Below are 144,179 nucleotides of genomic sequence, written 5' to 3'. Positions count from 1 at the left end.
GCGGTTCTATAGTGACAGCAATATTTTCCCCTATGGGGATAATAAAGTTATTATTCTATTCTATTATTCTATACAAATACTAGGGATTGTCCCATAAACATAATTTGTAAACTAATAATTCCTCCAGTTTTACTATTCTGAAGCTTTAAAAATGACAAGTTCTGAAGGGCGCCCCCTGCTGTTACTCCTGCCTGTCCATATAGTGAGGCTGGAAAGGTCGGGCATGCTCAGTAGAGCTCACCGTTCAGCTAGATCTATCTCATCATGTGACTGCTCTTATCTCTTAAAAGGGATTGTCCAAGATCCGAAACACTTGGTTACTTTCATCCAACAACAGCACCACATCTGTCCATGCATCTCACCATGACGCTATTCCTAGGAGAAAGCCGCCATGTTTTTCCTAACACATGCTTTAAGACAATGGGGGTCATTTACTAAGGGCCCGAATTGCGTTTTTTCTGGAGGGTTACCCGAATTTTTCCGCTTTGTGCAGATTTTCCCTGAATTGCCCCGGGTTTTTGGCACACATGATCGGATTGTGGCACATTGGCGCCGGCATGCACGCGACGGAAATCAGGGGGCGCGGCCGTACAAAAACCCGACGCATTTTAAAAAAAAAAAAGTGTCGCTTGACACGCGCTTACCTACACTCGGCCCGGCTTGGTGAACTTCAGCACATTCCGATGAACTTCAACGCAGCAGCAACACTTGGTGGACATCTTGGGAACTACCTTAGTAAATCGCCGGAAGACAAGAATCCTCCACACAGAACGCGCCGCAGGATCGCGAATGGACCGGGTAAGTAAATCTGCCCCATATCAATAATGGAGTTATAACTAGGACTGGTTTATGGTAACTGATGTACAGAAGAGCCTTGTAGGAGACCTTCATCCATGAGATACATCAGATTCCACATCACTGATGTAATGTCATGAGACTGCGCTCCTCAGGTATGTACACACCGGGAGCGGTCAGCAAACACATCATCACATGGTACAAACATCTCATCCAGGCCAAACAAGCCACGTGTCTACCTCGAGAACATTCGCCTCCATCTGGGGAGGAAACGATATGTTATCTTTATGGTCTCTGTTGTATTTTTCCTTGTACGTTCCATTGTCATTTAGAGACATAAAAGTTTTTATGAGAACATTCGGTCTTTGTTGCCAATTTTTGCTCTGTGCCAGCAAGCGGGTCAATATCAGGAGTCAGGAGGCCACAACGATGGTGACCTCTCCCCAATCTCACATTCTGACTCCATATATTCCTCAGCTAATGGACTGTGTTCGCAGATGGTAAAGATTTATCGCACTAAATGTCAACACATTCTGTTTGCTAAAGACACACAAAAATTCTCCGCACATCTAAGGAGCAGGAAATCTAAAAATAATTTATGACGATAAGGGTGTCCAGGCTCGGACTCTTATACTGTAGTGAGGTGACGTGCGGTGTCACTACTTATTGTACTACTGTATAGACAGACACTGTACCATGTAGTGGTGAGTATAGGGCATCATGGGGTTTCAGGACCTTACCACCTCTCGAGGATCAATCTTTAGTAGAGAGTTTCTACATCAGGACAAGGCAGGGTTACAACTTGAGGGCAGTTGCACCCAACCCTCGGAGCCTTTGAAGGATGAGTGTCTTCCAAGTATGACACCAGCACTATGGACATATTTTGCGGCCTTGTAAAGAACTTTCTTTGGGGCGGTTTTTAATTACCCCTCCGAATTTACATGATGGCCCCCTCACCTACTTATTCTGCCACAGACCTCCCACTAAGACTAGGTGTCCTCCAGTTGCTTCTCCTAATTAAAAGTTGCAGCAACAAGAGAATCCAACAAACTGCTCCAACTTCTGGAATCAGAAGGTAAGATTTCTCCTTATACAGAGTTTACCAGTTAAGGCCGCCTTATAGGTGTGTGGAGACCTAAAACCATAGATTCTCCACTAGGGAATTCTGGGAAGAATGCAAATACGTTTGCATTTAACACCTTAGAAAACGTATTTGCATTCATTCCCAACATCTTGAAAGCACCTCCTGTGATTTTCTAACCAGGGGTTTCCTGTATTTTTCTGATTTGCGCCGTTTTTCCCTAAATTGCCCCGGGTTTTTGGTGCAGGCAATCGGATTGTGGCGCATCGGTGACGGCTTTCACGTGATGGAAATGGGGGGGCGTGGCCATCGGAAAACCCGCCGGATTCGGCAAAACCGTGGAATTTTTTTAAAAAAATGTGTCGCTTGACACGCACTTACCTGCACCAGCAATGGATCGTGAACTTCAGTGAACTCTGACGGACTTCAGCGCAGCAGCGACACCTGGTGGACATTGGGTGCACTACCTTAGTGATCGCGACAGGACCGGGTAAGTAAATCTGCCCCTATGTCTTCATACTCCAGTGACTTTGTGAGTCATCTACTGATCTGAGCCGCCTCTACTGGTCTAACCTTCAACAAGTAAATCTGTCAGATCATCTCTCCAGAGAGATGAACCTCAGGTTCATCGCCATCTCTCCTGAGCATGATGCAGCCTGGTCGGTATACATGAACTCTTTGCACTATGCACGTTATATACTTGTATGTCTGCTATTGTTAGGCACCTGCCTACCAGGACTTATAATTTATATAGCTAGTGATATATTAGGGGCACTAGTATTGACATGAAACCATATTTTATGAAGGTTCATTAGTACTATTTAATGTGACCGATATTACGTGTCATTAACTTGTCCATCTGAGCTGGTTGGATTGTAATTGTCACGGGTGGTCCCGCGACCCATATCGCGGGTCGCGGGCTCACCCGTGCCCCCCGAGCCTCGCAGACGCGGTGCCGGCGCGACTCACCTCTCCCTGCTCCGGAATCGCGCGCGGTATCTTCAGGAAATTTAAAGGGCCAGTGCACCGCTAATTGGTGCACTGGCTAATCACTTCCCCTTTAAAAACTCTGCACCTCCCTCACACTCTTGCCGGATCTTTGTACCTCATAGCCTTAGAGAAAGCTCTGTTGCGATTTGCCTGCGTTCCACTGTCTCATGCGTTCCTGTGTCTCCTGCGTTCCTGTGTCTTCTGCGTTCCTGACTCCCTCCGTGTTCCTGTGTTGCCTGACTACCTCCGTGTTCCCGTGTACCTGTGTCCCTCCGTATTGCTGTCGTGAGTTCTGTGTTCCCGTACCCTTCTGCTTGGACCTCCTGTTGCTGACCCCGGTTTGGATTCTGACATTGCATCTCTGCCGCCTGCCCTGACCCTGTGCCTGGACTGTGACCACGAGCTTGACTGCTGTTTCCGTACCTCAACCTTGGCCGCCACTGCAGACAAGTCACGCCTGTGGAACGACCTGGTGGTACCACGCCGCAGCTTGTCTAACCCGCTTTGCGGCGGGCTCTGGTGAAAACCGGGTACCACTTAGACTCCGGTCCCAGGTTGTGGCTTGAGTCATCGTCTGCAGTGGTCCAGCGGATCCACAACCCGTAAGCCTGACAGTAATATTATATCTAGTGCCCTCTAGGCTATTTATTCACTTGACTGTGATATCACTACTTCAGGAATGGCGATGCACCTTTTTGTCCACCAGGGTTTGTTTTTATGGGTTGGGTTTTTAATCATGGTGATCATACTTTTGTAATTTTCTGTGTACTATTAATTATTAAAATATATATATTTTGTCAATAATTGTTCTTTATTTATTTGGACTGTCTTTATGAGGTCTGTTTATAGGTATAATAATATCTCTCCAGCCCAGTCAAGGACATTACTTCCCATGATTCGCCAAGTATTTGCGCCATTATGTAGATGTAGACCATGCTCGGCCTTCCTCTCCACTGTACCCATTGCAGCCTTGGCACCTACTCAATCCCTAAATGCGCCTATAGAGTTCCTTATTTCGTAGACCATTTTAATCCTCTTACAATATGCTAGTAAGAAGTATCTCAATGGTTTAGGACAACAACTCTGTATTAGGGTGTATGAGAGAAGGGCTCAGTCAAACCCCCATAATCTGTAATATACAGATAAGAAAGAATTCACCATTTACAGTGGGTGAAAGACAAACTGCACAATCTCATCCTACACAATGATCCCTACACAGGCCACAGAGCATGCCCACAACAATTACATTAAGATGTAAGGAGCCTGAGTTATCTGTGGGGGCATCCTTCTCGGGAGAGACGGCACTGATTGCATTGTTCTGTCTGAACACTGGTCTATTTCTTTCTGTGCACCACCCTCACCGCACCCAGTCTCCTTCCTGGTTCACTAACATTTAACCTTCTGTGATGGAAAGAATTCTCATCCATCAGTTTTTTTAAACTTTTTTTTACAGGATTTTAAAATCACATTAAAGGTCGAGGGATCTAACCCTCGGGGTATGTTATAGATCACATTTGACCAAACTTGCTTTCATTGTGTCCTGCTGATATCTGGTATCCTCTGATCCCTTGGTTTGTCTTTCTGTTTATCCCTTAGTTGATTTGGTACTTTGTCCTCTGGGTCTTGGCTAGGCTCTAGTGACTATTGTTATGTGTTTCTTTCCCTTGTCCTTGTCTATTGTATACCTTAGAATTAAGCAGAGACTGTCGCCCAGCTACCGGCTAAGGTGTTTTTAAGTAAGTAGGTAGGGCGAGTATGTGGGTGCAGAATTGAGACTTACAGTCTGTGTATGACCTTCTGTCGCCAGTCCTTCACATACATAGTCTATGGACCTGCTGTAAAGCACATTTCCTAAACTAGCTCCAGCCAAATATTTTTGGTCTCTGTGACAATTGAATTTTAAAAATGTTGGGTTGTCATAAGAATCAATATAAACACTAAATCTTCATTGCAGACGCCTGTGATAACTGTTACAGCTGATTATTGTAGCCTAAGGATAAAGTACAGTATAATTACCAACATCCAGAGGTCCGTCTGTAACTAGGGGTCGTATGTAAGTTGGGTGTTCTTAAGTAGGGGACCTTCTGTATGCGCAAGTTGAATTTTTATTTTTAGGAGATTTGTTGCTTTTCACTTTCTTCTTGGCTCAAACCTTTAGCCACTTATACAGTATTAATTCAGCTCCATCCTCTTTCTGTAAAGTTTGGCTGAGGACGTGCCAATAAGTGTGATTTCATTTCATTCTATCCTTACCAGTCTGAACACAGTTTTACTCCTTTCCAAAATACCTTACTTGATTTCCACCACACCCATGTGTCTCCTGTGGACTTTCCTCTGGTTTGCAAACAGTTAATCCACTGTGACGTCAAAATCTTCTTCTAGTCATATTTCTTCACTACAGGTCTGCTTTGATTGGATGTCAAAGAACTAAGCCACCTTCTGGATAGGAATTAGACATAAAAGATTTGTAGACTATGGGGGTCATTTACTAAGGGCCCGATTCACGTTTTCCCGACGTGTTACCCGAATATTTCCGATTTGCGCTGATTGTACATGAATTGCCCCGGAATTTGGCGCATGCGATCGGATTGTGGCGCATCGGCGCTGGCATGCACGCGACGGAAATTGGGGGGCGTGGCCGAACGAAAACCCGACGGATTTGGAGAACCCGCCGCATTTAAGACAAAAAATGTGTCGCGAAAATTACACTCACCTTCACCAGGTATAGGCCGGTGAATTTCTGGGCAATCCAGCGCGCCTCCGGGGAACTTCAGCGCAGCAGCGCCACCTGGTGGATGGCGTAGGAACTACCTTAGTCAATCCCGGCCGGACCCAAATCCACCGCAGAGAACGCGCCGCTGGATCGCGAACAGACCGGGTAAGTAAATCTGCCCCAATATCTTTCTAGCTTCATATAAGTCTTGTTTGAAGCTACCTGGCTTTAATATACTGTATTTCTGATTCTTTGACCTTTGCCTGTTTACTGACCATCCTTTTTGCCTACCAATTTTGTACTGCATTGTCCTCTGGGTTTTGACTTGTATCTGTTGACTACTCTTCTGTGTTTGCTTTGTCCACTCTTTGTCTACATGTTTGCACTTTGGCGCAGGCCGATTAGTTGTCTCTTACTGCTTAGGTTAGGCCGGGCAATTAGGATAGCTGGAAAATTTGGGTTTAGCCTTAGGGCTCACTGTCCTGCCATTCGTCTTGTCCATCCAAGTCTTTCCCTAACCCTGAATAACAGTTTTCCCCTGAATAGAACGTATCTAAATGATTATATTAATAGCAACAATAATAATAAGGATAATAATAGTTTTAAAGATGAAACTCAGGACCCCAGATATACTAAAGCCTTGTAAGTCCTTGCATCACTCTTGTATACCAACAAGATTTGAATGTTAGTTAATGTCACTAAATCTGTGTCTGACAATTGTACGACTAATGGAAATTTCTAAATTCTCCTTCTATACAGTAAATGTGTATCTTATGTAATACTTGTATCTCGTGAGAATCTATAGACATGAGTCACCATCACCAGTAAGAGAAGACACGCTCTGCTACACCTGATATCCAGGAATGAAAAAATATTGCAACATATTTCTTGAGCAATGGATTCATATTTGATTCTTTATTAATTGTATAAATATTGTCCCCAAGTTTAGAACATTTTTACCAGTATTTAAATGTACATAAGCAATTATGGTGAGACTGGCCCACCAGGGAACCAGGATTCTCTGGTGGCTTCAGGTTGCAACATAGTAACAGGTCAATAAGGTCCAGCAGAAGACAACCTAATTTGCCGACAAATGGGTTCTACTTCATAGGTTGATGGACATGGTGAATGGACTGGTTGGTTCAGTATCTCAAAGGTTGGGGGCTTCAGAGGTCCAGCAGAAGATGACCCAGTTGGAAGACTAATAGTGCCTACTTCATAGAGGTTGATGGACATGGTGAATGCACTGGTTGGTTCAGTATCTCAAAGGTTGAGGGCTTCAGAGGTCCAGCAGAAGATGACCCAGTTGGAAGACTAATAGTGCCTACTTCATAGAGGTTGATGGACATGGTGAATGGACTGGTTGGTTCAGTATCTCAAAGGTTGAGGGCTTCAGAGGTCCAGCAGAAGATGACCCAGTTGGAAGACTAATAGTGCCTACTTCATAGAGGTTGATGGACATGGTGAATGGACTGGTTGGTTCAGTATCTCAAAGGTTGAGGGCTTCAGAGGTCCAGCAGAAGATGACCCAGTTGGAAGACTAATAGTGCCTACTTCATAGAGATTGATAGGACATGGGCTCCCAGAATCAGCCTGAACTCTGAAGACAACTGAGGACAATGTGAAACACACTAAATGTGACCTCTTTCTCAGTGTAAACATTCTTATATGAAGAATATCAGAAACACCCAAACTATTACATATCAGTTATAGGAAGAGAGTAATAACCACAATCACACTAGAGTATGAAGGGATACTCTGGTTGGTTCAGTATCTCACATAACTAATGGAGCTCAGGGTTCCATGAGAAGACAACCAAGGTGGACTAATAATTTCACAATAAGGGTCAGGCTGGCTCACCAAGGTACCAGCAGAAGACATGTTTGAAAATGTTTAGTGTCTACTTCGTGGTGGTTGATTGGAGGTGGACCCCCACTCAAGCGAGACACAAAGCAACCTCTTGCTCAATGTGAACACAGAAATCTGAGGTACCACAATAATAGATAAATTATTGGAAATGTATGACAACCAGGGTAGGGCTGGCCCACCAGATTACCAAATAATTGCCTGGTGGGGCCAGGGAAGACAATCCAGTTTTTAGAGACAAAACAGCATTTAGAGGTCTACTTTCAGCAGCCACATGGAGCATGTGCACAATAGTCCAGAGATGTTCATTGAAGTCTCTGCTATGTGTGATATCTAATTTTCTATCACAATCGGGGATGTGTGATGTTTGTGTAGGTGTTACCAGATTGTGATAATGGTGATTGCTTTCTACAGAACAGGAAGGGTTCTATTGTGAGACTCAATGGGCAAACTGCAAAATTTCTAATATAATGATGTCAACATAAGTCATGTAGGTAGGTCCATTTTAACATCTGTGCCTGGGTCATCCAGTATCCATCAAGTACAGCTGAGGATGCAATGATTTGTGCCATTTTGTTCCATTCTGTCCTTGCGAGTCTGAACGCTGGTGTACTCCTTTCCTATTAATGTCCACCACACCCATCTGTCTCCTGTGTACTCTACTCTGGTTTACTAACAGTTAATTTGCAGTGATGGACAGAATCTCTCTCCACTGTCATTGCTGAACTGTCTGTTGTCAGAGAACTGATCCAATCATCTTCTAGACCGGGGCTCTGCTGTTGTGGACTATTGCTCCCTTGATAGGGCTTATACTCAGCTAGCTAATGTTCATAACTTCAGAATTTTGGCATCATTGACCCTTTGCCAGATTATCTGACTATCCCCTTGCCTTCTGATTTTGTGTTGCACGGTCCTCTTGGCTCTGCCTGTATTTGTCTAGCAATCTAACTAGCCGTCTTTGTTTTTATTGTCTTGTCACTGTCTCTGCACTGTGGGCATGTCAACCAGTTGTTTCCTTTCCCTTAAAGTAGGGTGGACAATATGGCAGGGACAGCTGTTAAGAAGGTTTAGTCTCTGGGCCCCGTTTCTCTGTCTGTTTTATAGATCTGGTTCCTGATAACAGTCCCCTAATGAAATTCTGATCATCTGTTATCTATGTATGAACAAGTGATTAATTTCCTGCACTGTCCCCCCAGAAGAAAGAGAATATTACACAGTCATGCCCTGTCTGGATACTGTAGTACATGCACATAGAAGGTCCTCTTTAGATGTTTTCTGCAGTTTTCTACTTCCTCTTTCAAGATTTCTGAAAGTGCTGGTTACAGAGGGGCAACATGATGGGGAAAAGAAATGAATGAGGGAAGAGGGGCAGGAAAGGTCTCCAGTTAAGGGGCTTTGATATCGATGACCTACCACATAATAGGTTCCTGGGGGTCGGCAATTAAACTGAGAAAACAATTGGACCTTAGGCTCTGATTTTGATGACCTGGTAATGTCAGAAACATATAAATCATATAAACTCCTTTGAAAGAAATCTATAAAAATCCAACCTGATAAACCAGGGACATTACTCATAGATCCAGGCACCGGGACTGTGGTATCTCATTATATTTGTTATCCATGGCCTCCTCCTCTAACGTCAACATTTATGATTATGCTAATGAGCCTTACTCGTTCTGGGGGTGTTACCAGAGCCCCTCCATGCTGCAGCTTCACAGGGCGTTACACTGATGTTTGGTGAAATTGATGTACACAGAACACTCATTAGTTCTATTAGTAGTTTCCCTTTAGAAGCGATGATGTCAGGTCAGGGTGTGGTGAAACGCGTTAGTGTAACATCCTGGCACCGGTTACCTCTGGCTCGTATGACGTCTAAGCCATGAAATCCCCCTTTTAATCCCAATGTTTTGTACCTCAATGAAAATCTTTGCCTGTACCTTTGCCGAGCATTTGCTATTCAAGATTTTCAATAAACGCAACAATCTTAACAATACATTCAATAATAATTACATTTAATAATCGTTTTATTTTATATTTTTGATGTAATTTTCAGATTTTACTTTTGGTTATACTTTCCATAGCTGTTGACATTCGCTGTTGACCTTGGAGAATGCAGAAGACTGTGGTTTACACTTATACTTGTGAGTAATTGTGTATCACAGTATCTGTGCGCGGCCTCCACCTAAAAGACGATTTTGTAATTCTGCGTAGCAAAGCACTAAACACTACCCATAGGGTCACCACAAGGTGGCGCTTTGGTCATAATTGGTATTGCAACATTAGGGGTCATTTACTAAGGGCCCGATTCGCGTTTTCCCGATGTGTTACGCGAATATTTCAGATTTGCGCCGATTTTCCCTGAATTGCCCCGGGATTTTGACGCACGCGATCTGACGCCCCCCCCCCCCCCATTTATTCTTTGGGTCAGTTTGATCATCTGGATACTAAATTTATACAAGGTTTTATTGTGTTATATTAGTTTAGTATTAGAATTAATATTGAGTATTAGATTTATTAGATTTTGTATCAGCTTTAGGTGAGGAGGGGGATTTGAACTTTATGGTTTTTATTATTATTTAAACTTTTTTGAACCTTTTTTTTTTTTACACTTTTTCAACCACCCTACGGTACTTTAACCCTAGGGAGTCTGATTGCTCCTGCAATATACTGCAATACTATTGTATCACAGTATATGGCAGTATTGCTACTGGGTCTGTAAGCAGCCGTCATAGCAGTGTATCCTCGCAGATGGCGGTGCCCATGCCCGCCACAATTTAAATGCCTCCAGCAGCTTTGCTAGTGGTTTTTTAAATCCAAAGAAAGTTTGACGAAAAACCGGAGCACTTGTGGGTAAAATCTAAAAAATTACTTTATTTGGTTTCCATTAAAAAAACGCATATAGCTTGTGCATAAGAGGTGTAGGTTACAGTGGTGGAGACCTACGCGTTTCAGCTCACAGCGGAGCCTTAATCATGGTATGAACCACCAGAATAAAAACAACACTTTTAAACCATATTACACACCTGAACAATTAGGTTTGACCACGTCATTTCCTGGTTTAGCACTTGCAATCCGATTATAGCTCTATGTATTCAGAAACAGAACAAAATATGATATAGAAGAATTTACACGTACATGCTATATATCAATAAATGTAGGCTAAGTCATTTTTTGAATTCATTCCGTGTGGATACCTTGCATTTAGGGAAAGAATCCAAAACGCCTCCCTTTTCAGGTGGAGTTTCCTCCAGTTGCCGCCTCTGGATGGTTTGTTAACATGTTCATTGCCAAAAAAGCGGAAGCTGGAAAGATTTTTGTTATGTGTATCAATAAAATGTTTAGTGGCTCCTGAAGCATTGGAGTCACTGTTTTTAATGCAATTGAGGTGTTGTGAGATCCTAGTCTTCAATTTTTGTATTGTGCAGCCAACATAGATCATGGAACAGCATGTGCATTGGATAATGTACGCCACGTATTGTGTGTCTCAAATAATGAACGTTTTTATTTTTCTATTTGTCTTGTCATCAATCTTAAATTGTAACGTCCTGTTGGCCGCATATATACATACACCGCATCTGCTACCCCCGCATTCATAGAAGCCTGTCACAGACAACCAGCTATTGTTACTGACCTTTGTGTTACATGTGCTAGGAGATAAGATGTTGCCTAGGGTTTTCCCTCGTTTAGCCACACTTCTGTGGCCATTCTTCATTACCTCACACAGTACAGTATCCTGATTCAAGACTGGGATATATTTATGAATAATGTTTCTAATCTTGTTGAATTGCGTGCTATACGGGGTACTAAACGTGGGAACATGGCTTGTAGTTTCACTGGGCATGCGGGTATTTTTTCTTTTTATAAGTTCTTTCCTGTTGACTCTTGAGGCTTTTTCTCTGGCATTTTGTAGTAGAGACGTGGAGTATCCCCTTCTCTTTAATTTATTCTCGATAGCCGAGGATTGTATATGAAACTCCGTATCGTTGGAGCAAATGCGTTTCGCTGGTAAAAATTCTCCATAGGGAATTGCATTTACAGTATGTGCGGGATGGCAACTAGATGCAGATAAAATAGAGTTCCCTGCCAGAGGTTTGGAAAACATAGTGGTTATGACCGATTCACACTCAAATGTATGTTGGTGGATGGTTGTTCTGATGTAAATCTCAAATTAATGTCATTGTCATTGATGTATGAAAAAAAATTTTGAAATTCTCTTTCCTCACCCTGCCATACCATCAATATGCCGTCCACATATCTGCCGTAAAAAATAATGTTATGTAGAAAGGGATTGTGGGACGAAAAAATATTTATTTCTTCCCACCATGCCACAAATAATATGGCCAATGATGGGGAAAATTTTGAACCCATCGGGGCACCGCAAGTTTGTAAAAAATATTCACCGTTAAACATAAAAAAATTATTCTTTAATAAATATTCAATGCAGGATAGTAAATAAATTTTCAGATCAGCATCAAATTGGCTGTACTTATCCAGATGGTGTTGGACGGCAGTGATGGCTATGGCATGGGGGATACAAGAATAAAGACTAACTACATCACATGTGCCAAATAAAAAGGAATCGTTCCATTTGAAATCTTCAAAAAATCGCAACACATCTGAACTGTCCCTGAGAAAACCCGGAGATCTGGTGACCAACGGTTGTAGGTATGAATCAACCCAGGCACTGAGCCGCTCATTGAGGGACCCAACGCCTGAGATGATTGGACGGAGTGGAGGGGGGAATGTATTCTTGTGGGTTTTGGGAAGTCCATGGAATTTGGGCATGTTAGGGTTGTCAATATTTAGAAAATCAGCAGCTTTTTTTTATCTAGGACACCCAAAGATATACCATCATTAATTAGTTGGTTTAAAACGTTTTTAACAGAGGAAATTGGATCTGATGGAAGTTTAGTGTAGGTATTAGGGTCATACAGAATGTTTTTGGCCAGATGTGCATATAAGCCTGAATCCATAACCACCAGCGAACCTCCTTTATCCGATTTACGGATCACCAGATGAGGATTTCTTTTAATGGTTGGTATAGCTTGAAATTGTTTATTACTGAGGTTACGCTGTTGGGAATGGTCTATAGATTGGACTGAATTATTTAGTTGATATAGCTCCTTCTCGACTAAAGTTTGAAACAGGTCTACTGCAGGTACCCTAGATTTAAATGGGTAAAATTCATTATAGGTTGTGGCATATTTTACATTAGAAGCATCTACAAGCGGCAGATCTTTGAAGTCACTAAGTTCATACAAATTCATCAAGGCATTTTGTTCATGGAACACTAGGTCAGTGAATTCGTTATCTACTTTAGATGCTGGAGAAAAATAATTAGCTGGAAGGTGACCACCATTGTCACAAGATACATTATCAACAAAAAAATGTCTTTTTACAGTAATTGTTCTGACGAAACGGTTCACATCAAGGAGAGTTTGAAAGATGTCAAAATCTTGAGATGGAACATAATTAAGTCCTCTAGCTAATACCGATAACTGATCCTTTGATAGAATTGTAGGTGATAGAACTATAACATTGTCCTGTGAATCTAGTTTGACTTTGCTACTTATTTCTTCTTTTTGCGGGTTGAATACCTTTTTTCTGTGTATTCTTCGTGTGTTTCGGCTACCCCGTTTTTTGATGGATTTTCAGTGGAGGCTTTACTTTTAGAATATCTTTTCTTGTAGGTGTTATTTCCAGATATATTTGTGCCTCTGTGGTCAGCTGTATTAGATTGAGTATCTGATGTTTCTCCTTCTGATGAAGTAAAATTAACTTTTCTCTGATAGTCAGATGTGTCTGATGCCTGTGAGTCGTATCTTTTTTTTAAAAAATGGATCTAATGTTCCCAAAGTTTCTGGGGCGATGCACCTTCCAGTCATATATTTGATTTTTGGCGTAGTCATTGTTTATTCAAGACTATTCACTTGTCATACTGGCAATTACCACAACAAACGCAACCATGGCTCATGAACAAAGACTTCAGAGACTAGCATCAATTTTTGGTCAAAATTCAGACGTTGCATCTCCCTCTGCGATTAATTATAAGGATCAACTGCATCAGTGGGAAAAGTTATCCAAACAGGAACTTTGGGTGTGGTGGGATCACAACACCTTGAAAACTTACCTTGAGAAGGAATTAATCCCTAGAGGTCTAAGAATCTACAAATCTCCCACCACAGTATTTTGTGAAGAATTTCAACAAAAGTGGAACAATGTGCTATCCAAATGTTCAAGTGATCTAATGCAGCTCATTGTTTCTTACAAGGAGAAAAAGTTGACAGATCTAAAGCAACAAATTTCTGTCATTGAGGAACAATTAACCTCATTTGCAAACGATACGGAATATGTACAACTACGATCCACAATACAAAAAGATCTCGACAGTACAGAGGAGGATATAACAAAAACGAAAAAAAGGAAATATGATAGGGATGTGGAAAACTACGCCAAAAATCAAATATATGACTGGAAGGTGCATCGCCCCAGAAACTTTGGGAACATTAGATCCATTTTTAAAAAAAAAGATACGACTCACAGGCATCAGACACATCTGACATCAGAGAAAAGTTAATTTTACTTCATCAGAAGGAGAAACATCAGATACTCAATCTAATACAGCTGACCACAGAGGTACAAATATATCTGGAAATAACACCTACAAGAAAAGATATTCTAAAAGTAAAGCCTCCACTGAAAATCCATCAAAAAACGGGGTAGCCGAAACACACGAAGAATACACAGAAAAAAGGTATTCAACCCGCAAAAAGAAGAAATAAGTAGCAAAGTCAAACTAGATTCACAGGACAATGTTATAGTTCTATCACCTACAATTCTATCAAAGGATCAGTTATCGGTATTAGCTAGAGGACTTAATTATGTTCCTTCTCAAGATTTTGACATCTTTCAAACTCTCCTTGATGTGAACTGTTTCGTCAGAACAATTACTGTAAAAAGACATTTTTTTGTTGATAATGTATCTTGTGACAATGGTGGTCACCTTCCAGCTAATTATTTTTCTCCAGCATCTAAAGTAGATAACGAATTCACTGACCTAGTGTTCCATGAACAAAATGCCTTGATGAATTTGTATGAACTTAGTGACTTCAAAGATCTGCCGCTTGTAGATGCTTCTAATGTAAAATATGCCACAACCTATAATGAATTTTACCCATTTAAATCTAGGGTACCTGCAGTAGACCTGTTTCAAACTTTAGTCGAGAAGGAGCTATATCAACTAAATAATTCAGTCCAATCTATAGACCATTCCCAACAGCGTAACCTCAGTAATAAACAATTTCAAGCTATACCAACCATTAAAAGAAATCCTCATCTGGTGATCCGTAAATCGGATAAAGGAGGTTCGCTGGTGGTTATGGATTCAGGCTTATATGCACATCTGGCCGAAAACATTCTGTATGTAATACCTACACTAAACTTCCATCAGATCCAATTTCCTCTGTTAAAAACGTTTTAAACCAACTAATTAATGATGGTATATCTTTGGGTGTCCTAGATAAAAAAACTGCTGATTTTCTAAATATTGACAACCCTAACATGCCCAAATTCCATGGACTTCCCAAAACCCACAAGAATACATCCCCCCCTCCACTCCGTCCAATCATCTCAGGCGTTGGGTCCCTCAATGAGCGGCTCAGTGCCTGGGTTGATTCATACCTACAACCGTTGGTCACCATAACTCCGGGTTTTCTCAGGGACAGTTCAGATGTGTTGCGATTTTTTGAAGATTTCAAATGGAACGATTCCTTTTTATTTGGCACATGTGATGTAGTTAGTCTTTATTCTTGTATCCCCCATGCCATAGCCATCACTGCCGTCCAACACCATCTGGATAAGTACAGCCAATTTGATGCTGATCTGAAAATTTATTTACTATCCTGCATTGAATATTTATTAAAGAATAATTTTTTTATGTTTAACGGTGAATATTTTTTACAAACTTGCGGTGCCCCGATGGGTTCAAAATTTTCCCCATCATTGGCCATATTATTTGTGGCATGGTGGGAAGAAATAAATATTTTTTCGTCCCACAATCCCTTTCTACATAACATTATTTTTTACGGCAGATATGTGGACGGCATATTGATGGTATGGCAGGGTGAGGAAAGAGAATTTTAAAATTTTGTTTCATACATCAATGACAATGACATTAATTTGAGATTTACATCAGAACAACCATCCACCAACATACATTTTGAGTGTGAATCGGTCATAACCACTATGTTTTCCAAACCTCTGGCAGGGAACTCTATTTTATCTGCATCTAGTTGCCATCCCGCACATACTGTAAATGCAATTCCCTATGGAGAATTTTTACCAGCGAAACGCATTTGCTCCAACGATACGGAGTTTCATATACAATCCTCGGCTATCGAGAATAAATTAAAGAGAAGGGGATACTCCACGTCTCTACTACAAAATGCCAGAGAAAAAGCCTCAAGAGTCAACAGGAAAGAACTTATAAAAAGAAAAAATACCCGCATGCCCAGTGAAACTACAAGCCATGTTCCCACGTTTAGTACCCCGTATAGCACGCAATTCAACAAGATTAGAAACATTATTCATAAATATATCCCAGTCTTGAATCAGGATACTGTACTGTGTGAGGTAATGAAGAATGGCCACAGAAGTGTGGCTAAACGAGGGAAAACCCTAGGCAACATCTTATCTCCTAGCACATGTAACACAAAGGTCAGTAACAATAGCTGGTTGTCTGTGACAGGCTTCTATGAATGCGGGGGTAGCAGATGCGGTGTATGTATATATGCGGCCAACAGGACGTTACAATTTAAGATTGATGACAAGACAAATAGAAAAATAAAAACGTTCATTATTTGAGACACACAATACGTGGCGTACATTATCCAATGCACATGCTGTTCCATGATCTATGTTGGCTGCACAATACAAAAATTGAAGACTAGGATCTCACAACACCTCAATTGCATTAAAAACAGTGACTCCAATGCCTCAGGAGCCACTAAACATTTTATTGATACACATAACAAAAATCTTTCCAGCTTCCGCTTTTTTGGCATTGAACATGTTAACAAACCATCCAGAGGCGGCAACTGGAGGAAACTCCACCTGAAAAGGGAGGCGTTTTGGATTCTTTCCCTAAATGCAAGGTATCCACACGGAATGAATTCAAAAAATGACTTAGCCTACATTTATTGATATATAGCATGTACGTGTAAATTCTTCTATATCATATTTTGTTCTGTTTCTGAATACATAGAGCTATAATCGGATTGCAAGTGCTAAACCAGGAAATGACGTGGTCAAACCTAATTGTTCAGGTGTGTAATATGGTTTAAAAGTGTTGTTTTTATTCTGGTGGTTCATACCATGATTAAGGCTCCGCTGTGAGCTGAAACGCGTAGGTCTCCACCACTGTAACCTACACCTCTTATGCACAAGCTATGTGCGTTTTTTTTAATGGAAACCAAATAGAGTAATTTTTTAGATTTTACCCTCAAGTGCTCCGGTTTTTCTTCAAACTTTCTTTGGATTTGCCCTATATGCCAGATACCGTTGCAGCACGGGACTGAAGAGGACCCTAAGCTACAGACCAGCCAAGGGAATGTGAGTGCACCCTTTTTTCTGTTTTTCGTTTTTTTAAATAGTTAACACCCACCCTGTATCGAAAGTGCTCAGGACGTGAGCCCTCTCCATACCATGCCCAGGTGCTGCTCCGTAATAGTAAGATGTGCATTGGGAAGGGGTTAATTTATGATAAGTGTTTAATTTATATGAATTTCTATGACATGCAAAAAAATCCAATTCTAGGGGTTTTTTTTTAGTTTTTTTCGTACATTATTCAGCTGCCTGTTCCCTGACTTTCTAAACATGGAAATAAAATGTACTGTATATATTATTGTATCACACATATATATATTATTTTACTTTGAATATTATCTTTTGATTGATAAAATAATTCTTATAGTTTTGTATATTTTCATGATCACCGTTATATCATAACAAATATTGCTATTGCCATGGGGTCCGTCAGAACCATAATGCCTTCCCAAGTGCATCAAGGACCTGATTTGGCAAATTTGGTTAGATCAGTGTAACATCTGTGTGATTCCCTTGATGATTACCTTGATTGATTCTGCACCACACCAGTCAGCATTCTGTAGCTACGCTCTGGTACTTCAGTAGTTAATATGCAGTGATTGACAGTTTAGCTATCCAATCACCTTCTGAACCGGGACTATGCTTCTTCTCTAAACTCTTCCTGGTCTGTGCCCAGTTTGTAGTAAGCTCTTGTGTTCAGTTTTTTTTCTGTATTCTGACCTTCTGCCTATACTCAGACTATTCCTCTCCCATGTGATGTGTACTGTGGTCCTCTCTCTGTTGTGACCTGTCTCTGTAGACTATAGACTGTTTTGTGTGCTTCATTGGTTTGTGGCCTATAAAGTAGCAGTAATGCTATCATTTTAGGCCGCCTGATAGATTTCTTGGTACAATATATACTTGGATTCAACAATCACAAAGATACATTGGCAGGATATATGAAAAAAGTTAAGGAGTTCATGGTATATGGTGACCTGACACTGATCTACCAGTGTTTGCCATGATACTGTCAATCTGCATCCCCCACTAGGGGCAGCTCACTGCAGTCAGCTCCTTACTAGCTGAAGTAAAGTGTATTCCTGAAGCTCCCCCTAGTGGTGACTGCAGAATTACTTATTTAAAAACTTTACATGAACCTATTTTATATTTTTGTACGTTAGAAAGAATGCACCAAACAGAAGGACCAAAAGACGGCAGATAAAGCCTTGTGTTCCTTTCAGACTTGGGACCCCAGTGCTGTGATAGTGACAGCCTCTATGCATTCTTATTTACATCTATTATAACATGAATGGGCACAATGTGATGAGACAACCGTATCTAGTCCCAGGATGGAAGCTCGTCAAAGTGAAGCAAAACTAAAAAGGCAACACAAGTCAAATGAGTTAAGAAGTGCAGGACCCTCAACTACAAGATTGTTATCTGCTATCCGGTGCATAGGGAATAATAATTATTGATGGGACATTAAGGATGCAAAGAAAAGCCCAGGAGCGATGACCTACCGTGCAGACAGATTTGTAGTTTTTGTTTTGTTCTCAGAAATTGAGGGAAGGAGAAGTGTGTTAACTCACAAGAGATGGACCTTATACACACGAAGAGGCAACTTCTAATTCTGTAATCCAGGACATTTCAAAGAATTTCTAACTCCGTGATTCATTCCTTATCATCTGATCAACAATCATCTTGAGACTCGAGAGATACTAACAAGCCTGCCGCAATGTGGGTGCTAGCCGCACATGTGCAATGCCATTTTAGAATCGTAGTTTATTAAGGCTGGAAAAAGTCCAACCTTTAAGAATTGAACAAATGTTTTTTCCCCATTATTTGTGATATTTTTGCTCTCTAGAAAAGCATCCAGGCCTCTATCTATGGTGATGGTAGAACCTCCTCTCCTCTAGGTGTAGAGGATGCCCCCTGTCTATGGTGATGGTAGAACCGCCTCTCCTCTAGGTGTAGAGGATGCTCCCTGTCTATGGTGATGATAGAACCTCCTCTCCTCTAGGTGTAGAGGATGTCCCCTGTCTATGGTGATGGTAGAACCTCCTCTCCTCTAGGTGTAGAGGATGTCCCCTGTCTATGGTTATGGTAGAACCTCCTCTCCTCTAGGTGTAGAGGATGCCCCCTGTCTATGGTGATGGTAGAACCTCCTCTCCTCTAGGTGTAGAGGATGCCCCCTGTCTATGGTGATGGTAGAACCTCCTCTCCTCTAGGTGTAGAGGATGCCCCCTGTCTATGGTGATGGTAGAACCTCCTCTCCTCTAGGTGTAGAGGATGCCCCCTGTCTATGGTGATGGTAGAACCTCCTCTCGTCTAGGTGTAAAGGATGCCCCCTGTCTATGGTGATGGTAGAACCTCCTCTCCTCTAGGTGTAGAGGATGCCCCCTGTCTATGGTGATGGTAGAACCTCCTCTCCTCTAGGTGTAGAGGATGCCCCCTGTCTATGGTGATGGTAGAACCTCCTCTCCTCTAGGTGTAGAGGATGCCCCCGTCTATGGTGATGGTAGAACCTCCTCTCCTCTAGATGTAGAGGATGCCCCCTGTCTATGGTGATGGTAGAGCCTCCTCTCCTCTAGGTGTAGAGGATGCCCCCTGTCTATGGTGATGGTGGAATCCCCTCTCCTCTAGGTGTAGAGGATACCCCCTGTCTATGGTGATGGTAGAACCCTCTCTCCTCTAGGCGTACAGGATGCCCCGTGTCTATGGTAATGGTAGAACCTCCTCTCCTCTAAGTGTAGAGGATGCCCCCTGTCTATAGTGATGGTAGAACCTCCTCTACTTTAGGTGTAGAGGATGCCCCCTGTCTATGGTGATGGTAGAACCACCTCTCCTCTAGGTGTAGAGGATGCCCCAGTCTATGGTGATGGTAGAACCTCCTCTCCTCTAGGTGTAGAGGATGCCCCCTGTCTATGGTGATGGTAGAGCCTCCTCTCCTCTAGGTGTAGAGGATGCCCCCTGTCTATAGTGATGGTAGAACCTCCTCTACTTTAGGTGTAGAGGATTCCTCCTGTCTATGGTGATGGTAGAACCACCTCTCCTCTAGGTGTAGAGGATGCCCCAGTCTATGGTGATGGTAGAACCTCCTCTCCTCTAGGTGTAGAGGATGCCCCCTGTCTATGGTGATGGTAGAACCTCCTATCCTCTAGGTGTAGAGGATGCCCCCTGTCTATGGTGATGGTAGAACCTCCTCTCCTCTAGGTGTAGAGGATGCCCCCTGTCTATGGTGATGGTAGAACCGCTTCTCCTCTAGGTGTAGAGGATGTCCCCTGTCTATGGTGATGGTAGAACCTCCTCTCCTCTAGGTGTAGAGGATGCCCCCTTTCTATGGTGATGGTGAATTCCCCTCTCTTCTAGGTGTAGAGGATGCCCCCTGTCTATGGTGATGGTAGAACTGCCTCTCCTCTAGGCGTACAGGATGCCCCCTGTCTATGGTAATGGTAGAACCTCCTCTCCTCTAGGTGTGGAGGATGTCCCCTGTCTATAGTGATGGTAGAACCTCCTCTACTTTAGGTGTAGAGGATGCCCCCTGTCTATGGTGATGGTAGAACCTCCTCTCCTCTAGGTGTAGAGGATGCCCCCTGTCTATGGTGATGGTAGAACCTCCTCTCCTCTAGGTGTAGAGGATGCCCCTGTCTATGGTGATGGTAGAACCTCCTCTGCTCTAGGTGTAGAGGATGCCCCTGTCTATGGTGATGGTAGAACCACCTCTCCTCTAGGTGTAGAAGATGCCCTCTGTCTATGGTGATGGTAGAACCTCCTCTCTTCTAGATGTAGAGGATGTCCCCTGTCTATGCTGATGGCAGAATCTCCTATCCTCTAGGTGTAGAGGATGCCCCCTATCTATGGTCATTGTAGAACCTCCTCTCCTCTAGGTGTAGAGGATTCCCCCTGTCTATGGTGATGATAGAGCCTCCTTTCCTCTAGGTGAAGAGGATGCCCCCTGGCTATGGTGATGGTAGAACCTCCTCTCCTCTAGGTGTAGAGGATGGCCCCTGTCTATGGCGATGGTAGAGCCTCCTTTCCTCTAGGTGTAGAGGATGCCCCCTTTCTATGGTGATGGTAGAACCTCCTTTCCTCTAGGCGTAGAGGATGCCCCCTGTCTATGCTGATGGTAGAACCTCCTTTCCTCTAGGTGTAGAGGATGCCCCTGGCTATGGTGATGGTAGAACCTCCTTTCCTCTAGGTGTAGAGGATGCCCCTGTCTATGGTGATGGTAGAATCTCCTCTTCTCTAGGTGTAGAGAATCCCCCCCCTTGTCCTGGCCATAGGCCTAAGTATAAAAAGATAATTGGAGAGGTCCTTGTTCAGGTATTTGTACATTGTAATGAGGTCTCCCCTCAGCCGTCTTTTTTCTAAACTGAATAATCCCAAGTTTTGTAATCTGTCAGTGTATTGTAATCCCCCCATTCCCCCAATAATCTTGGTTGCTCTCCTCTTCACCAGTTCCAGCTCTACTACATCCTTTTTATACACTGGTGCCCAAAACTCTCCACAATATTCCATGTGTGGTCTGACCAGGGATTTGTACAAGGGCAAAACTATGGGGCACATTTACTTACCTGGGGCAGTTGCGATCACGCGGCACGTTGTCCGATGAGGATTTGGGTCTGCCCGGATTCACTGAGGTCGTGCACTCGATATCCAGCAGGTGTCAGCGCAAACGGAAATATTCGGGAAACCTGACGAAAGTGCGGCGTTCTGAGCCTTAGTAAATGAGCCCCTATGTCTTTATCCTGAGAATCTATACCTCTATATAATCTATACATCTATACATCCCATAATTTTATTTGCTTTAGCAGCAGCCACCTGGGTCTGGTCACTTAAATGCCTTGGAGTCCAGATTTACAACATTCCCAGCCTCCCCCAGATCCATTCTGGACTTACCTCCTCATAGAAGCCAATCAAATTAGTTTGACAGGAAAGTTACTTTTACTTTCCTTGGCAATATTTCTCTCAGTCTCTATTTTTGCGGCCTTTAAGTCTCTATTTTTCTCTCTATAATCCTGTAACACCTCATTGCTACCTTCACGTTTTAGCATCTTGAATGCCTTATCCTTCTCGTTCATTGCTCTCCTTACAGTACTAGTCACCACATTGGTTATTTTTCCAATATAGTTTGTGTCTTTCACAGGCCTTATTTATATTTATTAAAATGTACAATTTTTAAGGGGTGTTTTTGTATTTGAGAACATTTTGGCAGTGATCATGTCACTCCCCGAGAGCACAGGGTACAGCGTTCCTTGAGAAAATAACATGTGCTCTGCTATATTGGCTGGGATCATTGGTCTCGGTAACGTCAAGGAAAGCAACAAGATTGCTGTCAAAATGGTGGCGTGCATGTGTCGCTGGCAACATATCACATGCGGCTTTGTCAGGGTTCAGGATTAGTGGACCCTCCGGACCACCGCGGGAGGTGGTATTAGCCGACACCTGGGACCGGAATCTAAGTGGCACGTGGTCTTCACCAGAGCCTGCTGCAAAGCGGGATGGTCTTGCTGCGACGGGGTGTCACCAGGTCGTTCCACAGGTGCAACTAGCCCGCTGTGGCAGCCGAGTTTAAGGTACCTTAGGAGGTGACAGTCTCGTAGGGCAGTACAGGCACAGGGTCAGGGCAGGCGGCAGAGAAGCAAGGTCAAAGTCCAAATCCGAGTAAGCAACGGGAGGTCCAGGCAGAAGGGAATGGAACACAGGAACACGGAACAGGAATGCTGGAACACACAGGAGCACGGGAACAGGAACGCACAGAACCACGGGAACAGGAGCGCAGGAACACACAAGAGCACGGGAACAGGAACACACAGGAGCACGGGAACAGGAGTGCAGGAACACACAGGAGCACGGGAACAGGAACGCAGGAACACATAGGAGCACGAGAATAAGAATGCAGGAACACACAGAAGCACGGGAACAGGAGCGCAGGAACACACAGGAGCACGGGAACAGGAGCGCAGGAACACACAGGAGCACGGGAACAGGAGCGCAGGAACACACAGGAACACAGGAATAGGAACGCAGGAACACACAGAAGCACGGGAACAGGAACGCTGGAACACACAGGAGCACAGGAACAGGAACACAGGAACACACAGGAGCACGGGAACAGGAGCGCAGGAACACTGAACGGAACACTGGAAGCAAGAACGGAGGAACACAGAGGGACTTTCAGTTCAGGAAATAACTTGAAGATCCGGCGGGGAGTGATGGGAACCGCCAGATTATATAGCAACCCGGAAATGGCCAGCCAGAAGGGAATGGAACACAGGAACACGGAACAGGAATGCTGGAACACACAGGAGCATGGGAACAGGAACGCACAGAACCATGGGAACAGGAGCGCAGGAACACACAGGAGCACAGGAACAGGAACGCAGGAACACATAGGAGCACGGGAATAAGAATGCAGGAACACACAGAAGCACGGGAACAGGAACGCTGGAACACACAGAAGCAGGGGAACAGGAGCGCAGGAACACACAGGAGCACGGGAACAGGAGCGCAGGAACACATAGGAGCACGGGAACAGGAGCGCAGGAACACACAGGAGCATGGGAACAGGAACGCACAGAACCACGGGAACAGGAACGCAGGAACACATAGGAGCACGAGAATAAGAATGCAGGAACACACAGAAGCACGGGAACAGGAGCGCAGGAACACACAGGAGCACGGGAACAGGAGCACAGGAACACACAGGAGCACGGGAACAGGAGCGCAGGAACACACAGGAGCACGGGAACAGAAACGCAGGAACACATAGGAGCACGGGAATAAGAATGCAGGAACACACAGAAGCACGGGAACAGGAACGCTGGAACACACAGAAGCAGGGGAACAGGAGCGCAGGAACACACAGGAGCACGGGAACAGGAGCGCAGGAACACATAGGAGCACGGGAACAGGAGCGCAGGAACACACAGGAGCACAGGAACAGGAGCGCAGGAACACACAGGAGCATGGGAACAGGAACGCACAGAACCACGGGAACAGGAACGCAGGAACACATAGGAGCACGAGAATAAGAATGCAGGAACACACAGAAGCACGGGAACAGGAGCGCAGGAACACACAGGAGCACGGGAACAGGAACGCAGGAACACATAGGAGCACGAGAATAAGAATGCAGGAACACACAGAAGCACGGGAACAGGAGCGCAGGAACACACAGGAGCACGGGAACAGGAGCGCAGGAACACACAGGAGCACGGGAACAGGAGCGCAGGAACACACAGGAACACAGGAATAGGAACGCAGGAACACACAGAAGCACGGGAACAGGAACGCTGGAACACACAGGAGCACAGGAACAGGAACACAGGAACACACAGGAGCACGGGAACAGGAGCGCAGGAACACTGAACGGAACACTGGAAGCAAGAACGGAGAAACACAGAGGGACTTTCAGTTCAGGAAATAACTTGAAGATCCGGCGGGGAGTGATGGGAACCGCCAGATTATATAGCAACCCGGAAATGGCCAGCCAGAAGGGAATGGAACACAGGAACACGGAACAGGAATGCTGGAACACACAGGAGCATGGGAACAGGAACGCACAGAACCACGGGAACAGGAGCGCAGGAACACACAGGAGCACAGGAACAGGAACGCAGGAACACATAGGAGCACGGGAATAAGAATGCAGGAACACACAGAAGCACGGGAACAGGAACGCTGGAACACACAGAAGCAGGGGAACAGGAGCGCAGGAACACACAGGAGCACGGGAACAGGAGCGCAGGAACACACAGGAGCACGGGAACAGAAACGCAGGAACACATAGGAGCACGGGAATAAGAATGCTGGAACACACAGAAGCACGGGAACAGGAACGCTGGAACACACAGAAGCAGGGGAACAGGAGCGCAGGAACACACAGGAGCACGGGAACAGGAGCGCAGGAACACATAGGAGCACGGGAACAGGAGCGCAGGAACACACAGGAGCACAGGAACAGGAGCGCAGGAACACACAGGAGCATGGGAACAGGAACGCACAGAACCACGGGAACAGGAACGCAGGAACACATAGGAGCACAAGAATAAGAATGCAGGAACACACAGAAGCACGGGAACAGGAGCGCAGGAACACACAGGAGCACGGGAACAGGAGCGCAGGAACACACAGGAACACAGGAATAGGAATGCAGGAACACACAGAAGCACAGGAACAGGAACGCTGGAACACACAGGAGCACAGGAACAGGAACACAGGAACACAAAGGAGCACGGGAACAGGAGCGCAGGAACACTGAACGGAACACTGGAAGCAAGAACGGAGGAACACAGAGGGACTTTCAGTTCAGGAAATAACTTGAAGATCCGGCGGGGAGTGATGGGAACCGCCGGATTATATAGCAACCCGGAAATGGCCAGCCAGAAGGGAATGGAACACAGGAACACGGAACAGGAATGCTGGAACACACAGGAGCATGGGAACAGGAACGCACAGAACCACGGGAACAGGAGCGCAGGAACACACAGGAGCACAGGAACAGGAACGCAGGAACACATAGGAGCACGGGAATAAGAATGCAGGAACACACAGAAGCACGGGAACAGGAACGCTGGAACACACAGAAGCACCGGAACAGGAGCGCAGGAACACACAGGAGCACGGGAACAGGAGCGTAGGAACACACAGGAGCGCGGGAACAGGAGCACAGGAACACAGGAATAGGAACGTAGGAACACACAGAAGCACGGGAACAGGAGCGCAGGAACACACAGGAGCGCGGGAACAGGAGCACAGGAACACACAGGAACACAGGAATAGGAACGTAGGAACACACAGAAGCACGGGAACAGGAACGCAGGAACACGCAGAAGCACGGGAACAGGAACGCTGGAACACACAGGAGCACAGGAATGGAACACTGGAAGCAGGAACGGAGGAACACAGAGAGACTTTCACTTTAGGAAATTGCTTGAAGATCCGACGGGGAGTGATGGGAACCGCCGGATTATATAGCAACCCGGAAATGGCCAGCGCCAATCAGTGCTGCGCTGGCCCTTTAAATTTCAGAGTGTCGGCGTGCACGCGCCCTAGAGAGCGGGAACATGCGTGCGAAGAGCAGGATCGCAGAAAGGTAAGAGCAGGCAATGAACCGGTGCAGCGCTGCCACCAAGAGGGGCACGGATGTGCCTGCAATTCGAGGCATGGATCGTATGGACACCCGTGACAGGCTTTACCCAAGGCTTGTATAGGATAACACCCGATCTCAGGTGTTAGCACTTGGGGGTAAAACAAACCGGCCTTCTGTAGTTCGGGCTCATGTTCTGCACACCCCATGTTCGGGTCTATTCATCACTATATATCAGTCATTCAGGACAGGTGGAGGGACTCTGGAGAAGTTAAATGTAGAGCGCTAAGAGCACAGCAGTGTGAGGACAAGTCAGTCAGTCCTCTGGCTTATAATACAGAACAATACAAAAGTTATTTAGGGATAAATCTCCCAGCTGATGGTCCATGTAGCCTCCCGCCCCCTGTATCTCCGTCCAACATACATTGCCCTCAATATTCTTCTAAACTGAGGGATTTCTTGTAAATTATTTTGATGTTTTTTTAATAAAAATGAAAATATTCCAGACGGCTAATGAGACGTGGGCTCAGATTGAGGAAGCTGAGGGATTTCTGCACATGGTTCTGCTTGCATCACACTTTCATTTATTGTGATCCACATTTTTTTTGGGGGGGGGGGGGGCTTATCATTTTTATTCAACCAAGGAGGAGGGAAAAAGTAGGAGCTGTGCAGTACAGTGCAGTCTATGGAGGAGGGGAGTAGTACAAGCTGTGTAGTACAGTGCAGTCTATGGAAGATGGGAGTAGAACAAGCTGTGTAGTACAGTGCAGTCTATGGAGGAGAGGAGTAGAACAAGCTGTGTAGTACAGTGCAGTCTATGGAGGATGGGAGTAGTACAAGCTGTGTAGTACAGTGCAGTCTATGGAAGATGGGAGTAGTACAAGCTGTGTAGTACAGTGTAGTCTATGGAAGATGGGAGCAGGATAAGATGTGTAGTACAGCGCAGTCTATGGAGGAGAGGAGTAGAACAAGCTGTGCAGTACAGTGCAGTCTATGGAGGAGGGGAGTATTACAAGCTGTGTAGTACAGTGCAGTCTATGGAGGAGGGGAGTAGTACAAGCTGTGTAATACAGTGTAGTCTATGGAGGAGGGGAGTAGTACAAGCTGTGCAGTACAGTGCAGTCTTTGGAAGAGGGGAGTAGTACAAGCTGTGTAGTACAGTGCAGTCTATGGAGGATGGGAGTAGGATAAGATGTGTAGTACAGTGCAGTCTATGGAAGATGGGAGTAGAACAAGCTGTGTAGTACAGTGCAGTCTATGGAGGAGAGGAGTAGAACAAGCTGTGTAGTGCAGTGCAGTCTATGGAGGATGGGAGTAGTACAAGCTGTGTAGTACAGTGCAGTCTATGGAAGATGGGAGTAGTACAAGCTGTGTAGTACAGTGTAGTCTATGGAAGATGGGAGCAGGATAAGATGTGTAGTACAGCGCAGTCTATGGAGGAGAGGAGTAGAACAAGCTGTGCAGTACAGTGCAGTCTATGGAGGAGGGGAGTAGTACAAGCTGTGCAGTACAGTGCAGTCTTTGGAGGAGGGGAGTAGTACAAGCTGTGTAGTACAGTGCAGTCTATGGAGGATGGGAGTAGGATAAGATGTGTAGTACAGTGCAGTCTATGGAAGATGGGAGTAGTACAAGCTGTGTAGTACAGTGTAGTCTATGGAAGACGGGAGTAGTATAAGCTGTATAGTACAGTGCAGTCTAAGGAGGATGGGAGTAGTACAAGCTATGTAGTACAGTGCAGTCTATGGAAGATGGGAGCAGGATAAGATGTGTAGTACAGTGCAGTCTATAGAAGATGGGAGTAGGATAAGCTATGTAGTACAGAGTAGTCTATGGAGGATGGGAGTAGTACAAGCTGTGTAATACAGTGCAGTCTATTGAAGATGGGAGTAGTACAAGCTATGTAGTACAGTGTAGTCTATGGAAGATGGGAGTAGGATAAGCTATGTAGTACAGTGTAGTCTATGGAAGATGGGAGTAGGATAAGCTGTGTAGTACAGTGTAGTCTATGGAAGATGGGAGTAGTACAAGCTGTGTAGTACAGTGAAGTCTATGGAAGATGGGAGTAGTACAAGCTGTGTAGTACAGTGTAGTCTATGGAAGATGGGAGCAGGATAAGATGTGTAGTACAGCGCAGTCTATGGAGGAGAGGAGTAGAACAAGCTGTGCAGTACAGTGCAGTCTATGGAGGAGGGGAGTATTACAAGCTGTGTAGTACAGTGCAGTCTATGGAGGAGGGGAGTAGTACAAGCTGTGTAGTACAGTGTAGTCTATGGAGGAGGGGAGTAGTACAAGCTGTGCAGTACAGTGCAGTCTTTCGAAGAGGGGAGTAGTACAAGCTGTGTAGTACAGTGCAGTCTACGGAGGATGGGAGTAGGATAAGATGTGTAGTACAGTGCAGTCTATGGAAGATGGGAGTAGAACAAGCTGTGTAGTACAGTGCAGTCTATGGAGGAGAGGAGTAGAACAAGCTGTGTAGTACAGTGCAGTCTATGGAGGATGGGAGTAGTACAAGCTGTGTAGTACAGTGCAGTCTATGGAAGATGGGAGTAGTACAAGCTGTGTAGTACAGTGCAGTCTATGGAGGATGGGAGTAGTACAAGCTGTGCAGTACAGTGCAGTCTATGGAGGATGGGAGTAGTACAAGCTGTGCAGTACAGTGCAGTCTATGGAGGATGGGAGTAGTACAAGCTGTGTAGTACAGTGCAGTCTATGGAAGATGGGAGTAGTACAAGCTGTGTAGTACAGTGTAGTCTATGGAAGATGGGAGCAGGATAAGATGTGTAGTACAGCGCAGTCTATGGAGGAGAGGAGTAGAACAAGCTGTGCAGTACAGTGCAGTCTATGGAGGAGGGGAGTATTACAAGCTGTGTAGTACAGTGCAGTCTATGGAGGAGGGGAGTAGTACAAGCTGTGTAGTACAGTGTAGTCTATGGAGGAGGGGAGTAGTACAAGCTGTGCAGTACAGTGCAGTCTTTCGAAGAGGGGAGTAGTACAAGCTGTGTAGTACAGTGCAGTCTACGGAGGATGGGAGTAGGATAAGATGTGTAGTACAGTGCAGTCTATGGAAGATGGGAGTAGAACAAGCTGTGTAGTACAGTGCAGTCTATGGAGGAGAGGAGTAGAACAAGCTGTGTAGTACAGTGCAGTCTATGGAGGATGGGAGTAGTACAAGCTGTGTAGTACAGTGCAGTCTATGGAAGATGGGAGTAGTACAAGCTGTGTAGTACAGTGTAGTCTATGGAAGATGGGAGCAGGATAAGATGTGTAGTACAGCGCAGTCTATGGAGGAGAGGAGTAGAACAATCTGTGCAGTACAGTGCAGTCTATGGAGGAGGGGAGTAGTACAAGCTGTGCAGTACAGTGCAGTCTTTGGAGGAGGGGAGTAGTACAAGCTGTGTAGTACAGTGCAGTCTATGGAGGATGGGACTAGGATAAGATGTGTAGTACAGTGCAGTCTATGGAAGATGGGAGTAGTACAAGCTGTGTAGTATAGTGCAGTCTATGGAAGAAGGGAGTAGTACAAGCTGTGTAGTACAGTGTAGTCTATGGAAGATGGGAGCAGGATAAGATGTGTAGTACAGCGCAGTCTATGGAAGATGGGAGTAGTACAAGCTGTGTAGTACAGTGTAGTCTATGGAAGACGGGAGTAGTATAAGCTGTATAGTACAGTGCAGTCTAAGGAGGATGGGAGTAGTACAAGCTATGTAGTACAGTGCAGTCTATGGAAGATAGAAGCAGGATAAGATGTGTAGTACAGTGCAGTCTATAGAAGATGGGAGTAGGATAAGCTATGTAGTACAGTGTAGTCTATGGAGGATGGGAGTAGTACAAGCTGTGTAATACAGTGCAGTCTATTGAAGATGGGAGTAGTACAAGCTATGTAGTACAGTGCAGTCTATGGAAGATAGAAGCAGGATAAGATGTGTAGTACAGTGCAGTCTATAGAAGATGGGAGTAGTACAAGCTGTGTAATACAGTGCAGTCTATTGAAGATGGGAGTAGTACAAGCTATGTAGTACAGTGTAGTCTATGGAAGATGGGAGTAGGATAAGCTATGTAGTACAGTGTAGTTTATGGAAGATGGGAGTAGGATAAGCTGTGTAGTACAGTGTAGTCTATGGAAGATGGGAGTAGTACAAGCTATGTAGTACAGTGTAGTCTATGGAAGATGGGAGTAGGATAAGCTATGTAGTACAGTGTAGTCTATGGAAGATGGGAGTAGGATAAGCTGTGTAGTACAGTGTAGTCTATGGAAGATGGGAGTAGGATAAGCTGTGTAGTACAGTGCAGTCTATGTAAGATGGGAGTAGGATAAGCTATGTAGTACAGTGCAGTCTATGGAAGATGGGAGTAGGATAAGCTATGTAGTACAGTGCAGTCTATGGAAGATGGGAGTAGGATAAGCTGTGTAGTACAGTACAGTCTATGGAGGAGGGGAGTAGTACAAGCTGTGTAGTACAGTGCAGTCTATAGAAGATGGGAGTAGTACAAGCTGTGTAGTACAGAGCAGTCTATGGAGGATGGGAGTAGTACAAGCTGTGTAGTACAGTGTATACTAAGGATGATGGGAGTAGTACATGCTGTGTAGTACAGTGAAGTCTATTGAAGATGGGAGTAGTACAAGCTGTGTAGTACAGGGTATACTAAGGAAGATGGGAGTAGTACATGCTGTGTAGTACAGTGCAGTCTATTGAAGATGGGAGTAGTACAAGCTGTGTAGTACAGTGTATACTAAGGAAGATGGGAGTAGTACATGCTGTGTAGTACAGTGAAGTCTATGGAGGATGGGGGTAGTACAAGCTGTGTAGTACAGTGCAGTCTATTGAAGATGGGAGTAGTACAAGCTGTGTAGTACAGTGTATACTAAGGAAGATGGGAGTAGTACATGCTGTGTAGTACAGTGAAGTCTATGGAGGAGAGGAGTAGAACAAGCTGTGTAGTACAGTGCAGTCTATGGAGGATGGGAGTAGTACAAGCTCTGTAGTACAGTGCAGTCTATGGAAGATGGGAGTAGTACAAGCTGTGTAATACAGTGTATTCTAAGGAAGATGGGAGTAGTACAAGCTGTGTAGTACAGTGCAGTCTATGGAAGATGAGAGGAATACAAGCTATGTAGTGCAGTGCAGTCTATGGAGGATGGGAGTATTACAAGCTGTGCAGTACAGTGTAGTCTATGGAAGACGAGAGGGGTACAGGCTGTGCAGCACAGGGCAGTCTATGGAGGATGGGAGTATTACAAGCTGTGTAGTGTAATACAGTCTATGGAAGATGGGAGTAGTACAGACTGTGCAGCACAGGGCAGTCTATGGAGGATGGGAGTAGTACAAGCTGTGCAGCACAGGGCAGTCTATGGAGGAGGGGAGTAATACAAGCTGTTCAGTACAGTGTAGTCTATGGAAGATGGGAGTAGTACAAGCTGTGTAGTGTAATACAGTCTATGGAGGATGGGAGTAGTACAAGATATGTAGCATGGTGCAGTCTATGGAGGATTGGAGTAGTACATGCTGTGTAGTGTTAAACAGTCTATGGAGGATGGGAGTAGAACAAGCTATGTAGTACGGTGCAGTCTATGGAGGATTGGAGTAGTACATGCTGTGTAGTGTAATACAGTGTATGGAGGATGGGGGTAGTACAAGCTGTGCAGCACAGGGTAATCTATGGAGGATGGGAGTAGTACAGGCTGTGCAGCACAGGGCAGTCTATGGAGGATGGGAGTAGTACAGGCTGTGCAGCACAGGGCAGTCTATGGAGGATGGGAGTAGTACAAGCTGCGCAGCACAGGGCAGTCTATGGAGGAGGGGATTAGTACAAGCTGTGTAGATGTTAGATCATTTGTGCACAGCAGCATGAGGCAATATGTGCAACCTCATCTCTGCTACATCTGCCCCCCATGTTCATTCCTTTCCTTACACTGACCCCCATACTCATTCACTTAGCCTCCACATGTTCTCCATTTTTTTCAGTTACTCCCCTCATGTTCTCCTCCCCCATGTTATCTTCCTCCTCATTCAGTGAGCCCGCCCATGTTCTTCTCTTCATTCAGTAAGCCTCCTGTTAATTCAGTGAGCCCCTTTATGTTCTCTCCCCCCCTTGTGCCCCTTTATGTTCTCCCCCTTTTTCTCTTCATTCATTGTGCCCCCTTATGTTCTCCTCCACCGTCATTCAGTTCCCCCTCGCTGTGTCTCCCTCTTCCCCCTCATTCAGTTCTCCCTCGCTGTGTCTCCCTCTTCCCCCTCATTCAGTTCCCCCTCGCTGTGTCTCCCTCTTCCCCCTCATTCAGTTCCCCCTCGCTGTGTCTCCCTCTTCCCCCTCATTCAGTTCCCCCTCGCTGTGTCTCCCTCTCCCCCCTCACCTCACAATCAGCAGCCTCTTGTCTTCTGCCTGTACACGGCTTTCCCTGTGGGTCAGCAGTTGTTGGCACAACCAGCAGGATATAGTTATGGAGTCTCAGGATAGGGATGTTCTCTGATTCTCTGATTCTGTTTCTTTTCTCCTTCTTTCTATTGGTTCTGTTTCAGGTTATAATTTTTTGCTTATTTTTGAATTTTGGTTTTCACTTCTAGTTTTTGCAAAGCTCGGATAAGATGTGTGTGATTTGTTGTGTTTGGGATCCCCCAAAGCATGGCTCCACTCTGAATAGCTGAGGAAGAAGTCTACCTGCTCTGCCTTAACTATTTTGGGGTCCTGAGAACTTCAGCCTGGCCCCCCCCCTTATCTCCAGGGCCCTAAGTGTCAAGATTCGGGATGAGTGAACCCTCTGGACCACCATGGGAGTTGGTACTAGCTGACACGTGGGACCGGAATCTAGGTGGCACCTGGTTTTCACCAGAGCCCGCCGCAAAGCGGGTTGGACTTGCTGCGGCGGGGTACAACCAGGTTGTTCCACAGGTGCGTCTAGGCCCGCGGTGGCAGCCAAGGTCGAGGTACCTTAGTGGAAGACACTCTCGTGGTCAGGTTCAGGCACAGGGTCATGTCCAATCCGAGGTCTGCAACGTGATGTCCAGGCAGATGGAAACGGGAACAGAGGAACACGGGAAAGAGGAATGCAGGACATGGGAACTCAGGAGCAGGAACGCAGGAACACACTGGAGAGGGAACACAGGAACACACAGGAGCGGGAACACAGGACTCAGGAGCAGGAACACACAGGAATGCAGGAATACTCAGAAATGTCACAGGGAAGCTTTCTCAATGGCGTTGGCACATAGATCCGATCGGGTTTGCAGGAAGAGGCAGGCTTAAATAGAAATTAATGGAAATGGGCAGCGCCAATTAGCTGTGCGCTGGCCCTTTGAATCTTTTGAAGCCGGCACACGCGCGCCCTAGGAGTCAGAAATGCGCACACATGGCAGAAGAGGACGGAGCAGGAGCCGGGACCGGTGATTTGTGCGGGCAACACGCTGGTGGGGAGAGAGGGGCACAGGTGAGCCCATATCGCAGGACTACCCGTGACACTAAGCAACTACTTGTGTTGCTTTATAAATACGTTTACCCATACACACCTGCTCTTTTATAAACCTCTGATCAAGTATTGATCAGTAGTGGTCAATGTGGTAACACCAGAACCAGCCCAAAGACCCGTTGATAGTGGCTTCATTAAAGTTCGGAACAAAGGACCCCCATAAGAGTGCCATCCAACAAGCCATCATTTCACAGGAAACTATAACAGTATCAGTAGCATGAACCCCAGATCAGTGAGAGCCAAAGCCCCTCCATTATAAGGACCACCACCCTTTATTGACGACTAGAGATGAGCGAACATACTCGTCCGAGCTTGATGCTCGTTCGAGCATTAGCGTACTCGAAACTGCTCGTTGCTCGGACGAGTATTTTGCCAGCTCGAGAAAATGGCATCTCCCTCCGTTTTGCTTTTTGGCGGCCAGAAACAGAGCCAATCACAAGCCAGGAGACTCTGCACTCCACCCAGCATGACGTGGTACCCTTACACGTCGATAGCAGTGGTTGGCTGGCCAGATCAGGTGACCCTGGGATAGACTAGCCGCTGCCCGCGCTGCTCGGATCATTCTGTGTCTGGATGCCGCTAGGGAGAGAGCTGCTGCTGGTCAGGGAAAGCGTTAGGGTGTTCTATTAGAATAGTGTTAGGCAGGAGTGATTCTACAAGAACCCAACAGTCCTTCTTAGGGCTACAATAACGTTTTATTTTCCTTTTTTTTGGTTTGCTTGTGGCTGGGCTTGCTGCTATTAGTAGTGCAGCTAGTACCATATTGTGAGTAATTTGCAGGGAGACTTGTGTTTAACTCTTAGTGACACACATATCCACCTCAAACACTGAAGTGGGACAATTTATTAGGGGTTTGATTTGAATTAGGCACAGTCTGCTGATTTATTTTTTTTTACGTTTATTTCTTTTTAGAACTCACAGTAATCTGCCAAAGCAGTGTGCTTTGAGTGTGGGCTAGAAAATAGCCGTAGGAGAACCCCAACGGCTTATTTAGGCCTACAATAGCGTTATATTTTCCTTTTTTTGGTTTGCTTGTGGCTGGGCTTGCTGGCATTAGTAGTGCAGCTAGTACCATATTGTGAGTAATTTGCAGGGAGACTTGTGTTTAGCTCTTAGTGACACACATATCCACCTCAAACACCGAAGTGGGACAATTTATTAGGGGTTTGATTTGAATTAGGCACAGTCTTCTGATTTATTTATTTTTTACATTTATTTCTCTTATAACTCAAAGTCATCTGGCACAGCACAAAATCCAGTTGTGTGCTGTCAGTGTAGGTTAGAAACTAGCCATAGCAATAGGATAGCATCGTTTTGTTTAAAAAAAAAAAAACACACAAAAAAAAAAATTTGAAGTTTACACTTTAATTTTGAAAATGTTTAACCCGAGGGCTAGGGGTAGAGGACGAGGGCGTGGACGTGGGCGTCCAACTACTGCAGGGGTCAGAGGCCGTGGTCCTGGGCGGGGTGAGACACCACCTGCTGATGAGGGAGCAGGGGAACGCCGCAGAGCTACACTCCCTAGGTTCATCATGTCTCAAGTTACTGGGACTCGTGGTAGAGCACTGTTGAGGCCAGAACAGTGCAAAGAGGTGATGTCGTGGATTGCGGACAATGCTTCTAGCCATTTGTCCACCAGTTAGTCTTCCACGCAGTCCACCCATGTCACCGAAATCAGCACTCCTCCACCTCAGCCTCCTTTCCCCCAGTCTGCCCCCTCCCAGCAAAATTTGGCATTTGAACCGGCATACTCTGAGAAACAGTTTTCTGGACCCTTCCCACAGTCACAAACCACTTGTCCGGTTGCTGCTGAGCAATTTTCCGATGCCCAGGTTTTCCACCGGTCGCAGTCTGTGGGTGATAATGACATTATTGACGTAGTGGAAGAAGTGTGTAAAGAGGTGTCGGACGATGAGGAGACACGGTTGTCAGACAGTGGGGAAGTTTTTGTCAGGGCAGGAAGTCCGAGGGGGGAGCAGACTGAGGGATCGGAGGATGATGAGGTGACAGACCCAAGCTGTGTTGATAGGCCGGGTGAACACAGTGCTTCTGAGACGGAGGCGAGTCCTATAGCAGAACAGGTTGGAAGAGGCAGTGGTGGGGCCAGACGGAGAGGCAGGGCCAGAGCTGGTGCATCAGCGCCAAATGTTGCCCGTAGTCAAGCTCCCGTGGCGAGGGCGAGATTTTCAGAAGTCTGGAGGTTCTTTAAAGAAACACCGGATGACCGACGGACTGTGGTGTGCAACCTTTGCCAAAACAGGATGAGCAGGGGTTCCACCACTACGAGCTTAACTACCACCAGTATGCGCAGGCATATGAATGCTAAACACCCCACTCAATGGCACCAAGCCTGTTCACCTCCGGCCGTCCACACCACTGCTCCTTCCCCTGTGTTATCTGCTAGTTAGCCCCCTGCCCAGGACCACGGCCCAAACACCTCCCGTGCGAAAACCCCATCTTCGCCTCCACGATCCTCCACAGCATCCACCAGCGATCAGCTCTCTATACCCCAGACACTGGAGCGCAAAAGGAAGTATAGCGCAACCCACCCACACGCCCAAGCCCTCAACGTCCACATCTCCAAGTTGCTTAGCCTGGAGATGCTGCCCTATAGGCTGGTAGAGACCGAGGCCTTTCGAAACCTCATGGTGGCGGCCGCCCCTCGGTATTCGGTCCCCAGCCGCCACTACTTTTCCCGATGTGCCATCCCAGCCCTGCACAAGCACGTGTCAGACAACATCATCCGTGCCCTGACCAACGCCGTTTCTGACAAGGTCCACCTGACCACGGACACGTGGACGAGTGCTGCCGGACAGGGCCACTATATATCGCTGACGGCACATTAGGTTAACTTGGTGGAGGCTGGGACCGAGTCTGACCCTGGGGCTGCTCATATACTGCCGACGCCGAGGATTGCGGGGCCTACCTCAGTCCAGGTCTCAAAGGCCTACTATGCCTCCTCCTCCTCCCACCCCTCCTCCGAATTACCATCCGTGGGCATTGCGCCATCAGTCGGTAGCTCTAGGCACAGCAGCAGTGCCGTCGCTAAGCGACAGCAGGCGGTGCTCAAACTGCTGAGCCTAGGCGATAAAAGGCACACCGCCCAAGAGCTATTACAGGGCATCACAGCGCAGACTGATCTGTGGCTGGCACCGCTGAACCTGAAGCCAGGCATGGTTGTGTGTGACAACGGCCGTAACCTGGTGGCGGCTCTGCAACTCGGCAGACTGACACATGTGCCATGCCTGGCCCATGTGTTAAATCTCATAGTTCAGCGTTTCCTCAAGACATACCCCAATCTGTCTGATTTGCTCACGAAGGTGCGCCGCATCTGTGCGCATTTCAGGAAGTCCAGCACAGATGCTGCCACTCTCAGGGTCACAAGAGACGGGGGAAGAAGATTCCCTTGTTGATAGCCAAAGCAGTGGTGGAGGTGGAGGAGGATGAGGAGGAAGATGAGGAGAATAATGGCGAGACAGAAGAGGGGACCATTGTTGAGTCCTTCACTGTTCAGCGTGTATGGGCAGAAGAAGAGGAGTTGGAGGAGTTGGAGGAGGAGGAAATGGACAGTCAGGCCAGTGAGGGGAGTGAATTCTTGCGTGTTGGGACTCTGGCGCATATGGCAGATTTCATGCTAGGCTGCCTATCCCGTGACCCTCGCGTTCAAAGAATTTATTCCAGCACCGATTACTGGGTGTTCACTCTCCTGGACCCACGGTACAAGCAAAATCTTTCCACTCTCATCCCTGGAGAGGAAAGGAGTATGAAAATTCATGAATACCAGCAGGCCCTGGTGCACAAGCTGAAACAGTATTTCCCTTCTGACAGCGCTAGCGGCAGAGTGCGTAGTTCTGCGGGACAAGTAGCGAGGGAGAGTAGCCGAGCAGGCAGCTTGTCAAGCACTAGCAGGGATACGCTTTACAAGGCCTTTGCCAGTTTTATGTCACCCCAGCAAGACACTGTCACCTGTCCCCAGTCTCGGCAGAGTAGGGCTGATCTTTACAGAAAGATGGTGAGGGAGTACGTAGCTGACCATACCATCGTCCTAAATGATCACACAGCTCCCTACAACTACTGGGTTTCAAAGCTGGACATGTGGCATGAACTGGCGCTGTACGCCTTGGAGGTTCTTGCCTGCCCTGCCGCTAGCGTGTTGTCCGAGCGGGTTTTCAGTGCAGCTGATGGCATCATCACCGATAAGCGTACACGCCTGTCGACTGACAGCGCTGACAGGCTGACGCTTATCAAGATGAATAAAGCCTGGATTTCTCCAGATTTTCATTCTCCACCAGGTGAAAGAAGCTCAGCCTGAATAATGTATGCACTCCTCCTCCTCATTGTCCTCCTTCTCCTCCTCTTTGTACACTAAAGCATAGGAAACTGGCTATTTTTTGCCAGGGCCAACTGGCTCTAGCTATAGTACTCTATGTATTTAATTTTTCTGGAGGACCACCTACCTGCTCCTCTGGTTTGAAAACTTTTTTGGACTGCCACATACAGGCACTCAATTTATTTAATTTTTCTGGAGGACCACCTACCTGCTCCTCTGGTTTGAAAACATTTTTGGACTGCCACATACAGGCACTATCCAAATAAAATTGTCTCCATAGCAGCCTCCACACGTTGTCTCCATTGCTACCTTCACACGTCATCGCCATAGCTGCCTCCAAAAGTCGTCCATATAGCTGCCTCCATACATGGTCTCCTTATCAAACGAACTGTGTCAGGCAGAATTTTGGGTTGTTTTCATGGCTTCCACATCAAACTTGTTAACTTTGTCGCCACCCTGCTGTGTAATCCACAAAATATACTGGCATACTTTTATCATTTACCGATATTATTTCAGCGCTTCTTGCGCATCTGTTTACATTCCCCTCACCCGCCATAACCCAAACTTATAAGAACGCTACTACACTTGATCTTATACAAAAGGTTCTTAGAAGTGCTGTTTGGGGAGTAGCCTAGAGACAGGGGCTTGGATTGGCGAAAGCTCGCCTGGCAGCGGAGCGCCAGCTCCATGCCAAGATCCAACTAACATAGTTTTAACTGCAGCACCTTTAATCTACTACTACTTCACTGCCTCCATACATGGTCCCCTTATCAAACGAGCTGTGTCAGGCAGAATTTTCAGGTGTTTCACCAGATACATAGTGGAACGCGGCCCATCTGTCGCCGCCATGCTGGAGACCTGAAGTTGCAATCATAGCAGCGCAATATGGATGCCCCATACTGTCGCTCTTAATCATGGAACCATTTCCGAAAAACAATTAAAAATAGAACCACTATGCTATTCCATTATTCCTAGGTGAAATATTCAAACGACCCGGCCTGCTTTGAAAATTATAATTTTTTCAAAGTAAACGTTTCTGGCCCCCAGGCCCATTTTGGGTGGGGAGGAGCCGAGAGACAGGGGCTTGGACAGGCGAAAGCTCGCCTGGCAGCGGACCGCCAGTCCATCCCAAGATTAGGCAGCCTCAGAGGCATCCATGCATGCTGCCCCTGCTGTTTCCTGTCCATTTCGCCTCCACGATCCTCCACAGCGTCCACCAATGTCTCATTTCAACTCTCTATACCCCAGACGCTGGAGCACGAGAGGATATGCAGCACATCATCCCCTTATCAAACGAGCTGTGTCAGGCAGAATTTTCAGGTGTTTCACCAGATACATAGTGGAACGCGGCCCATCTGTCACCGCCATGCTGGAGACCTGAAGTTTCAATCATAGAAGCAATATGGATGCCCCAGTAGTCACTCTTAATCATGGAAGTCGTCTCCATGGCTGCCTCCACATGTCGTCCCCTTATCAAAAGAGCTGTGTCAGGCTCATTTTTCGTTCACATAGGAAATCATTTCAGCGCTTCTTGCTCACCTCCTTTGGTTCCTCTCTGCCACCCATTGGTTTGAAGCCTGAGTCCATTTAGGGTATGTCGCCATGACACTCTCTAGCATGCCGCTGCTGCCGCTGCCTCTGCATGCCGTCCCCTATAGTGTCAGGGTCAATTATTGGATGTTTTAGATGCTATCTAGCCTCATTCTGTCACTCTGTCATGGCCATGCTGTTGCCCATAGTTTTGGCATAATGGTACGATTAAGCAGCCTCAGAGGCATCCATGCATGCTGCCCCTGCTGTTTCCTGTCCATTTCCGTGGTGTTTCCATCCTTTTCTGAGGTTCCCAGGTGTTTGGCCCAGCTTCCCTGTGCAGAGCCTTGGTCCCCTTGAAAAATGCTCGAGTCTCCCATTGACTTCAATGGGGCTCGTTATTCGAGACGAGCACTCGAGCATCGGGAAAAGTTCGTCTCGAATAACGAGTACCCGAGCATTTTAGTGCTCGCTCATCTCTATTGACGACCTCTAAAGAACCTTCTTAACAGTAGTTTCTATAGGACCTCCAATATTCAGAACCCATTAACAAAAACATCCCAAGGACCTCCATAACAGTGACAGCCTTAGGACCATAACAGCCACAGACACTTCATGAGTGGACACTCAGACTCCAATCTACTGCTCGTTTAGTTCTGCAGAGTTCTTTATCTTGGTTTGGACTCGGATGTCAGATGTCCACAGATCCAGTGGATCTTCTCATCTTTACTAGTGAGGTCCAACCCTATACATGACACCAGATCATAGAGGATGATATTCGGGATGACCATTTTTGGTGGAGCATAACATCTCAGAACTTCTCCTTTACAGATTTACAGACACCTTATAATTGCAGTAATTCCACTTAATAAATCCAACATTTAATATCGTTGTTGGAGACCGACATTGATGTCATCTTCACCACTTCCTGATATTTCGTATTACTAATCCTCGTGATAGAGGTCACTGCTGGTTAAGTAGAGAGGAACACGCAATTATTTCTATACTGCGGAGATCCATTTTCCAATTGGCATCAATTATCATTATCTGCTCATCAAAAATCTTAAAATATTCCTGGAGAGGGCACATTACTGGGGGGCAGATTGCACATTACTGGGGGGCAGAGTGCACATTACTGGGTGGCAGAGGGCACATTACTGGGGGGAAGAGAGCACATTACTGGGGGGCAGAGTGCACATTACTGGGTGGCAGAGGGCACATTACTGGGGGGCAGAGGGCACATTACTGGGGGGCAGAGTGCACATTACTGGGGGCAGAGTGCACATTACTGGGGGGCAGAGGGCACATTACTGGGGGCAGAGAGCACATTACTGGGGGGCAGAGTGCACATTACTGGGTGGCAGAGGGCACATTACTGGGGGGCAGAGAGCACATTACTGGGGGGCAGAGTGCACATTACTGGGTGGCAGAGGGCACATTACTGGGGGGCAGAGGGCACATTACTGGGGGGCAGAGTGCACATTACTGGGGGAAGAGAGCACATTACTGGGGGGCAGAGTGCACATTACTGGGTGGCAGAGGGCACATTACTGGGGGGCAGAGAGCACATTACTGGGGGGCAGAGTGCACATTACTGGGGGAAAGGGGCACATTATTGGGGGGCAGAGTGCACATTACTGGTGGGCAGAGTGCACATTACTGGGGGGCAGAGGGCACATTACTGGGGGGCAGAGTGCACATTACTGGGGGGCAGAGTGCACATTACTGGGGGGCAGAGTACACATTACTGGGGGGCATAGAGCACATTACTTGGGAGCAGATTGCACATTACTGGGGGGCAGAGTGCACATTATTGGGGGGCAGAGTACATTACTGGGGGGCAGAGGGCACATTACTGGGGGGCATAGTGCACATTACTGGGGGGCAGTGTGCACATTACTGGGGGGCAGAGGGCACATTACTGGGGGGCAGATTGCACATTACTGGGGGGGCAGAGTGCACATTACTGGGGGGCAGAGGGCTCATTACTGGGGGCAGAGTGCACATTACAGGGGGGCAGAGGGCTCATTACTGGGGGCAGAGTGCACATTACAGGGGGGCAGAGTGCACATTACTGGGGGAAGGGGGCACATAACTGGGGGGCAGAGTGCACATTACTGGGGGCAGAGTGCACATTACTGGGGGCAGAGTGCACATTACAGGGGGGCAGAGGGCACATTACTGGGGGCACATAACTGGGGGGCAGAGTGCACATTACTGGGGGCAGAGTGCACATTACTGGGGGGCGGAGGGCACATTACTGGGGGGCAGAGTGCACATTACTGGGGGGGGGGCAGAGGGCACATTACTGGGGGGCATAGAGCACATTACTTGGGAGCAGATTGCACATTACTGGGGGGCAGAGTGCACATTATTGGGGGGCAGAGTACATTATTGGGGGGCAGAGTGTACATTACTGGGGGGCAGAGGGCACATTACTGGGGGCAGAGGGCACATTACTGGGGGCACAGTGCACATTACTAGAGGGGCACAACGCACATTACTGGGGGCAGAGGGCACATTAATGAGCAAAAAAAGAACTTTTTTGATCTTACCAATTGGCTGCAATGAAACAAATAGCGAAAAATTTAAAATGGTCTGAATACTTTTTGTACCCGCTGTATACTGGATTCTTTATGTACAGCTGTTTGTGGGCCCCCAGCAGTTCTGGGCTCTGGCATTTGCCTGGGTATACCTAGAGATGGCGCCAGCACAGGTACGGGAGGCAGAAGACACTGCTGCCCTGAACTCCACAGGGTTTCCGGATTACTGTTTGGGTCATAGTGGACCAACTGTGACAGTACTTAAAAAACAAAAACAGGAATGTAACAGTCAGATTCAGAGGACACACCCTGCAGCGGAGAAGCTACAATATAAATCCATATATCACAGTCCTGCTGCTACTAACAACATACACAAAGGTCTGATTACACATTTCTACAGAGATAATACATAACACTGGCTGCAGAGAGCACAGAGCACAGCAGTGTGAGGTCTGATTACACATCTCTCCAGGGACATAACATAATACTGGCTGCAGAGAGCACAGAGCACAGCAGTGTGAGGTCTGAGTACACATCTCTCCAGGGACAATACATAACACTGGCTGCAGAGAGCACAGAGCACAGCAGTGTGAGGTCTGAGTACACATCTCTCCAGGACAATGCATAACACTGGCTGCAGAGAGCACAGAGCACAGCAGTGTGAGGTAGGATTACACATCTCTCCAGAGACAATACATAACACTGGCTGCAGAGAGCACAGAGCACAGCAGTGTGAGGTCTGATTACACATCTCTCCAGGGACAATACATAACACTGGCTGCAGAGAGCACAGAGCTCAGCAGTGTGAGGTCTGATTACACATCTCTCCAGGAGCAATACATAACACTGGCTGCAGAGAGCACAGAGCACAGCAGTGTGAGGTCTGATTACACATCTCTCCAGGGACAGTACATAACACTGGCTGCAGAGAGCACAGAGCACAGCAGTGTGAGGTCTGATTACACATCTCTCCAGGAGCAATACATAACACTGGCTGCAGAGAGCACAGCAGTGTGAGGTCTGATTACACATCTCTCCAGGGACAATACATAACACTGGCTGCAGAGAGCACAGAGCACAGCAGTGTGAGGTCTGATTACACATCTCTCCAGGGACAATACATAACACTGGCTGCAGAGAGCACAGAGCTCAGCAGTGTGAGGTCTGATTACACATCTCTCCAGGGACAATACATAACACTGGCTGCAGAGAGCACAGAGCACAGCTGTGTGAGGTCTGATTACACATCTCTCCAGGGACAATACATAACACTGGCTGCAGAGAGCACAGAGCACAGCAGTGTGAGGTCTGATTACACATCTCTCCAGGAGCAATACATAACACTGGCTGCAGGGAGCACAGAGCACAGCAGTGTGAGGTCTGATTACACATCTCTCCAGGGACAGTACATAACACTGGCTGCAGAGAGCACAGAGCACAGCAGTGTGAGGTCTGATTACACATCTCTCCAGGAGCAATACATAACACTGGCTGCAGAGAGCAGAGAGCACAGCAGTGTGAGGTCTGATTACACATCTCTCCAGGGACAATACATAACACTGGCTGCAGAGAGCACAGAACACAGCAGTGTGAGGTCTGATTACACATCTCTCCAGGAGCAATACATAACACTGGCTGCAGAGAGCACAGAGCACAGCAGTGTGAGGTCTGATTACACATCTCTCCAGGACAATATATAACACTGGCTGCAGAGAGCAGAGAGCACAGCAGTGTGAGGTCTGATTACACATCTCTCCAGGAGCAATACATAACACTGGCTGCAGAGAGCACAGAGCACAGCAGTGTGAGGTCTGATTACACATCTCTCCAGGACAATACATAACACTGGCTGCAGAGAGCACAGAGCACAGCAGTGTGAGGTCTGATTACACATCTCTCCAGGGACAATACATAACACTGGCTGCACAGAGCACAGCAGTGTGAGGTCTGATTACACATCTCTCCAGGACAATATATAACACTGGCTGCAGAGAGCAGAGAGCACAGCAGTGTGAGGTCTGATTACACATCTCTCCAGGAGCAATACATAACACTGGCTGCAGAGAGCACAGAGCACAGCAGTGTGAGGTCTGATTACACATCTCTCCAGGGACAGTACATAACACTGGCTGCAGAGAGCACAGAGCACAGCAGTGTGAGGTCTGATTACACATCTCTCCAGGAGCAATACATAACACTGGCTGCAGAGAGCAGAGAGCACAGCAGTGTGAGGTCTGATTACACATCTCTCCAGGGACAATACATAACACTGGCTGCAGAGAGCACAGAACACAGCAGTGTGAGGTCTGATTACACATCTCTCCAGGAGCAATACATAACACTGGCTGCAGAGAGCACAGAGCACAGCAGTGTGAGGTCTGATTACACATCTCTCCAGGAATAATACATAACACTGGCTGCAGAGAGCACAGAGCACAGCAGTGTGAGGTCTGATTACACATCTCTCCAGGACAATATATAACACTGGCTGCAGAGAGCAGAGAGCACAGCAGTGTGAGGTCTGATTACACATCTCTCCAGGAGCAATACATAACACTGGCTGCAGAGAGCACAGAGAACAGCTGTGTGAGGTCTGATTACACATCTCTCCAGGGACAATACATAACACTGGCTGCAGAGAGCACAGAGCACAGCAGTGTGAGGTCTGATTACACATCTCTCCAGGAGCAATACATAACACTGGCTGCAGAGAGCACAGAGCACAGCAGTGTGAGGTCTGATTACACATCTCTCCAGGGACAGTACATAACACTGGCTGCAGAGAGCACAGAACACAGCAGTGTGAGGTCTGATTACACATCTCTCCAGGAGCAATACATAACACTGGCTGCAGAGAGCAGAGAGCACAGCAGTGTGAGGTCTGATTACACATCTCTCCAGGGACAATACATAACACTGGCTGCAGAGAGCACAGAACACAGCAGTGTGAGGTCTGATTACACATCTCTCCAGGACAATACATAACACTGGCTGCAGAGAGCACAGAGCACCGCAGTGTGAGGTCTGATTACACATCTCTCCAGGACAATATATAACACTGGCTGCAGAGAGCAGAGAGCACAGCAGTGTGATGTCTGATTACACATCTCTCCAGGAGCAATACATAACACTGGCTGCAGAGAGCACAGAGCACAGCAGTGTGAGGTCTGATTACACATCTCTCCAGGACAATACATAACACTGGCTGCAGAGAGCACAGAGCACAGCAGTGTGAGGTCTGATTACACATCTCTCCAGGGACAATACATAACACTGGCTGCAGAGAGCACAGAGCACAGCAGTGTGAGGTCTGATTACACATCTCTCCAGGGACAATACATAACACTGGCTGCACAGAGCACAGCAGTGTGAGGTCTGATTTTACATCTCTCCAGGGACAGTACATAACACTGGCTGCAGAGAGCACAGAGCACAGCAGTGTGAGGTCTGATTTTACATCTCTCCAGGGACAATACATAACACTGGCTGCAGTCTGTATGGTCACACCTGTTGATGGTTTACCTTTATTTTTATACTGCATGTTTCTCTTTGCTACCGTTCTCAAGATCTCTGCCAAGTCAGTGAATGGAAACCTGTTACAGACTGGGTCCTGCTTGCACAGCTGAAGGTTTGCTTTAATTGGAAGACAAGTTTTTAGAACTAGCAACCTAGGTTCCAGGCTGATACACTGCAACAAACCCTCGGCCCGGGAAAGGGATTGATGATGTTGTCATGTGGTATTGAAGGTGCTTTCCAGCTGTAAGTCGTTACTGCAGATGTTTAATCAAAATCTAATCTGCAGTCCGGCAGGTGGGATTATGGGATAGATTTCAGGGCTACAATGACATCATTTTTGATTTTTGTTCCTCTTTTGATTGTACATAAAATCCCCCAGTCTCTTAACTACATTGCGCGTCTATGACGTTTTCTAATGGACCTAGCACCCCACATGTGTAGGAGTATGGAATCCTAAAAATGCACCTCCCCTGGTAACAAGTCCTGTGTGTATGTGAGGAATGGTCATTATATGACTGCTAGTTTTCCGTCCTCTCGGTGCTGATCTAGCTGCTGTGACTCACTGCTCCCCCTCCCCTCCTCTTAGAATTCTATGTAATCTGACACTTTAGGGAGCTCCTGTGCTGCTGTGACTCACTGCTCCCCCTCCCCTCCTCATAGACTTCTATGTAATCTGACACTTTAGGGAGCTCCTGTGCTGCTGTGACTTACTGCTCCCCTCTCCTAAGATCACTAAGATCCTGCGCCCGATATCCTGCATGTGTCGCTTCCCAGCTCAGGTCCCTGGAGTTCACCTTCTTCTTCCTGGTGCATGTAAGTGCATTGTCCGTGTATAATGCGCTGTGCGGGGAGTCACTAAGATCCTGCACCCGATATCCTGCATGTGTCGCTTCCCCGCTCAGGTCCCTGGAGTTCACCTTCTTCTTCCTGGTGCATGTAAGTGCATTGTCCGTGTATAATGCGCTGTGCGGGGAGTCACTAAGATCCTGCACCCGATATCCTGAATGTGTCACTTCCCCGCTCAGGTCCCGGGAGTTCACCTTCTTCTTCCTGGTGCATGTAAGTGCATTGTCCGTGTATAATGCGCTGTGCGGGGAGTCACTAAGATCGTGCGCCCGATATCCTGCATGTGTCGCTTCCCCGCTCAGGTCCCCGGAGTTCACCTTCTTCTTCCTGGTGCATGTAAGGGAAACAAATTCACAATCTTTTTAATCAGATAACTTCTATAAGGACCAGTAACCCCCCCCCCTTTCAGTAACATTTCAGGGACTTACCATATCGAGGGCTCTGCCCACCCACGTACGTGGCCTCCCTCCTTGTATCTGCAGCTCAGTTTTCATTCTTTTTTTGCAGATTTCCAGTTAATTTGGAAATTACCATTGTTACCGCTGGTTTGATTTCTCATCTATTGTTATTTTGGTCCAAGGAAAGTGCAACTTTTTCAGAATTTTAGTTTTCTACAAGCAATCTCACATGACCCGTGCCCCCACACCCAATGGTAGGAGGAAGATGGTAATAACTATGCACCTACCTGACTTTGTGGAGTGTGTAATCCCACCCATGTGGCTTCACTGGAGGATGAGTAGAGTGGTAGGTTCTTATGGGTTTATTAAATCCATGGGGGACGAGTAAATTCTGCCCATTCATAAATGTCTACTTAAAGGGATTATCCAACAATCAACAAAAGCTAAGCTTCTGGGTGCGGAGGGTTCTGACTGTGTGAATGGACCACAGTTATAGTGAGAGATTGGGAGTGAAGACCGGACCGCGAAGCCTGAGGGTTCTCCAAATCTTACTGTGCCACAGAAGATACTCCAAGATACGTGAAGACTCTACAACAGATTTTACTTTAGGCATCTTCTAATTCCACCTCCACCCATGACCAAATCTACAATGTCTTCCTTAAGGCTAGTGGCTGTCACATGGACACTTGGCCACAACTTTAGATGTGCAGAGCAAATAGACTGTATCCCCCTCCTTAAATGGCTCCTTTCTTTTTGACATGATTTGCATAAATCAGTAGTACAAGTGGCTACAGGAGTACAGGCGGTCCCCTACTTAAGGACACCCGACTTACAGACGACCCATAGTTACAGACCTCTGCCCCCTGTGACCTCTCTGGATGTTACTATAGTCCCAGGCTGCAATGATCAGCTGTAAGGTGTCTGTAATGAAGCTTTATGGATAATCCTTGGTCCCATTACAGCAAAAAAGTTTGAAACTCCGATTGTCACTGATTCAAAAAAAAAAAAATTGTCTGGATCTACAATTATAAAATATTCAGTTCCGACTTACATACAAATGCAACTCAAGAACAAACCTATGGAAAATATCTTGTACGTAACCCGGGGACTGCCTGTATCAGAGGAAAGTGCTTCCTTCTCCACTTACTTGGGCTCTTATCATTCTCCCTTCTAATCGGCGGTTTACTCTCAGCTGAAATCCATCTTGCGAGCATCAAAGAGGAATATATTATGTTACATAGAAGTCTATGTAGAGGGAAGAGGGTCCCATCATCCAGGTTTCCACCCACCAAAACAAAGAGGAAATAGAAAAGATCTGGGGAAAAAAAGCATCACCCCAACTAATAAACTCTGTGTAGGAAATATGGAACCAAAAGTGGAGCTGTAACCAACTACCAAGAAGGTCAAGCTGCAAAGTTGTATGTTCCTAAGATCTGCCAAAGTATCACCAAAAACGGCAGGCGGAAAATCCATTTTTTCCCATGAAACCTCAAAACTGGATCCCTCCTAGTGGCATGATTGTGCCACTTATCAAAACTGAGAGGATCAGAATCCTTGAACTGAGAGACCTTGGTGTCCGCTTGGTCTAACTCCAGCAGACCACCACATGTGTAGGACAAGATGTCAGCACTGTAGAATATTACGTGTCCATGTGGTCTGCACAGAAGAATGGGGCATTTCACTCGATTTTCTACCACAACTGAATTTGGATGTCTCATACAAGGCCTAGGATGTCATACAATGGGGCACATTTACTTACCTGGTCCTGTCGCGATCCAGCGGTGCGTTCTCCGTCGAGGATTCGGGTCTGTCGGCGATTCACTTAGGTAGTGCGCCCGATGTCCACCAGGTGTCGCTGCTGCAACAAGGTCCGCCGGAGCTCACCATCCTATCCTGGGTGCAGGTAAGTGCGTGTCAAGCAACACATTTTCCGAATCCGTCTGGTTTTCCGATGGCAACTTCCCCCAATTTCCGTCGCATGCGCCGATGCGCCACAATCCGATTGCATGTGCCAAAAACCCGGGCCAATTCAGGGAAAAACTGTGCAAATCGGTAATATTCGGGAAACCCAACGAAAAATAGCGATTCGGACCCTTAGTAAATGACCCCCATTGTCTACAGGAATCATCCAAAGGCGCTCACACAAAGCTGGGCTTCAGCTACAGCTCATCCATTGACCTCACACCATAAATCTGAAAGGCTGTGATGGTGAAGAGCATGAAGGTCTATCCTCTCCAGTGATTGGACCCAATGATAGCTAAATAGTGGTCTGCACATGAAGACCAGATCTACTCCTGGGATTATAGAGAGGCTGGCAAAATGTACAGCAGCCTGGTGCCTATAGTCTTATCTCCATCTCAATTCCATCTTGGTTCCACCTCATCTCCATAGTGTCCTACTGGCCAGTATTTCAACATGGTAATGCCTCGCCACATGCAGAGAGTGCTTGACCTAAATGTGCTACCATGACCTCCACCATCTATGGACTTGTTGTGGAGCACATCTGGAACACCATCGATAGGCAGTTGAAAAGGGAGATGCCAACTGAGAACCCGGATGATTTGTACCTTCGGTGCCTTAATTAACCTCATCGATAGAATCTCATGTCTGTAGGTGGAGCTCACACTCGATAATGAGATGTTTTGGATAGATTTTTGCATCATTTGCATATCGTTAACTTGTCTTTCCATCCTGTGCTTTCCATAATTCTGCAACTTTTCCCCTTCGGTGTTACCATTCCAATGTGGATGAAGATTATGGTGCAGATTTACTTACCCGGTCCATTCGCGATCCAGCAGCGCGTTCTCTGCGGTGGATTCGGGTCCGGCCGGGATTCACTAAGGTAGTTCCTCCGACGTCCACCAGGTGGCGCTGCTGCGCTGAAGTCCGCTGAAATGCACTCAAGTACACCGGCCTATTCCTGATGAAGGTAAGTGCAAGCTCCGCGACACTTTTTGTTTTTTAAATTCGGCGTTTTTTCCGAATCTGTCGGGTTTTCGTTCGGCCACGCCCCCGATTTCCGTCACGTGCATTCCAGCGCCGATGCGCCAAAATCTGATCGCGTGCACCAAAATCCCGGGGCAATTAAGGAGAAAACGGCGCAAATCGGAAATATTCGGGTAACACGTCGGAAAAACGCGAATCGGGCCCTCAGTAAATGACCCCCATTGAGAAATAATTGGACATATTGTAGGATTCCGGATCAGAATGTGGAATATATTATATTCAGCACATAATGTCCTGATGTTTTATAGAAATAACCGGAAAGGTGGAGCAACTCTGACGTAGAGACCTGGAAACTGCTGCAGCAGCAAATTGTTATTTGTGATTCGAAGTACAAAAGGGAACCTGGAGCCGCAGTATCTAGAAGCTTCCTCTGTGCCATATAACAATAAGGAGAAACAATATGTTCTACATTGTCCACACAGCAAGACAAAGGTTGCATGTTTTTTTCCATTAAGGGAACCTGACAGCAGGTGTGTGTTAGGTATTATCCCTGAGGAAATGTGTAATCAGACCTTTGATTATGTTATTAGTAGCAGCAGGACTGTGATATATGGATTTGTATTCCAGGATTGTAGCTTCTCCAAGTGCACTAGATGTGTGTCCTCACACTACTGTGCTGTGTGCTCCAGTTTTTGGTGTTGTTCCTGGAGAGATGTTTAATCAGACTTTTGTGTATGTTGTCAGTAACAGCAGGACTGTGATATATGGATTTATATTCCAGGCTTGTAGCTTCTCCAAGAGCACCGGAGGCATGTGCTCACACTGCTGTGCTGTGTGCTCCAGTATTGGGTGTTGTCCCTGGAGAGATGTGCAATCAGACTTTTGTGTATGTTGTTAGTAGCAGCAGGACTGTGATATATGGATTTATATTCCTTGATTGTGGCTTCTCCAAGTGCACTGGGGGGAGGCAGGTGCTCACACTGCTGTACTCTGAGTTCCAGATTTTGGTGTTGTTCCTGGAGAGATGTGTAATCATACCTTTGTTTATGTTGGTAGTAACAGCAGGACTGTGATATGTGGATTTATATTCCAGGATTGTAACTTCTCCAAGTGTACTGGGGGCTTTTCCTTACATTGATGTGCTGTGTGCTCCAGTATTGGGTGTTGTTCCTTGGAGACATGTGAAATCAGACCCTTGTGTATGTTGTTAGTAGCAGCAGGACTATGAAATATGGATGTATATTACAGGTTTTTAGCATATCCTCTGGGGTTGTGTCCTCACACTGTGATCTTAGGTCTCTGCATTTAATTGGTCCACATCCGCAATCCTCTGCTTTGAGCATAAGATGTGGCAGGCTACTACTACAGCAGTCATTTAAAGCAGAGGGAAGGGCCGAGAAGAAGATCAATGTAGAGAACTTTGAGCACAGCCAATAACAACATACATAAAGGTATGATTACACATCACTTCAGGGCAAACCTCTAACACTAGTGGCAGGGAGCTGAGAGCACAGCAGTGTAAGGACATGCCCTCAGTGCACTTAAGAATTTTTAAATCCTAGAATATAAATACATAGGTCCTCATTATCTCTATAGTGGGGCTCCAACATCCAGCACCCCCATAGATCAGATGTTATCATCAGCTAAAAAACAGATAATGGCACAGGAAGTAGATAGTGCCTTTCTCTGTGTCGGAGGGTGCATGTCCTACTCAGCTGAGTCCAGAGACTCCTTCTCACCATTCAGCACTCCTTCTCACATCCCCATAAAATCAACTTTATTATCTTACCTGATGTACACCTGCTTGACTGAGTCCACTGACTCCTCCTCAAGCCTCCTTCTCACCATTCAGCAATCCTTCTCACATCCCCATAAAATCAACTTTATTATCTTACCTGATATACACCTGCTTGACTGAGTCCACTGACTCCTCCTCAAGCCTCCTTCTCACCATTCAGCACTTCTTCTCACATCCCCATAAAATCAACTTTGTTATCTTACCTGGTATACACCTGCTTGGCTGAGGCCAGTGGCTCCTTCCTATGCCTCCTTCTCACCATTCAGCACTTCATGTCATGTGACCAGTGGGTAAACGACCTTAAATGAAATCACTCCGGTCACATGACATGCATTGCAGAATGGTGAGAAGGAGGCATAGGGCATGGGGAGGAGCCAAACAGATGTTTGCCAGGTAAGATAATAAAGTTGATTTTATGGGGATGTAAGAAGTCTACAACACCTGAAAGTTTATTTTAACTTTGTACAAAAGTGTAATGAAAGGAATGGCTTCCTAGTTTATAGATTGGGAATCTGTCACTTTGTATCAGCAGCCTAGAGCCATAAGTGAAGATATTGCACAATTTAGAGGGTTTCTTATGGTTTAGCCCTAGCAAAAAATTGTACATTTTCTACTTGTTCTCTGGTCCTCCATAAATTTGTTGGCATAATCACTTAACGTAACCATAGATACCAAATACAACCAGGACAGGTCACTGGGGAAATTTATTTCAATGGAAACGAGAGTACACAACCTGCAGCACTGCTACTGTACTATCGTATTCTCCAGAATACAATTAGGAAATTAGGAAATTCCCTTTAATGTTATTTCATGTTGAAGGGTTTGATATTTCTGCTTCACACTGAAAAAAAACATCGTGCAAAAAAACAGAACTTGTCACTTTAAATCCTTCAAATTATAAATAGTTTTCATATGTTCCCTAAATGCAGGATAGAAACATAATAAACCGGGCCTACCAACAACACTGCCCCACATGGATTGCTGTACATATGTTGTGCCTCGGGCATCCCATATGATCAAGTCTGGTTCATATGATCAAGTCCAATCCATATGATCAAGTCCGATCCACATGATCAAGTCCAATCCAAATGATAAAATCCGGTCCATATGATCAAGTCCAATCCACATGATCAAGTCCGATCCAAATGATAAAATCCGGTCCATATGATCAAGTCCAATCCACATCATCAAGTCCGATCCACATCATCAAGTCCGATCCATATGATTAAGTCAGATCCACATGATCAAGTCCAATCCACATGATCAAGTCTGATCCAAATGATAAAATCCGGTCCATATGATCAAGTCCAATCCACATGATCAAGTCTGATCCACATGATCAAGTCCAATCCACATGATCAAGTCCAATCCACATGATCATGTCCAATCCAAATGATAAAATCAGGTCCATTTGATCAAGTCCAATCCACATGATCAAGTCCAATCCAAATGATAAAATCCGGTCCATATGATCAAGTCCAATCCACATGATCAAGTCCAATCCACATGATCAAGTCCGATCCATATGATCACGTCCGATCCACATAATCAAGTCCGATCCATATGATCAAGTCCAATCCATATAATCAAGTCCGATCCAAATTATAAAATCTGGTCTAAGAAAACTCATGAGAATAGAAATCAGCCCAAGTTAATAGCAACAGGTGCATGGATTTATTGAAATGTCAGTGTCCTTAATTGGCAAATTCTCCCTGACCCGAGTCAAAAGCCTCTCACTCAGCCAAACTAGATCCCTACACTGTACTGAAGAGACGCAATCACGCCAAAACAGCGCTGTCTACACTGGTATCTGTTTCTTCTGGAATGGATCTACTGATTTGGCTTTAATCCCACCACATGTCGTTAGGCTTCCTGAAAGTCATGCTTGATGCTAAGGGGGCTGCCTTACAACAAGCAAAAGAGTCATGTATTTTTCTTGTCCCATCTAGGAAAACCTATTTGCATGTACAGTATATTCATTGGATCTACTAATAAAACATTTAAAACTCAAAAAAAATTTTGACAGAAGTTGTTTTTTGTAGACAAATGTAATTCCAGATTGGCCAACCAGAGAACCAAAAGTTCCTCTGATGTACTCAAGTTCTAATATATTAGTGTACTGGACCCCAGAAGACAACCTAAATTAGAAGCTTCTAGAGTCTGAATCCTGGGGATTAATGCAGAGTGGTATCCCAGAATAATTTCTGTCTTTGTCTTTGTAGCCACTGAGGAAGGAGCATCTGCTCCGAAACGCACCTGAAATTTATATTGTTTCAGCAACCCGATAAAGAACACAACGGGGCTCATTTACTAAGGGTCCGAACGCTGCACTTTCGTCGGGTTTCGCGATTACTTCCGCTTTGCACCGAATTGCCCCGGGTTTTTGGCGATCGGATTGCACTAACATGCACCGGGAAGAAGAAGGTGAACTCCGGCAGACCTCAGCGCAGAAGCGACACATGCAGGAACTCGGGCGCACGATCTTAGTGAATCGTGGCAGACCCGGATCCTCGTCGGACAACGCACCACGGGATCGCGACTGGACAGGGTAAGTAAATCTGCCCCAATATCCTTTTTTCCACCCATGGACTATAGTTGAAGGAAGGAGTATTGGAGTATATATATTACCTGGTTCGGGTTGGAGCTCTGCCATTGGGATGAGTGTCCATTGAACTATACAGGACGTTTCCATGGAACTCGGAATAACGGTGACAAATCCACATATAAGATCAAAAGTGTAGGGGGTCTCCTGTAATATAATTTACCTGACAAATTTAGCAAAAAATTCAACTTCTTCCATAGTCAACTATGTCATTATCATAGGTTTTATGTTTGAAAATATTTGAGCATAAAAGATTCTTGGATGAAAGATTCCGGCAATTTTTTTTTTGTCAAAATAATTGTCACACTCTTTTGGATCTACATTTCTTGGCCAAACTAGAGGTCATTTATATACAGCATCACTTGCTCTGGAGGATCTGTCCCAGGTCCAAACAGCGATGTCTACAGTTGGGGGTCTGTTCCTTCTGGAATAGATAGGCTTTCGATAAGTCATGCTTGATGTCAAGGTAGCTAAAAGAGGCAAGGTTTTCCTTAGCCCACCGTATTTTCCCAGAATGCTCTAGTGGAGCTTCAATGGCTTTAAGTCATTCATTGTCAGTCTCCGTAAGTAGAATATTTACTTCCCTGTCCTCAACTACACATACAACCCATTGATGTGCATACGTACTCACCTCTCACCTCTGGAGGAGCTGCAGGAAAATGTGATCCCAGCAGGGGGTTACTTAAGGATCATCTTTTTGTAGTCATAGGGGCACATGTATCACACTTTTTTGGCTGCCACTTTTTCAAGTTTCATGAAGTTGTCCTACATAATCATTGCAATGTATCTTAAGTTTTCCCCTCTGAGATACATGTGATGATTTTCCTGTTTAGTCTCACATTTTCCAACTTTTTGTTCTGTGCAACTTTTAGTCCCAAATAGTAGCTCCCAAAAGTAAGTCTGGGTCTAGTGCACTCTGTTTTGGGACTTATTAGGTGTAAGAATGGGACAATTTCAGAAAGTCTCACAGGTTGAACAATATCTGGGATACAAAGATAAATTCGGCCACTGCATTACATCCTGGAGGCAGCTAACTTTGATACGCTGCTTGTTTCTGTGCCAAAAAGTCTCAAACTGAGAAAAGTCTCACAAAAAGTTGCACAGACACTTGTCAGGATCAGTGGCAGATCTGGACCACCAAGGACGATGACGTAAGCCGACACCTGGGACTGGAATCTAAGTGGCATCCGGTTTTCACCAGAGCCCGCCGCAAAGCGGGTTGGACTTGCTGTGACGTGGTACCACCAGGTCGTTCCACAGGTGAGACTTTGTCCGCATTGGTGGTGGCCAAGGCGAAAGTACAGAGTTGTAACGAGTCGTAAGGCAAGATCGTAGTCGGGGACAGGCAGGAGGTAGTGGATGGTCAGGACGGGCAGCACAGGAGCAAGGTTAGGAACGGAATCAAGGTCACAGCGGGAAATCAGGAGAATCACACAAGGCATCAGGAAAGCTTTCTCCAAGGCTATTAGGGACAAGCATCTGGCAGGGAAGACAGGAAGAGGCTGAGACTTTATCAGAATTGGTGGCCAGCCAGTGGCAATTATCGTCATGCTGGCCCTGTAAATCTCCGGAAGCCAACATGCGCGCGCGCCCTAGGAGGCGGGGATGCGCGTGCCGGCCTGTTGGAGCCAGCGCTGGAACGAGGAGAGGTGAGAGCCGCGGCAGGGGCCAGGGGGCACGCAGAGGAGCACGGGTGTGCCCATGACCCGAGTCCTGGGTCGCAGGAGCACCCATGACAACACTTAGTAGAGACTCTCCATCACCCTTGATCTATTCATAGTAAAAAGAAGATATCCAAGAATATTTAAGGAACAAATGTGCAAACGACACATCAAGCTATAAACCCTTGTAATCAGCAGTATTCCCCAACAGAAATAGCCTATGCAATACCTCCTGCAAAACAAGACTAAAAATAAATTCTCGTAATTATTTCCTGATGAATATGAAAACTCTGATCAACTTCTTGAGGTTGTCCAAGGCCACCCCTTTGAGAATGCAACCATGGACATGATCAGTTGAATGGTGTGGGTCTGGATCTAGATTACTTGTGTTATTGGTTTTACTGTGCAGAGACTAGAAGTTTGCCATCCATGGACAGCTGTCTACTGCCCTCACTCCATAAAAAAAGGTTAGACGAAATCCTTAATTTTTCTTCTACACCAAATTTTACAAATTGTACACCAATTATGTAGCTAAATGATAATAAGATAGACTCATTTGAAGGTGCACCATGTCACTGGATGCCAACAGACAAGTTGCCTTGGTGGAGATTATCAGGGTCACTTGATGCTTCCCCTACAGTCATGTGACATTGATGATTGCTCTTCAAAATTCTAAGCAAAAACCTGAGACATAATCGTATAGTCATCATACTGGATGATAGGAAAACAATGAGGCAGATTTAGTTACCCGGTCCATACGCGATCTAGCGGCGCGTTCTCTGCGGAGGATTCGGGTCCGGCCAGGATTCAATAAGGCAGTTCCTCCGACGTCCTCCAGGTGGTGCTGCTGCGCTGAAGTTCCCCGGAATGCACTCAAGTTCACCGGCCTATTCCTGGTAAAGGTAAGTGCAAGTCGCGCAACACTTTTTTTTTTTTAAATGCAGCGTTTTTTCCCGAATCCGTTCGGCCACGCCCCCCAATTTCCGTCGCGTGCATGCCAGCGCCGATGCGCCACAATCCGATCTCGTGCGCAAAAATCCCGGGGAAATCGGCGCAAAACGGAAATATTCGGGTAACAAGTCGGGAAAACGCGAATCGGGCCCTTAGTAAATGACCCCAATGCATCCATCTCCCCATTCTTGATCTTCTTTAGATAGAACCAACTTACCTAAATATAAAGTAAGCAAAGATCCATCATTGCTCTCCCAACCATATTCTCCAAATTTCATTATAATTTATTAGCCACAGAATTGTATTTTACACTAAGATGAATCTGCGCCACATCATTTTCCAGAAACCTCTGTCTAGGGTTGAGGTGAAGCATGGCTGGTCATGGCAGGACATTGAAGGAGAAAAAAGAGAGGTTTTTTAAGGCCTCCAAAGGGGATGTAGACACCAATAAGTGTATTGAGATGGTGGAGATCTTCATGGTTACATGCAGGGCCGGCGCTAGGGGTAGGCAAAGGTGGCAATTGCCCAGGGCCCCCAAGAGAAAGGGGAGAATCTCTTCTTTCAAATGAATCTTGAATTTTGTTTCTAGGTGCTATGGATCCAGAGATATTCAGGTTTAAAGTGAGAATATCAGGTGCCATTTTTATATATATAAAAATCACTCCCAACGGCAGTTTAACAGTTAATATCTCCGTTTTCCTACATTTTAGAAACACAAATTTAGATTCATATAAAAGAGGAGACTCTCTTCTTTCATAGGAAAAAAGAAGTAAGGTTCTATGTGTCACAGAGCCAGAGATACAGCCCCCTGAAATTGCCCCCCCCCCCAAACCCAGATTCTTAGCCATCAGGCTGCAGGGAGCATTTGCTGCACACAAGAGCTGCTGCACCTCACAGATAATGGAATATTCACTTTATACGTTACTACATTTTGAGAAGGGATAATATCAACTAATATTCATGTTTTTAACCCTTCTCTATGCAAATCTAAGAACACACTTTGGGCCACATGTATCAATCGTTTTTTTCTGTTGTTTTTGCGCCTTTTCATTCAGGCGCACCGTTTTTGTGCCATTTTTGCAACTAAACGCCAAGCTAGCTGCGCAGCAAAAATAACCAGCTTTCCCTCATTTATCCTAGCAATCCAGATGTTTTGCTGCGCCTAATGATATTCATCACTTGCGACTTTTAATTTAGGCGCAAAAACGGGCGCAAAAACACTCCAGCCCGAAGGTGGCGTTATCTGAGAAGAAAGCACTGAGCCCCTTTGCAGAACAGCTCATTTCTAGCAGCAGAGCTCAACCAGACACTGCAGACACTAGAACAGATCATACAGACATGAGATACTCTGCAGACAGGAGCTGCAGACTCTATTTACAGTTCATCACCTTCTATTTACAAAACATTCTGCAGAATCCTGAGCTCAAAGCAAGAGAGAAGAGAATGTTACAGAATGTTGCACCTAGTACTGACAAGTGTCCCCCATGTAATTCTGCACAGTATCACCAATGTGTCTGAGGGGGATACTGTGCAGAATTACAGGGGTGCAGCAGGAGACCAGCACTGGGGGATCCCCTCCAGGAGAAGCCACTGCTGAGGAGGTCACTGGGTGCTGGGTGTCACACACCTGGGTGCTGCTGTGAGTGTTATCTTCATGCTGGGATGTGGGAGTAGCAGAGAGGAGCTTGTAGCAGGATCACATGTAAGTGCCTGAATCTAACATTGCGCCTAAACTGCGCCAAAATTGCGCCTAAACTGTGTTAAAGTAAAGTGATTAATAAGAGGCAGGAAATTAACTTATCACAGATGGTTGTAGCTTGTGATAATTCTGGAAAACAGTACGCCAGAATTTAGGCGCAACTACTACACTTTGGCGCACAAAAGTGATAAATGTGGCCCTTTCTCTCTTATTCCCTTTTATTTTGTGATACTGTTTTAGGAAAGTAGATTTTCTTTATATAAGTATTCTGGATTTGTACATAATTCTATAGGTTTTATGGCGCCTTTACTTTTTATTCTGTTTTATTGATATATTTTGCAGGTTGTGACTGTGTAAAAATGTCTAGCTGAAAAGCAGATATCTGGTTATTACAGTGTTAGTGATATTATGTGGATTTATTTATGTGAACATATCAATATGGGACATTTGTGAACTGTACAAATGTCCATGTATTACATTTAGGAGATGTGAAGGTAAACATTTTCTGTTTGGATCAAATTTTTTGCCATCAAAGTCAAATTTTAAGTATTTTTAATAAAATGTTTCAATTTGAATCAAAATTGCATGAAGGCGCCAATTTCTATAAAATCCTTGAAGCAATTTTGAAAATGGGGCAAGTGTCTGCTTTCAGAAAATATCGGTCCCTCTCCCCAATGGGCCTCACAGTCTAATCAACCTACCAGTAATTTTTTGGAGTGTGGGAGGAAACCGGAGGACCCGGAGGAATCCCACGCAGACACACGCATACAAAATCTTTGCAGATGTTGACCAGCACTGCAAGGCTGTAGTGCTAATCATGGAGACACCATGCTGCCCATAAATCTCCCTATCATTTATCTATCTCCTATAAAACTCTCCCATATTACAGTTTGTTTTACCATACTAAAGGAGCCTCTTACTGACTGTGACTGGTCATAAAATAGTTTTATTTTGGGGCCCCACTTTTAGTTTTGCCCAGGGCCCCACTTTGTCTAGAACCGGCCCTGGTTACATGACCCTGAAGACAGCACCCATGGTCATGTGGCACTGAAAATAACACAGAAGGATCTTCAGAAGATCAAATGAGATCTTCATACAGAATATTCCTACCATAGAATATTATGGGGACTCAATGTAAGTCTATGGGAGATCACCTTGTCATTGTTTTTGTGCTAAAATGTCACCACCACTCCTTTCCCTGATAGAAAGTATATAAGGAGAACGGTCCGAGTCCCTAGGGTCTTGCAGTTATGGAACAGAGCTTGGAGGAGATCTTCATTCAGGTGTTCTAGAAAATGCCACATAGATCACTCTCAGCAAAATACAGTATCCTCTCCCCTATGAGTGAGAGCACACAGTCACCCAATGCCATGTTCCCATATTATATATTCAAACCCTTCACAGGGAACGCAGAATACTGGAAGAGAGATGAGAAGCCAATGAGGAGAAACTCTTACTTTCCAATTTCTCCTTCTTGTCTGTGAAACAAAACAAGATCAAGATACTTTAAGGACCTGTCACCCAAAATTTCGGCACTAGGAGATGTTACTAAAGTAAGCAGCTCCTAGTGCTTGAACAAATGCCATAGTGTTAGAGTGATAGCGTTACCGGAAACCTCCGGTAACGCTATCAAACACTGCGGCGGGGTACAATCTAATCATCGGACCGCTTGCAAAGCTGTCCGACGTATTCATGAGGGGGAGGTCCCAGGTGCTGCCTCTTCTCCAGACCGCCCTGTTAGCTCCATAGGGTGGCGGTGACTGCCCTGTGTCATGCGGCAGTCACCGCCCCCTAACCACGCCCCAACTCCGCCCCCTCTTGAATATGTCAGACCGCTTTGCGAGCTGTCCGATAATTACATTGTACCCCGCCGCAGTGTTAGATAGTGTTACCGGTAGTAACACTGCGGCGTTTGTTGAAGCACTAGGAGCTGCTTACTTTAGTAACATCTCCTAGTGACAAAATTATGGGTGACAGGTCCTCTTTAAATCTATTTGACCATCCATTGCGCTTCCATGTCGGGAGAAGGGGGAATTTTTTAGGAAAGTTCCAGATGTATCCGGGCATCTATGTGATGGATGTGGTTCCTTCTTTCGCTCACATGAATGTTAAATGTGATGACATTGGGTTTGTTTAAAGTGAACATAAGAAAGAAGAATTTCTAATTGCAGAGAATTTGCATAAAAAGCTACTTGTAACTCATGACAGTAGGTTTTGTGTGGGTGTATGTATGATACACTGGGGGATGCCAACACAGAATATCCCTGAAAATTGGAGAAGTGTCTCACCCTGAATTCCAATATCTAAGAAAACACATTTGATTGCAAAATTAAGCCTCACAATGACATTTTCTAAGGCGTAACTGAGATCACTTTCCTTACGAAGACCCAAAAATGACCTTCTGCGCTGTCCAAACCCTCAAATAATACAATACAATCGCTAGGGGATTATGACCTATGATTAGAATGATACGACATTATTCTTTTCTTTAATTCAAAGTCTCCAGGACTTCTCCAAAGCTGCACCAATTCTCTGGAATGCGCTATGCCGGACTAATACCAAACCACCAAAGCTTCAAATGTGTTTTAAAACCTATCATATCAGGCAGATGTATCACACTCAAGAACTGTATGTAACTTCCACTCTCTTAACACTAACCCACCCTGTGTCCTCCTCTGTCCTGGACCTTTGCACCCCCACCTTTCTTACCTATACTTTGTACATTTATAGTTTTGGCACACACCTTGTTTCAGAATTCTGCCCTGGGGGTTCTGTGCACCTTGAATATTATGGAAACCATCCTCGTAATGAACCATGTGGAGAAGGAAAGTATTGAAAACTATTCATGCAACGTGCAACCCAGTGGCGTAACTACCGCCGTAGCAGCCGTAGCGGTTGCTACGGGGCCCGTGAGCATCAGGGGCCCGGGCGGCGGCAAAATCGCAATGTCTGGAGACTGCGCTGTATTTCCGTACCCGGTCCGACCGCCGCCCGGGCCCTGCTACACGGCGTATTAAGGTTCATACAATGGCCTGTCCCCCTCTTTGTGAAGCCCGCCCTAGTGTTTCCGTCCCGTCCCCAGCGCACAGACTGGCCAGCTCGTTGCTCCCGCGGCTGGCATACTGACCCCACAGCTGGCCCGCCCACCCTCCACACTCTTACCGCGGCTTCCCGGCCGGCATGACGCTTTCGCGGCCGCCCGGCTAGTAACCTGGTCCCGCAGCTGCCCGTCCATCCTCAGCGCTGCTCCCACGGGTGCCCGGCGGACATGCTGCTCCCGCGGCCTCCCGGCCGTTACCTTGGTCCCCTCAACGCCCTCAACGCTGCGCCCCCGCCCCGGCAGGCTCCCTGGTCCCGCGGTCGCCGGTCCTCCACACTGCTCCTGCGGCCGCCCACCAGGTTGCTGCCACCCGGCCAGCACAATTCCTAGGCTTGCAGGATGCCTCCTAACTGACCCACCCCACTGCAAGATATGTAAGTCCCTGTACATGTGTGTATAGTTAATGAATGTATGCTATATGTGTAGATTTGCTTACAGTATATGCTGTATTTGCTTAATGTGTGTATTTGCTGTATATACTGTGTGTTTTTGCTGTATATACTGTATGTATGTGCGTATATTCTGTATATACTGTGTGTATGTGCTCTATATACTGTGTGGATGTGCTCTATATACTGTGTGTATGTGCTCTGTATACTGTGTGTATGTGTGTAAACGCAGTATATACTGTGTATGAGTGTAAACGCTGTATATACTGTGTATGAGTGTAAACGCTGTATATACTGTGTATAGATTCAGTATGTGTGCATATGGTGTCTATGTACTGCATGTTTGTGTATACACATTGGGTGTATACCGTATGTAAAAGAATATGATGTATGTATGCTATATGTATGTATAAATACATATAAACAGCATGCATGCAACTTTGATGCATATAGACTGTATGTATATACGGTGAGTTTGTATATACTGTATGTATTAGTGTATAGATGTATATATGAGTACATAAATGTGTGCATATGAGTGTATATGTATGTATGTGTGGACGAGTATATACCAGTGAGTGTAGAATGTTATGTTGTGTATTTAAGTGTATAAATGTGTGTGTATGTATGAATATTTTTAAGGGGGGCCCCATGCAATAATCTGCTATGGGGCCCTGCCTCTCCTAGGTACGCCACTGGTGCAACCCTAGGTGGCGCTGCAGGGGGACAGAGAAGTTATGACCATACAGGTCACACATGGTCAATGCCGGTCGTAGCAGCAAGGTACCTTCCTAACAACCGGGATTGCCCAGTGTGGAGATCCCCTCTAATCACAGCAGAGAATTCAGAATAAATTAGGAGGGTCACACAATTACATTTCTGTAAAGGAACATGTGACCTCTCTAACTTCTTCCCATGATTATAAGAAGCTTTTGTCTATATTATCTGTGACTTCTATGTCTACGTTGACACCTTCCCCTGGTTGAATCTAAAGATAACTCACACTTCTTGGAAAGGTCTGAGTCGTCTACTTTCGCTTTCACATCTGAGTTTACCTTATAGAGAGCGCCAACATCTAAGACAACAAGTGACTCCACGGACTGGGAAGTGGAATTTCTATCCCTCGGAGCCCAACAATCCACAGGGTCCTGTTACCCCTTCTGTATTCTTCCAAAGCAATTTATTTTTGACAATGAGATACTACCGTATATACTCGAGTATAAGCCGACCCAAGTATAAGCCGAGGCCCCTAATTTTACCACAAAAACCTGGTAAAACCTATATTTTGTTTACTCGAGTATAAGCCGAGTTTGGGGTTTCAGCACATATTTTTGTGCTGAAAAACTAGGCTTATACTCGAGTATATAAGTATATTAATTCATTAGAGTTAAAGGAGTTTTCCCACAAACAAAAGTTAGGTCCTATCCACAGGAGGCCGCGCATGACCGTTCTGCTCCATTAATCTCCATGGAGCTGACGGAAATTGTGGAGCACCGCACTCATTGATCTCCGTCAGCTCCATAGAGATTAATGGAGCAGAACGGTCAAGCACGACCGTCTGCTCCATTAGTCTGACGGAGCGATGAGGGGTCCAACGGTGAGAGCCCTACTGATCTGCAAGTAAGGCCCGATCCCTTGGATAGGGCCTAACTTTTGTTTGTGGGAAAACCCCTTTAAGTGTGGACATTTTTTCAGCATTCTTTAACCAATCACAATCGTTTTAAAAGTTAATCAATAAATAACCCAAAGTAGAACAGTGCTACAGTTGGAAAATAAAGCTAATCTCACAAAAAGTAAGCCCTAATAAAACAACTTAAAGGGGTTACTTTACTGTTCTTACTGCCTTCGACACCAGTCATTAAAAAAAAATTTGAAGCCCAAATTAACCTTTAAAATAAAAGATAGGAATTTGGACCTTAAAACCCCCAAATAGGCAAGACCTTTAAGGAAACCTATTATCTGGAATCTACCTATTAAGATAGATCTGATAGTAGATTCATAGTAACATCCTAAGTTCTAAATTTTCTTTCCCTAATCCTATAATACTTTCTAACCTTTATCTAACTAATATGCTAATTTTAGCCTAGAGAGGCTGCTACACGGCCAACTAGCTGTCCCTCCTACCTGCGCCTCCTAGTCAAGCGTCCTGTCGTGCCGCCATTTCTTTCGAAGCATGGGGCACACCGAGCAGTAGCTCCGCCCCACTCTGGAGCTACTGCGCATGCGGAGAGAGCTCCGAAGGAGCCCGCAGCACGACAGAAGCGTGACAAGGACATGCAGATAGGAGGGACAGCAGAGGCTACTGAGGCGCGTGGAGTAGTCTTTGCTTCCACAGCCTGGAAAGGCTACTACTACACGCCCCACTAGCCTCTGCCGGAAATTAGCATATTAGCTAAAGTTTTGGAAGGTTAGTAAGTGTTATAGGATTAGGGAAAGATTGCTCAGGGCTTAGAATTTAAGTAGTAACCTACCATTGGATGTATCTTAATACGTAGATTCCTGATGGTAAGTTTCCCTTAAAGTGGCTGTACACACCCCAAAAACATCTGAATCTATAGGTGCAAAAAAACCCTCTGATTTCTGTTCATTTGTAAGTTGACCCAGAAATGTTTAAAGGGGGCTTTTCTGGAGCACTTCAAGGTCCACCTCCCAAAGTCAATACATAGTATGATTAATTTGGGAGGGGGCATAAGTCATGCTGACAGATCCCCTATAGGTATTTTTATATAAAATGTTTAATTTTGATGGGTGGAGGGCAACGAACATCGATCCAAATCTTAACCTATGACCCTGGTGTGACTGCATCCTCCACACCCCGTGGCTACACCCTTCCTGTGTAATATCATAGAATCATAGAAAAGTTTTTTTGGAATAAAGACTGTTTATTATTTCTCTTTTCTGTCACGCAGCAGTTTTCCCGTGAAAGAGGTGACATTACTGGCACTCCTGTGTTGTAGAAGTTTTCTATTTTCCTATGTAAAATCTGAACTTCCCCATTCCCAGGAAAGGAGGATTATTTTTGGCGTACCTGCAGTACAATATAAGTAAATTCTGTAGATCCTGTAATCTGTGGTTGTTAGAGATGAGCCGACCTGAACTCTCAGTTGGGGTGCGCCCGCACCACCCGGACAGCCTCACCGCTCCCTGCTGCCTATGCACCTACAACACAGATCTTACTTGACAAAGGTTGAGAGCACCGAAAAGTGTTATAATTTTGATCTGCTTTCTATATGATATATATAATTCTCATACAATCTCCAAGGAATTCTCATACACATGTAAATAATTTTTCACGAATAAAAGAAGAAAAGACTCTCGGCGTGTGTCATGCTCTTTGATAATTACTACTTGGAGTGAGAAGTCTACATGAGCACCACAGGGCCAGATTAAGGCTTGTGGGGGCCACTTTAAGGGCAAAGTGGTGGGGGCCCCGGGGCGCGCGCCCCGTGTGCATACCCCTATAATCCGGCCCTGGAGCACCACCAATATTAGAGAGAGTACGCTATCTCTTGCTCCTCAAAAACTTGTAATAGTTCAGTCTTATTAAGTTGCAATACCATGCACAGCCATTACACAATGGGGCTCATTTACTAAGGGTCCGAACACCGCACTTTCGTTGGGTTTCCCGAATATTTCCATTTTGCGCTGAATTGCCCCGGGTTTTTGGCGCACGCAATTGGATTGCGGTGCATCGGCGCCGGCTTTCACGCAACAGAAATAGTGGGGCGTGGCCGTCGGAAAACCCGACGGATTCGGAAAAACCGCAGAATTTAAAAAGCAATTTGTGTCGCAAGATCAGCATCACATACAACAGGAAGAAGCAGGTGAACTCCGGCGGACCTCGGCGCAGCAGCGACACTTGCTGGATATCGGGCGCACGAACTTAGTGAATCCCGACAGACCCGAATCCTCGTCGGACAACGCGCCGCGGGATCACGACTGGACCGGGTAAGTAAATGTGCCCCAATATACGGCATTGAACTTTTACATGCCCATGAACTCATGGGTATTCACTGATTTTGGCAGATTTGTAAGTTTCTTCCCTGGCTTTTCTCCATTGCTGTGAGTTTTGGCACCAGATAATTAGGCACTATGCTGTCAAGTGGGTAGAAATGGGATTAAACTGCTTAGGGCCACCTACCTGACAGTAGAAATACTAATGCTTGGACTGTCTAGGAATGGTGTGGACTACAGAAAGAAATACAACTGTTCTAGAATCAATGGAGCAACATCTATTAAAGTCTTGGAGGTAATGGAAGTGTTGAGAAGTCCTCTTTAGGTGGGACTTCCTCTAACTTTGTATCTGTGAATTACACTTTCACTTCACCCTGACACCTCAGTCTTGATCCCACCCAGAATGGACAAACTGGGGCAGATTTACTTACCCGGTCCATTCGCGATCCAGCGGCGCGTTCTCTGCGGTGGATTCGGGTCCGGCCGGGATTCACTAAGGTAGTTCCTCCGACGTCCACCAGGTGTCGCTGCTGCGCTGAAGTTCCCCGGAATGCACTGAAGTTCACCGGCCTATTCCTAGTGAAGGTAAGCACGAGCCCCGCAACACTTTTTTTTTTTTTTAAATGTGGCGGTTTTTCCGAATCCGTCGGGTTTTCGTTCAGCCACGCCCCCCCCAATTTCCGTCGCGTGCATGCCAGCGCCGATGCGCCACAATCCGATCGCGTGCGCCAAAATCCCGGGGCAATTCAGGGAAAATCAAATCGGAAATATTCGGGTCACACGTCGGGAAAACGCGAATCGGCCCCATTGTTCTTGTTACACAGTTCTTCATCATAAAAATGAAAGACAATTCACTGTTCCATTCTTTGATTAAAAAAAAACAACCTTTTATTCAAAAACCATTGACACCAATAACATCAGACGGGAAGACGTAAAGTAAAGAAGTAGTGACTTCTGCAATGCATTTCAAAACGCGTCACAGGAGGCGCTACTTCGTTTCTCAGCCTTCCCGTTTGATGTACTCCTGCTATTTTTTAACATTTTTGGAATATTTTTATTTTTTTTAAATTAAATAAGAGGAAGCTGAAATGTTATTCATTTTTAATTTAGCTTTTGACCTATGATCAACTGGTCTCCCCGTGTGGTCTACTACAGCTGTTCCCAAACATGAGAATCCAAGGTAAGCAAAAAACTCTTCATCATCTAATTCTTTATTTTTTTAATTTTTTTAATTTCAGAATATAAAAAAAATGAGTGAGAAGTGGGAAATATTTTCTCTCTGTCAATGTCAAATACATTTGGTCTCGAGATGTCCTAAGAGAGAAGGAGTAAAACCGTGAGTTATTGGGGGTCATTTACTAAGGGCCCGATTCGCGTTTTCCCGACGTGTTACCCGAATATTTCCGATTTGCGCCGATTGTACCTGAATTGCCCCGGGATTGTGGCGAACGCGATCGGATTGTGGCGCATCGGCGCCGGCATGCGCGCGACGGAAATCGGGGGCCGTGGCCGAGCAAAAACCCGACGGATTCGGAAAAAACGCTGCATTTAAAAACCGAAAAAGTGTCACTTGGGAAGCGTTTACCTTCACTTGGTCCGAGCTGGTGTATTCCGGCGCATTCAGATGATTTTCAGCGCAGCAGCGCCACCTGGTGGATGGCGGAGGAACTACCTTCATAAATCCCGTCCGGACCAGAATCCTGTGCAGAGAACGTGCCGCTGGAGCGCGAATGGGCCGGGTAAGTAAATCTGCCCCATTTTGTTTGTTACATACAGGCAGTCCCTGACCCATAGACGGACCCCTCTGCCCACTGTGACCTCTGGTGACCTCTCCGGATGTTACCTTAGTCCCAGGCTGCAATGATCAGCTGTAAGGTGTCTGTAATGAAGCTTTATTCATAGTCTTTGTTACAATGACAGCACAACATTTTGAAAATCCAATTGTCACAGGGACAAAAATAATATTTTATCTGGAGCTACAATTATAAAATATACCTGTTCCGACTTACATACAATTTCAACTTAAGAAGAAACCTAAAGAACCGATCTTGTACTTAACCCGAGGACTGCATCTACTTATTTTGGGCACTTTTTAGACTGTGTGAATAGTTATTGTGTAAAGATCTGGCCATACATAAAATGTACAGGGGGGTGGGATCCACATGACTATAAATTGACTCTTAAGGAATCTGAGTTTTCAGATGATGAGATTTTTGTCTTGGAAGATAGAGGGGAATTCTCAAAAACAAGAGGAACCTCCTCCCACACAAGCCAATGACGTCAAAACTCTCCGTACTTCCTCAGCTTGATAAGATCATCATAGTCTAGTGGTGAGGACATTGTGATTTAGACCTCAGGGAGGAAGGTCGATCATAGTCCCGGGCTGATGGATAATATCCCGGGATATTATAACAGAAGACTTCCATAACCGGTAGGTAATCATTGATCTTACGACCTGACAAATCTGGTTTTTCTTGTCTGTCTGCAAATTGCTGCCAAATTCAGCTCAGACGTGATGATAGGAATAGTGTGGGTTGATATTTGCTGCAGTTAATTATCTTTCATCTTTCTGGACTCCCCGACGGGGATGAAACTATGACCCCCCCCCCCCCCACCACCACCACCACCTTCTTCTATCACCCTGGAATTTTAGTTTCCAGACTACGGAGAGGAAGAGGTTGGAGATGACCGTGGTACAAAAAGTTTTTTAAGCCTGAATTGTCTTTATAGCTGTAGATTGATGATCTACTCGATGAATTTGTGTTGTGGGTACATCTCAGGGTTATCTAATTGCCTATTGGGTCAAATTAGGGTTTTAATTCGGAGAAAAGCTAAACTGGTGTCATTTGATCCAGGTCTATCCATTCGATATTCCTTTGAATAACTGTGTTCGATAATAAAATTGCCCCATATTGGACTCTACGTAGAAGGTAGTCAGCTGGTGACACCTTCGATAGTCTGAAGGACCTTATGATGTAGTATCACGATTGGTCACCCAATGACTACCTTATGTCTACAACATGCAAATCATAGAAGCTTGTCGGACGATGGAGGTAAACAATCTGGAACCTCCATAATTAGGTCTATGGTTCTCAGTAACCCTTAAACTCCTTCAGCTGGTGGTTTCCATGTTCTAGAACCACCAACACTATACATTGTTGGAAATACCATCTTGAGATACCATATGAGATTGTCTGGTTTGGTGCCAATCTAAATTATGCCAACATTTTCAAACAAGTCTGCAATGATTTTTTTTTTTTTTTGGGGGGGGGGGGGTTGTTTGGGTTCATCTTTGAGCTCAAATTTGAACAAAATTTTAGACTTACCTTATATTTTGTAGCTTTCGATCTTGGAGACATTGGCCGTTGTCTCAGTTGTGGGTGACATTGGCCTCTGTCTAGGTTTTGGTGGGTTTGGTGGTAAATTCCTATTCCACATGTACCCAATGTGCTAAAAACATGGTGACACCACATTTCAGGCAGAGCCTAAGAGATTGCCTTGACTTCTTTTCTTCTTTGTTAACTGGTTACTTGGCAACAAGCTTGATTATAGAAATGGTTATGTAAAAAAAAAAAGTTATGGAGTTTCCCTTTAAAGATGAGTCACATATGGAGCCATGAGAGATGCAGCTCATACTCAACTATATCCATGGCTGTTTTTTTCCATTACAATTTCTTACTTTAACCCTTTCCCGCCGGTGCCCTTTTTAGATTTTGCATTTCAGCTGTTTGCTCCATTCCATTCATAGGCAGTAACTTTTGTATTTTTTGGTGTAGAGACCTGTATGAGGGCTTGTTTTCACCAATTGTTCCTCCTATTAGTAGTAATATTCAATGCCATTTACTGGAAACTTGGGGAAAAACGTGATGAAGTTGAAGAAAAAAATGCATTTGCGCCATTTTCTTGTGGGCTCCGTTTGCATGTCTTTAACTTTATTATTTTTGTATGATGGTAGAGGAACTACATTTATAAGGTTTTCTTACATTTCAGCACATTTAAAAAAGTTTTAAATCTTTTGCACAAAATTCTTTTTGTTTTGCCATATTCTGACGTCAATATCTGTTTTATCCTCGTGTGAATGGACCTGTGTATAGTGTTCTGTATTGTGGGACAAGCTTTTTTTGTTTTCGTTTCTACTATATTGGGGACCTTTTGATCACTTTTTATTAAAATTTTTATATTCCTCTATGGGGTTTATCGTTGGGAATAACCCAATTTTGATTGAGCATTTTGGTACACGGCCATACCTAACATTTTTATGTTTATGTTTTTTACCTGTTCTAGATAAAGGGGATGAATTGCTATTTTTTCAAAAATTTCGTTTTACCTAAACCCCCTAGGGAACTTGAACCATAGGCTGCCTGTTTGGGGCATAAGGGGCAAACTGTTACAGATCTTACTATATGACAGGCCAAGGAGTCTCACAGAAACTCCTATCTGTCAATGGCAATGGATCGAAGGTTGATGGGTCACCATCTTTCCCAAGTTCCTGTAGCGATTGCCGGTATAAGTAGTGGGTGTTCACTGCATTATGCAGCTAGTAGCCACTATGTATGAAGGGGGCCATTTATAGTAGGCCCATTTCATGGAAAGGGCTTAAAGAGGACAGATTCTAGTGCAATAGGAATTTTCGCTCTAGTCGTCCAAGTAATCAAATTCATTATTTTCCGATTTTTACTGTATAGTGGAGCCAAGCTTTTTACTCCAAACCAGGTCCACCCATTTGCTAATAGGAAACCACTTTAGAATATTGGGCATGGAAAATATGCTAATTAGAGCCTGTATTGTCTTATGGGTGGAGCCAGGATTTCTGCTTCTGCAGAGGTCTACCCATTTGCTAGTAGGGAACCAATTTAGAATATTAGTCTTTGGGACTTTGCTAATAAGGGTCTCTATTGTCAGGTGGGTGGAGCAAGGTTTTCTGCTCCGGCCCAGGGCCACCCATTTGCTAGTAGGGTGCCAATTTAGAATAATGGGCATGGGAAATGATTAGGGTCTCTACCGTCAGATGGGGGGTCCTGTACTGGAGCAGATAGCTACCTCTGCCCATTTGATGGGAGATATCGCAATATAATCACATTGATTAGTAAAGAACAGTGGATACTAGAGAGAAAATTCCAGCTTCACCAGCATCAGTGGGACAGTGACTTTGAAATTGTGGTTGGAGTTGGTTAAGGTGGTGAAAGATTTTTTTGAGCCAAAATTTTGGTCAGTGTTTGTAAGTCCAAACCAGGAAACAAAAACAACAAAAGTGGAAAAATTATCTTCTTGTGTGTAGTTTGGACTTACTTTCGAAGAAGGAAAGTCGTTTTGCCACCTTGAGTAGGTAGCTACCCAATATTCAATGGCTGACCCTCTAACAGGCCTCAATGACACAAAACATTAATTAGCAAAATCAGGGTCTCATTCTCATTTGGTGAAGGTTCACGGTTTTCTTATAAGGTTTAAGTACAAGAACAGATAAAGAGCCCGACATAGTAGCTTTCTCCTCTGGATGGCGCTACAGAGTCAGGTTTTATTCTTCTTGAAGTATCGGTAAGCTCTTCTGCCAAACCTAGAAAGAGTGACTAAAGAGATCAAGATGAGATCAAGATGAGACATGTTTCAAAATGATACATTTTTTATAGTTCATGTATACCCTTTACTGCAGTAAGATTATGGTATTCTCTGTAAGAGCACTCACACTTTGTGTAGTTGCCACTACTAAAGGAAATCTAGCACCAGGATCAAGGACTGTAAACCATGTACACTTACATACTGGTGTGTGCCCCCTGATACTGATATGCTCTTCTTTTAGCTTCTTATGCCCTTGTTTCTATCAAAAAAGGCTTTCAAAAATTATGCAAATGAGTCTGTGGGGATCCAGCTACATAACTGTTAACAAAGACCAGAGCACCTTGGGCTAATTTGCATAATTTTCAAACCTGAACTGAATGAATGGAGCCTGGAGTTGTGCAAACCCTAGTTATGCAAAACATTACAACAAAATGCATAACTTTACCAAGTTAACATCACTCCGTGAGTCATCTTTAGGTTCTGTGTATTTCATCAGAATCTTATAATGCAATCCCGGGCCGGTTGTATCACGAGGGACTGATTTATTTTTACTAATCTTTTTGTTCCTTTTGTACTGTTTAGTAAGTCTGTAACTGTTTTATGAATTGTCTATGTTTTATTATTCCATTCTATTGCTGACACCTCGTGGTTACTGGAGTTTTTTGTGCATCTTTTTTGCGATTTTTTTGCTGCAAATCAATGGGGCAATTTACTTACCCGGTCCAGTCGCGATCCAGCGGCGGGTTCTCCGATTTCTTAGATTCACTAAGGTCCGTGCGCCGATATCCATTAGGTGTCGCTGTTGCACCGAGGTCCGCTGGAGTTCACATTCTATTTCGTGGCACAATGTCGTCAAGCGACATTTAAAAAAAAAAAACAACTTGTTTTTTCCAAATCCGTCGGGTTTTCCGATGGCCATGCCCCCCGATTTCCGTCGCATGCAACCCGTACCTGTCTTTTTACCAACCACATAGTGTCCTTCAAAAAAATGCCATGTATGTATTGTCCACCATCACAGTGAGACACTTTGCAGGTAATGGAGGTTCTGTGGGAACTCTAAAGGACGAAGAACCTTGGATAAATTGTTTCACTAATAGCCATAAGGGAAAGCATCTTCTGTGGATTTGATGGGTTTAAGAAACTCGATCTTCAGGTAGATGTTGGCAATGTCTATGCAAAATGTAAACCGGTGTTGCCGCATTTAGTGAATTTTATGGGAAGTACCACATGCCGAATGGGGAGTTTCACAGGGCGTTGGGTTTTTGAAATGTTGCGGAAACATAAGTGGAATTGGCGGTGGTGACGTCAATGGCCGATGTAGAGGGTTCGTGTGATGCCACAGAGAGTTCTGAAAAGGGAAATGGTTTTGAAATAGAATTAAAGGATTTTACAGTACGAGCCGTCTGCTACATCTTATCCTTAGGAGAGGTCATTATAGTGAGAGTAACTATGGATTTATGAGAGGACCGTATTCCGTAGACTGTAGTCTAGAACAATAGGACCTGGTATTTAATCAATGTAAACTCCGCCTTATGACAAAGGGACACTCCAAAATATTAATTCTGCTCTATTGCTATTGTCAGTGGTCATCCTAGATATCTAGTCTCCCGCAGTATAATAGTACCCGGTATGTAGAGTAACCGCCCCTAGTGACGAAGGGACGACTTCTCCAATACACAGGGTTTTATGTTATATATAGATATCTGCCATCTGGTGTTATATGAAGGGCTGTGAACCTGCCTGTCTAGGATGCATCAGTTATTCTCGTAATGTTGGTATTGAGTGAGTGTAAACATCACCATGGACAAGTGAATGACTGCTTCTACACAAAGGATAGAAAGAGTAAAGTATTTGTTAACATTCTCTCTTTTGTTGCTCACGTCAGTGTTGTCATCCTGCCTACCTAGTCTTCGGCAAACTCCCTTGACAACGGGATGATTCCTTTATTACACAGGATAAGATTACGGTCACTATGCCATATGGGGGACGTATATACGGCCGGCGTATCTATACAGCGTATATGCATCCCCCATAGACGGCAATGGGCGCACGACGTGGTAAGGGACTGGTACGGTGCAGCACGCATGCGGCACTTTCATGTTCTGTAGCCAGGAGAAAGATAGGACATGTTTTATCTTTCCCCGGCATATGGCACCGCACCCCATGTTTCTCTATGGAGAGGGGTGGGGGTGAGCGGCGCTCATCCCCTTTTCCTCTCCCGGGTGTTATGGTAAGGTGGGCACACGTTATAGCCTAAGGAAGAGTATATTTTTCTCAATCTACCCTCTACTGTTAAACTCATTACTGCAATCCTTTCAATCTAGTCTCCTACAGTATAATTGTAGAAGTTATTTTGTGACTGTATATTACATTAGTGAAAATTGGCGGATAAATCCAACACATATTGCAAAAAATGGTAAAGTATATATTTACATTCTGCAATCAACTACTATTTCCTCCCTATCTAGTCTCCAGCATTGGTTAAACTCCTCTAGTTACAAAGTGATGATTCCTTTTAAAACAATATTGTAATGGGGGACACTATAATCAGGAACAACAGACAGGATAGTGAGCCCTAAGCTCCTGCCCCCCCAACAGCCCCTCCTACTTGCCTCTGCATATGCTATTAATATGGGACAACCAAAAAGATAGTCTCTCCCTACAACACAAAACATGACAAACACAATAAGGGGTGCTAAACAATCAGAGAGCATATAAGGAACAAAATAGAAAACACCAAAGAATAGTCAAAAAAACAAGCCAAGAATCAAATACCAGGAAAACAGTAGTAGTAATCAACATGAGAATATATAATAGAGCTGGCAAATGAATTTGTCCAGCAAGGAATGAGCTGTGCGCAGGATATTTAGAATGCGCAGGAAGTCTGCTCCAGGTAGTATGAGCAGGCACTCAATCACATGGTGTTAACTCTTGCTGGTCCAGTACCTGGCTACAGATGGACAGTTGTGGTGAACACGATTCACAGCCAGTCACTAGAGCCTAGTTTACATTGCCTAATGAGAGTAAACAAAAGGAGCAGTTTTCAAAATTAACGTTCCAAAGTCACCATTGGTTGGGGTGTTGGGGTATGTCTCGGAGCTCCCTATAACATTGACTAGTACTAAGATACTATGTCAGGCAAGGAAACCTGTGGTTTCCCATTGGTTAGATGCTTCGCCTCCCAGATTTAAGGAACTAGCTACACAAATTAATCACGTAATTAGAACGGAAAGTACATTTATTTGCATGCAAGATAATATGAAGAAGTTCGAAAAACAGTGTCGGAAATGGATCCCCACACCCGGTTTGACGTCTTCATCGGTTCTTCATGGGATGCTAATTATGCAGTCTTGAGGGTCTACATAGGCCTATAAATTGCAAATACGCTCTGCCTGTTCTTTCTCTTGGCATAACTGAGTGCGCCTCTGGGATGGATCTGAGGCTTGGTCGGATATTGAGACACCCTTCTCCGGGGATGGGAGGCAAGGGGGGGGGGGTGATGAATGTTTGTATGTATTTTCTTTCTTGTGATGTTAAAAAAAGCTAAAAAAAGGTTAATAACAACAACTTGATTAAAAAAAAAAAAAACAGGGACAGTAAGCGTTTCCCTAATTGTCAAAGTGACCAAAAAAAATTTGTCTCGAGCTACAATTATAAAATATACAGTTCCGACTAATCATACTGGTAGGTTGAATAGATTGTGAGCCCCATTGGGGGCAGGGACTGATTTGTGCTCTGTGCAGCGCTGCGGAATCTGTGTGCGCTATATAAATTAAGGAATTAATATTATAATACATGTTCACATTCTGCCTTATTGCTACTATCAGAGCTGTATCCAGTCTCCAGCTGTATCACTCACCAATAATTCGGTCACTTATAGTCATTTCTTTCCATCATTTGTGTTTAGAATAATTTGTTTCTTATTGGCGTTTGTTAGTATTTTGTACTATGTATCTGCCTTACCTTCACCCAGAGCTCGTACAGCAGTCCTGGGCGGCGTTGGTGTTACGTTAGTGGAACGTGAAAACGACGGGAAGGTCGTCCATATTGGCCATTATTTGGGACATTTTAGTGAGAGAGACACACCGGCCTCCCAGAATTGATTGCAGTTTTTAAAATTCTTTTTGGATGCGAGATGAGTTCTTATTACTGTATATTATATTTTATTATATTTTTTTATTTCTCTGAATCATGAAGGGGAGGGGGAGCTTTTTGTGCCATAATAAGTCTCCCCATTGTCCCGTGGAGTCCTCCAGAGCAGGTCTCCGGTATTTTTTCCACTCTCTCTCACAGAGGGGAATTCAGAGGGGAAAACCGGTGGGGCATCCCCTACAAACATATCATTACGTGCTGTGATTTTCCTTTGTGTGAAAATTCTCATTTCCAAGGACAAAATAAACATAGTTGTTTCAGCAAAAGCTTCTACCCAGTGCTGAAGTCCCGAGGACCCTCCATGCAGGATCGGAAGGTGTTCAGTTATAGGTTATTACTGTCTGGCTCTCCAAACCTAATCGGCATTGCGCGATTGGCCTCTGAGAAGATCCCCTTCACCTATAACAACTTTTGCAGACATCACAGTGTGTGTACATGATGATAAACAGCATTTCTGGCCACCCATGACATATTCACCCATAACTGAGATGATTTCACCTGAATTTTTGGTATTCTGTCCTCAATTTGGCTGCTCTGCCTCATCTAGACATGTTGCTTTATGGGCTGCAGAGCTGCCATTCAGACAGATTTACACCCTAACTCCTGGGCATGGCTGTGATTGGTCAGACAGACACCTGACCAATCACAGCCATGCCTTGTTGTTAGGGGTGTAATGCTGCCTGATTGGCAGTCTTAAGGGCGGTTTTTGTCATTGCTGCCGAACGGAATATGCCAAACCTGAAGTTTGGTTTTCATCATCTCTACCCATAACCCAAAATATTATAATGCATATTCACATTCTGCCTTATTGCTACTATCAGAGCTGTAATCCTCCCTATCCAGTCTTCAGCTGTATCATTCCCCAATTTGGCTGCTCCGCCTCATCCAGACATGTTGCCCAATGGGCTGCAGATCTGCCATTCAGACAGATTTACACCCCTAGCAACTGGGAATGGCTGTGATTGGTCAGACAGACACCTGACCAATCACAGCCATGCCTTGTTGTTAGGGGCGTAAAGCTGCCTGATTGGCAGTTTTAGGGGCGGTTTCGGCAGAGCTGCCGAACGGAAGATGGCGAACCTGAAGTTTGGTTTTGATCATCTCTAACCATAACCCAATGAGCTCTTACCACAAGAAGTTAAATGCTAGATGTGACCTGTATATAACATTGTCAGTAACTAGAGGAAGGTTCCATCCTATATACTAGATTATGAGTTGGATGATTGGGCTCTATACTGTAGTCCTCCCTCCTTGGAGAACCCCGTGTGACCCTCTAAACTTGAAAATTTATGATAATTTTTATACATTGTTGTTGCTTTTATACATTTGCAGTTGACAAATGACAAAATCCATGTAGATTGATAGAATTTTTTCAGCTCAGCAGAAAAGTTGGAAAAGATGATTTTGAGTTCAAACAAAATTACGGGTGCAGGATTTCGGAGCCCTGCTGTCCCCTGCTGTTACTCAAAACTTTCTCGAAGAAAAATAAACCTACTCATCATTTTATACTGAATTTAGGGAAATGATCATCTTCCTCACTTTCTAGCAGCCGGTACTTCTCCTTTCTCCGTGTGCAGACCCTCTCATTGCCAAAACGTTTGTAACAAAATGGGGCTCATTTACTAAGGGTCCACGGTCTGCACTATCGTCAGAATATCCGACAATTTCCAATGTGTGCCACGTTAATAAGGGCTTTTTGTCCCACGCGATCGGATTTTGGCGCATTGGTGCCAGCTTTCACACGACACAAATCGTCTCCCTGCTTCACTACTAGCCATTGGCTGCCTGCCTCATGATTAGCCATAGGCTCCCTGCTTCACCTTTAGCCATAGGCTCCTTGTTTCATAATTAGCCATAGGCTCCTTGCTTCACCATTTGCCATAAATCCCTTGCATCTCTCCACTGTGTACAACAGTAGAACAGGATCCATAGGCTTCCTGCTTCACTTTAGCTATAGGCTCCTTGTTTCATAATTAGCCATAGGCTCCCTGCTTCACTTTAGCTATAGGCTCCTTCATAATTAGCCAAAGGCACACTGCTTCAACATTAGCCATCGGCTCCCTGCTTCACCACTATGGTGGGTATGATCCATAGGTTTCCTGCTTCACCATTAGCCATAGGCTCCTTGTTTCATAATTGGCCATAGGCTGTCTGCTTTACCATTAGCCATCGGCTCCCTACTAGCCATTGGCTGCCAGCCTCTCCATTAGACATCGGCTCCCTGCTTCACCACTAGCCATTGGCTTTCAGCCTCTCCATTAGACATCGGCTCCCTGCTTCAAAACTACCCATTGGTTTCCAGCCTGTCCATTAGCCATCAGCTCCCTGCTTCACCACTAGCCAGTGGCTGCCAGCGTCTCCATTAGACATCGGCTCCCTGCTTCACCACTAGCCATTGGCTATCAGCCTCTGCATTAGACATTGGCTCCCTGCTTCACCACTAGCCATTGGCTGTCAACCTCTCCATTAGACATCGGCTCCCTGCTTCACCACTACCCATTGGTTTCCAGCCTGTCCATTAGCCATCGGCTCCCTGCTTCACCACTAGCCAGTGGCTGCCAGCCTCTCCATTAGACATCGGCTCCCTGCTTCACCACTATCCATTGGCTTTCAGCCTCTCCATTAGACATCGGCTCCCTGCTTCACCACTATCCATTGGCTGCCAGCCTCTCCATTAGACATCGGCTCCCTGCTTCACCACTATCCATTGGCTTTCAGCCTCTCCATTAGACATCGGCTCCCTGCTTCACCACTATCCATTGGCTGCCTGCCTCACATTAGCCACATGTCCCCTGCTTCACAATTAGTCGCCTTTCCAATAATTTTAGCAGCTATGAAAGCAGGACGTTCCTCCAATTGTATAGGAAAGCAGAACAAACCCAGAAATCCAGGACTGTTTGCTGAAACTGGGAAGGTTGGGATGTATTAGTGTCTTCCCCTTGCCCTAGTGCTGACAATTCATGTTTGACCCCTTGGCTAATTCCTTGATTTATACTACTGACTATTTACTGTTATCTCGTTGTCTACCCAGAATGCCTTCTCTTGTCTGCCGGTCGTTCTGAGCCCTTTGGGTGGATTCTGATTCTGAAAGTGATCCATCTGCCTCGACCTTGGACATTCCCAGACTACGCATCTTGCCTGATCTCAGTTGCCACAATTCCTGGGTGTCCAGCTGCCTCTTATACCCTGGTGGGAGAGATGGTGGGTACAAACCTGCAAACCGTAACATAGCAACTGGAAAGAGGGAAGGAAGGGGATATGTGAGCGGTTCTGTGACTTATGCTGTGAGAGGGGGGAGGGAGCAACAGACTTTGTCATCTGCTCAGTGTAATGAGAACCTAATGTGAACATTTAAATCGTTTTTTATTGTAATGATGGAGACTTTCAGTTTTCAGTAAAAAATTCCATTAGACAAACGAAATATGCCGAGCCTGAAGTTTGGTTTTGATCATCTCTATCCAAAAGCCAATACCATAAGAGCTCTTACCATAAGAGGTTAAATGCTATATGTAATCTGTATATAACATTGTCCTCTCACAAAGCTACAAAATGTACAATAAACATAACAAAATGCAGAGATCAAATTAAGTAAATTGAGTTAAAAATTATAGATTTATAAAAATATTCACTGAACAAATGATTAGTTACACAGTAACTAGAGGAAGGATCCATCTCATATCCTAGTTTATATACTGTAGTCCTCCCACCTTGGAGAACCCCACTTATTATTCAAATGCTATGAGACTCCATTTATGTGATCTAATAATCTAATGATCTAATAATCTAATGATCTAGTGATCTAATGATCTAGTGATCTAATGATCTAGTGATCTAATAATCTAGTGATCTAGTGATCTAGTGATCTAATAATCTAGTGATCTAGTGATCTAATGATCTATGATCTTGTAATCTAATAATATGATCTAGTGTTCTAATGATCTAGTGATCCAATGATCTAGTGATCTAATGATATGATCTAATGATCTAGTGATCTAATGATCTAGTAATCTAATAATATGATCTAGTGATCTAATGATCTAGTGATCTAATTATATGATCTAATGATCTAATGATCTAGTGATCTAATCATCTAGTGATGTAATGATCTACTGACCGAATGATCTAATGATCTAGTGATCTAATGATCTAGTAATCTAATAATATGATCTAGTGATCTAATAATATGATCTAGTGATCTAATGATCTAGTGATCTAATAATCTAGTGATCTAATGATCTATGATCTTGTAATCTAATAATATGATCTAGTGTTCTAATGATCTAGTGATCTAATGATCTAGTGATCTAATAATATGATCTAGTGATCTAATGATCTAGTAATCTAATAATATGATCTAGTGATCTAATGATCTAGTGATCTAATTATATGATCTAATGATCTAGTGATCTAATGATCTATGATTTAGTAATCTAATAATATGATCTAGTGATCTAATGATCTAGTGATCTAATGATATGATCTAATGATCTAGTGATCTAATGATCTATGATTTAGTAATCTAATAATATCATCTAGTGATCTAGTGATCTAATGATCTAAAGAGCGCTGGTGTCAAATCCAGGGAACATCCCCTATTTTGTGATTTATAGAGAATTCTCTGGTACCTAAAGTATTACCCATAATGCAACACATATAGTATTGGAAGCTCTGACACCCTGGGGAAAGGGTTAGACCCTGGGATCTGATCACTTATGATACAATATTATCTTTATCTTTTAATTGCAGGTATTTTCCAGGATGAACCAGTGGATAATTGTTGCGTTGCAGATCCAATTCTTCTTCCTTCCAGGTAAACAGACGCCATTTATAGATCTAGAGCTGCTTCTTCATACTGTATGTCTAAAGAGAAACCCTGCCACATTGTTTTATACAAGAGACATAAGGCATAGCTTAAAGGGACATTTAAAGGGGTTGTCCACTTTTACAAAATAATTGAGATTGTGGCGTAATGAAAAGTTCTACATTTTTTACAATCTACTTTCTGTGTCAATTCCTTGTGGTTTTCTAGATCTCTGCTTGCTGTCATTCTGTCGGAAGCTTCATTGTTTACTTCCTGTGGATAAACACTGGTCATTCATTAACCCATTCCTATCCTTAGCGATATTGTATTTTTTTTTATATTGCACAACTTTTCCCCTTTGTATTATTTATACAAATGTATTGACTTGTCCCATCCATGGTCCATTGTTGAGTAAACTACACACATTCCTGTTCTGGTTCTGGTGTTGTGTCTCATCATCTCCTTATCAGCCGCAGCTCTGCACATTAGGCTGACCAAGCACCGCACCCCGACGTAGTCTGCTGACCACAACACCAGGAAGCAGCACTGAGATCCGTCTTGTTGTTTGTCTCACTTGTTTTTAATTATTTCAAGTCTTGTCCATTCTTAGCAAATAATAAATATTGTTTGTGTAATAAAAAGTTATTAAATTTTCACACATACTTTTGGCATCAATTACTCTCAAGATTTTCTCTTGCTGCAGTTCATACATGAAGCTTCCCATGGAAATAATCTGGTCATGTAATGTCACACAGGTGCACAGTTTATTTGTTACCCTGGTCATGTAATGTCACACAGGTGCACAGTTTATTTGTTACCTTGGTCATGTAATGTCACACAGGTGCACAGTTTATTTGTTACCTTGGTCATGTAATGTCACACAGGTGCACAGTTTATTTGTTACCTTGGTCATGTAATGTCACACAGGTGCACAGTTTATTTGTTACCTTGGTCATGTAATGTCACACAGGTGCACAGTTTATTTGTTACCTTGGTCATGTAATGCCACACAGGTGCACAGTTTATTTGTTACCTTGGTCATGTAATGTCACACAGGTGCACAGTTTATTTGTTACCTTGGTCATGTAATGCCACACAGGTGCACAGTTTATTTGTTACCTTGGTCATGTAATGTCACACAGGTGCACAGTTTATTTGTTACCTTGGTCATGTAATGCCACACAGGTGCACAGTTTATTTGTTACCTTGGTCATGTAATGTCACACAGGTGCACAGTTTATTTGTTACCTTGGTCATGTAATGTCACACAGGTGCACAGTTTATTTGTTACCTTGGTCATGTAATGTCACACAGGTGCACAGTTTATTTGTTACCCTGGTCATGTAATGTCACACAGGTGCACAGTTTATTTGTTACCTTGGTCATGTAATGTCACACAGGTGCACAGTTTATTTGTTACCTTGGTCATGTAATGTCACACAGGTGCACAGTTTATTTGTTACCTTGGTCATGTAATGTCACACAGGTGCACAGTTTATTTGTTACCTTGGTCATGTAATGTCACACAGGTGCACAGTTTATTTGTTACCTTGGTCATGTAATGTCACACAGGTGCACAGTTTATTTGTTACCCTGGTCATGTAATGTCACACAGGTGCACAGTTTATTTGTTACCTTGGTCATGTAATGTCACACAGGTGCACAGTTTATTTGTTACCCTGGTCATGTAATGTCACACAGGTGCACAGTTTATTTGTTACCTTGGTCATGTAATGTCACACAGGTGCACAGTTTATTTGTTACCCTGGTCATGTAATGTCACACAGGTGCACAGTTTATTTGTTACCCTGGTCATGTAATGTCACACAGGTGCACAGTTTATTTGTTACCCTGGTCATGTAATGTCACACAGGTGCACAGTTTATTTGTTACCTTGGTCATGTAATGTCACACAGGTGCACAGTTTATTTGTTACCCTGGTCATGTAATGCCACACAGGTGCACAGTTTATTTGTTACCCTGGTCATGTAATGCCACACAGGTGCACAGTTTATTTGTTACCCTGGTCATGTAATGTCACACAGGTGCACAGTTTATTTGTTACCTTGGTCATGTAATGTCACACAGGTGCACAGTTTATTTGTTACCTTGGTCATGTAATGTCACACAGGTGCACAGTTTATTTGTTACCCTGGTCATGTAATGTCACACAGGTGCACAGTTTATTTGTTACCTTGGTCATGTAATGTCACACAGGTGCACAGTTTATTTGTTACCTTGGTCATGTAATGCCACACAGGTGCACAGTTTATTTGTTACCTTGGTCATGTAATGTCACACAGGTGCACAGTTTATTTGTTACCTTGGTCATGTAATGCCACACAGGTGCACAGTTTATTTGTTACCTTGGTCATGTAATGTCACACAGGTGCACAGTTTATTTGTTACCTTGGTCATGTAATGTCACACAGGTGCACAGTTTATTTGTTACCTTGGTCATGTAATGTCACACAGGTGCACAGTTTATTTGTTACCTTGGTCATGTAATGTCACACAGGTGCACAGTTTATTTGTTACCTTGGTCATGTAATGTCACACAGGTGCACAGTTTATTTGTTACCCTGGTCATGTAATGTCACACAGGTGCACAGTTTATTTGTTACCTTGGTCATGTAATGTCACACAGGTGCACAGTTTATTTGTTACCTTGGTCATGTAATGTCACACAGGTGCACAGTTTATTTGTTACCTTGGTCATGTAATGTCACACAGGTGCACAGTTTATTTGTTACCTTGGTCATGTAATGTCACACAGGTGCACAGTTTATTTGTTACCTTGGTCATGTAATGTCACACAGGTGCACAGTTTATTTGTTACCCTGGTCATGTAATGTCACACAGGTGCACAGTTTATTTGTTACCTTGGTCATGTAATGTCACACAGGTGCACAGTTTATTTGTTACCCTGGTCATGTAATGTCACACAGGTGCACAGTTTATTTGTTACCTTGGTCATGTAATGTCACACAGGTGCACAGTTTATTTGTTACCCTGGTCATGTAATGTCACACAGGTGCACAGTTTATTTGTTACCCTGGTCATGTAATGTCACACAGGTGCACAGTTTATTTGTTACCCTGGTCATGTAATGTCACACAGGTGCACAGTTTATTTGTTACCTTGGTCATGTAATGTCACACAGGTGCACAGTTTATTTGTTACCCTGGTCATGTAATGCCACACAGGTGCACAGTTTATTTGTTACCCTGGTCATGTAATGCCACACAGGTGCACAGTTTATTTGTTACCTTGGTCATGTAATGTCACACAGGTGCACAGTTTATTTGTTACCTTGGTCATGTAATGTCACACAGGTGCACAGTTTATTTGTTACCCTGGTCATGTAATGTCACACAGGTGCACAGTTTATTTGTTACCTTGGTCATGTAATGTCACACAGGTGCACAGTTTATTTGTTACCTTGGTCATGTAATGTCACACAGGTGCACAGTTTATTTGTTACCTTGGTCATGTAATGTCACACAGGTGCACAGTTTATTTGTTACCTTGGTCATGTAATGTCACACAGGTGCACAGTTTATTTGTTACCCTGGTCATGTAATGTCACACAGGTGCACAGTTTATTTGTTACCTTGGTCATGTAATGTCACACAGGTGCACAGTTTATTTGTTACCCTGGTCATGTAATGTCACACAGGTGCACAGTTTATTTGTTACCCTGGTCATGTAATGTCACACAGGTGCACAGTTTATTTGTTACCTTGGTCATGTAATGTCACACAGGTGCACAGTTTATTTGTTACCTTGGTCATGTAATGTCACACAGGTGCACAGTTTATTTGTTACCCTGGTCATGTAATGTCACACAGGTGCACAGTTTATTTGTTACCTTGGTCATGTAATGTCACACAGGTGCACAGTTTATTTGTTACCTTGGTCATGTAATGCCACACAGGTGCACAGTTTATTTGTTACCCTGGTCATGTAATGTCACACAGGTGCACAGTTTATTTGTTACCTTGGTCATGTAATGCCACACAGGTGCACAGTTTATTTGTAACCTTGGTCATGTAATGTCACACAGGTGCACAGTTTATTTGTTACCTTGGTCATGTAATGTCACACAGGTGCACAGTTTATTTGTTACCTTGGTCATGTAATGTCACACAGGTGCACAGTTTATTTGTTACCTTGGATCATGTAATGTCACACAGGTGCACAGTTTATTTGTTACCCTGGTCATGTAATGTCACACAGGTGCACAGTTTATTTGTTACCCTGGTCATGTAATGTCACACAGGTGCACAGTTTATTTGTTACCTTGGTCATGTAATGTCACACAGGTGCACAGTTTATTTGTTACCTTGGTCATGTAATGTCACACAGGTGCACAGTTTATTTGTTACCTTGGTCATGTAATGTCACACAGGTGCACAGTTTATTTATTACCCTGGTCATGTAATGTCACACAGGTGCACAGTTTATTTGTTACCTTGGTCATGTAATGTCACACAGGTGCACAGTTTATTTGTTACCCTGGTCATGTAACGCCACACAGGTGCACAGTTTATTTGTTACCTTAAGCATGTAATGTCACACAGGTGCACAGTTTATTTGTTACCTTGGTCATGTAATGTCACACAGGTGCACAGTTTATTTGTTACCCTGGTCATGTAATGTCACACAGGTGCACAGTTTATTTGTTACCTTGGTCATGTAATGTCACACAGGTGCACAGTTTATTTATTACCCTGGTCATGTAATGCCACACAGGTGCACAGTTTATTTGTTACCTTGGTCATGTAATGTCACACAGGTGCACAGTTTATTTATTACCCTGGTCATGTAATGTCACACAGGTGCACAGTTTATTTGTTACCTTGGTCATGTAATGTCACACAGGTGCACAGTTTATTTGTTACCTTGGTCATGTAATGTCACACAGGTGCACAGTTTATTTATTACCCTGGTCATGTAATGTCACACAGGTGCACAGTTTATTTGTTACCTTGGTCATGAAATGCCACACAGGTGTACAGTTTATTTGTTACCCTGGTCATGTAATGTCACACAGGTGCACAGTTTATTTGTTACCCTGGTCATGTAATGTCACACAGGTGCACAGTTTATTTGTTACCTTGGTCATGTAATGTCACACAGGTGCACAGTTTATTTATTACCCTGGTCATGTAATGCCACACAGGTGCACAGTTTATTTGTTACCTTGGTCATGTAATGTCACACAGGTGCACAGTTTATTTGTTACCTTGGTCATGTAATGTCACACAGGTGCACAGTTTATTTATTACCCTGGTCATGTAATGTCACACAGGTGCACAGTTTATTTGTTACCTTGGTCATGTAATGTCACACAGGTGCACAGTTTATTTGTTACCCTGGTCATGTAATGTCACACAGGTGCACAGTTTATTTGTTACCTTGGTCATGTAATGTCACACAGGTGCACAGTTTATTTGTTACCCTGGTCATGTAATGTCACACAGGTGCACAGTTTATTTGTTACCCTGGTCATGTAATGTCACACAGGTGCACAGTTTATTTGTTACCCTGGTCATGTAATGTCACACAGGTGCACAGTTTATTTGTTACCTTGGTCATGTAATGTCACACAGGTGCACAGTTTATTTGTTACCTTGGTCATGTAATGTCACACAGGTGCACAGTTTATTTGTTACCCTGGTCATGTAATGTCACACAGGTGCACAGTTTATTTGTTACCTTGGTCATGTAATGTCACACAGGTGCACAGTTTATTTGTTACCTTGGTCATGTAATGTCACACAGGTGCACAGTTTATTTGTTACCTTGGTCATGTAATGTCACACAGGTGCACAGTTTATTTGTTACCTTGGTCATGTAATGTCACACAGGTGCACAGTTTATTTGTTACCTTGGTCATGTAATGTCACACAGGTGCACAGTTTATTTGTTACCTTGGTCATGTAATGTCACACAGGTGCACAGTTTATTTGTTACCTTGGTCATGTAATGTCACACAGGTGCACAGTTTATTTGTTACCCTGGTCATGTAATGTCACACAGGTGCACAGTTTATTTGTTACCTTGGTCATGTAATGTCACACAGGTGCACAGTTTATTTGTTACCCTGGTCATGTAATGTCACACAGGTGCACAGTTTATTTGTTACCTTGGTCATGTAATGTCACACAGGTGCACAGTTTATTTGTTACCCTGGTCATGTAATGTCACACAGGTGCACAGTTTATTTGTTACCCTGGTCATGTAATGTCACACAGGTGCACAGTTTATTTGTTACCCTGGTCATGTAATGCCACACAGGTGCACAGTTTATTTGTTACCTTGGTCATGTAATGTCACACAGGTGCACAGTTTATTTGTTACCTTGGTCATGTAATGTCACACAGGTGCACAGTTTATTTGTTACCCTGGTCATGTAATGTCACACAGGTGCACAGTTTATTTGTTACCTTGGTCATGTAATGTCACACAGGTGCACAGTTTATTTGTTACCTTGGTCATGTAATGTCACACAGGTGCACAGTTTATTTGTTACCTTGGTCATGTAATGTCACACAGGTGCACAGTTTATTTGTTACCCTGGTCATGTAATGTCACACAGGTGCACAGTTTATTTGTTACCTTGGTCATGTAATGTCACACAGGTGCACAGTTTATTTGTTACCCTGGTCATGTAATGTCACACAGGTGCACAGTTTATTTGTTACCCTGGTCATGTAATGTCACACAGGTGCACAGTTTATTTGTTACCTTGGTCATGTAATGTCACACAGGTGCACAGTTTATTTGTTACCCTGGTCATGTAATGTCACACAGGTGCACAGTTTATTTGTTACCTTGGTCATGTAATGTCACACAGGTGCACAGTTTATTTGTTACCTTGGTCATGTAATGTCACACAGGTGCACAGTTTATTTGTTACCCTGGTCATGTAATGTCACACAGGTGCACAGTTTATTTGTTACCTTGGTCATGTAATGTCACACAGGTGCACAGTTTATTTGTTACCTTGGTCATGTAATGGCACACAGGCGCACAGTTTATTTGTTACCCTGGTCATGTAATGTCACACAGGTGCACAGTTTATTTGTTACCCTGGTCATGTAATGCCACACAGGTGCACAGTTTATTTGTTACCCTGGTCATATAATGCCACACAGGTGCACAGTTTATTTGTTACCTTGGTCATGTAATGCCACACAGGTGCACAGTTTATTTGTTACCCTGGTCATGTAATGTCACGCAGGTGCACAGTTTATTTGTTACCTTGGTCATGTAATGCCACACAGGTGCACAGTTTATTTGTTACCCTGGTCATGTAATGTCACACAGGTGCACAGTTTATTTGTTACCTTGGTCATGTAATGCCACACAGGTGCACAGTTTATTTGTAACCTTGGTCATGTAATGTCACACAGGTGCACAGTTTATTTGTTACCTTGGTCATGTAATGTCACACAGGTGCACAGTTTATTTGTTACCTTGGTCATGTAATGTCACACAGGTGCACAGTTTATTTGTTACCCTGGTCATGTAATGTCACACAGGTGCACAGTTTATTTGTTACCCTGGTCATGTAATGTCACACAGGTGCACAGTTTATTTGTTACCTTGGATCATGTAATGTCACACAGGTGCACAGTTTATTTGTTACCCTGGTCATGTAATGTCACACAGGTGCACAGTTTATTTGTTACCCTGGTCATGTAATGTCACACAGGTGCACAGTTTATTTGTTACCTTGGTCATGTAATGTCACACAGGTGCACAGTTTATTTGTTACCTTGGTCATGTAATGTCACACAGGTGCACAGTTTATTTATTACCCTGGTCATGTAATGCCACACAGGTGCACAGTTTATTTGTTACCCTGGTCATGTAATGTCACACAGGTGCACAGTTTATTTGTTACCTTGGTCATGTAATGTCACACAGGTGCACAGTTTATTTGTTACCTTGGTCATGTAATGTCACACAGGTGCACAGTTTATTTATTACCCTGGTCATGTAATGTCACACAGGTGCACAGTTTATTTGTTACCTTGGTCATGTAATGTCACACAGGTGCACAGTTTATTTGTTACCCTGGTCATGTAACGCCACACAGGTGCACAGTTTATTTGTTACCTTGGTCATGTAATGTCACACAGGTGCACAGTTTATTTGTTACCTTGGTCATGTAATGTCACACAGGTGCACAGTTTATTTGTTGCCCTGGTCATGTAATGTCACACAGGTGCACAGTTTATTTGTTACCTTGGTCATGTAATGTCACACAGGTGCACAGTTTATTTATTACCCTGGTCATGTAATGCCACACAGGTGCACAGTTTATTTGTTACCTTGGTCATGTAATGTCACACAGGTGCACAGTTTATTTGTTACCCTGGTCATGTAATGTCACACAGGTGCACAGTTTATTTGTTACCTTGGTCATGTAATGTCACACAGGTGCACAGTTTATTTGTTACCTTGGTCATGTAATGTCACACAGGTGCACAGTTTATTTATTACCCTGGTCATGTAATGTCACACAGGTGCACAGTTTATTTGTTACCTTGGTCATGAAATGCCACACAGGTGTACAGTTTATTTGTTACCCTGGTCATGTAATGTCACACAGGTGCACAGTTTATTTGTTACCCTGGTCATGTAATGTCACACAGGTGCACAGTTTATTTGTTACCTTGGTCATGTAATGTCACACAGGTGCACAGTTTATTTATTACCCTGGTCATGTAATGCCACACAGGTGCACAGTTTATTTGTTACCTTGGTCATGTAATGTCACACAGGTGCACAGTTTATTTGTTACCTTGGTCATGTAATGTCACACAGGTGCACAGTTTATTTATTACCCTGGTCATGTAATGTCACACAGGTGCACAGTTTATTTGTTACCTTGGTCATGTAATGTCACACAGGTGCACAGTTTATTTGTTACCTTTGTCATGTAATGTCACACAGGTGCACAGTTTATTTGTTACCTTGGTCATGTAATGTCACACAGGTGCACAGTTTATTTGTTACCTTGGTCATGTAATGTCACACAGGTGCACAGTTTATTTATTACCCTGGTCATGTAATGCCACACAGGTGCACAGTTTATTTGTTACCTTGGTCATGTAATGTCACACAGGTGCACAGTTTATTTGTTACCTTGGTCATGTAATGTCACACAGGTGCACAGTTTATTTGTTACCTTGGTCATGTAATGTCACACAGGTGCACAGTTTATTTGTTACCCTGGTCATGTAATGTCACACAGGTGCACAGTTTATTTGTTACCTTGGTCATGTAATGTCACACAGGTGCACAGTTTATTTGTTACCTTGGTCATGTAATGTCACACAGGTGCACAGTTTATTTGTTACCTTGGTCATGTAATGTCACACAGGTGCACAGTTTATTTGTTACCTTGGTCATGTAATGTCACACAGGTGCACAGTTTATTTGTTACCTTGGTCATGTAATGTCACACAGGTGCACAGTTTATTTGTTACCCTGGTCATGTAATGTCACACAGGTGCACAGTTTATTTGTTACCTTGGTCATGTAATGTCACACAGGTGCACAGTTTATTTGTTACCCTGGTCATGTAATGTCACACAGGTGCACAGTTTATTTGTTACCTTGGTCATGTAATGTCACACAGGTGCACAGTTTATTTGTTACCCTGGTCATGTAATGTCACACAGGTGCACAGTTTATTTGTTACCCTGGTCATGTAATGTCACACAGGTGCACAGTTTATTTGTTACCCTGGTCATGTAATGTCACACAGGTGCACAGTTTATTTGTTACCTTGGTCATGTAATGTCACACAGGTGCACAGTTTATTTGTTACCCTGGTCATGTAATGCCACACAGGTGCACAGTTTATTTGTTACCCTGGTCATGTAATGCCACACAGGTGCACAGTTTATTTGTTACCTTGGTCATGTAATGTCACACAGGTGCACAGTTTATTTGTTACCTTGGTCATGTAATGTCACACAGGTGCACAGTTTATTTGTTACCCTGGTCATGTAATGTCACACAGGTGCACAGTTTATTTGTTACCTTGGTCATGTAATGTCACACAGGTGCACAGTTTATTTGTTACCTTGGTCATGTAATGCCACACAGGTGCACAGTTTATTTGTTACCTTGGTCATGTAATGTCACACAGGTGCACAGTTTATTTGTTACCTTGGTCATGTAATGCCACACAGGTGCACAGTTTATTTGTTACCTTGGTCATGTAATGTCACACAGGTGCACAGTTTATTTGTTACCTTGGTCATGTAATGTCACACAGGTGCACAGTTTATTTGTTACCTTGGTCATGTAATGTCACACAGGTGCACAGTTTATTTGTTACCTTGGTCATGTAATGTCACACAGGTGCACAGTTTATTTGTTACCTTGGTCATGTAATGTCACACAGGTGCACAGTTTATTTGTTACCCTGGTCATGTAATGTCACACAGGTGCACAGTTTATTTGTTACCTTGGTCATGTAATGTCACACAGGTGCACAGTTTATTTGTTACCTTGGTCATGTAATGTCACACAGGTGCACAGTTTATTTGTTACCTTGGTCATGTAATGTCACACAGGTGCACAGTTTATTTGTTACCTTGGTCATGTAATGTCACACAGGTGCACAGTTTATTTGTTACCTTGGTCATGTAATGTCACACAGGTGCACAGTTTATTTGTTACCCTGGTCATGTAATGTCACACAGGTGCACAGTTTATTTGTTACCTTGGTCATGTAATGTCACACAGGTGCACAGTTTATTTGTTACCCTGGTCATGTAATGTCACACAGGTGCACAGTTTATTTGTTACCTTGGTCATGTAATGTCACACAGGTGCACAGTTTATTTGTTACCCTGGTCATGTAATGTCACACAGGTGCACAGTTTATTTGTTACCCTGGTCATGTAATGTCACACAGGTGCACAGTTTATTTGTTACCCTGGTCATGTAATGTCACACAGGTGCACAGTTTATTTGTTACCTTGGTCATGTAATGTCACACAGGTGCACAGTTTATTTGTTACCCTGGTCATGTAATGCCACACAGGTGCACAGTTTATTTGTTACCCTGGTCATGTAATGCCACACAGGTGCACAGTTTATTTGTTACCTTGGTCATGTAATGTCACACAGGTGCACAGTTTATTTGTTACCTTGGTCATGTAATGTCACACAGGTGCACAGTTTATTTGTTACCCTGGTCATGTAATGTCACACAGGTGCACAGTTTATTTGTTACCTTGGTCATGTAATGTCACACAGGTGCACAGTTTATTTGTTACCTTGGTCATGTAATGTCACACAGGTGCACAGTTTATTTGTTACCTTGGTCATGTAATGTCACACAGGTGCACAGTTTATTTGTTACCTTGGTCATGTAATGTCACACAGGTGCACAGTTTATTTGTTACCCTGGTCATGTAATGTCACACAGGTGCACAGTTTATTTGTTACCTTGGTCATGTAATGTCACACAGGTGCACAGTTTATTTGTTACCCTGGTCATGTAATGTCACACAGGTGCACAGTTTATTTGTTACCCTGGTCATGTAATGTCACACAGGTGCACAGTTTATTTGTTACCTTGGTCATGTAATGTCACACAGGTGCACAGTTTATTTGTTACCTTGGTCATGTAATGTCACACAGGTGCACAGTTTATTTGTTACCCTGGTCATGTAATGTCACACAGGTGCACAGTTTATTTGTTACCTTGGTCATGTAATGTCACACAGGTGCACAGTTTATTTGTTACCTTGGTCATGTAATGCCACACAGGTGCACAGTTTATTTGTTACCCTGGTCATGTAATGTCACACAGGTGCACAGTTTATTTGTTACCTTGGTCATGTAATGCCACACAGGTGCACAGTTTATTTGTAACCTTGGTCATGTAATGTCACACAGGTGCACAGTTTATTTGTTACCTTGGTCATGTAATGTCACACAGGTGCACAGTTTATTTGTTACCTTGGTCATGTAATGTCACACAGGTGCACAGTTTATTTGTTACCTTGGATCATGTAATGTCACACAGGTGCACAGTTTATTTGTTACCCTGGTCATGTAATGTCACACAGGTGCACAGTTTATTTGTTACCCTGGTCATGTAATGTCACACAGGTGCACAGTTTATTTGTTACCTTGGTCATGTAATGTCACACAGGTGCACAGTTTATTTGTTACCTTGGTCATGTAATGTCACACAGGTGCACAGTTTATTTGTTACCTTGGTCATGTAATGTCACACAGGTGCACAGTTTATTTATTACCCTGGTCATGTAATGTCACACAGGTGCACAGTTTATTTGTTACCTTGGTCATGTAATGTCACACAGGTGCACAGTTTATTTGTTACCCTGGTCATGTAACGCCACACAGGTGCACAGTTTATTTGTTACCTTAAGCATGTAATGTCACACAGGTGCACAGTTTATTTGTTACCTTGGTCATGTAATGTCACACAGGTGCACAGTTTATTTGTTACCCTGGTCATGTAATGTCACACAGGTGCACAGTTTATTTGTTACCTTGGTCATGTAATGTCACACAGGTGCACAGTTTATTTATTACCCTGGTCATGTAATGCCACACAGGTGCACAGTTTATTTGTTACCTTGGTCATGTAATGTCACACAGGTGCACAGTTTATTTATTACCCTGGTCATGTAATGTCACACAGGTGCACAGTTTATTTGTTACCTTGGTCATGTAATGTCACACAGGTGCACAGTTTATTTGTTACCTTGGTCATGTAATGTCACACAGGTGCACAGTTTATTTATTACCCTGGTCATGTAATGTCACACAGGTGCACAGTTTATTTGTTACCTTGGTCATGAAATGCCACACAGGTGTACAGTTTATTTGTTACCCTGGTCATGTAATGTCACACAGGTGCACAGTTTATTTGTTACCCTGGTCATGTAATGTCACACAGGTGCACAGTTTATTTGTTACCTTGGTCATGTAATGTCACACAGGTGCACAGTTTATTTATTACCCTGGTCATGTAATGCCACACAGGTGCACAGTTTATTTGTTACCTTGGTCATGTAATGTCACACAGGTGCACAGTTTATTTGTTACCTTGGTCATGTAATGTCACACAGGTGCACAGTTTATTTATTACCCTGGTCATGTAATGTCACACAGGTGCACAGTTTATTTGTTACCTTGGTCATGTAATGTCACACAGGTGCACAGTTTATTTGTTACCCTGGTCATGTAATGTCACACAGGTGCACAGTTTATTTGTTACCTTGGTCATGTAATGTCACACAGGTGCACAGTTTATTTGTTACCCTGGTCATGTAATGTCACACAGGTGCACAGTTTATTTGTTACCCTGGTCATGTAATGTCACACAGGTGCACAGTTTATTTGTTACCCTGGTCATGTAATGTCACACAGGTGCACAGTTTATTTGTTACCTTGGTCATGTAATGTCACACAGGTGCACAGTTTATTTGTTACCTTGGTCATGTAATGTCACACAGGTGCACAGTTTATTTGTTACCCTGGTCATGTAATGTCACACAGGTGCACAGTTTATTTGTTACCTTGGTCATGTAATGTCACACAGGTGCACAGTTTATTTGTTACCCTGGTCATGTAATGTCACACATGTGCACAGTTTATTTGTTACCTTGGTCATGTAATGTCACACAGGTGCACAGTTTATTTGTTACCCTGGTCATGTAATGTCACACAGGTGCACAGTTTATTTGTTACCTTGGTCATGTAATGTCACACAGGTGCACAGTTTATTTGTTACCCTGGTCATGTAATGTCACACAGGTGCACAGTTTATTTGTTACCCTGGTCATGTAATGTCACACAGGTGCACAGTTTATTTGTTACCCTGGTCATGTAATGCCACACAGGTGCACAGTTTATTTGTTACCTTGGTCATGTAATGTCACACAGGTGCACAGTTTATTTGTTACCTTGGTCATGTAATGTCACACAGGTGCACAGTTTATTTGTTACCCTGGTCATGTAATGTCACACAGGTGCACAGTTTATTTGTTACCTTGGTCATGTAATGTCACACAGGTGCACAGTTTATTTGTTACCTTGGTCATGTAATGTCACACAGGTGCACAGTTTATTTGTTACCTTGGTCATGTAATGTCACACAGGTGCACAGTTTATTTGTTACCTTGGTCATGTAATGTCACACAGGTGCACAGTTTATTTGTTACCTTGGTCATGTAATGTCACACAGGTGCACAGTTTATTTGTTACCCTGGTCATGTAATGTCACACAGGTGCACAGTTTATTTGTTACCCTGGTCATGTAATGTCACACAGGTGCACAGTTTATTTGTTACCTTGGTCATGTAATGTCACACAGGTGCACAGTTTATTTGTTACCTTGGTCATGTAATGTCACACAGGTGCACAGTTTATTTGTTACCCTGGTCATGTAATGTCACACAGGTGCACAGTTTATTTGTTACCTTGGTCATGTAATGTCACACAGGTGCACAGTTTATTTGTTACCTTGGTCATGTAATGGCACACAGGCGCACAGTTTATTTGTTACCCTGGTCATGTAATGTCACACAGGTGCACAGTTTATTTGTTACCCTGGTCATGTAATGCCACACAGGTGCACAGTTTATTTGTTACCCTGGTCATGTAATGCCACACAGGTGCACAGTTTATTTGTTACCTTGGTCATGTAATGCCACACAGGTGCACAGTTTATTTGTTACCCTGGTCATGTAATGTCACGCAGGTGCACAGTTTATTTGTTACCTTGGTCATGTAATGCCACACAGGTGCACAGTTTATTTGTTACCCTGGTCATGTAATGTCACACAGGTGCACAGTTTATTTGTTACCTTGGTCATGTAATGCCACACAGGTGCACAGTTTATTTGTAACCTTGGTCATGTAATGTCACACAGGTGCACAGTTTATTTGTTACCTTGGTCATGTAATGTCACACAGGTGCACAGTTTATTTGTTACCTTGGTCATGTAATGTCACACAGGTGCACAGTTTATTTGTTACCCTGGTCATGTAATGTCACACAGGTGCACAGTTTATTTGTTACCCTGGTCATGTAATGTCACACAGGTGCACAGTTTATTTGTTACCTTGGATCATGTAATGTCACACAGGTGCACAGTTTATTTGTTACCCTGGTCATGTAATGTCACACAGGTGCACAGTTTATTTGTTACCTTGGTCATGTAATGTCACACAGGTGCACAGTTTATTTGTTACCTTGGTCATGTAATGTCACACAGGTGCACAGTTTATTTGTTACCTTGGTCATGTAATGTCACACAGGTGCACAGTTTATTTATTACCCTGGTCATGTAATGCCACACAGGTGCACAGTTTATTTGTTACCCTGGTCATGTAATGTCACACAGGTGCACAGTTTATTTGTTACCTTGGTCATGTAATGTCACACAGGTGCACAGTTTATTTGTTACCTTGGTCATGTAATGTCACACAGGTGCACAGTTTATTTATTACCCTGGTCATGTAATGTCACACAGGTGCACAGTTTATTTGTTACCTTGGTCATGTAATGTCACACAGGTGCACAGTTTATTTGTTACCCTGGTCATGTAACGCCACACAGGTGCACAGTTTATTTGTTACCTTGGTCATGTAATGTCACACAGGTGCACAGTTTATTTGTTACCTTGGTCATGTAATGTCACACAGGTGCACAGTTTATTTGTTGCCCTGGTCATGTAATGTCACACAGGTGCACAGTTTATTTGTTACCTTGGTCATGTAATGTCACACAGGTGCACAGTTTATTTGTTACCTTGGTCATGTAATGTCACACAGGTGCACAGTTTATTTGTTACCCTGGTCATGTAATGTCACACAGGTGCACAGTTTATTTGTTACCTTGGTCATGTAATGTCACACAGGTGCACAGTTTATTTGTTACCTTGGTCATGTAATGGCACACAGGCGCACAGTTTATTTGTTACCCTGGTCATGTAATGTCACACAGGTGCACAGTTTATTTGTTACCCTGGTCATGTAATGCCACACAGGTGCACAGTTTATTTGTTACCCTGGTCATGTAATGCCACACAGGTGCACAGTTTATTTGTTACCTTGGTCATGTAATGCCACACAGGTGCACAGTTTATTTGTTACCCTGGTCATGTAATGTCACGCAGGTGCACAGTTTATTTGTTACCTTGGTCATGTAATGCCACACAGGTGCACAGTTTATTTGTTACCCTGGTCATGTAATGTCACACAGGTGCACAGTTTATTTGTTACCTTGGTCATGTAATGCCACACAGGTGCACAGTTTATTTGTAACCTTGGTCATGTAATGTCACACAGGTGCACAGTTTATTTGTTACCTTGGTCATGTAATGTCACACAGGTGCACAGTTTATTTGTTACCTTGGTCATGTAATGTCACACAGGTGCACAGTTTATTTGTTACCCTGGTCATGTAATGTCACACAGGTGCACAGTTTATTTGTTACCCTGGTCATGTAATGTCACACAGGTGCACAGTTTATTTGTTACCTTGGATCATGTAATGTCACACAGGTGCACAGTTTATTTGTTACCCTGGTCATGTAATGTCACACAGGTGCACAGTTTATTTGTTACCCTGGTCATGTAATGTCACACAGGTGCACAGTTTATTTGTTACCCTGGTCATGTAATGTCACACAGGTGCACAGTTTATTTGTTACCTTGGTCATGTAATGTCACACAGGTGCACAGTTTATTTATTACCCTGGTCATGTAATGCCACACAGGTGCACAGTTTATTTGTTACCCTGGTCATGTAATGTCACACAGGTGCACAGTTTATTTGTTACCTTGGTCATGTAATGTCACACAGGTGCACAGTTTATTTGTTACCTTGGTCATGTAATGTCACACAGGTGCACAGTTTATTTATTACCCTGGTCATGTAATGTCACACAGGTGCACAGTTTATTTGTTACCTTGGTCATGTAATGTCACACAGGTGCACAGTTTATTTGTTACCCTGGTCATGTAACGCCACACAGGTGCACAGTTTATTTGTTACCTTGGTCATGTAATGTCACACAGGTGCACAGTTTATTTGTTACCTTGGTCATGTAATGTCACACAGGTGCACAGTTTATTTGTTGCCCTGGTCATGTAATGTCACACAGGTGCACAGTTTATTTGTTACCTTGGTCATGTAATGTCACACAGGTGCACAGTTTATTTGTTGCCCTGGTCATGTAATGTCACACAGGTGCACAGTTTATTTGTTACCTTGGTCATGTAATGTCACACAGGTGCACAGTTTATTTATTACCCTGGTCATGTAATGTCACACAGGTGCACAGTTTATTTGTTACCTTGGTCATGTAATGTCACACAGGTGCACAGTTTATTTGTTACCTTGGTCATGTAATGTCACACAGGTGCACAGTTTATTTATTACCCTGGTCATGTAATGTCACACAGGTGCACAGTTTATTTGTTACCTTGGTCATGAAATGCCACACAGGTGTACAGTTTATTTGTTACCCTGGTCATGTAATGTCACACAGGTGCACAGTTTATTTGTTACCCTGGTCATGTAATGTCACACAGGTGCACAGTTTATTTGTTACCTTGGTCATGTAATGTCACACAGGTGCACAGTTTATTTATTACCCTGGTCATGTAATGCCACACAGGTGCACAGTTTATTTGTTACCTTGGTCATGTAATGTCACACAGGTGCACAGTTTATTTGTTACCTTGGTCATGTAATGTCACACAGGTGCACAGTTTATTTATTACCCTGGTCATGTAATGTCACACAGGTGCACAGTTTATTTGTTACCTTGGTCATGTAATGTCACACAGGTGCACAGTTTATTTGTTACCCTGGTCATGTAATGTCACACAGGTGCACAGTTTATTTGTTACCCTGGTCATGTAATGCCACACAGGTGCACAGTTTATTTGTTACCTTGGTCATGTAATGTCACACAGGTGCACAGTTTATTTGTTACCTTGGTCATGTAATGTCACACAGGTGCACAGTTTATTTGTTAACTTGGTCATGTAATGTCACACAGGTGCACAGTTTATTTATTACCCTGGTCATGTAATGCCACACAGGTGCACAGTTTATTTGTTACCTTGGTCATGTAATGTCACACAGGTGCACAGTTTATTTGTTACCTTGGTCATGTAATGTCACACAGGTGCACAGTTTATTTGTTACCTTGGTCATGTAATGTCACACAGGTGCACAGTTTATTTGTTACCCTGGTCATGTAATGTCACACAGGTGCACAGTTTATTTGTTACCCTGGTCATGTAATGCCACACAGGTGCACAGTTTATTTGTTACCCTGGTCATGTAATGTCACACAGGTGCACAGTTTATTTGTTACCCTGGTCATGTAATGTCACACAGGTGCACAGTTTATTTGTTACCCTGGTCATGTAATGCCACACAGGTGCACAGTTTATTTGTTACCCTGGTCATGTAATGCCACACAGGTGCACAGTTTATTTGTTACCTTGGTCATGTAATGTCACACAGGTGCACAGTTTATTTGTTACCCTGGTCATGTAATGTCACACAGGTGCACAGTTTATTTGTTACCTTGGTCATGTAATGTCACACAGGTGCACAGTTTATTTGTTACCCTGGTCATGTAATGTCACACAGGTGCACAGTTTATTTGTTACCCTGGTCATGTAATGCCACACAGGTGCACAGTTTATTTGTTACCCTGGTCATGTAATGCCACACAGGTGCACAGTTTATTTGTTACCTTGGTCATGTAATGTCACACAGGTGCACAGTTTATTTGTTACCCTGGTCATGTAATGTCACACAGGTGCACAGTTTATTTGTTACCTTGGTCATGTAATGTCACACAGGTGCACAGTTTATTTGTTACCTTGGTCATGTAATGTCACACAGGTGCACAGTTTATTTGTTACCTTGGTCATGTAATGGCACACAGGTGCACAGTTTATTTGTTACCCTGGTCATGTAATGTCACACAGGTGCACAGTTTATTTGTTACCCTGGTCATGTAATGCCACACAGGTGCACAGTTTATTTGTTACCCTGGTCATGTAAGGCCACACAGGTGCACAGTTTATTTGTTACCCTGGTCATGTAATGTCACACAGGTGCACAGTTTATTTGTTACCTTGGTCATGTAATGTCACACAGGTGCACAGTTTATTTGTTACCTTGGTCATGTAATGTCACACAGGTGCACAGTTTATTTGTTACCTTGGATCATGTAATGTCACACAGGTGCACAGTTTATTTGTTACCCTGGTCATGTAATGTCACACAGGTGCACAGTTTATTCGTTACCCTGGTCATGTAATGTCACACAGGTGCACAGTTTATTTGTTACCTTGGTCATGTAATGTCACAGGTGCAAAGCTCGTTTTATCACAGAGAGTAATTAGAGCTGTGTGATATAATGAGTGGTGTGCCTGTGTGACATCACATGACCAGGGATATTATAAGCTGTGCACCTGTGTTACATCACATGATCAAAGATATAACGACGATATATATTGAACTGTTCACATATGTGAGATCACACTACCAGGTAAATGATGAACCATGCACCTGTGTAACATCAAATGACCAGGTATATGATGAGCTGTGCACCTGTATGATATCACCTGACTGGGGATATAACGAGCTGTGCACCTTTGTGACATCACATGACCAGGGATATAACGAGGCATGCACCTGTGTGACATCACATGACCAGGGATATAATGAGGCGTGCACCTGTGTGACATCACATGACCAGGGATTTAACGAGCCATGCACCTGTGTGACATCACATGACCAGGGAGATAGCGAGTCATGCACCTGTGTGACATCACATGACCAGGGATATAATGAGCCGAGCACCTGTGTGACATCACATGACCAGGGAGATAGCGAGTCATGCACCTGTGTGACATCACATCACCAGGGATATAATGAGCCGTGCACCTGTGTGACATCACATGACCAGGAATATGACGAGCCGTGAACCTGTGTGATATCACATGACCAGGGATATATAACGAGCTGTGCAACTGTGTGACATCACATGACCAGGGAGATAGCGAGTCATGCACCTGTGTGACATCACATGACCAGGGATATAACGAGCCGTGCACCTGCGTGACATCACATGACCAGGGAAATAAGGAGCCATGCATCTGTACGACAGCACATGATCAGGTATATGATGAGCCGTGCACCTGTGTGACATCACATGACCAGGGACAAGTGTTTATCTACAGCAATAAAACACTGCAGCTTCATATAGAATGAGAACAAGCAGAGATCTAGAAAACTTTGAGAAATTAATAGATAAAGTAGGAAAATTGTAGAATTACACAAATAAAATCTATTATTAACTGAAAGTGGACGACCCCTCTTTATGTACCTGCTGCCCAGCATCTTAGTTCTTCTGTGTGTCAAGACTGGATGGTTTTATGGGAACAATTCTTAAGCCGCACTTAAAGGGCACCTACCACCACGATTCTACCTATAAAGGTAGATCGGGTGGTAGGTGGATGTAAGGGACGTGAGGAGAGCCCTTTTTAGAGCTAATCCTCACGTCCCCGCTAACTTTTACTAAACTTTATTCCCTTAATATGTAAATTTAGTTATGCGGCTACTGGGGCGTGGAGTAGCCGGGCACGAGGCTACACAGCGCGCCTATTCCACGCCTCAGTAGCCACGTTACTCCTCCTACCGTGTTGTGTGGTGTGGTGCGCAGCGTCTGACAAGCCGGAGTTCTGCGCATGCGCAGAACGCCAGCATGTCGGACGAGGGCGCGCAGCTACGAGGCACTGTGCGCCGCACACAACACGGTAGGAGGAGTAACGTGGCTACTGGGGCGTGGAGTAGCCGCGCCGTGTAGCCTCAACCCCGGCTACTCCACGCCCCAGTAGCCGCATAACTAAATTTACATATTAAGGGAATAAAGTTTATCAAAAGTTAGCGGGGACATGAGGATTAGCTCTAAAAAGATCTATCCTCACGTCCCTTACATCCACCTACCACCCGATCTAACTTTATTGGTAGAATCGTGGTGGTAGGTGCCCTTTAATACATTTGTAACTTTTCGTGAATTGCAGTTTCTCTATGTGAACTTTTTCTTGCAGTTCTATATTTCTACAAGAGGCCAGATAGTGGGGCTCATTTACTAAGGGTCCGCGTTCCGCACTATCGTCGGAATACCTGACGATTTACGATGTAGGCCACAGTTAGAAGGGCTTTTTGGTCCACGCGATCGGATTTTAGCGCATCGGCGCCGGGTTTCACGCGACACAAATCGGGGGGCAGGGAGACTGATGATCCAACGGATTCGGACTGAGCGCAGGATTTAACATTCAAAATTGTGTCGCAAGACACGCACTTACATGCACCGGGAAGAAGAAGGTAAACTCCAGGGACCTGAGCGGGGAAGTGACACATGCAGGAACTCGGGCGCACGATCTTAGTGACTCCCCGCACAGCACATTATACACGGACAATGCACTTACATGCACCGGGAAGAAGAAGGTAAACTCCGGTGACCTGAGCTGGGAAGCGACACATGCAGGATATCGGGCGCAGGATCTTAGTGACTCCCCGCACAGGGCATTATACACGGACAATGCACTTACATGCACCAGGAAGAAGAAGGTGAACTCCGGGGACCTGAGCGGGGAAGCGACACATGCAGGATATCGCACTCACGATCTTAGTGACTCCCCGCACAGCACATTATACACGGACAATGCACTTACATGCACCGGGAAGAAGAAGGTAAACTCCGGGGACCTGAGCGGGGAAGCGACACATGCAGGATATCGGGCGCAGGATCTTAGTGACTCCCCGCACAGGGCATTATACACGGACAATGCACTTACATGCACCAGGAAGAAGAAGGTGAACTCCGGGGACCTGAGCGGGGAAGCGACACATGCAGGATATCGGGCGCAGGATCTTAGTGACTCCCCGCACAGCGCATTATACACGGACAATGCACTTACATGCACCAGGAAGAAGAAGGTGAACTCCGGGGACCTGAGCGGGGAAGCGACACATGCAGGATATCGGGCACAGGATCTTAGTGACTCCTCGCACAGCACATTATACACGGACAATGCACTTACATGCACCAGGAAGAAGAAGGTGAACTCCGGGGACCTGAGCGGGGAAGTGACACATGCAGGAACTCGGGCGCAGGATCTTAGTGACTCCCCGCACAGCGCATTATACACGGACAATGCACTTACATGCACCAGGAAGAAGAAGGTGAACTCCAGGGACCTGAGCGGGGAAGCGACACATGCAGGAACTCGGGCGCACGATCTTAGTGAATCGCGCCAGAGTTCATCTTCGTCGGACCGCCCGAATTGGGGATCGCGACAAGACTGGGTAAGTAAATGTGCCCCAATATCTCGCTGAGCCCTTCCTTATGACACTCTTTCCATTTGTCATGTACTAGATACAATTCATTCATTATTTACTGTTACATTTCTTGCGCTTCCAGGCTCCGCAGTGTCACAATGTCTCCCTACTGTTCATGTGTCCGGCATGACAACGTTACAATGTCAGTATGACAACCCAAGTCATCCCATTAATGAAACCATATTCAGTTGGGAAAAAACCGAAAACAAAGTAATATATGTTCTAGCTGAATCTAAGAACGGAGCAAGGATATCATTACACATCTCTAAGAGATACTGGAACCGCACCATTCAACTGAATATGGATAATATGGACCTACATATGTATAACATTACACTGGAAGATGCAGGAGAGTACCAATGTGTGGGGCGCAAACTTCCAGGACGATTGATACACCTCGAGAGATGCATACTGACCGTACTGGGTAAGAAGTAAATTATAATAATATATTGTGTTGATAGATGTTTATAATAGATTGCACCTAAACTCCGGAGTCTGGTATATTGACAGCTCTGCTATGTGGTGTAGTATATAGAGGATGTGTCAGCTCTGCTCCTGTGTGGTGTAGTATAAAGAGGATATGCCAGCTCTCCTCCTGTGTGGTGTAGTATATAGAGGATGTATCTCCTGTGTGGTGTAGTATATAGAGGATGTGTCTCCTGTGTGGTGTAGTATATAGAGGATGTATCTCCTGTGTGGTGTAGTATATAGAGGATATGACAGCTCTCCTCCTGTGTGGTGTAGTATATAGAGGATGTGTTGGCTCCCCTGTGTGGTGTGGTATATAGAGAATGTGTCAGCTCTCCTGTGTGGTGTAGTATATAGAGGATATGTCTCCTGTGTGGTGTAGTATATAGAGGATGTGTCTCCTGTGTGGTGTATATAGAGGATGTGTCAGCTCTGCTCCTGTGTGGTGTAGTATATAGAGGATATGCCAGCTCTCCTCCTGTGTGGTGTAGTATATAGAGGATGTATCTCCTGTGTGGTGTAGTATATAGAGGATGTGTCTCCTGTGTGGTGTAGTATATAGAGGATGTATCTCCTGTGTGGTGTAGTATATAGAGGATATGACAGCTCTCCTCCTGTGTGGTGTAGTATAGAGAGGATGTGTTGGCTCCCCTGTGTGGTGTGGTATATAGAGAATGTGTCAGCTCTCCTGTGTGGTGTAGTATATAGAGGATATGTCTCCTGTGTGGTGTAGTATATAGAGGATGTGTCTCCTGTGTGGTGTATATAGAGGATGTGTCAGCTCTCCTCCTGTGTGGTGTGGTATATAGAGGATGTGTCAGCTCTCCAGTGTGGTGTAGTATATAGAGGATGTGTCTCCTGTGTGGTGTAGTATAAATGTGATGTGTCTCTCTCCTGTGTGGTGTAGTATATAGAGGATTTGTCTGCTCTCCTGTGTGGTGTAGTATATAGAGGATGTGTCGGCTCTCCTGTGTGGTGTAGTATATAGAGGATGTGTCTCCTGTGTGGTGTAGTATATAGAGGATGTGTCTCCTGTGTGGTGTAGTGTATAGATGATGTGTCTCCTGTGTGGTGTAGTATATAGAGGATGTGTCTCCTGTGTGGTGTAGTATATAGAGGATGTGTCTCCTGTGTGGTGTAGTATATAGAGGAAGTGTCTGCTCTCCTGTGTGGTGTAATATATAGAGGATGTGTCTCCTGTGTAATGCAGTTTATAGAGGATATGTCAGCTCTCCTCCTGTGTGGTGTAGTATATAAAGGATGTTTTAGCTCTCCGCCTGTGTGGTGTAGTATATAGGGGATGTGTCTCTCTCCTGTGTGGTGTAGTATATAGAGGATATGTCAGCTCTCCTGTCTGGTGTAGTATATAGAGGATGTGTCACTTCTCCTGTATGGTGTAGTATATAGAGGATGTGTCTGCTCTCCTCCTGTGTGGTGTAGTATATAGAGGATGTGTCTCCTGTGTGGTGTAGTATATAGAAGATATGTCTCCTGTGTGGTGTAGTATATAGAGGATGTGTCTCCTGTGTGGTGTAGTATATAGAGGATGTGTCTCCTTTGTGGTGTAGTATATAGTGGATGTGTCTCCTGTGTGGTGTAGTATATAGAGGATGTGTCTCCTGTGTGGTGTAGTATAAAGAAGATATGTCTCCTGTGTGGTGTAGTATATAGAGGATGTGTCTCCTGTGTGGTGTAGTATATAGAGGATGTATCTCCTGTGTGGTGTAGTATATAGAGGATGTGTCTGCTGTGTGGTGTAGTATATAGAGGATGTGTCTCCTGTGTGGTGTAGTATAAAGAAGATGTGTCTCCTGTGTGGTGTAGTATATAGAGGATGTGTCTCCTGTGTGGTGTAGTATATAGAGGATGGGTCTCCTGTGTGGTGTAGTATATATAGGATGTGTCAGCTCTCCTGTGTGGTGTAGTATATAGAGGATGTGTCTCCTGTGTGGTGTAGTATATAGAGGATGTGTCTCCTGTGTGGTGTAGTATATAGAGGATGTGTCTCCTGTGTGGTGTAGTATATAGATGATGTGTCTCCTGTGTGGTTTAGTATATAGAGGATGTGTGTCCTGTGTGGTGTAGTATATAGAGGATATGTCAGCTCTCCTGTGTGGTGTAGTATATAGAGGATGTGTCAGCTCTCCTTTGTGGTGTAGTATATAGAGGATGTGTCTGCTCTCCTCCTGTGTGGTGTAGTATATAGAGGATGTGTCTGCTCTCCTCCTGTGTGGTGTAGTATATAGAGGATTTGTCTGCACTCATGTGTGGTGTAGTATATAGAAGATTTGTCTCCTGTGTGGTGTAGTATATAGAGGATGTGTCGACTCTCCTGTGTGGTGTAGTATATAGAGGATGTGTCTCCTGTGTGGTGTTGTATATAGAGGATGTGTCTCCTGTGTGGTGTACTATATAGAGGATGGGTCTCCTGTGTGGTGTAGTATATATAGGATGTGTCAGCTCTCCTGTGGGATGTAGTATATAGAGGTTGTGTCTCCTGTGTTGTGTAGTATATAGAGGATGTGTCTCCTGGGTGGTATAGTATATAGAGTATGCATCTCCTGTGTGGTGAAGTATGTAGAGGATTCGTCAGCTCTCCTCCTGTTTGGTGTAGCATATAGAGGATGTGTCAGCTCTCCTCCTGTGTGGTGTAGTATATATAGGATGTGTCTCCTGTGTGGTGTAGTATATAGATGATGTGTCTCCTGTGTGGTGTAGTATATAGAGGATGTGTCTCCTGTGTGGTGTAGTATATAGAGGATGTGTCTCCTGTGTGGTGTAGTATAAAGAGGATGTGTCAGCTCTCCTCCTGTGTGGTGTAGTATATAGAGGATGTGTCTCCTGTGTGATGTAATATACAGAGGATGTGTCTCCTGTGTGGTGCAGTATATAGAGGATGTGTTAGCTCTCCGCCTGTGTGGTGTAGTATATAGGGGATGTGTCTCTCTCCTGTGTGGTGTAGTATAAAGAGGATGTGTCAGCTCTCCTCCTGTGTGGTGTAGTATATAGAGGATGTGTCTCCTGTGTGATGTAATATACAGAGGATGTGTCTCCTGTGTGGTGCAGTATATAGAGGATGTGTTAGCTCTCCGCCTGTGTGGTGTAGTATTTAGGGGATGTGTCTCTCTCCTGTGTGGTGTAGTATATAGGGGATGTGTCTCTCTCCTGTGTGGTGTAGTATATAGAGGATGTGTCTGCACTCCTATGTGGTGTAGTATAGAAAAGATGTGTCTCCTCCTGTGTGGTGTATTATAAAGGGGATATGTCTCTATCCTGTGTGTTATAGTATATAGCGTATATTTCTCCTGTGTGGTGTAGTATGTAGAGGATGTGTCTGCTCTCCTGTGTGGTGTAGTATATAGAAGATGTCTCTCCTGTGTGGTGTAGTATATAGAGGATGTGTCGGCTCTCCTGTGTGATGTAATATACAGAGGATGTGTCTCCTGTGTGATGCAGTATATAGAGGATATGTCTCCTGTGTGGTGTAGTATATAGGGAATGTTTTAGCTCTCCGCCTGTGTGGTTTAGTATGTAGAGGATGTGTCAGCTCTCCTCCTGTGTGGTGTAGTATATAGAGGATGTTTTAGCTCTCCGCCTGTGTGGTGTAGTATATAGAGGATGTTTTAGCTCTCCGCCTGTGTGGTGTAGTATATAGGGGATGTGTCTCTCTCCTGTGTGGTGTAGTATATAGATGATGTGTCTCCTGTGTGGTGTAGTATATAGAGAATGTTTTAGCTCTCCGCCTGTGTGGTGTAGTATATAGGGGATGTGTCTCTCTCCTGTGTGGTGTAGTATATAGAGGATGTGTCAGCTCTCCTCCTGTGTGGTGTAGTATATAGAGGATGTGTCAGCTCTCCTCCTGTGTGGTGTAGTATATAGAGGATGTTTTCGCTCTCCGCCTGTGTGGTGTAGTATATAGGGGATGTGTCTCTCTCCTGTGTGGTGTAGTATATAGAGGATATGTCAGCTCTCCTGTCTGGTGTAGTATATAGAGGATGTGTCAGCTCTTCTGTATGGTGTAGTATATAGAGGAAGTGTCGGCTTTCTTGCGTGGTGTAGTATATAGAGGACGTGTCTCCTGTGTGGTGTAGTATATAGAGGATGTGTCTCCTGTGTGGTGTAGTATATAGAGGATGTGTCTCCTGTGTGGTGTAGTATAAAGAGGATGTGTCAGCTCTCCTCCTGTGTGGTGTAGTATACAGAGGATGTGTCTCCTGTGTGATGTAATATACAGAGGATGTGTCTCCTGTGTGGTGCAGTATATAGAGGATGTGTTAGCTCTCCGCCTGTGTGGTGTAGTATATAGGGGATGTGTCTCTCTCCTGTATGGTGTAGTATGTAGAGGATGTGTCTGCTCTCCTGTGTGGTGTAGTATATAGAAGATGTCTCTCCTGTGTGGTGTAGTATATAGAGGATGTGTCAGCTCTCCTGTGTGATGTAATATATATAGAGGATGTGTCTCCTGTGTGATGCAGTATATAGAGCAGCGATGGCGAACCTATGGCACGCGTGCCAGAGAGGGCACGCAGAGCCCTCACTGCTGGCACGCGCCCCATCCTCCTAACCACTGCCAGGTGCAGACAACCACTGTCCACACCTGGTTGTCATGTCTGCTAGCAGTATCGGAGCTGCGCTCCGCTACTGCTAACAGCCATGACAGAGCAGGGTGCTGACACTTCCTGCTCTGTCACTACGATCACAGCTTCACACAGGACGGTAAGCCTCCCAGCGCTGGCAGCGAAATGATGTCATTACGCTGCGAGCGCTGGGCACCTTACTCCGTGTGCGCTGCAGTGATCAGCCGGAGGAACGAGGTGAGTTTTTTTTTTTTTTTTAACTCAGCGCATCCACGGGGCATAGATCAGCAGGAGGCTGATTTCCTGCCCGCTCCCGCCCCTCCCCTCCCCTAAGCAACCGGCCCGAAACTCACTGCGCCGCTACCACAAGCCCCCGCGCCCGAACCCCAGCCCGCTATCGCACCCCTACCCCCCCGCCCAAACTCCGCCCACTATTGCAATTTGCCTGCCCGAACTCCGGCCGCTCTCATTACCCCCCCCCCCTCAACTCCGGTCACTGCCCCGCATCACCCCCTCCCCTGGAACTCATGCCTCATAACCCCATTGCCCCGAACTCCAGATGCTGCATTACCCCCCCCAGCCCTAACTCTGGTCGCCCACCCTCTGCCCATCTACCCTACTGACCCCCCCGGAACAACAGACACCTGAACTTCTGCCCGCCAGCATGGCCGCCACCTTGGACAACCAAAGAGTAAGTAACATATGTACTTCTATGTATGTATTTATGTATATGCATATTATATTATATATTTATATGTGCATTTATCTATTTATACCTGTGTGAGGGCTTATTTTTTGCGTAACATATTTTACTTCTCATTTATTATTCCATGTCGTGTACTGGGAAGCTGGATTCTAATACTTTCGCTGTGCGCTCCAAATCATTTGTCTCCTTTATTCTTTGGTTCGGTAAAATCACAGAAAATACCAGATTTGCAGGTTTTATTGTGTTTTAATACTTTTTCAATAATTAAAACAGTGTATGAAAAAGAAAATAGTTCCGCCATCTTGTGACGCTAATAACTTTAGTGCACGGAGCTGGGGAGGTGTGATTTTTTTGCTTAATGAGCCGTTGTTTTCATTGCTACCATTTTGAGGACTGCGAGACCTTTTGATAACTTTTTATTTTTTTATGTGATGTAAAATGGTGTAAAAGTGGCGTTTCAGTGTGTATAGGACGGCTGGAATCCGAGCTCAGGCAGTCCTGTGTAAATTGATTCTAAACTAAACCGTCAGTTTTCTGGTTAAATTGCCGTACTGGCACTTTGCGATAAGTAATTAGGTTTTGGGTTGCATTTTGGGCACTCGGTCTCTAAAAGGTTCGCCATCACTGATATAGAGGATGTGTCTCCTGTGTGGTGTAGTATATAGAGAATGTTTTAGCTCTCCGCCTGTGTGGTGTAGTTTATAGAGGATGTTTTAGCTCTCCGCCTGTGTGGTATAGTATATAGAGGATGTGTCTCCTGTGTGGTGCAGTATATAGAGGATGTGTCTCCTGTGTGGTGTAGAGGAGGTGGCTCCTGTGTGGTGTAGTATATAGAGGTCGTGTCTCCTGTGTGGTGTAGTATATAGAGGATGTGTCTCCTGTGTGGTGTAGTATATAGAGGATGTGTCTCCTGTGTGGTGTAGTATATAGATGATGTGTCTCCTGTGTGGTGTAGTATATAGAGGATGTGTCCTGTGTGGTGTAGTATATAGATGATGTGTCTCATGTGTGGTGTAGTATATACAGGATGTGTCTCCTGTGTGGTGTAGTATATAGAGGATGTGTCTCCTGTGTGGTGTAGTATATAGAGGATGTGTCCTGTGTGGTGTAGTATATAGATGATGTGTCTCCTGTGCGGTGTAGTATATAGAGGATGGGTCTCCTGTGTGGTGTAGTATATAGAGGATGTGTCTCCTGTGTGGTGTAGTATATAGAGGATGTGTCAGCTCTCCTGTGTGGTGTAGTATATAGAGGATGTGTCTCCTGTGTGGTGTAGTATATAGAGGATGTGTCTCCTGTGTGGTGTAGTATATAGAGGATGTGTTTGCTCTCCTGTGTGGTGTAGTATATAGAGGATGTGTCTCCTGTGTGGTGTAGAATATAGAGGATGTGTCTCCTGTGTGGTGTAGTATATAGAGGATGTGTCTCCTGTGTGGTGTAGTATATAGAGGATGTGTCTCCTGTGTGGTGTTTTTTTATTAAAATTTTTCATAAATGTGGACCTTAAAGTTTCTTCACCCACACCAGCTACGGTACTTGAATTAATCTAGAACCTTACTAACGCTGATTCTGTTGTTGTCGGAAACTTCTCTGTAGCTTCCACCATTTCCAAGCATTAAATTGTACTATTTTTAGTTCTTTAGTATTAGTTGTGTCCATCCACTTGTCTTCTCTACCCTAGGACTAGTCATCTGACAGTAGATATCTAAATTATTGACGTTGATTACTCAATGTTGGATTCTATATAGATAATTCAAACTACACCAGTATCAGCTGAGTGAGACGTGATGAAGGATGGAAATGGTTGGGGTTGATGGATGTGGTGGAAGGTCTTCTCTAACATTTGTTTTACCCCTACACATTTTGATTTCTAGCTAATTTTAGTATTCCCAAGCTCCAAAGTCAAAGTTCCCTTGAGGATTATGGAGAAGTAGACCATCTGGTGAAGAAGGGTTCCGATCTTGTCTTCCACTGCAAAGCTTCAGGTGGTTTCCCAAAACCTACTACAATATCGTGGAACATCACCGATGACAATGGGACACGGTTTTATCATGAAAAGTGTCGTCTGGATTCTAACCCCTCGTGTTTTATCAAAGAAGACTTCAAAACATTCAACATCTCAAGCACCTTGAAGGTGACGGTGACCAGCAACACCAGCGTCTCGTGTAGAGTGGAGGCTCACCATAACGTCTCCTCCAACGTGCAGCACATAGGTTAGTCTTTAATTCCTCTTTTTCACTGAAAATCTATACCGTATATACTCGAGTATAAGCCGACCCAAGTATAAGCCGAGGCCTCTAATTTTACCACAAAAACCTGGGGAAACCTATTGACTCAAGTATAAGCCGAGGGTGGGAAATGCCTCCCCATTTATATAGCCTGCCGGACCCTGCCCCATAGTCTATAGCAAGCACCTGCCCCCAGTATATAGCCTGCCAGCCCATATCCCCTAGTATATAACCAGCCCCCTTGCCCCAGTATATAGCCAGCAGCGGGGGAAGCCAGAAAGGTTAGTTTTGATATATATTTTTTTTACTTGAGTATAAGCTGAGTTTGGGTTTTCAATACATTTTTTGGTGCTGAAAAACTAGGCTTATACTCGAGTATACATGGTATTTTTAGCTCATTAAAAAATTTGCCGTTTTATTTTTTAAGACCATCATAGATTTTTTTTTTTTTAATATCTCCAATTGTTATTTTTTATTGAATAATCTGCCCTTTGAACGTTTTAAGGACTAAACCTTCTTGGGTTTTTGCATTTCTGTTTTCTACTTCCCTTCTTCCATAATTTTTCAGATCTTGCTGTCTACAGGGGGAACTTTTACTTCCTAGTGACATCACAAAATATTCCATGTGCAAGGAGGCTGGAAAAAAAAAATCTGTGAAAATAAGACTGTTGCGCCATAGTTGTGGGCTGTGGTTTCAAAACTTTCAGTTTGCAGGGCAAATTACAAAAATGAAAATTATATTTTTTTTCCCCATATTTTAATACCTTAAAAAATCTCATCTTGGTATCTCTTATTGATACTTAATTAAACGGAATATCACATTTAGGAACCATTTTGGAACCTGCCTTTTGATCACTTTTTACTTTATTTTTGCATTGATTTGTATATTTTATTTACTTTACTTTATTTATTTATTTACATTTCAGATTTTAATATTTTTGGATGTGAGAATACGTAATTGTGTTTGAGTCCTTTTTAAATGCATTCTAGGGAAAGTAGGTTTTAATTTTTAGGACTTAAAAAAAAATTTTTCAATTCTTTTAAGGCTCCTTAAGTTGTTAAAGCCAAGGGGGGCCTGATTGCTCATAGGACCATATACAAAGTTCTGCAGTATATTGACGTAACCCTAGAGGATAGTTTTGGCCTTCAGGACACAGCAACCTTTTTCCTATTTTTAAGTCAAGTTTGAAAATCTGTAAATTTTTCATTTTTCCATTTCATTTTTCTTGCGAGACATCTTGTCCTTTTTGTAGTGTCCCCCTTTTTGACCATCTGTATATTGACTGAATAGGTTTCAACTCTTTCTGAAGAGGATTAAAAAACACCACTAATTATGACATTTTAAGTATAAATTTTGCGCTGTTTACTATATGGCATAAATACTAAGTAACCTTAAAGGGAACCTGTCACCAGGAGAGCCATTTTTAGCACTCCCCCAGTCCCTACAAAGCATAGTACATATACTGTCAAAGTGTTTTTGTATTAAAAATTGGTTTTACAGAAAAAAAGATGTGTTATATTGTACCTTTCATTAGCATCTGCTGTGTGACTGGGCACTCGTCCCCTGGGAGGGGCTGGAAAGGAGCAGTTCCCACCACCCTTGGGAAACAGCTCCTCCATGTGACCTTTTCAAATATATGAAAACACCCATCACTTGGCTTAGCGACGCCCCCTGCTTCTCTACAGCCAATCCCGAGTGAGGGGAGTTATTCATATATTTGAAAAGGTCACATGTTTCCCAAGGGTGGGGGGGAACTGATCCTTTCCAGTCCCTCCCATTAGGCAACAGCCTAGTCACACAGAAGATGCTAATGAAAGGTACAATATAACAGATCTTTTTTTCTGTAAAACCTATTTTTTATACAAAAACACTTTGGCAGTGCATGTACTATGCTCTGTGGGGACTGGGGGAGTGCTGAAAATGGCTCTCCTGGTGACAGGTTCCCTTTAATACTGCAGGTCTGAATAACATAAGTTATATATAGTATTAGACATACAGTAGGAGGACATCTATCAGGGCTTCTATGGCAGAAAACTGTGGTGCTCAAGAAGTGGAACACTGAAAATGGAAAAGAAAGTGAACAGCTCCAATATCATAGTAATGGTCAGACCGGGTTACTGCAGCACAGCTTCATTTAAATAAGAACAAAATTGTAAAGACTCCGTCCAGCCACTACATAGACAACGGCGCTGTCTACATCCTGTTTCTGTCTCTCTTTATCAGCTGCTGTAATCTGTAGAAGTACTCTACCCCACCAGTATGATATCTTTGGATAGGTCATCAGTGTATGTAACCTCTAAGCACCTTTACTTGTAACCGAGTTGTATGTGCAGGGGATCCGTTACGCTGCGCACTAGAAGCCACAGTTAAGGTCAGACAATTTATATTAATGAATGTAAGAAATTTATAGTAAAATAATCTTTGTAAAATCCAGACTTTTCATTCCAGGTATAATGGAGGATCCTGTTCCAACAGTTGAGAAAGACGGAAATATTCTACTCTACGTTGTAGCGAGTGTCGCGGCGATCGCCATCTCCATTTTGACATTTGGTTTAATTTGCTGTTATTGGAGGAAGGGAAAGATGTGTCCAACGAGTAAGTAACAAGATTTTACTAACTGGATGTGGGAGGGACTGAAAGATTCTAGGTGTAATAAGTAAGGTTCACATCTCGGTTAGACCTTCAGTTATTTCCTTCAGTTATTTAGAGCCAAAAGCCGGAGTCTTTCCAGTGACTAACCGGAGGTAAGTTATATTGGAAAGACTTCCACCACTCCTAAGACTGCATTCACACGTCGCGTTTTTAGGCGCAATCCAAAGGCGTCTCCCATGATCACATATTAAGGTCACGTTGGGGCACATTTACTTACGCGTCCGAGTCGCGATCCCCAATCCGGACTCTTCGACGATAATGCACTGCGCCGCGATTCACTAAGATCGTGCGCCCGATTTCCTGTTCGTGTTGCTTCCCCGCTCAGGTCCCCGAAGTTCACCTTCTTCTTCCCGGTGCATGTAAGTGCTTGGCTTGCGACACAAATTTAAATGTTAAATCCCGCGCTTAGTCCAAATCCGTTGGATCGCCCGATGGGCCACCTCCCGACTTGTGCCACGTGAAAGCCTCCGCAGTTTCGACACCATCCGACGTGTACGACACGATCCCCAAAAAGTCGGGAAACCTGACAAAAATGCGGCGGCGGGACCCTCAGTAAATAATGGGAAACCCCATTGTGTTTCCATTGCGTTAAGCTTGTAACCGCAGTTGGAGCTTTTGGGTTGCATCTCACAACGCAATCAAAACGCACTGTGTGAACGCGACCTAACAGTGATGATGTGAACTGGCCCTATAAATTACTGAGATTATTTCTGGTAAATGAGGATTTCCTTTCAGAAAAATCTCTACTTTTATCTAAAGCTTATAAATGGGATTGCAACTCAGCCTTGGGTCCAGTTCACACCCCTGTTCATGAAATCCATCGCTAAATTCTGTTATTTTTATTGGCTGAAATAATGTTGGCGCTATTTTTGCTGTTAAAAATAACAAAGTTGAACAGAAAGTACTATTTCAGGTATTGACCTGCAATACCAGGCACTGCCTATAAGCTATGAGTGGTGCTGTTTCTCCTACCCATTCATCAGAAAGTGGCCAATACCGGTTTGTTGTAATGCAGCGTAACACCTTTAAGATCATGTTTCGTTTGTGGTCCAGACAATCAGTTTCCACCTCCTATGCTGTGATAGATATCATGCAGCGGACTTCAGGAGTTCTGCTTAGTGATGTTTCTAAATGCAGGACCAATTACAGTGAAAGGGGCGTTCCTGAGGCAGGGAGAGCTTGACTTCAGAGTTAAACTCTCCGCCTCCTTGACTTTATACAACCATTTCACCTCTCACTTCAAAGTTGAGTTTCTGGATGATGCCACCAAACCAGGTCATGAAAGAGTTATATTCTCTGAGCTTTTCAGCTGCTTGAGCACTTGAAAGTGGTTTATTAGGTCAATTTCTGCTGACAGGTTCCCTTTAACTAAACTCTATGAGTAGAGGTGAAAACTGCTGCATCAGGTTTCGTTTCACAATAATCACGTTCTCGCTTTGCTCGGGCTGTTGAAGGAAGTCCGGGGAATTCCAGACGTTCTTGCTGTAATACGTGATGACATTCTGTGACTATTTCTGTATCGCTGTTTAGTTTTGTTAAAGGGAATGAATATTTTTTTGGCTAAATAATTTTTTGCCAAAATCTGTAACGTGATCCCACCTAAGTTATTACCCTTTAGGCACCAAAGCTTGATGTGATTGTTACTTGTTGGCTCTTGTGCCCCTAATAACTTCACCTCTAGAGATTTGCCTATTGACTTGCAGGAGAGGGTTGTCATGGCAGGAAAGAAGGAGGCGGCTTGTGTGCAATCATTTTAATAAGAGGCGGTTCCTGTGTGGTTCGCCCCCTTTTTTAGAGATTTAACCTCACTATTACCTCATCCCAGATGATGTCCTATCACCAGCTTCCTCAACACAAGCGATCTCATATATCATAACCACTAAGATGCCAGGGTCACTTTAGACCATGGTATTTAAGGGGTAATATTACCAGGTTCGGAATTCCCCTTTTCTTTATGCTTTCTGTTAGCCTGAAGACAATGGGGGTCATTTACTGAGGGCCCGAATCACGTTTTTCTGGCGGGTTACCCAAATTTTTCCGTTTTGCGGCGATTTTCCCTGAATTGCCCTGGGTTTTTGGCGCACGCGATCGGATTGCGGCGCATCGGCGCCGGCGTGCACGCGACTGAAATGGGGGGGGGCGTGGCCATACGAAAACCCGACGGATTCAGAAAAACTGCCGCATTAAAAAAAAAAAAGTGTCTCTTGACACTCGCTTACCTGCACCTGGCCTGGCTTGGTGAACCTTCAGTGCATTCCGACGAACTTCAGCGCAGCAGCGACACCTGGTGGACATCGGGGGAACTACCTTAGTGAACACCCAAATCCTCCACACAGAACGAGCCGCTGGATCGCGAATGGACCGGGTAAGTAAATCTGCCCCAATGTGACAAATTTGGTTGACATCACTGGGAAAGGCGGACACACATGACAAACTGTAGATGGACATTTCTTGCCAAAAGTAAAGAAAACTGAAGATCTGAATACATTAAAGGATTATTCTTTTCACAGGGAAGTGGGAATGACCCTGTCTCCATCACCCTAATGTGGTCAGATTTGGAGAAACAGTAACTTGTACATTGTGGTATTTCTACCTGTATTACCTGCCCTGACCTTTGCCTCTTGCCTCATTTTTTTAGTTGCACACTTAGTGTCATGCACTAGTATTCCCTGTCCCACTCATACCAGCGATCACAGAATCTAAGACTACTCCAAGAGAAAGCATGCGTATGGGAAAGCTTCACTTCTAAGAGATATAGCCATACAGTGAGCCATCCTGCAAGTCCCATAGAACTGAAAGGTGGTCTCCTTCAGCAAGGTCAAGATTCATATGTGGGGTGTAATAGGGGGTTCAAACACCGGAGTATCACATAAGGGGGGTGTAATGGAGGCTCTGGAAATGAATAAATGACATAGACAGTGGACCCTAATGCTTAATGTTTAGAGATGAGCGAGTATACTCGTCCGAGCTTGATGCTCGTTCGAGTATTAAGGTACTCGAAACGGCTTGTTGCTCGGACGAGTATTTCCCCTGCTCGAGATCGAGCATTTAATTAAACAAACACAGTGAAGAACAATGAAGAATAGAATAAAAACAGTGAACACAGGATCATTTAAGTGAAAAACACAGTGAAGAATAGATTACAGATGTTCGGCACATCTGCTTACTTGTCGGAAGATACACGCGGAACGGGGAGACATCGCGCACCAGGGAGACATCGGGCGCAGCAGAGACACATCGGGCGCAGCAGAGACACATCGGGCGCAGCAGGGAGACATCGCGCGCAGCAGGGAGACATCGCGCGCAGCAGGAAGACATCGGGCACCAGGGAGACATCGGGCACCAGGGAGACATCGGGCAGCAGGGAGACATCGGGGAGACTTCAGTGGAAGAAGAGGAGCGGATCCCGGGACAGCGTATCTCCCGACAAGTAAGCAGATGTGCCGAACATCTGCAATCTATTCTTCACTGTGTTTTTCACTTAAATCATCCTGTGTTCACTGTTTTTATTCTATTCTTCGCTGTTCTTCACATCTGATAACTTGTCGGGAGATAATATACGTGCGGAACAGTGAAGAATAGATTGCAGATGTTTGCATACATCTGCTAACTTATCAGAAGACATTCTTTTTCAATTAAATAACACATTTTATTCCCGAACCATGGTCCCTTTGAAAAATGCTCGAGTCTCCCATTGACTTCAATGGGGCTCGTTATTCGAGACGAGCACTCGAGCATCTGGAAAAGTTCGTCTCAAATAACGAGCACCCGAGCATTTTAGTGCTCGCTCATCTCTAGTAATGTTCCCTTCCTTTGCCAAAACGCAAAACACAGAAATCAAAAAAAGACAGAACAAATAGAGAAGAGTAGTCGCCAGAACCTTATAACAAAGGAGAGAGAGAATGCAGTACAAAATCACAAGTCAGAAGGGTAGTCTGAATATAGGCAGAAGGTCAGGATACCAGAATACAGAGAACAGGAAGAGCATGTGAAGATAATATGAGCTCACGACTATATAAAAACATAGTCCAGGCCCCAGGAATAATTGGGGGGATATGTGATATGTGAAATTATTTAATGGTAATAATAATAAAGATACTCTCTGAGGTTTTTTTTATTGTTTTTGGCAGACACTATGGAGAACAACAGAGTAATTCTTACAACAAACGCCACAAACAACATCGAAGCTCAGTCACCGTAAGTATCCGCCAATTCCAAACCCTCCAATATCTAGTATATGACAGAAACTTGGCTGGATGACAATTTTTTTTTTTTGGCTTGTACCAACACCAACCAGTCATACGTGTAAGGCATGGAGCGGGGAAGAGAGCTCCGAGGCTTAGCCTTCTCCATACCAGGCTGAGGTCTGCTTGATAACATAGAAGACGCTCACTGATAACATCTGGGATTGGTGCCTTTATTGGGAGCTTCAATCCCCCCCCATGACACATAAACAGTGGCACCACCACCTTCTGATTAACTCCACCTTCCCATCCATCATCAGAGAAGGTTGTCATGTCAGTCGGGAGCTCTGAGGCTCCCAGTAATCACAGCCCTGTAATAGTATAGCAGTACAGGTGGTCCCTCTACTTAAGGACACCCGACTTACAGACGACCCCTAGTTACAGACAGACCCCTGTGACCTCTGGTGACCTCTGGTGACCTCCCTGGATGTTACTATAGTCCCAGGCTGCAATCATCAGCTATAAGGTGTCTGTAATGAAGCTTTATTGCTAATTCTTGGTCCAATTACAGCAAAACATTTTGAAACTCCAATTGTCACTTGGGCAAAAAATTTTTTTTGTCTGGATCTACAATAATAAAATATACAGTTTCGACTTACATACAAATTCAACTTAAGAACAAACCTTCGGAACCTATCTTGTACGTAACCCGGGGGCTGCCTGTATATTATTGTATGGCAGTATATTTATCGTTTATCATTAATGGGGAACAACATAAAAAAGACCTACAGAAAATGGCACAACTGCGTTTTTTTGTCAATTTCACTTAATTTGGATTTTTTTCAATAAATAAGTCTGGTACAATCAGGTGTAATCTACAACTCTCTGGGTTTGGGTCATCTAGGAGCAAAATTGTAAGAAATTGTACTTACCTACTAAGAATTTCATAGTCTTGGGGACTGGGTCATATTTGTAGAAAATGCTCAAAAAAAGCCTAGAGGTTAATTTTCCTCCAAAATAAAGAAAATTTGTAGGTAAAACCAGAGGCTCCACCAGAATGAAGAGGAAGCAATCTGCAGCTTATTTTTAGGCCCTCAGTTTAGAGGGAGGTACTGGTCAGATGGACCAGGCACCTCAGATACAGCTTGGACGGTGGTGTTGGAGCTTCTGGAAACCTAAACTTCTACTTGTACAATTTGAGTTGTGCTCTGGCCCCTGGCCCAGTATCCACGACCTTTTGGCCTTTTCCTGGATCTCTATGATTTGACTTAGTCCTAAGTCTTTGTCTTTCCTGGTTTTACCCCATACCTGGTTCTCTGTGACCTACCTCTGTACCATAATCTCTATGATGTATCTTGGCCTTTTCCTGGATCTCCATGACTTGTCATTTTAGCCAGTTTCTGGATCTCTGTGATTTGCCTTAGAGAGTTGAGTAGGAGTAGAAAAAAGTCTGGAGGTTCTTGGAGATAGGAGTTACCAATACTCAGACTAGGTCCTCACCAGGCAGAGAGTCCTCCACATCTCAGTAAAAACTGCGAATATCATATTCTATGTCATGACTGTATATGTACCCACCACGCTCCCTTGTCTTTGTGCCTGTTTTGTCTGTTCTGGTAGTAGCCCAGTTCATGGACCTCTATGACCTGCCACAGTCCTTTTTTTTAGTGTTGATTGGACCTGAAATGCAAAGCTCGGGTCCCAGTCAGACGTTCAGGTCCGGGTTTGACTTAACCTTCCCCCACCAATCAAATATTCTCCAAAATGGCCACTAGAGTTAAAGCCGCCAGCCGCATTTAATGGGTTATAACCTGTGATTGGTGCCGGCAATAATCATGGGTGTAACCTAGGGCAAGGGGTTGGGGTTTGTTTTAAGTCGCGATAATAACTGCCACCAATCGCGGGTGTTAACCTGTTAAATTTTCTAGTCCATTTCACCGAGTTCGCTCATATGTACTGTGAGACACTGAAGGGGTTAACTGTGGATGGGCGGTATGTTTCCCCTAGGTTTTGCTATTATGCAAGGCCTTAGTGCTGAGGTTGGGTGTCCAGCACCTTGGAAACAGGTGATGGGAGCAGCCCAATCAGTCTTTTTTTTAAACCACTCAGCAGAGCTGGAAGGGTTGTCTCTCTCTGGAAGGAGGCTGGAGAGCACACAGCCCTGACCTCTGTGCCTGGAGCAGCCAAGTGATTTTGTATAGTGGTGAGTTAGTGAACACCTGTATAGTTAGCACCCTGACGGGTAGGATTTTTGTTTATTTAATGCCTGAATGTAAAGGCTGTTTTATTTTGCTGCTACAATAAACGCAGGCGAGACCTGTTTTGGACTGTACTTTGGTGTCACTGTCTTGAACTGCATCACAGCACCCCGCTACCACGGTCTCTACTGGGCCAAATCTCCCACATATGGTGCTTCGGATTGCGGGCAGTTCAAAAGACACACACCTGAAAGGCTTGCTACATCCTGCAACATTGCATGGCCTGGGTGAAAGCAGCAGGCAAATTGCAGGATAAAGCCAAGATGGAGGACTTTATTAAATACCTGCAAGAGGAGGCCAGAGCTAATCGGCAGCAGCAGCAGGCCATGCTCCAGCAGCAGGAGGAGAGGTCCCGCCAGCAGCAGGAAGAGTCCCAGGCTAATCGACAGCTGCAGCAAGCCATGCTCCAGCAGCAGGAGGAGAGGTCCCGCCAGCAGCAGGAAGAATCCCAGGCTAATCGCCAGCTGCAGCAAGCCATGCTCCAGCAGCAGGAGGAGAGGTCCCGCCAGCAGCAAGCCATGCTCCAGCAGCAGGAGGAGAGGTCCCGCCAGCAGCAAGCCATGCTCCAGCAGCAGGAGAGGTCCCGACAGCAGCAAGCCATGCTCCAGCAACAGCAGGCAGAGTCCCGAGCCATGCTACAGCAACAGCAGGAAGAGTCCCGAGCCATGTTCCAGCTGATGATGGAAAAGTTTTCTGGCGTTATGGCAGCACCGCAAGCGACGACTACTGAGGGGTCCCATACTGGTTTGCAAGGGTACCCGGTTGTCCAGCATTCCGCACGGGCTGCAGTGCAGAAGGCTTTACAAAAGATGATGGCGACCGACGACGTGGAGGCTTATCTCACTGTGTTCGAGCGAGTAGCTGAGCGAGAGGAGTTACCAGCTGAGCAGTGGGCAGATGTCCTGGCGCCGTTCATGACAGGCGAATCGCAGAAGGCCTACTACGACCTGAGTGAAACGGAGGCCCGTGAGTACCCCCAGATAAAGGGGTAGATTCTGGCTCGTCTTGGGGTCACCGTTCAAGTTCGTTCCAGCCGGGTCCACCAGTGGGCATACTCTGAAAAACTACCCCCGCGCTCCCAAATGCATGACCTGATCCATCTTGTCCGGAAGTGGCTACAACCCGATGACTGCACCCCAGCACAGATGGTCGAGAGAGTGGTTCTTGACAAGTTCACCCGTTCTCTGCCCTCTCGGCTCCAGCGGTGGGTTGGACAGGCCGGTCCCACAAATGCTGAGGAACTTGTGTCCCTAGTAGAGAGATATCGGGCTACGGAGGATCTTCTACTTATCCCTCCCACACGAAGCAGTGCCAGTGACAAGGCCATTAAACCATCTGGTAGGACTGCTACTGCAGAAAAAGGGAAACAGGTCAGGTTGGGAGGGGGTACACTGGGGGGCTTGGATACACAGAAACCCAGTGAGGCTCGTGACAGAGGTCATAGCCGTATCCAGTGCTGGCGATGCCATGAAATGGGCCATATTGCTGCCAACTGTCCCCTGTCAGTGGAGCCAATGGACTGCAACCAGACCCGGCGAATGTCACTCTTTGCCCGGCCGGTTCTGGCTGCCGAGTCAGTCACGGATGCAGAACCCCAAGTGTGTATGGTCACAATCGGTGGTCACACGGTGGAAGCCTTGCTAGACTCAGGGAGTCTGGTTACCCTGGTGCGGGGAACTTTGGTTGATCCTGGACTGTACAGTGGGCGTAAAGTGGGAGTGTTGTGTTTACATGGGGACACTCGCGAATATCCCACTGCTGTCATCAACCTACATACACCTTGTGGTACTATTACCCATGAAGTGGGGGTGGTGGGAACCCTGTTTCATGAGGCTATTATCGGCAGAGACTTACTGGTGTTTTGGGACCTCTGGAGACGAAGACCCACCTCAGGTGCTGTTGCAGATAATGGACGTCAGGTATGTCCGGCCTTGGCCCCTGAACCCTTTGAGGCCGATGTACCCACACCAGCAGTAGGGGTGACCCCATGTGATGAATTCTCTCCCCTAGAGGTCCTAGCTGGTGAGGTCGAGGGCCACGAGGAGGTGGCCGACATGCCGGACCTTGAGTTTTCCCGTGAGAATTTTGGGGCTGCACAGCTACAGGACCCTACCTTGTTTAAAGCACGGGAGAATGTTAAGGTGATAAATGGGGTACTCCAAATACCAGGGGCTGACAAAATATACCCCCTAATGGTGATTGTTGGGGAGCTGTTGTACAGGGTCGACCAGATACGGGGTGAGGAGGTTGAGCAACTTGTAGTACCCCAATCTCACCGTAGGCTGGTGCTAGAGTTGGCACACAAACATGTGCTGGGAGGGCACTTAGGTGCTGAGAAGACCCGGGAGAGGATCCTGCAGAGAGTTTTCTGGCCCGGGGTGTGGGAGGAGGTAAACCGGTATTGTAGCTCCTGCCCTGAGTGTCAACTTACTGCCCCGGTGTCCCACTTCAGGAGTCCTTTGGTCCCGCTACCAATCATAGAGGTGCCATTTGAACGGATTGCAACGGATCTGGTTGGCCCCATAGTCAAATCCTCAAGGGGGCACCAATACATCCTGGTTATCCTGGACTACGCTACGCGGTATCCCGAGGCGATTCCATTAAGGAACACCTCCTCCAAAAATATTGCTAGGAAGCTGTTCCAGGTATTCTCCCGCACAGGCCTCCTCAAGGAAATCTTGACTGACCAGGGTACCCCATTCATGTCTAGGGTAATGAAGGAGATGTGTAAGTTACTGCAGGTTAAACAGCTCCGCACCTCTGTGTATCATCCTCAGAGAGATGGCCTAGTCGAGAGGTTTAACAAGACCTTGAAGGGGATGCTAAAGAGGGTGGTCAGCAAGGATGGGAAGGACTGGGATTGTTTGTTGCCCTATTTGATGTTTGCCATACGTGAAGTTCCCCAGTCCTCCACGGGTTTCTCACCCTTTGAGCTGTTATATGGCCGTTCCCCACGTGGGCTTTTGGATATAGCCAAGGAGACCTGGGAACAGGAGAGGACCCCCCACCGTAGTGTGATAGAACACGTCTCCCTTATGCAGGACCGCATAGCGGCGGTAATGCCCCTTGTAAAGGAGCACATGACAAGGGCACAAGAGGCCCAGTCTAGGGTCTACAATAGGTCAGCCAGACTCAGGACCTTTAACCCAGGCGACAGAGTGCTAGTTCTGGTGCCCACCGTTGAGAGCAAGTTCTTGGCAAAATGGCAAGGACCATATGAGGTCATGGAGAAAGTAGGGGAGGTAACCTACAAGGTATCTCAGCCGGGGAGGAGGAAACCCGAACAGATATACCACGTGAACCTCCTAAAGCCATGGAGGGAAAGGGAGTCCCTGATGGCCGTGGGAGTAGAAAAAGCGTCTGTCCCCAAGAAGGGGACACCGGAGGTAGGTGTACCCGATGCCAAGGTGCCTGAAGTACGGATCTCGGAGTCCCTCTCCAGGGCCCAGATTCAGGAAGCGAAGGAGTTTGTGCTCCGAAATGTGGATGTGTTCTCTACGTTACCGGGACGTACTTCAGTCATCAAGCATGATATCATAACCGAACCCCACATCCGGGTACACCAAAAACCCTACCGGGTCCCTGAAGCGCGCCGGCTTGCCATATCCGAAGAAGTCAGGCAGATGTTAGACCTGGGGGTTATCGAGGAGTCTAAAAGTGACTGGTCGAGTCCTATTGTGTTGATTCCCAAACCTGATGGTTCCCTACGGTTCTGCAATGACTTTAGGAAGTTGAACGAGGTGTCCAAATTTGATTCTTATCCCATGCCCAGGGTTGACGAGTTGATAGAACGACTTGGACAGGCTAGATTCTTCTCCACCCTTGACCTGACGAAAGGGTATTGGCAGGTACCCCTTACTGACAGGGCCAAAGAGAAGACCGCTTTTGTTACTCCTGATGGGCTTTTTCAGTACGTGGTACTCCCCTTTGGGCTACATGGGGCTCCCGCCACATTCCAGAGGTTAATGGATCTCGTGCTAAAACCTCACCGGAGATATGCCTCGGCCTACCTGGATGACATCATAGTTTATAGTACCGATTGGGAGAGTCACCTGGCCAAGGTGCAAGCAGTGGTAGACTCCCTGAGGGCAGCAGGGTTGACAGCGAACCCCCAAAAATGTGCACTGGGTCTGGAAGAGGCCCGTTACCTGGGGTACCGTATTGGGCGAGGTGTCATCAAACCCCAAGTAAATAAAGTGGAGGCGATCCAGCAGTGGCCACGACCTATGAGCAAGAAGCAAGTGAGGGCTTTCCTAGGCATAGTGGGCTATTATCGCCGATTTATCCCCGATTTTGCTACCATAGCGGCACCCCTGACTGACCTGACCAAGGGTAGCAGGGCGGTGATGGTAAAGTGGAGTGAAGAGGCTGAGGGGGCGTTTCAGCGACTTAAGACGGTTTTGTGCGAGGGACCGGTACTGATCACCCCTGACTTCACCAAGACCTTTATTGTGCAGACTGACGCTTCGGACGTGGGCTTAGGGGCTGTCCTGTCCCAATTAGTGGAGGGTGAGAAACATCCCGTGACATTCCTGAGCCGCAAGCTCACACCTCCTGAGAAGAACTATAGCATAGTTGAGAGGGAGTGCTTGGCGATAAAATGGGCTCTGGAATCCCTGAGGTATTACTTGATAGGGCGACAGTTTACACTAGTGAGCGATCACTCTCCCCTCACCTGGATGAGTCAGGCCAAAGAGAGGAACGCCAGGGTCACAAGGTGGTTCCTAATGTTACAAAATTTCAAGTTCACGGTAGAACATCGGGCAGGAAAGCTGCATGGGAATGCCGATGCCCTGTCTCGTACCCACTGCCTGATGGCCAAAAGTGTTCGCCCCCACAGGGTCAAACAGAGGGGGAGGGTATGTGACACACTGAAGGGGTTAACTGTGGATGGGCGGTATGTTTCCCCTAGGTTTTGCTATTATGCAAGGCCTTAGTGCTGAGGTTGGGTGTCCAGCACCTTGGACACAGGTGATGGGAGCAGCCCAATCAGTCTTTTTTTTAAACCACTCAGCAGAGCTCAGAGTGTTGTTCTCTCTGGAAGGAGGCTGGAGAGCACACAGCCCTGACCTCTGTGCCTGGAGCAGCCAAGTGATTTTGTATAGTGGTGAGTTAGTGAACACCTGTATAGTTAGCACCCTGACGGGTAGGATTTTTGTTTATTTAATGCCTGAATGTGAAGGCTGTTTTATTTTGCTGCTACAATAAACGCAGGCGAGACCTGTTTTGGACTGTACTTTGGTGTCACTGTCTTGAACTGCATCACAGCACCCCGCTACCACGGTCTCTACTGGGCCAAATCTCCCACAGTACTTATTTTGTGTGTCCCGGTGTTAGCCAGGTCTGTCCCGGTGTTAGCCATTTGTGTCCTGGTGTTAGCCAGGTCTGTCCCGGTGTTAGCCATTTGTGTCCCGGTGTTAGCCAGGTGTGTCCCGGTGTTAGCCAGGTGTGTCCCGGTGTTAGCCAGGTGTGTCCCGGTGTAAGCCAGGTGTGTCCCGGTGTTAGCCAGGTGTGTCCAGGTGTTAGCCAGGTGTGTCCCGGTGTTAGCCATTTGTGTCCTGGTGTTAGCCAGGTCTGTCCCGGTGTTAGCCATTTGTGTCCCGGTGTTAGCCAGGTGTGTCCTGGTGTTAGCCAGGTTTGTCCTGGTGTTAGCCAGGTGTGTCCTGGTGTTAGCCAGGTGTGTCCCGGTGTTAGCCAGGTGTGTCCCGGTGTTAGCCAGGTTTGTCCCGATGTTAGCCAGGTGTGTCCTAGTGTTAGCCAGGTTTGTCCTGGTGTTAGCCAGGTGTGTTCTAGTGTTAGCCAGGTTTGTCCTGGTGTTAGCCAGGTGTGTCCCGGTGTTAGCCAGGTGTGTCCTAGTGTTAGCCAGGTTTGTCCTGGTGTTAGCCAGGTGTGTCCTAGTGTTAGCCAGGTGTGTCCCGGTGTTAGCCAGGTGTGTCCCGGTGTTAGCCAGGTGTGTCCCGGTGTTAGCCAGGTGTGTCCCGGTGTTAGCCAGGTGTGTCCCGGTGTTAGCCAGGTGTGTCCCGGTGTTAGCCAGGTGTGTCCTGGTGTTAGCCAGGTGTGTCCCGGTGTTAGCCAGGTGTGTCCCGGTGTTAGCCAGGTGTGTCCTAGTGTTAGCCAGGTTTTTCCTGGTGTTAGCCAGGACACACAAAATAGGTAGTGATGAGCAAACCCGATGAAGTGGATCCCTGTTTCGCGCCTCAGGATCTGCTCTGTTTTGTCCAAGTGTTGGCCAGTTCCTGGACCTCTGTGACCTGCCTCTTTTCCTATTCCCCTTCGACTTGGATTGACCTTTTTTTGGTTGATCACCATGTCCTGCATCTGTTCCAGTATCTGTGTGAAGAAGCTTGATCTCTATCTGGACCCCGTGTCCTGCTTTAGTCATGTAGAGTCGCCGTTGGTTAGAGAAATCTCTGGTTCAGTTAAAAATATATTTATTGTTACAGATTTAACTCAATTTCACAATATTTCATAAAAAAAAAAAAAAAATTCTTCAGATTCTGTTAATTTTTTCCCCTTTTTTTTCTAACAGAGAAGAGAATACAAAATTCATCAAAGACACCGGAGAAGCCGCAGTCCCTTGAAGCAAGGACAGAGATTTCGGAAACAAGTGACTGACATCACAAAGGGAGAATGAACTGAATTCCCAAATTTTTCTCTTTCAATGGTTCCATGGAATTTTCATTACTTTTAAGGCTCCTTGAAGACTTTGTGACGGCCAGTTCTCTGAATGGGAATAATGTGATTGGAGCCGGGATGGACGTTGCTAGGTTCTAACTTTCATAATACTGTGGACTCCACAAAAATGTCCGCCTTCCAGTGGTGGCTCCGTGAGATCCCGTGGATCTATAAAACATGGAATGAAGACTTGCATGGCTTTGTACAAAGTTAATTTTCCCAATCTTTCGAAATTTTTGGGCTTTTCAGGGATTTTTTTTATCAATACATTTACTGAACCAAAAAGTTTTTATCATTAGATAAGGTTTTCATAGAGAAGAAGTAATATTGGACTGTAGTGGTGCCTTCAAGCGGCAGAATTTGAGCCGGTGATCTCCCTGTAGAATCAATGAAGCATGGAGTTTGCCTTGGATTTTTATCGGGGAAAATCCAAGACTAAGGGGCAGATTTACTTACCCGGTCCGGACGCGATCCCGTGGTGCGTTGTCCGACATAGATTCGCGTCTGTCGCGATTCACTAAGCTTGTGCGCCCGAGTTCCTGCAGGTGCCGATGCTGCGCCGAGGTCCGCCGGAGTTCATCTTCTTCTTCCCGGTGCATGTAAGTGCAGTGATCTTGCCAACACATTTTGTTTTTTTAAATTCCACATTTTTTCCGAATCCGTTGGGTTGTTAGACGGCCATGCACCCCGATTTCTGTTGCATGCATGCCGGCGCCGATGCGCCAAAATCCGATCACGTGCGCTAAAAACCCAGGCCAATTCTGCGCAAAACGGAAATATTCTGGAAAACCTGACGGAATCGCGGTCCATGGACCCTTAGTAAATGTGCCCCATGTAATCGGCCTCTTAGGTCAGGTTTTTGTTGCCTTTTCGATACACAATTTGAACAATTTTACACCCTTTTTATATACTTTGTATTATTTGACTGCAGAAAAATCACCACCACTAAAGGCAGAAAACCTCCATGTTGGTCTCAAGTCTAAGATCTTGTGGATCATAAACAGGAATTCCCATAATCTCGAGAATGAAGGATTTTTGGTTTCCGTGATTTAGCTATTCAGTGTATGTATTTATAGGCCACCGGCAGCAGCAGTGCAATGTTTACTTCCTGGGAAGCTCTGTTTTTTTAATGTTTTTTTGTTGTTTGTATATTGGGTATATTTGTTGTTATTGGTTAAGTTTTTTTAATTTTATTTTTGTATAAAACAAAAAAAAATTTGTAAACTGAATGGGGAACCCTGACGATTGCCGTGGCTAATGGTTTGTTAAGTTCCTGAAAAAAAAAAAAATCAAGCTCTGCACAATAATTTATTCCAGTTGTGATGTATCAGCAGATAATAGGTTACGGTGTCTCCTAAAACTAAAGAATCGCAAATGTTATTGTCAAGGATTTCACGAAAATTCATGAGCTGAAAATGATGGATGACGTTTATATCGACTCCTCTGATTGATTGGCCACAAAAGTCACATGACCAACCGACACATCTAGCCGAGTCCTTAGACCACCTTAGGCTTTCCTACTATAGCTGAACACTGTTGGCCACCTTATAATAAGCATCTTCCATTAGACATGTTGCTGTATGTATATGTGCCTGTGCCTTTGCCTCCTTTGAAAGCTTCATCCTTTCCCTGTTTTCCCCATCCTTCTCTCTGTTTTTATACATATCTTCCTCTTTCTCAGTCCTTCGTCCCGTCCTCATGGCGCCCCCCATTGGGTCTTTTTCTCTCAATGTCCGTCTTACTCACAGGGAGTGGGGAGGGAGCAGGATGAGTTATAATCTTCTGCTACAGTTCCTCCTATTCAGCAGAGCTCAGACATGTAAACAAAGATCCACGGAGAGTTTGCAAACAGCACTAAAGTAAGTAAAGCAGAAAGCTGAATCACTTAATGGACATTCAGGAATTATTATTAAGCCAGTAAAGGAGCCTGGCAACTTATGTAAGAGACTGGCCAGCCCCTTTAAGGACACCGAGGCTTTGACATCGGGCAAAGCAATAATTTTCTAATGCAATCAACTGCACCTTGCTATGTAGATGTAGTCATATTTGTTAGGGTGACAATATCTTATTTAGTAAATATTATTAACTCATTTGGGCTGAAAAATTAAAATAAAAATTTGATTCATGAGAACATAGTGATTTCAAATTCTCCTAAATGGTTTGGTCAGCGTAAAAAGGAAATCTTCCATCAAAATCCATAATGACATTACTCATAGATCCAGGCACCGGGACTGTGGCAATCCACTTATATTTGTTATCTATGACCTCTTTCCTTTACTAAAATTAACTTTAAAAATTATGCTAATGATCCAGAAGGAGTCTGGAATGTGTTACCACAGCCACTTTGTGCTGCAGATTCCCAGACTGTTGCATTGTCTCCTCCTCTGTTCCCTCAGTGCTTCTGCACAGTGTAACAGCCAGTCAATCTGTAGCATGGAGAAGCTCTTGTAACAAAGTTGATTTTAGAAGGCACTTACTTTGCTCCTGGTTGCTGTGTGGTGAGAGTCTCCGGTACAATTTTAAGTATCCCTTAATTTCTCTGCTTCTACTGCCATGGCCCCCAGAGTTTTTGAAGATGTGTAATGACTGAATGTAATAACCAGTTCCTGGAACTTGCACAGTGTCATATAACTCCCAACTCAATTTCTTTTGGAGATTGTGTGAAAAATTATAACATGCTGCCTGCAGGATGTAGTGCCCTACATTATGTGCAATCTGCTCACCTCCTCCTGCTCTATAACATGCTGCCTGCAGATAGGACACTATGTACAATCTGCTCAGCTCCCCCTGCTCTATAACATGCTTCCTGCAGATAGGACACTATGTACAATCTGCTCAGCTCCTCCTGCTCTATAACATGCTGCCTGCAGATAGGACACTATGTACAATCTGCTCAGCTCCTCCTGCTCTATAACATGCTGCCTGCAGATAGGACACTATGTACAATCTGCTCAGCTCCTCCTGCTCTATAACACTCTGACTGCTGATGGGACACTTTGTAAGATCTACTCAGCTCATGCTATGTAATATGCTGCCTTAAAATTGGAAACAGTGTACAGTCGACTCAGCTCCTTTTGCTCTGTAACATGCTGCTGAAACATTGAAAATAATCTTTTTTAACAAATTTACTTGTATTGAGTCATTATTGATCTATAAATATGTGACTACAGAGCCAGAGCCAAACAAATACTGTAAGCGTTAACTGGTTGGTATTACACCTGGAGGATGTAATATTTAGTTAGTTGTCAATCCATTATTTTTTGCTTTTTATTACATTGTATATTTTGTACTGTCTTTATTTTATAAGTTAAGTTATATTGGCATAAATTAAGTCTTTCTAATAAAGATATTTAAACTTTTTAGATTTCTGTTTTTGTCAAAAAAAATACAAAGATGAAAGTTAAGTTTTTTAATTATTTGTTGCAAATTAATTTGTTGCATTATCCAGGTATCTACGTTATTAGCAGAAATACTGACCCATAAATCTGCTGCAGATGAATTATTCTCCGGCCCATCAGTATGTCTAACAGCTCTCTTGACGGATTGATTCAGTGCTCATATCCACATTCACTGCCAGGATCCTAAAATCAGTTATAATACATCAATACAGTACAGGAACCAAGCTTAATTACATAGATACCATAACAGACCTGAGTTTACTACACAGATATAGTAACAGAAATTAGTTTACTACATAGACACAGTTCCAGAACCAAGCTTACTACATAGATACAGTAACATAATCAAGTATAGAACATAGACATAGTACCAGAACCAAGCTTACTACATAGATACAGTAACAGAAATGAGTTTACTACATAGATATGGTAACAGCAATGAATTTACCACATATACACTGTTCCAGAACCAAGCTTACTACATAGATATAGTAACAGAATCAAGTATACAACATAGACACAGTACCAAAACCAAGCTTACTACATAGATACAGTAACAGAAATTAGTTTAGTACATAGATATGGCAACAGAAATGAATTTACCATATATACACTGTTCCAGAACCAAGCTTACTACATAGATACAGTAACAGAATCAAGTATACAACATAGACATAGTTCCAGAGCCAAACTTACTGCATAGAGTAACAGAACCAAGTTTATAATATAGATATAGTACCAAAACCAAGCTTACTAAATAGATACAGTAACAGAAATGAGTTTACTACATAGATATAGTAATAGAAATTCGTTTACCACATAGACACAGTTCCAGAACCAAGCTTACTACATAGATACAGTAACAGAACCAAGTTTACAACTTAGACATAGTACCAGAACCAAGCTTAGTAAATAGATACAGTACAGAAATGAGTTTACTACATAGACACAGCACCAGCACCAAACTTACTGCATAGATACTGTAACATAACCAAATTTACAATGAAGACATAGTACCAGAACCAAGCTTACTAAATAGATACAGTAACAGAAATTAGTTTACTACATAGACACAGCACCAGCACCAAACTTGGAAGGATTGGCAGAATATAATAGGAAAAATGAAATTAATATTCATTCCATCTGACTATACTGATCACCTCTGAGTGATAGGAGCTAAAGCAGCAATAAAACTGAGAAAAATTGTAAAGGGTTAACAATGATCTTTATTGTGTAAACATTAGAGATGAGCGAACATGCTCGTCCGAGCTTGATGCTCGTTCGAGTATTAGCGTACTCGAAACTGCTCGTTGCTCGGACGAATACTTCGCCCGCTCGAGAAAATGGCAGCTCCCGCCGTTTTGCTTTTTGGCGGCCAGAAACAGAGCCAATCACAAGCCAGGAGACTCTGCACTCCACCCAGCATGACGTGGTACCCTTACACGTCGATAGCAGTGGTTGGCTGGCCAGATCAGGTGACCCTGGGATAGACTAGCCGCTGGCCGCGCTGCTCGGATCATTCTGTCTCTGGATGCCGCTAGGGAGAGAGCTGCTGCTGGTCAGGGAAAGCGTTAGGGTGTTCTATTAGCTTACTGTTAGGCAGGAGTGATTCTACAAGAACCCAACAGCCCTTCTTAGGGCTACAATAACGTTCTACTTTTTTTTTTTTTTATTTGCATCTAGTACCATTTTGTGAGGAATTAGCAGGGGGACTTGCTACCGTTGTGTTTAGCTCTTAGTGACACACATATCCACCTCAAACACCAAAGTGGGAAAATTTAGTAGGGGTTGGATTTCAATTAGGCAATAACTCAGTGTCATCTCATCTGGCATAGTAGTGTGCTTTCATACTTGGCTAGAAAATAGCCATAGGAGAATCCAAACGGCTTACTTACGCCTACAGTAGCGTTATATATTTGATTTCTGGTTGATCTGCTGGTGGCTGTCCTTGCTGCAGTGCATCTACTAGCCAATTGTGAGCAATTTGTAGTGAGACTTGCGACCGCTGTGTTTTGCGCTTAGTGACGCACATATCCATTGCAAAGACCGAAGTGGGAAAATTTAGTAGGGGTTGGATTTCAATTAGGCACAGTCTGCCATTTGTCCTTTTTTATTTTACGTTTATTTTGTTTAATAACTCAGTGTCATCTCATCTGGCATAGCAGTGTGCTTTCATACTTGGCTAGAAAATAGCCATAGCAATAGGATAGCATCGTTTGGTTTTAAAAACTCAAAAACACAAAAAAAAAAAAAAACACAAAAAAAAGTTAAAAAAAAATTAAAGCTATAACTCTCATTTTAAAAATGTTTAACCCGAGGGCTAGGGGTAGAGGACGAGGGTGGGGACGTGGGCGTCCAACTACTGCAGGGGTCAGAGGCCGTGGTCCTGGCCGGGGTGAGACACCACCTGCTTATGAGGGAGCAGGGGAACGCCGCAGAGCTACACTCCCTAGGTTCATGTCTGAAGTTACTGGGACTCGTGGTAGAGCACTGTTGAGGCCAGAACAGTGCGAACAGGTGATGTCGTGGATTGCTGACAATGCTTCGAGCAATTTGTCCACCAGTCAGTCTTCCACGCAGTCCACCCATGTCACCGAAATCGCCACTCCTCCAGCTCCTGCACCTCAGCCTCCTCCCCCCCAGTCTGCCCCCTCCCAGGAAAATTTGGCATTTGAACCGGCATACTCTGAGGAACTGTTTTCTGGACCCTTCCCACAGTCACAAACCACTTGTCCGGTTGCTGCTGAGCAATTTTCCGATGCCCAGGTTTTCCACCAGTCACAGTCTGTGGGTGATGATGACCTTCTTGACGTAGTGGAAGTGTGTAAAGAGGTGTCCGACGATGAGGAGACACGGTTGTCAGACAGTGGGGAAGTTGTTGTCAGGGCAGGAAGTCCGAGGGGGGAGCAGACTGAGGGATCGGAGGATGATGAGGTGACAGACCCAAGCTGGGTTGAGAGGCCGGGTGAACACAGTGCTTCTGAGACGGAGGAGAGTCCTCGACCAGAACAGGTTGGAAGAGGCAGTGGTGGGGCCAGACGGAGAGGCAGGGCCAGAGCTGGTGCATCAGCGCCAAATGTGTCAACTAGTGAAGCTCCCGTGGTGAGGGCTCTTGCGGCGAGGGCTAGATCTTCAGAAGTCTGGAGGTTCTTTAAGGAAACACCGGATGACTGACGGACTGTGGTGTGCAACATTTGCCAAACCAGGCTCAGCAGGGGTTCCACCACTACTAGCTTAACTACCACCAGTATGCGCAGGCATATGAATGCTAAACACCCCACTCAGTGGCAACAAGCCCGTTCACCTCCGGCCGTGCACACCACTGCTCCTTCCCCTGTGTCAGCTGATAGTCAGCCCCCTGCCCAGGACCCTGCCACAAAAACCCATCGTCGCCTCCACGATCCTCCACAGCATCCACCAGCGTTCAGCTCTCCATACCCCAGACGCTGGAGCGGAAACGCAAATATAGTGCAACCCACCCGCACGCCCAAGCCCTTAATGTGCACATCTCCAGATTGCTTAGCCTGGAGATGCTGCCCTATAGGCTAGTAGAGACCGAGGCCTTTCGTAACCTCATGGCGGCGGCCGCCCCTCGGTATTCGGTCCCCAGCCGCCACTACTTTTCCCGATGTGCCGTCCCAGCCCTGCACCAGCACGTGTCAGACAACATCACCCGTGCCCTGACCAACGCCGTTTCTGACAAGGTCCACCTGACCACGGACACGTGGACGAGTGCTGCCGGGCAGGGCCACTATATATCGCTGACGGCACATTGGGTTAACTTGGTGGAGGCTGGGACCGAGTCTGACCCTGGGGCTGGTCATATACTGCCGACGCCGAGGATTGCGGGGCCTACCTCGGTCCAGGTGTTTCAGGCCTACTATGCCTCCTCCTCCTCCCACCCCTCCTCCACCTCCTCCTCCGAACTACCATCCGTGGGCACGGCGCCATCAGTCGGTAGCTCTAGGCACAGCAGCAGTGCCGTTGCTAAGCGACAGCAGGCGGTGCTCAAACTGCTGAGCCTAGGCGATAAAAGGCACACCGCCCAAGAGCTATTACAGGGCATCACGGCGCAGACTGATCTGTGGCTGGCACCGCTGAACCTGAAGCCAGGCATGGTTGTGTGTGACAACGGCCGTAACCTGGTGGCGGCTCTGCAACTCGGCAGACTGACACATGTGCCATGCCTGGCCCATGTGTTAAATCTGATAGTTCAGCGTTTCCTCAAGACATACCCCAATCTGTCAGATTTGCTCACGAAGGTGCGCCGCATCTGTGCGCATTTCAGGAAGTCCAGCACAGATGCTGCCACTCTCAGGGCAGCGCAGCGTCGCCTCCAACTGCCCGCTCACCGACTGTTGTGCGACGTGCCCACGAGGTGGAATTCAACACTGACCATGTTATCCAGAGTTTACCAGCAGCGCCGAGCCATTGTAGACTGCCAGATGTCAACTTCCACCAGAACTGGTAGTCAGGTCAGTCAGCTTCCTCAAGTCTACAATGAGGAGTGGACGTGGATGTCTGATATCTGTCAGGTGCTGAGTAACTTTGAGGAGTCAACACAGATGGTCAGTGGCGATGCCGCCATCATCAGCCTCACCATCCCGCTGCTTGGCCTGTTGAAAAACTCTCTGATCAGCATGAAGTCGGAAGCTTTGCGCTCGTCACAAGAGACGGGGGAAGAAGATTCCCTTGTTGATAGCCAAAGCACCCTCAGGTCTGTTTCTCAGCGCATATCGGAGGAGGTGGAGGTGGAGGAGGATAAGGAGGAAGAGGAGGAGAATGTTGGCGAGACACAAGAGGGGACCATTGTTGAGTCCTTTACTGTTCAGCGTGTATGGGCAGAAGAAGAGGAGTTGGTGGAGTTGGAGGAGGAGGAAATGGACAGTCAGGCCAGTGAGGGGAGTGAATTCTTACGCGTTGGTACTCTGGCGCATATGGCAGATTTCATGCTAGGCTGCCTATCCCGTGACCCTCGCGTTCAAAGAATTTATTCCAGCACCGATTACTGGGTGTTCACTCTCCTGGACCCACGGTACAAGCAAAATCTTTCCACTCTCATCCCTGCAGAGGAAAGGAGTGTGAGAATGCATGAATACCAGCAGGCCCTGGTGCACAAGCTGAAACAGTATTTCCCTTCTGACAGCGCTAGCGGCAGAGTGCGTAGTTCTGCGGGACAAGTAGCGAGGGAGAGTAGGCGAGCAGGCAGCTTGTCCAGCACTGGCAAGGGTACGCTTTACAAGGCTTTTGCCAGCTTTATGTCACCCCAGCAAGACACTGTCACCTGTCCCCAGTCTCGGCAGAGTAGGGCTGATCTTTACAGAAAGATGGTGAGGGAGTACGTAGCTGACCACACCATCGTCCTAAATGATCACACAGCTCCCTACAACTACTGGGTTTCAAAGCTGGACATGTGGCACGAACTGGCGCTGTACGCCTTGGAGGTTCTTGCCTGCCCTGCCGCTAGCGTCTTGTCCGAGCGGGTTTTCAGTGCAGCTGGTGGCATCATCACCGATAAGCGTACACGCCTGTCGACTGACAGCGCTGACAGGCTGACGCTTATCAAGATGAATAAAGCCTGGATTTCTCATAATTTCCAATCTCCACCAGGTGAAGGAAGCTCAACCTGAATAATTGATCCACTCCTCCTCCTCCTCATTTTCCTCCTTCTCCTCCTCTTTGTACAGTAAAGCAGAGGAAACTGGCTATTTTTTGACAGGGCCCACTGGCTCTTGCTATAGTACTTTATGCATTTAATTTTTCTGGAGGGCCACCGACCCGGTCCTCTGTTTTAAACAATTTTTGGGAGTGCCACATACAGGCACTCAATCTATTCAATTTTTCTGGAGGGCCACCGACCCGTTCCTCTTTTTTAAACAATTTTTGGGAGTGCCACATACAGGCACTCAATCTATTCTATTTTTCTGGAGGGCCACCTACCTGCTCCTCTGGTTTGAAAACTTTTTGGGACTGCCACATACAGGCACTCAATCGATTCCATTTTTCTGGAGGGCCACCTACCTGCTCCTCTGGTTTGAAAACTTTTTGGGACTGCCACATACAGGCACTCAATCTATTCTATTTTTCTGGAGGGCCACCTACCTGCTCCTCTGGTTTGAAAACTTTTTGGGACTGCCACATACAGGCACTCAATCTATTCAATTTTTCTGGAGGGCCACCTACCTGCTCCTCTGGTTTGAAAACTTTTTGGGACTGCCACATACAGGCACTCAATCTATTCCATTTTACTGGAGGGCCACCTACCTGCTCCTCTGGTTTGAAAAATTTTTGGGACTGCCACATACAGGCACTATCCAAATTAAATTGTCTCCATAGCAGCCTCCACACGTTGTCTCCATTGCTACCTCCAAAAGTCGTCCATATAGCTGCCTCCATACATCGTCCCTTTATCAAACGAGGTGTGTCAGGCAGAAATTTGGGTTGTTTTCATGGATTCCACATCAAAGTTGTTAACTTTGTCGCCACCCAGCTGTGTTATCCACAAAATATACTAATAAACTTTTATCATTTACCAATATTATTTCAGCGCTTCTTGCGCATCTGTTTACATTCCCCTCACCCGCCATATCCTAAACTTATAAGAACGCTACTACACTTGATCTTATACAAAAGGTTCTTAGAAGTGCTGTTTGGGGAGTAGCCTAGAGACAGGGGCTTGGATTGGCGAAAGCTCGCCTGGCAGCGGAGCGCCAGCTCCATGCCAAGATCCAACTAACATAGTTTTAACTGCAGAACCTTTAATCTACTGCTAGTTCACTGCCTCCATACATGGTCCCCTTATCAAACGAGCTGTGTCAGGCAGAATTTTGGGTTGTTTTCATGGCTTCCATGTTAACTTTGTCGCCACCCTGCTGTGTAATCCACAAAATATACTGGCAAACTTTTATCATGTACCGATATTATTTGAGCGCTTCTTGCTCACCTCCTTTGGTTCCTCTCTGCCACCCATTGGTTTGAAGCCTGAGTCCATTTAGGGTATGTCGCCATGCCACTCTCTAGCCTGCTGCCGCTGCCTCTGCATGCCGTCCCCTATAGTGTCAGGGTCAATTATTGGATGTTTTAGATGCTATCTAGCTTCATTCTGTCACTCTGTCATGGCCATGCTGTTGCCCATAGTTTTGGCATAATGGTGCGATTAAGCAGCCTCAGAGGCATCCATGCATGCTGCCCCTGCTGTTTCCTGTCCATTTCCGTGGTGTTTCCATCCTTTTCTGAGGTTCCCAGGTGTTTGGCCAAGCTTCCCTGTGCAGAGCCTTGGTCCCCTTGAAAAATGCTCGAGTCTCCCATTGACTTCAATGGGGTTCGTTATTCGAGACGAGCACTCGAGCATCGGGAAAAGTTCGTCTCGAATAACGAGTACCCGAGCATTTTAGTGCTCGCTCATCTCTAGTAAACATCACTATTGTCTAATCCCACTTTTGTGGGAAAACCCCTTTAATAAGTAGCAATATTTGGTAAGAACAATAGTGGATACAGTGTTATACATTCACATGTAATAAAACCTAAAACCAAATATGTACAATATGTTGTTAATGTAAATATATTATATTATCAGGACATGGAGCAGGAAGGATGTGACGCTCGGGCTCCCGGATATCCAGATCTATATTTATAGTAATTATATATTGTACATATTTGGTTTTAGGTTTTATTACATGGGAATGTATAACACTGTATCTTCTATGGTTATTACTAATTATTGCTTCTTATTATATGTTATTATTAGATATCAAGCAATAATTTACTGTACAAACAAAATCATTCATTTTCATCCCCGAAAAAGGTGCAAAGATGGATGAAAGTGAGTAGCGCGACCCTTAGTAAATGAGCCCCACAGTGTTGCCTACAGTAGCCAGTAGTCGCAGTGATGCCTCCAGTAGCCAGTAGTCGCAGTGATGCCCCCCAGTAGACAGTAGTCGCAGTGATGCCCCTATGACACAGTGCCTGTCCTCAGTAACCAGTAGTCACAGTGATCCCCCTAGTAGTCACAGGAATGCCTCCAGAATGCCTGTAGTCACAGTGATCCCCCCAGTAGTCACAGGAATGCCTCCAGAATGCCAGTAGTCACAGGAATGCCCCCAGTAGTCACAGGAATGCCCCCAGTAGTCACAGGAATGCCCCCAGTAGTCACAGGAATGCCTCCAAAATGCCAGTAGTCACAGTGATGCCCCAAGTAGCCATAGAGATGCCCCCATTAGTCACATTGATGCCCCCAGAGCAGCATCTACTATTACACAGACCGCGGGCTTGCAATTTGTGTGAAAGAAGGAAAACAGAGGAGGACGGAGGCTGAAAGCTCACGTGCTCCGCTGCCTTATGTGGGAGGTGGGAATCCAGAAAGGGGTGGTGACCCAAAAGCTAAGAACCACTGATTTACAAGGTATAAATAGGTTCAGGTGAAGTCTTCCAGGAAACCTCATGACTTTCAAAAACCGCAGATTTTTATTCCTAATAACAACGGAAATTACCCAAAATTTCCTCATCTGCACGTCAACAGGACATAATGATAAAGTATTAACGAATGTCTATACCATACCAAGCAAAGAACAATCATGGAGAATGTTCTCCAGATGTACAAGTCTGTGGACTCAACTGTTACAAACCTGGTCAATCAATACACAGTGATTCCCCAACTAAACAATTCCATCAGAATGTATATAGTCGATATAGTCGAGTATAAGCCGACCCGAGTATAAGTCGAGACCCCTAATTTTACCACCAAAACTAGGAAAACCTATGACTCGAGTATAAGCCGAAGCTGGGAAATGCATTGGTCACAGCCTCCCAGTATATTGCCAGGCAGCCCCATGTAGTATACAGCCAGCACCCTTTAGTATGTAGCCAGCCAGCCCCTTGTAGTGTAAAGCCTGCTAGCCTGCTTTAGTATATACTATATACTAAAGCAGGCTAGCAGGCTTTAGCAGGCTTTTATATACTATATAGCCAGCCAACCCCCTGTAGAATTTAGCCAGCCCCCTGTAGTATATAGCCACCAGGCCCCTGTAGTAGTTAGCCTGCCAGCCCCTATAGTATATAGCCTGCAAGCCCCTGTAGTATATAGCCTGCCAGCCCCCGGTAGTATATAGCCACCAGCCCCCTGTAGAATATACCCAGCCAGCCCCCTGTAGTATATAGCCAGCAGCCCCTGTAGTACTTAGCCTGCCAGCCCCTGTAGTATATAGCCAGCCCCCTGTAGTGTATAGCCTACCGGCCCCTGTACTTTATAGCCTGCCAGTCCCCAGTAGTATATAGCCAGCCCCCTGTAGTGTATAGCCTGCCAGTCCCCAGTAGTATACAGCCAGCCCACTTTATTATGTAGCCAGCCAGCCCCATGTACTATACAGCCAGCCAGCCCCATTTAGTAGCGAGCCAGCAGCCTTTATTAGCCAGCCAGCCCCTTTAGTATACAGCCAGCCCCCAGTTAGCCCAGCATGTAAAAAAAATAAACATACATACTCACCTTTGGGTGGTCCCGATGCTTGGCTCCTTTTGTGTCTTCTCCGCGATGCTCCGGTCCCCGCAGCTCCTCTTCTGTCTTCTATCTGATGTAAGAGCTGACAGAGCCGCGGCCATGCGATCTGCTGGTCAGCGCACATTGTGATGCGCCCACTGATGATGTCACATATGTGTAGTTTCCTGTTTTGCTCATTTCATACTTGTGCCTTGAGCATTTTTTGCTAAAATTTTATTCCATAAATTTCCATATTCATTGAAGTTTGTCCTATTTGTGTTAGCACATTATTGTATTAGGGTGAGCCCTGGGTCTAGTGAGTGACGACAAGTACAGGATATTGTGCTGCGGGAAGTTGTACAGAAAGCTCAACATGGCTAAAGAAGACTTAAAGGGCTATTCCCATCTGGGCATTTACATTTAATTAAATTCATTTGCCATATATAAACATTTCTTCAATTGGATGTTATTAAAGAAATTGTTCCTATGTTAAAATAATTTCTCATAAATGTTGTCATATTGTCCCTTAGAAATGAGATGGCTTCCTTGGATACGACCAGCTCACATTTTGGCAGCAGTGGCCAGACATGCACTATTGAGCCCTGGCTGACTATGTGGCTTCACCGTTCATTACTACAGGACGGCTGTGGGACATGCAGTAACTCCCGGACATTTTATATACAAAAACCTTTTGTTTCTTTGTGCAATCCCTCCAGCAGAGGTGGGCGTATCCAAGGACACAGTCATATTTCTAAGGTACCATATGACTACATTTATGAGAAATTATCTTCACACAGGTACATATTTTTTTAATAACATCTTATTGAAGAAATGTTTATATATGGCAGATTAATGACACTGAATGTGACTGCCCAGACGAGACAAGAAGACCCCTTTAATTCTCATTGCTCTTGGGTAGATTTCAGAAATGTATCTTCTGCTTGTTACTAGTGCATCCAGGTGTTGTATCTAAATGTAAGACCCGGCGCACGCCATGCCACAATTATTACGGAATTAGGCTACATTCAGACGACTGTATGGGGGACGTATATACGGGGACCTATATACGCCCCCCATGGGCCGGCGATGGTCGCACGGTGCCATACGGGAGTGGTACGGTGCCGCACATGTGCGGTATCATTCCGTACCCGTGAAAAGATAGGACATATGACCCTATGGAGAGGGGCGGGGGTGAGCAGCGCTCACCTCCACCTCCCCTCCCCGGTGCCGCCATGCGGCGAGCACACGTGTGTCTGAATGCAGTCTTACTCTGACGTGACGTACATTTCAGCTATAACTTGCTCCAATCATTATATCCCTGTTATATCTGAGCCGAGATTGTTCTGGATAACACGTTTCCTGTGGACCAAGATAGTTTCTTGGTTACTCCCAGGGATGCAACTGTCGGCTAATGAAGGGAACCAACCTTCCCCTTACATGAGCGAGAGACCCCAGACCACAGGATTGGACTATAAACTCCTGTGATCTGATTTCATGTAGTTACAGAAATACTCGTCATTGTGATGGTGGAAAGAAAAAGTATGAAAATTTGTAAATAAGTAAATACTAATTTGATACTAAGTACTAATAAATGGATTTCATAATTTCTCAGGGGCTTTTGGGTTCTCCTTTGGCTGACTCCCGTAACCTGCAGATTGATTGTAATTAGATGGTCAATCAGGATTGTGAATGAGGATTATGATAAGGAAATATATTTTTTGTAATGTTTTATTTCTATTAATAAGGAAAAGGCCCATAAAAAGTAAATTATTATTATTATTATTATTATTATCCCCTGCACCTCGAGCTGCTTATATTCTAGGACCTGACAGCTTGGACCGGGCTCCCTGTACCGTGGTAGGTCCCAGGTGGACAATACAGGGATAAAGTTGCCCTTTTTAGCAGTTAACCCTAAGTTCCTAACCTCTGACATTGTATTAGATATCAGATATTACAAAGGCAATAGCAGACAATTAAAAAACATAAAATATATTAAGCCGAGGCTCCTAATTTTACGACAAAAAACTGGGAAAACTTATTCACTCGAGTATAAGCCTAGGGTGGAAAATGCATCGGTCACAGCCTTCCCCTAGTATATAGCCAGCCGCTGCTCCAGTATGTTGCCAGCCAGTCCCCTGTATATAGCCGCCCCTGCCCCTAGTATGTAGCCAGCCAGTCCCTTGTATATAGCTGCTCCTGCCCCTAGAATGTAGCCAGCCCCGGGCTCTATTATATAGCCAGCCCCCTGACCCAGTATATAGCCAGCCAGCCAGTTCCATGTATACAGCCAGCCAGCCCCAGTATATAGCCAGCCAGTCCCCTGTATATAGCCAGTCAGCCCTAGTTAATAACCAACCAGCTGCAGTATGTAGCCATCCAGTCCCCTGTGTATAGCCAGCCCCTTGCCTCCAGTATGTAGCCAGCTCAGGGCCCCAACATATAACCAGCCCCCTCACCCAGTATATAGCCAGCCAGCCAGTCCCCTGTATGTAGCTAACCAGCCCCAGTATATAGACAGCTAGCTCCAGTATATAGCCAGCCAAGCCCCTGTATATGGCCACCCAGCCCCAGCATATAGGGAGCCAGCCAGCCCCTTGTATGTAGCCAGCCAGACCCCTGTATATAGCCACCCAGCCCCTTGTATAAAGCCAGCCAGTCCCTTGTATATAGCCATCCAGCTGGTCCCTTGTCTATTCCCAGCAGCCCCAGTATATAGCCACCTTATATAGCCAGCCAGACTGTCACTTGTATATAACCAGCCAGTCCCCTGTATATAGCCAACCAGTCCCTTGTATATAGCCATCCAGCCAGTCCCTTGTATATAGCTAGCCAATCCACTGTATATAGCCACACAGCAGAGCCCAGGTGTGTGGCACCCTGCATCCAGTGATCTCCTCAGCAGGGGCTTCTCCTGGAGGGGATCCCCCAGTGCTGATCTCCTGCTGCCCCCCTGTAATTCTGCCCAGTATTCTCTTCAGAAACCAGTGTGATCATCCTGCTACATGGGGGACACTTCTCTTCTATCCTGATACACAGGGGACACTTGTCTGTACTATCTGCAAAATCCTGCAAACTTCTCTTCTGTCCTGCTCCGAGCTGCTGCTTTGCAGTTTGTTTGTAAATAGAAGGTCATAAACTGTAAACAGGGGCTGCATGTAATGTCTGTAGTGTCAGCTGAGCTCTGTTGCTGGGGATGAGCTGCTCGGCACGAGAGCTTAGTGCTGCTTCTCAGTTAACTCCACCTTCTGGCTGGAGTGTTTTTGTGCCTGTTTTTGCGCCTGAATGAAAACTTTCTAATGATGAATGATTATAAGGCACAGCAAAACATTTGGATGGGTAGGATAAATGAGTAAAACATGGTTATTTTTGCTGCACGGCTTGTTTATATATCACAGTTATGTATCACACATAACCCTACAGTTATACATCACCCATACCCCTACAGTTAAATATCACCCAGATCCCTACAGGTATATATCACAAGTAATCCTACAATTATATATCACCCATATCCCTACAGTTATATATCACACATATCTGTCAGGACATGAACTGGCAAACTCCGCTGTCCCAGGCTGCAGCTCTACCAACTGAGCTAAGCAACACTCTGGACAGCTCCAGTGCTGATCCTTGGCCTAGTTTTTGACTTTCCTGTTCCTAGTTCCTGTTTCCCTGGCCTTGCTCCACCCCTTCCTAGGTTGGACTTCATATTTAAACCCAGCCTTGCCTATACATCCTTGCAAGATTATTCTGCTTCCAGCCTGTAGTCTAGCTTGTCTCCTTCTCTCCTGTGATTGACTCCTCTATTGTGCAACAACCACCGGCTTCCTCCTGACTACGATACCTGCCTGCTCCCTCAATACTGATGCTGATCTCCTGTGCTACGACCTCCGGCTTCCTCCTGACTATGATACCTGCCTGCTCCTCTGTACTGCTAAGCCTCTCCTGTGTTCCGACCTCTGGCTTCCTCCTGATACATCACCCATATCCCTACAGTTATATATCACCCATATCCCTACAATTAGATACCACACATATCCCTACAGTTATATACCACACATATCCCTACAGTTATATATCTCACATATCCCTACAGTTATATATCTCACATATCCCTACAGTTATATATCACCCATATCCCTACAGTTATATATCACCCATATCCCTACAGTTATATATCACCCATATCCCTACAGTTATATATCACCCATATCCCTACAATTAGATACCACACATATCCCTACAGTTATATACCACACATATCCCTACAGTTATATATCTCACATATCCCTACAGTTATATATCTCACATATCCCTACAGTTATATATCTCACATATCCCTACAGTTATATATCACCCATATCCCTACAGTTATATATCACCCATATCCCAACAGTTATATATCACCCATATCCCTACAGTTATACATCACCCATATCCCTACAGTTATACATCACCCTTATCCCTACAGTTATATATCACCCATATCCCTACAGTTATATATCACCCATATCCCTACAGTTATATATCACCCATATCCCTACAGCTATACATCACCCATATCCCTACAGTTATACATCACCCATATCCCTACAGTTATACATCACCCATATCCCTACAGTTATATATCACCCATATCCCTACAGTTATATAGCACCCATATCCCTACAGTTATACATCACCCATATCCCTACAGCTATACATCACCCATATCTAGAGATGAGCGAACATGCTCGTCCGAGCTTGATGCTC

General features: G+C 44.8%; 1 protein-coding gene across 1 annotated transcript; it reads left to right on the top strand.

The window, feature by feature from the left end:
* The first annotated feature begins 68,157 nt into the window (after window positions 1-68,157).
* On the top strand, window positions 68,158-129,874 carry LOC140119637 (uncharacterized). Its single transcript, XM_072138867.1, has 8 exons — window positions 68,158-68,274; window positions 78,583-78,752; window positions 80,298-80,361; window positions 102,894-103,235; window positions 110,437-110,775; window positions 113,240-113,386; window positions 117,574-117,640; window positions 126,412-129,874. The coding sequence occupies exons 2-8, from the start codon at window positions 78,750-78,752 to the stop codon at window positions 126,461-126,463; spliced, it is 1,014 nt and encodes a 337-aa protein (XP_071994968.1). The 5' UTR covers window positions 68,158-68,274; window positions 78,583-78,749; the 3' UTR covers window positions 126,464-129,874.
* The last annotated feature ends 14,305 nt before the right edge of the window (window positions 129,875-144,179 follow it).

The sequence above is a fragment of the Engystomops pustulosus genome, chromosome 2 (assembly GCF_040894005.1).
Source record: "Engystomops pustulosus chromosome 2, aEngPut4.maternal, whole genome shotgun sequence".
Taxonomy (NCBI): Eukaryota; Metazoa; Chordata; class Amphibia; order Anura; family Leptodactylidae; genus Engystomops; species Engystomops pustulosus.
This window is presented reverse-complemented; position numbering and strand designations above follow the sequence as displayed.

What these genes read in the sequence shown, in the direction of transcription:
- LOC140119637 (XM_072138867.1), top strand. An exon ending in CTCCAACGTGCAGCACATAG is followed by an intron (nt 110,776 to 113,239) that starts GTTAGTCTTTAA and finishes TTTTCATTCCAG; the next exon opens with GTATAATGGAGGATCCTGTT. An exon ending in AACATCGAAGCTCAGTCACC is followed by an intron (nt 117,641 to 126,411) that starts GTAAGTATCCGC and finishes TTTTTCTAACAG; the next exon opens with AGAAGAGAATACAAAATTCA.